This window comes from Impatiens glandulifera, chromosome 8, assembly GCF_907164915.1.
Source record: "Impatiens glandulifera chromosome 8, dImpGla2.1, whole genome shotgun sequence".
Classification (NCBI taxonomy): domain Eukaryota; kingdom Viridiplantae; phylum Streptophyta; class Magnoliopsida; order Ericales; family Balsaminaceae; genus Impatiens; species Impatiens glandulifera.
This window is the reverse complement of record NC_061869.1, coordinates 5,563,447-5,681,156: the sequence shown is the minus strand read 5'-3', so window position 1 is coordinate 5,681,156 and position 117,710 is coordinate 5,563,447. Positions and strand designations below refer to the sequence as shown.

General features: G+C 30.6%; 11 protein-coding genes and 7 non-coding genes across 22 annotated transcripts; 12 read left to right on the top strand and 6 right to left on the bottom strand.

Moving 5' to 3' along the window:
- The first annotated feature begins 2,170 nt into the window (after positions 1–2,170).
- On the top strand, positions 2,171–7,077 carry LOC124912391 (phosphomethylpyrimidine synthase, chloroplastic). Of its 4 annotated transcripts, none has more exons than XR_007096664.1 (7): positions 2,171–2,302; positions 2,916–3,210; positions 3,281–3,408; positions 3,711–4,537; positions 4,671–5,355; positions 5,672–5,737; positions 5,949–7,077. XR_007096664.1 is itself a non-coding variant. In XM_047453004.1 (6 exons), exons 2-5 carry the CDS (start codon positions 2,918–2,920, stop codon positions 5,349–5,351), a joined length of 1,929 nt encoding a protein of 642 aa, XP_047308960.1. In that variant the 5' UTR covers positions 2,171–2,302; positions 2,916–2,917; the 3' UTR covers positions 5,352–5,355; positions 5,672–5,846. The 4 variants fall into 4 exon arrangements, 1 of the variants encoding a protein (XP_047308960.1); XR_007096663.1 differs by having other exon boundaries at positions 5,945–7,077; XR_007096662.1 differs by having other exon boundaries at positions 5,919–7,077.
- Positions 7,078–10,130: 3,053 nt separating this feature from the next.
- On the bottom strand, positions 10,131–10,663 carry LOC124911966. The gene has a single exon (XM_047452511.1). It carries the CDS (start codon positions 10,597–10,599, stop codon positions 10,318–10,320), a length of 282 nt encoding a protein of 93 aa, XP_047308467.1. The 5' UTR covers positions 10,600–10,663; the 3' UTR covers positions 10,131–10,317.
- Positions 10,664–12,147: 1,484 nt separating this feature from the next.
- Positions 12,148–15,875, bottom strand: LOC124911820 (sodium-dependent phosphate transport protein 1, chloroplastic). The gene is made up of 10 exons (XM_047452343.1): positions 15,411–15,875; positions 14,841–14,948; positions 14,612–14,767; positions 14,318–14,533; positions 14,018–14,227; positions 13,149–13,286; positions 12,962–13,063; positions 12,804–12,869; positions 12,638–12,722; positions 12,148–12,561 (listed from the first exon to the last, which is right to left on the bottom strand). The coding sequence occupies exons 1-10, from the start codon at positions 15,792–15,794 to the stop codon at positions 12,464–12,466; spliced, it is 1,563 nt and encodes a 520-aa protein (XP_047308299.1). The 5' UTR covers positions 15,795–15,875; the 3' UTR covers positions 12,148–12,463.
- A 5,104-nt stretch (positions 15,876–20,979) lies between these two features.
- On the top strand, positions 20,980–22,918 carry LOC124911473 (inositol 3-kinase). The gene is made up of 2 exons (XM_047451961.1): positions 20,980–22,052; positions 22,501–22,918. Exons 1-2 carry the CDS (start codon positions 21,195–21,197, stop codon positions 22,648–22,650), a joined length of 1,008 nt encoding a protein of 335 aa, XP_047307917.1. The 5' UTR covers positions 20,980–21,194; the 3' UTR covers positions 22,651–22,918.
- A 1,515-nt stretch (positions 22,919–24,433) lies between these two features.
- On the top strand, positions 24,434–24,517 carry LOC124913491. The gene has a single exon (XR_007096737.1). It is a non-coding gene; the product is annotated as a small nucleolar RNA SNORD25 (small nucleolar RNA).
- Positions 24,518–24,847: 330 nt separating this feature from the next.
- LOC124913493 lies at positions 24,848–24,933 on the top strand. The gene has a single exon (XR_007096739.1). It is a non-coding gene; the product is annotated as a small nucleolar RNA SNORD25 (small nucleolar RNA).
- Positions 24,934–24,985: 52 nt separating this feature from the next.
- LOC124913512 lies at positions 24,986–25,127 on the top strand. The gene has a single exon (XR_007096756.1). It is a non-coding gene; the product is annotated as a small nucleolar RNA snoR136 (small nucleolar RNA).
- A 188-nt stretch (positions 25,128–25,315) lies between these two features.
- Positions 25,316–25,399, top strand: LOC124913492. The gene has a single exon (XR_007096738.1). It is a non-coding gene; the product is annotated as a small nucleolar RNA SNORD25 (small nucleolar RNA).
- Positions 25,400–25,435: 36 nt separating this feature from the next.
- Positions 25,436–25,576, top strand: LOC124913511. The gene has a single exon (XR_007096755.1). It is a non-coding gene; the product is annotated as a small nucleolar RNA snoR136 (small nucleolar RNA).
- A 176-nt stretch (positions 25,577–25,752) lies between these two features.
- LOC124913490 lies at positions 25,753–25,836 on the top strand. Its single transcript, XR_007096736.1, has one exon. It is a non-coding gene; the product is annotated as a small nucleolar RNA SNORD25 (small nucleolar RNA).
- A 6,048-nt stretch (positions 25,837–31,884) lies between these two features.
- On the top strand, positions 31,885–31,957 carry TRNAR-CCU. Its single transcript has one exon. It is a non-coding gene; the product is annotated as a tRNA-Arg (tRNA).
- Positions 31,958–43,396: 11,439 nt separating this feature from the next.
- On the top strand, positions 43,397–45,685 carry LOC124912103 (root phototropism protein 2-like). The gene is made up of 5 exons (XM_047452661.1): positions 43,397–43,539; positions 43,617–43,686; positions 43,772–44,149; positions 44,226–44,945; positions 45,018–45,685. Exons 1-5 carry the CDS (start codon positions 43,475–43,477, stop codon positions 45,540–45,542), a joined length of 1,758 nt encoding a protein of 585 aa, XP_047308617.1. The 5' UTR covers positions 43,397–43,474; the 3' UTR covers positions 45,543–45,685.
- A 1,783-nt stretch (positions 45,686–47,468) lies between these two features.
- Positions 47,469–48,791, top strand: LOC124912280 (mitochondrial acidic protein mam33). 2 transcript variants are annotated; one of them, XM_047452872.1, is made up of 4 exons: positions 47,469–47,655; positions 47,790–48,130; positions 48,232–48,413; positions 48,606–48,791. In XM_047452872.1, exons 1-3 carry the CDS (start codon positions 47,542–47,544, stop codon positions 48,395–48,397), a joined length of 621 nt encoding a protein of 206 aa, XP_047308828.1. In that variant the 5' UTR covers positions 47,469–47,541; the 3' UTR covers positions 48,398–48,413; positions 48,606–48,791. The 2 variants fall into 2 exon arrangements, with proteins under 2 accessions (XP_047308828.1, XP_047308827.1); XM_047452871.1 differs by lacking the exon at positions 48,606–48,791 and having other exon boundaries at positions 48,232–48,598.
- Positions 48,792–50,102: 1,311 nt separating this feature from the next.
- Positions 50,103–52,573, top strand: LOC124912329 (GTP-binding protein BRASSINAZOLE INSENSITIVE PALE GREEN 2, chloroplastic). The gene is made up of 4 exons (XM_047452933.1): positions 50,103–50,339; positions 50,425–51,818; positions 51,887–52,054; positions 52,138–52,573. The coding sequence occupies exons 1-4, from the start codon at positions 50,225–50,227 to the stop codon at positions 52,465–52,467; spliced, it is 2,007 nt and encodes a 668-aa protein (XP_047308889.1). The 5' UTR covers positions 50,103–50,224; the 3' UTR covers positions 52,468–52,573.
- A 30-nt stretch (positions 52,574–52,603) lies between these two features.
- LOC124912330 (probable methyltransferase PMT7) lies at positions 52,604–57,978 on the bottom strand. The gene is made up of 7 exons (XM_047452934.1): positions 57,565–57,978; positions 56,775–57,189; positions 55,457–55,746; positions 54,382–54,765; positions 53,490–53,736; positions 53,279–53,417; positions 52,604–52,890 (listed from the first exon to the last, which is right to left on the bottom strand). Exons 1-7 carry the CDS (start codon positions 57,746–57,748, stop codon positions 52,732–52,734), a joined length of 1,818 nt encoding a protein of 605 aa, XP_047308890.1. The 5' UTR covers positions 57,749–57,978; the 3' UTR covers positions 52,604–52,731.
- Positions 57,979–63,634: 5,656 nt separating this feature from the next.
- On the bottom strand, positions 63,635–67,234 carry LOC124912778 (the record flags this gene model as incomplete). Its single annotated transcript, XM_047453425.1, has 5 exons — positions 63,635–63,778; positions 65,962–66,104; positions 66,294–66,460; positions 66,561–66,840; positions 67,045–67,234. Coding segments are annotated over 5 exons (924 nt in total), but the record flags the coding sequence as incomplete, so codon positions are not given.
- An 11,856-nt stretch (positions 67,235–79,090) lies between these two features.
- LOC124912776 lies at positions 79,091–80,350 on the bottom strand. Its single transcript, XM_047453424.1, has 5 exons — positions 80,250–80,350; positions 79,964–80,133; positions 79,578–79,872; positions 79,331–79,494; positions 79,091–79,245 (listed from the first exon to the last, which is right to left on the bottom strand). The coding sequence occupies exons 1-5, from the start codon at positions 80,348–80,350 to the stop codon at positions 79,091–79,093; spliced, it is 885 nt and encodes a 294-aa protein (XP_047309380.1).
- Positions 80,351–82,987: 2,637 nt separating this feature from the next.
- LOC124912775 lies at positions 82,988–101,792 on the bottom strand. Its single transcript, XM_047453423.1, has 6 exons — positions 101,750–101,792; positions 101,568–101,688; positions 101,312–101,481; positions 100,930–101,227; positions 100,678–100,841; positions 82,988–83,100 (listed from the first exon to the last, which is right to left on the bottom strand). Exons 1-6 carry the CDS (start codon positions 101,790–101,792, stop codon positions 82,988–82,990), a joined length of 909 nt encoding a protein of 302 aa, XP_047309379.1.
- Between the last annotated feature and the right edge of the window lie 15,918 nt (positions 101,793–117,710).

Below are 117,710 nucleotides of genomic sequence, written 5' to 3'. Positions count from 1 at the left end.
TTTCATATGAATTTATATTTCAATGATATGTTTAAGATGATTCAATTCACCATACATATTAGTATTATGAGCTATTGCATTTAAGTGGAGTATAGACTATTTTATTTTAAATGATTGGGCCTTCAAAGCAGTAGCCTTTTGAATTTGTTTGGTTTTTAGCCCACTAAAAAGTAAGCCAAGATGTGACTCTTTTATATTTTTTATATAATTATTATAAATAAATAAATAAATTTATTTAAAGAATAAAATTAAAAAAGATTTACCTTATTTTATAATATGATTAAATGACTTCCTTTAAATTTTGGTGCCTAAGTAGTGATAATAAGAATGTGTTAAAATTGAAGCTAAAATAAGAATGTGTTGAGCTCATGTTTAATACTAAAATTCATTGTGTAGACAAAATTTTAAAATATATTATTGGTGGACTACTATTCCATTTATTTTATTTAACCATTGATATTTCACAAAAGAAAAAGAAAAATATCAACTTAGCTTTTCATATATAATGACTACACCTTAGGAAACCAACAAAACCTTCCATGTGGTTATCATGGGCACAACTTTTATTTGTTAAACATTATTTTGTGTCGTGGAAGATATTTCATTTTAAAATATGGTCTACATTTAACTCGTTTAAGGAGCCCAATGATAAGAATTGTTTTAAGAGAACAAAATGTCACGTGTTCAAAATGTCACGTGTTCGATTTTATCAGAAAACATTTAGAGTTGAAGGAGGGAGCCATGGTCGTGGAGTGTGCTAGTTTTTTTTAATTAAAATAATAAAATAATGATCTATATTTATTTTAAAATGGTTTAAATCAAATATTTTCAAATGTAAGTGTTCCATTATTTATAAAAATATCAACTTAGCTTTCATATAGGATGACTACACCTTAGGAAACCAACAAAAACCTTCAATGTCTATTGTGGGCACACCACACCTTGAATTATTTGTAAACATTACTTTGTCTCGTGAAGAGATTCCATTTTAACATATGGTATATGTTTTTGTTTAAAATGGTTTAAATCAAACATTTCCAAATGAAAAATGTTAGTTATTTATAACAAATTAAAAAACAATTGTTGAATAGATAAAAAATTTAAAGTTTAATGACTTTTCTTAAATGGATAGATTGGCCAAATATTTTTTTCTTAAATAGAATCAAAATTCTTTATTTTTTTTAATATTAAATCTTGCATTAAAAATATAGTTATTACAAGGTTTATAGTTCTTACAATTATCTAACACACTATGTGTGTGACTAGATTGAGGATAAGGCACCCCTTTGAAAGGATTAATTTTTTTTTTATTTTTTTTTTTGAAAATATAGGATTATTAGTAATTTAATTAATTAATAAATATATTATAAATTAACTAATTTTGTGTTTTTTAAAAGTCTACATATATTAAAAATGAAAAAATCGTTTAAGCACACAACGACAAAACATGAAAAAAAATGTATCCAATAAGTCCTTGAAGTGCTCGTAAATACTAAAAAAAATGATTAGTTTACCGACAGACTCAACTAGTTTTTCTTAACAAATCTTAGAAAACGTTATAATAATAATATTATGAATTATACGAATCAGACGATAACGATCATTGAAAGTTCGACGATTTCTCTCTCAATCAGATAATCCATCAAAAAGATAATTGAGATGGTAACCCAAATATGTAGGCATGTCATATTAGTTGAATCAATTCAAACTTTTCAACAACTACCCAAAGACTCAGGCATGACCCAATGAATCCCGATAATACTTTACAAAAGATTCCAAATATTAGTCACCCATCGACAATACAAAAGTAAGTGAGCTGTCAATTCAACATCTCCGTGACATTGACACATACGACTAACCATAATACAACATTTTTTCATGCATATATCATTCGCAAGAATTTTACTGTGAATAATGTTCCATCTAAAGAACGAGATCTTGAATGAAATTTTTGATTCCCAATTTGTTTTTTCCAACTAGAATCATTGTAGCGAACAACTTTTAGCAATATTTCACATAAAAACTCTTTATGTTGTATAATGTATTTTTTTAAAGTTTTCTCTTAATTATATTAATATATTTTAGTTTAATTAAAATTATGATTAGTATAATTTTTTAACATTTTTGGACCACAAATTTATTTATTTTCTTTTGTTGGGGGCCTATTTTTCAGGGCCCACTCATATCTGATGCATATAAGCAGGAGATATACAAAGCTCTCACTCCACTCTCTACCTTCTTCTCTATACCATAGGATTTCCAGATAACCGCCGCTTGAAGAGATAAGATCGCCATTGCAAAGGTTCTTCTTCTATCTCAATTAATCATGAATGAATATGCTTAGATTAGATATATTCATACAAATCTCTCTGTAACTCGTTGTTTATACATGATATCTGCATGCATCAACGAACTAGATCTACAGTTACATCACTTAATCTGCTACGAAAACGAAACTAACACGAGATTGCAAAGAAGTTTCCGATTTACGATTCGCTGCTGAAATGCAGCAGCAGACACTGTTACCGCTTTCAATTGAGTGAATTAGTAATTTGATTCCATTTGATTGATATGAGATTTTCTAGATCTGACGTCGTTGATTAATTAGATGTTACGGATTCATGTAGTTTCTGTCAAATTCTAAAACGATTTTCGATAGGGAGAAGATATAGCCAGGTTTGGAGGGAATTGTAGAAGATTAGGAAGAAGATGAATAAGTCCTTGAACTTTGAGTCAAATATCAAATAAGTTATTAGACTTTTTTTATAGATCATTATTTTGTTAAACGTAGTCAGGTCCATAGTTTATTTATTGTTTTTCTCTTCAGATCTATAATTTATTATTCAAAGAACATTCTTCCAATGAAATCAGTTATAGATGATTATTCATATTTATAATTCTTCATCTTTATGCAGAGATGGCCTCAGCACAAGCGATATTCACGTCAGCTCTATCCAGTAGGAGCAACTGTTCTTCACTTTCAAAGCTCTCGAACAGCACTTTCTTATCTGGTTTTGACATTGTTGGGAGTGTGGTTATTTCAAGAAAGAACCAATTTATAAGCCCTGCAGCAACATTGACCTTTGATCCACCAACTACGAATTCGGAGACTAAAAAACAAAGGAAACACACAGTTGATCCTGCTGCTCCTGATTTCCTCCCACTTCCGTCTTTTGAACAATGTTTCCCTAAGAGCACAAAGGAGAACAAGTGAGCTGAATTGTCTGTTTATGTTCTTTTGTTTCAAACCCATGTTCATAAACAATCTTTTATTTAACAGGGAAATCATTCATGAACCATCTGGTCATGTCCTCAAAGTTCCATTCAGAAGAATCCATCTTTCTGGAGATGAACCGCATTTTGACACTTATGATACAAGTGGACCACAAAACATAAACCCGCGTGAAGGTAAACAACATTCTTGTGAATTACAAATAAAATTGTCCCTAAGTGATAAAAAAAGCTCTTAAGCTATCTAAAAACCCAACTAAGTAGTAAGTATACTTGAATATGTTCTTTCGTTTAGAGCAGAATTTACTCAAAGAATACTATATATATCGCATATTTTTATCTAACCCTCATCTTATTGTTAAATGTGTTCCTATTTTCTGTTCATTATGGGAATCAGCAGCAATTTCTTGTTAAATTTAAGAGTTTTGCACACCATTCAATAAACATTTGTTTAATTTCTCCGATACTAATGATAACAGGTCTCCCCAAATTGCGCAAAGAATGGATTGATAGGCGGGAGAAGTTAGGTGGAGAAAGGTTCACTCAAATGTTCTATGCCAAACAGGGAATCATAACCGAGGAAATGGCGTATTGTGCTGCTCGTGAGAATCTCGATCCCGAATTTGTAAGGTCTGAGGTTGCTCGTGGTCGTGCTATTATCCCTTCAAACAAGAGACACTTAGAATTGGAACCCATGATCGTTGGAAGAAACTTCTTGGTAAAAGTTAACGCAAACATAGGAAATTCTGCTGTTGTGAGCTCCATCGAAGAAGAAGTTCACAAACTCCAATGGGCAACCATGTGGGGGGCAGACACTATCATGGATCTCTCCACTGGTCGACACATCCACGAAACCCGAGAGTGGATCCTCCGCAACTCGGCTGTACCTGTTGGCACGGTTCCCATTTACCAAGCACTGGAGAAAGTTGACGGAATTGCAGAGAACTTGACTTGGGAAGTCTTCAGGGAAACTTTGATTGAGCAAGCAGAACAGGGTGTGGATTACTTCACAATCCATGCCGGTGTTCTGCTTCGATATATTCCCTTAACTGCCAAGCGCATGACTGGAATCGTTTCTCGTGGAGGGTCCATTCATGCGAAATGGTGCTTGGCTTATCATAAGGAGAACTTTGCCTATGAACACTGGGATGATATTCTCGACATATGTAATCAATACGATATATCTCTATCTATTGGTGATGGGTTAAGACCCGGTTCAATTTATGATGCTAACGATACTGCTCAGTTTGCTGAGCTCTTAACTCAAGGAGAATTGACCCGCAGGGCTTGGAAAAAGGACGTGCAGGTTTTTTTCAATTTTTCTTTTTATTAAGATTAGCAGTATCAAATGTCTAAGGTGGAAATTCTCATACTAGCTTACTACAGTGAATTCAAAATTGTTTTATTTCCCCAATTTAATGCCATTCTAAAAATCTCAGGTTATGAATGAAGGACCAGGGCATATTCCACTTCACAAGATCCCTGAAAACATGCAGAAACAGTTGGAATGGTGTAACGAAGCACCATTCTACACACTTGGGCCATTAACAACAGATATTGCTCCAGGTTACGATCACATCACTTCAGCAATTGGTGCTGCCAATATCGGAGCACTTGGAACAGCTTTGCTTTGTTACGTTACCCCAAAAGAGCACTTGGGCTTACCCAATAGAGACGATGTGAAAGTGGGTGTTATATCGTATAAGATATCAGCTCATGCAGCCGACTTAGCGAAATCCCACCCTCATGCACAAGCTTGGGATGATGCTTTAAGCAAGGCTAGATTTGAGTTTAGGTGGATGGACCAATTTGCATTGTCTCTTGATCCTATGACTGCTATGTCTTATCATGATGAAACTTTGCCTTCCGATGGTGCTAAAGTGGCGCATTTCTGTTCGATGTGTGGTCCTAAATTCTGTTCCATGAAAATCACGGAAGATGTGAGGAAGTATGCTGCTGAACATGGTTATGGAGATGCTGAAGAAGCACTGATAGAAGGAATGAATGCCATGAGTGCAGAATTCTTAGCTGCGAAGAAGACAATTAGCGGCGAGCAACATGGTGAAGTTGGTGGAGAAATCTACTTGCCTGTAGAGTATGTCAATTCCATGAAGAATTAAAAAGGTCAGTGTTATATTTGGCATCTCAAAAGTAGAAGTACAAGTTAAAAAAAAATATATCAAAGAAAATAGCATATATGGTTACTTGGTTTTGTGGTGGAAAACAGTTTTGCTGAATTGCATCAAAATCACGTTTTGCTATCTGAAACCCTTGAGCAAAAACTTAACTAAAAGTAATTTGAGCAATTTTTACAAGTTTAGGAAGCAAAATGAAGATTTGATGATCATCTTGAAAGTTTACTTGAAAGAATTTGATTAAAAAAGGATTTACCTAATAAATTTGTCACGATTTTAACAAAATTCATTCACGATCTTTGCAGGACGAGGGGTCAGGTGGGACATGAAAATGGTGCAAGCAACAATGAAGTTATTAAGAAGAAACATGGGTGAGTGTTTGTTCTTTCTTGATAAAGATACTACAAAGTGTTGTCCCCCATGTTTCGAACTATTTGATCAATAATTTAATAAGCACTTTGGTGTAAGTAGTATTTATATTGGTTTGTTTCATATTATAATGTTATGGTATTTGTTCGGTTATTAACAAGAAACTAACAAGAAACGCACCAGGGGTGTCTGCATCATCATCTGCTTAGGCAGGTTGGTCAGACTGAGAAAGTCCCTTTGAACCTGAACAGGATCATGCCTGCGTAGGGAGTGTGCATTTTCTTTATTTTCTTCTTTGCAGTGATCTTCATGTCTCTTTAACAAGAAAGGAAGGTTCTGACTCGTGAAAGCAGTCAGAATATGGCGAATATATTCTAAGGTATTAATTAACCACGAAATCCCAATTTAGCTTGTTTGGAAGCAACTTGATCAGAAGTTGCTTTTGTTAAAGCTGTTTAGTTTTGTTGTTAGAGTAAGATCAGAAATAAGGGCATAAACACTAGTTATGCCCTAATAAAGCAAAAGATTTAGAAAACCTAGTTAATTAGGATGTTGAGGAGGTTGGGACATGAAATTGATAATTATGCCAAAACCCAAAATGTTGTTTTTTGGAGATTCAGTCTTAGCTATACGCAACCTTGATTGATCCCGATGAATCTTATAGTTGAGGAAAATGTAAAGTGGTAGATTTTTTGGAAAGTAATATTTTGTTACTATCGTCGTCACAATCACACTAAACAAACGTGATTTTGTTTGAAAAGTGCGATTGAACTATTTTTATTGGAAAAAAAAAGGATTGAAATACAGATTTTGCATAGATCATACATTTTTTGTCAAATAATCTTTATTTTATTTTTTTTCGATTTTTGTCGATGTGACAAAGCTCTCTAGAAAAGAGTGAGGAGCTATAGCTTATCCTAAATATTATTTGGTTTATTTTGGCTAGAGTGACAGAAAAATCTGTATGATATGAAATATGGATAAGTTTATTTAGGCCTAATGAGTTTTAGGACATTTAAGTGTTTATTGTTGTTAAAAATTACGGAACGTACTACTGGATAATAGAGTTTAATAATTTAAAATTTAGAAAAATTGGTAAGCGTAAAATGATATTTTAAATAGAAGAATAAAGTGATTGAAAAGATTTAAGTGATGAAGAAGAGGGGAGAAAAAATCAAATTTAATAAAAAAAACAATTATTTCATTATTATGTTCTTAACCAATGATGGATGATATTTGATGTCAATGGACAAGGCTTTGATTTGTATCATATTTTGGGTTTTGAATCTAGCTTTCCTACTCTTTTTTGGGTAATATTATTTGTACTAATGTTATTTTTTTTTAATTCGTGTGTGAAAACTAGAACTAATGTTACTAGTCTCTACAGTAATGTTCTCAATTGCCCATTGATCTAGATGACTTCTTTTGATTCTTTTGAATGAATTTTGGTGAGAATTGGTATCAGAAACAAAAACATTTTGTTAAAATGTGTTATTTAAAAAGTATTGTGCAGCTTATACATTTTTCACATAATTTACACTAAAAAGTTTAATCACACTTTTATTTTAATAATTTTTAAATTTCTATGAATTTAAGAAAATTAAAAATTTAATTTCCAGTTACCATTCATTTTCTCTAAAGTGAAATGATCACAAAAGAAATTTGTAGTTAATCTTATTAGAGTTTAAATTATCATTCTTATTTTTTATATGGTTATCTCTTCTATTTTGTGGCTTCACAGTATCTTTAATGTTATTTCTTGTGTGGCTTTGAATTTGTTTTTTTTGTTGTTTTTTTATAAATGATTTGAATGTGACGATTTGAACACCATGAAGACATGAATTACTACGCTTAACCACTCTGACCAGGAGGGTTTGGTTCGGTCAGTGTATACACCAAAATGTATAATCAAACTCGGGTTCGGTTTGTTGGTCGATTTCATTAGTTTGCCGATAATTATTTTTAAATAATATAATTATATATAAATTTTGTTTTGAAAAAATGTATTAATTATGTATAATATATATATATATATATATATATATATATATATATATATATATTTTGTGGTAGTTTATTGATTGAGAATTTAATTATTAAAAAAAATATATATCAATTATGACTCATAAACTAAAAGGTCTTCAAAAATCAACAATGATTACGACAACGATCAAACATATCAATAGACTTCAGCAGCGGACTTTAACAAACTTTGATGACGTAGGATGACATAGGGTGTAAGAAAAATGGAACCGAAATGATAAAAATTCGACCAAACTAAGTTCTAGTTGGTTCATAATTTTTTATAACGATCATGGTCGGTTTGGTTGCCGATTTATATAACTAAAAATTAACGATTTAATCTACGATTTAATAATTCTCGTAGATGATGAAGATAATGTTATTTTGGTTCATTATTCAAATTTTGATAAATACATATTTTATGTTTTTTTTTCTTAAACTGATCATTTTTATTTACTTAATATTCTATTATATTTTCTTTCAAGTTAAATAGTTATTTTATTATTTAATTTTTTAAAATTTTATTATAAAACTCAATTAGTTTATTATTTTATAAATATTTATTAATTTTTTTTATAAAATTTAATTAATTTTTTCACTTTAGTTTATTATATTATATATTTGTTATTTTTTCAACAATTAAACTGATAAATCGACATTTTAAATAACTCATATCTTGTTAGACCAATAAATAAAGTTGAGGTTATAGTTAAAGTAGCTAATAAAAAATAACATAATTAGTTAGAGTAAGAATGAAGGAACTAAATATAATAAATTATTTATATACATGTGTTTATAAGGACAAATCATCATTAGTTTGGGGTTAATATTGAAGCCTCAAACATAGATAATGTCACCCCACTGTCACTAACTCAAACATAACGAGGCAACATGTATAAGACAAGCACTTCAACCAAACTAATAACTTATTCATTCTTAGAAAAATGAAGAAAAAACATAATAATAAGCTATGGAGTTGAAAGTCATAGACTATGACAGTAGCAAGAACCGATTTTATAATCGATCAAATCGAACCGACTTTTAACCGCCAACCGACAGATGAAGATTTTGAAAAAACCGACACCAACGATTGGGATGAATTTTTTGGTGAAAAATCGACCTAACTGATCCGCTTACACCCTACCCGGACATGGAGAAAATTGTTTATGAATTGTTTCTCCAACATTAAGAGCGTGTGAATATAATATTAGAGCTAATCATAGATAAGACAGTTGAGGTGTTAAAACTATTGTATCCATAGTATTTTCCAGAGTATAAATTTTTACAAGGCTGCCTTGAGAAATTCAAGTTAAGGCATGGTATCAAATCATATAGCCGTTTCGAAGAAAGTGACTTAGTCGACACACATAACATGAAGAAGAAATTGGAGTCTATAAGGGATTTTTTTTTTATCAATTTCTTATGAAAGATGTTTTTAATATGAATCGTTAATTTATTGATATAATAATATCTCGCTAAATTAATAAAATATATTGGTCCTAATATTATAAATTTATAGAGGTTTTACTGTATCTTTAAATAAAAAAAATGCTTTGGGGTTGAAACTTAATTTAGCATAGTCTTTATTTCTTATGTGTGTTCGCAATATAGTTAAAATCGAGAATTTACTTAAATCGTTAGTACTTGTGATTCGTAAAACTAAGAATTTACATAAAATCGTAAAAATTTAATTTGAAAATATTAGTTATATAACAATAACTGATTATTCTCATTCTAACCGTTTCAACAACATGACCGATAATCTTTTCTTTGAACAATATCATCCAAATGTGAGGTATATAATTAATTATTTTATAACTAGTCAATTTTACAATTTTATTTATTTAAACATAAAATTAATAATAAGTAAATAACATTATAAGAACATTATTTTTATAAAATTAATTATATGAATTTATTTATTTGAATAAATATAAAAAAAACGTAAAATAGTATAAATCGTAAAATCAAAATTATGAATAAACTCTAAAATCGTAAAATCTTAATATTATAAGTTTAAAATAGTAAGAGATTATGTATTTAAGAGTTTACTTAAAATTCGACTCATTAATCTTCTTTATCAATTGTAAAGTTATAAAATTTGAAGAATTAACTTGATAGGACTCGTGGTTAATTAGTTTTTATTAATTTTAAATATATATTTAAAATTTAAAATAATAATTCAAAGTTAACACAGAAGTGACAATAATAAACAAATTAAAATAGCCAACAAAAAACTAAAAACACAAGATCTATCCATCTAAACATCTCAATGTTCCAAGTTTTAAGGTTCATACATTCAACTAATAGCAAGTATGTATATATTATATACTATTCCCATTATTAAAAATGTGAACTCATGAAAACAAGAAATGCAAGTATAAATTAGGATAAATAAAACCCAATAAATTAAAGTGGCAACACATTATAATAAATTTTAGAGAATTATTTATAAATCAAGTGTAGCAATTATCATATATGAAGAAGAATAATAATAAGTAGATAACATAACATAAAACCAACCAGAGAAACGACAGAGAATGAGAAAAAGATCCCTTAATTATTCGTTCTTAGCAAATAGGCCCCCAAAGCCGCCGGACTTCTTCTTTGGAGGTACAACGACGGAATTCTTCCGGCCACCGGCGCTTCCGCCGGAGTTCTTCTCCTCGACCTTCTTAAGAATCGGATCTGTCTCAAGCATCTGTTCATCTTTGGTCAAGCTTCCAAGTATAAAATCCAGTAGACTCTTCTCCTCACTGGCACCGGAGCTCTTCGCCGCCGTCGCTGCATATACTCTTCCGGCGCTCATCGCCGGCGAGAAGAAAAAGTTCAATGAAGCCATTAATTGATTAATTATTTAGTGAGAGAAAATCTTTCTGTGATGATTGGTTGGATTTGAAAGAATGGGGGTGATGATAATAATAAATAAATAAATAAAATAAAATAAAGTTTATAAGTGGTGTGTGGTTATGTTTTAGTGAATTATATCAACCGTTGGATTGAATTATGCCTATCTCATCCAAGCGTTTCCACCACGAGTCCTCCACAAGTGTCTTATCCTCATTTTTCACCACCTATTTATGGGTTTATTATTATTATTTTTGCAAAATTTACTAAATTCAATATTTTGTTTTATTTTCTTCAAGTTACATTCTATTAATATAAATAATCATAAAGTTAGTCAATGAATATTTTGTTGTTGTAATGTTAGAAATGAAGATTACAAATATATAAATTATATATCGAACTAATATTATGATTATGTGGGAAATTTGACGGAATGTCCTTAAAAAGACCATTAAATGCGTTGGTGACAACGCATAAATTTAATTGTGCAAATGAATACTTCAAAATATTATGATGAAATTACTCTCATTACGTAACGCGAAGGGCAGAATCGTCTCGCGAAGGAAAAGCCACTGAACAATCCAGAATGATCGTGCCCTTCGCGTTACGCAACAGGATAATTTCACATGTTTTTTCTTCACGAGACGATCCTGCCCTTCACGTTACGTGACGTGATAGAAGTAATTTCATCATAATATTTTGAAGTAATCATTCGCGCAATTAAAATGCATTTAAGACCCTTTTTATGGTCATTTCATCAAATTTCCCAATTATATAGTGTAAGATTGAAATACATTAATATTAAATTATTTTGAATAACACAATGATAAAGAGTCAATATGAAAAAATTATGACGATTAGAAATTAAAATTTGCATGTATATTTGATTTTGGCTACATAATTTAGTTTTTTAGTTGGAACTTGGAAGCTCGATGAATTTGGTAATTTTTTTTTTATATAAGATCAAATTTAGAATTTGACAGAGTTATTGCATGATTTAAGAAGGAAATTATAAATGATTTTTTTTTTAATCTAACACAAACAATATAAAAAAACAATAGGACTCAAAATGTTCACCAAATATACACCAAACACAATTGTTTTAATCATTTGAAAAATAACAATTAATTGAAATATGTGGTTATTGACTAGGTGCTTGAAATTGAGAGGAGTGATTTTGAGTTTTATTTGTTCTATATTTTTTAATTTTAAATGTTATCTTCCTTTTAACATTTTAAGAGGATGAAATAAACTCTTGTACGTAGAGATGTTCATAACCTCAAATAAGACCAGGCCACCAAATTTACACAATTGTTTAATTAAAAATAGCTAATTATAATAATTTATTAGTATAAAATCTTAATTTTTTTAAATATTTCGGTGAAAACTCGAACCTATTACTTTAAGAACACAAGTTTATCTCAACTAAATTAATTAATTTTTAATATTGTATGAATATCTTTTATCGTATCTTGAGAGTTCAAGTTTCTATATTCGATAATTTACAAATAATTATAAATTTTAATGGCAGGAACATGAGATGAAAATAAACCAAAAATATGTACTATATTTGAAAAATTCCATAAAATATTTATTGTGTTGTTTGAATAGGACTTAGCTAGCCATATATACACAATATATCAACATAATTTTGGTAAACCAACTATCTAGTTTTATGTTCAAATCTTCTTCTTCGATCTTCAAGTTAAGAATAAGTCTCCTTGACTACTTGATCAACAAACGAGATCCTCTTGAGGGCGAGTTTAGTTCATCTCAGATACTACGCCATTTGATTAAGTTTGCCAAGTAATTTCACATTCCAAAATTGGTTTAACAATAAGCCAGGTCTGTCTGCATTCCTAATCCACTATTTTCTCACCAGTTGAAAATAAATTCCAGATCACTGTTCCAACCAGATATAGACACACTGATACCTCGAATACATTGTCCCAAGAACCTGAAATTTAAAAAATAAGTAAATAAACGAACAATTGACCCGTGTTGTAAAAGAATGTTTAAGAGAGGAGGCAAACCATGTTGCAAGATGTAACCAGTAGCTGCAGTCCCAAATACACCCGCCAATACTCCTGCAGTATTCGATAGACCAAGTAATACTCCCTGCGCAATAAACACACTTTTTTCTAATAATCTGATATAAGACTCGTCAACATTAAAAACTAAAACAAAAAAGTTACTCACAGAATAGCGAGGAGCGATATCTTGATGGTTGGAGTATAAACCAGATTGCGAAAATGCATCAGTTCCCTACATTTTTATGTTCAACCAAATAACAAATTTATCTCAAACATACTCAATTCAATTCCAGCACTAGTAAAGAAGAAGGAGAAAATGCAAACCTGACTGCATGCCATGCATAAAACAGCCATTGCAGGAGAATCGATGTGGCTCAACTGGGTCAGAAAAAATGCAGGCCCAAGGAATCCAATCGATTGCATTATCTACAGGTAAACCAATTCATCAAATAACAATATTTTCATTTTATCTATGAACAAATAAACAGAAAATAGGGAGTTGTATTCGTACCTTTCGAACTAATGTTACTGACATACCATTCTTGACAAGAGTGTCAGCAATCCATCCTCCAAGATTTGCAGAAAATGCCATGGTAAGCCATGGTAATACACATATCAGTCCAGATTCCGTAAGATTGAACTTCAAGACCTGTTGTATCATTTTAAAACATAACTTTTTCATGTCATTTCTTAATATGTCAATTAGCTAGTTTCACTATATGTCAATAAATAATATATTATCATCCAGATATAGATCATCGTATAGCTCAACCTAGAGCTTCTTCTGTCCATTTTTATTGTTGTTTGAATTTGACCATATTTAGTACTCCATGTACAAGAATGTTGTGATTTGGGTAACTAAGGTTATTTGGATTTAATATAAATAACTCATTATCCTCATCATCAATCATGTCATCATTCAAATCATCAACTGACATATTACAATACCATTTCTTTATGTTTATACTACAATTGGAATTGAAATTTTATTTCCAATTCTATAAGAAATTAATCAGAATTACAATTAAATTATTTTGTTTGGAAAAGTCATGAACTTATAATTCCGAAGTAGTAAGGTGGAATTGAAAATAAAAAATCATACATTTCAATTTCAATTCCAATGGATTTTGTCTTTTTTAAGGATTCGTCTTTCACGCCCTAATAGTTCACATCATTATGAAGCTTAAAAGTCTATCTTAACCATTTGTGGTGTTCTTGTAATTCATGACCCAAATTATCTAAAGTGAATTTTTAATTAGAACTAATTACCTTGTCATAAACTTTGAAAAATGCAAACCCTAAACTTAAAACTGACAGTTTAAAAGTTCCTAAAGAAATTCCATAAGGTAAATTACTATAACTAATAGAATTTTTAATTACCTGGTGATAATAAGTTGGCATCCATGTGAGAATGATGAAAGTGCCCCAGTTATGACAAAAATGGCACACTATCAAAGCCCATACTGGTGGTTTGGACAATATTAATCCCCATGGGATAGTTTTCACAGGTTCCTTATATCCACCTTTACCAAGAATTAACTTCTTCTCATGAGGCTGCAGCTTAGGATCATCAAGAGGTGAACTGTATGCCTACATTTCCAAAATCAATGAACAACTGTTAAAAAGAAAGCACAGAGAAATCATCAAGAAGATAGAAATCAATACAATACTATACTATACCTTGTTTAGCCATAATGAAAACCAAACAACTCCAAGAGATCCAAATGAGTAAAAGACAGATGACCAACCAAACTTGTGTATTAATAATGGCGAAAAGGCTAGACCAGTGACAGATCCAAGATACATTCCACTGTAAACCAATGCCAATGATCTACTCCTTTCTCCAACAGGAACCCATTTTGACAAAATATTGTTCATAGCTGGCATAGCAACACCCTGGCCATAGATTCATTGTAAGAATCATAACACTCTCATCACTAGTACTCATGATCAAATTCAATTTAAGCACCTAACCTCGCCGATACCCATGAAAGCACGAACAACAAGTAAGAAGGGTAGGCCAAGCTTAGCAGCAATAGGTGTTAGAACTGTGGCAATAGACCACCATACTACACCAAATCCTAATACAAGCTTTCCACCCACTGTATCTGCCCAGATACCTCCAGCAATCTGCATTCTATATCTGTTTAATTGAATTGAATTGAACTTTGCTTTTTTCCATTTCAATGTATTGTAATACAACCTGAGTAAGAAGGTATCCCCAGAAAAATGAAGACTGTATTAAACCAACTGTAGTTGGACTCCAATTGTACTCTTGTGACATTGGTAGTATCGCAATACTCATATTCACCTGCCCAATAATGTAGGTCATTTTACATTCTTAAAACCCTTTTTTTAAAGCAAAATTTCCCATCCAATGACCTCAATCATCAAGAATTGCCATTATCGACTTGAAAACATTACTATTGTAACGGGATGTATGAGATAACGTAAACAATAAAGAAACACTAATGTGGTTCACCAAGATTAAACTTGACTACGTTCACAAATTTATATAACATTGGATCCCCGAAACACTAACTGATAGCAAAGACTTAAGCTTTTTATCATAATACTTTCCTGGTTATATTACCCTAACAAAATATCACATTTCCTTATTTCCTTAAATCAATATTACACTCTTTTATTCAAAATTCTCTTTCTTTGCATCATCCATTCAAGACATCACAAAAATACTTTCTAAGTTCTAATCATGCAAAATACAAGCTATTAAAAGTTAAAAAGCATTAAAAAGAGAATGAAGAAAACTTACTCTATCCATATTGCAAAGAAGAAAAGCAGAAAAACAAAGGACGACTATAACCCATCTCCTAGGGAATTCCTCCCACCACGGAGGCGCAATAACGAGTTCCAAATCTCCAACCCCGTCGTCCGTTAGCACAGATTCTGAAACCGAGTCAATATTAACATCAAACGGGTCCGATTTCACGGTTTTCGCGCTCAATTTCAAAAACCCTCTTCTAACCGAACAAAAATGGGAACGATCTAGAGAAAGGAAAGGGAAACGGAGATGAAAATGTAAGTGAGAGTTGGTGGAGTTGATTTCAAAGGAAGATGTCTTCCTGGAATGGAAATTGAAAGGAGAAGAGTGAGATGGAGGAGGGATGAGAGAGAAGAAGAGAGCTCTTGCACTCATAGCTTGAAGAATGATTTCTCAGTCGTTTGAAGCTATGGAAATTCTTGAGAGAGCTGGTTATGGAAGTTTCAGGTGGAGAATTTACAGTGGAAAACGAAGAAGAAGATATTTATGGAGGGAGATGATTATAGAGATGACACGTGTTCGGTTATTAATAGAGGATTTTTGTTATAGAAGATTTTAGTGGGCTCCATTCCATAATTCATATCATGCATAAATCTATTATTTTAGGGTTTGTTTGACTCATAAGACCAAATCACATAATAATAATAATAATAATAATAATAATAATAATAATAATAATAATAATAATAATAATAATACTTTTTTAGACATTCCTAAGACCACCCACAGAGGTTGTCAAATTTTTTCATTTAAAACACCTCTTTTAACATCCACTTTTTAACATGTCATACAGTAGCGCGTGTTATTCAAAGTATCAAAATTACTTTTTCATTTTCTCTCACTTCCACATCATTTAAACATATACATAATTTCATTTTTTTTAACCACAAACAATATTATTCATCACTTGATAAATCAAACATACAAATATTATTTTGGTTCGAAGGTTGTATATTTGGGTTTTGAGCTTGATTTGGGAAGTAATTTAGAAAGAAGTTGTAGTTTTATGAAGGATCCATGAAAGAGTTTGAAGATTTCAAAAGAAATGTGATACAAACAAGGATGATAATACGGTAGAAAATTTCTGAAATTTTTTGGTGTCCAAATGACACAAACCAAGTCTCTATTTATAGATCGTGAAAAATAAAAAATATTGATATAATTTTTTTTTTATTGATCAATTATTATTAAAATGTATTTTTAAAATAAGAAAACTAAAATCAAAATGTACATATTATCCTGGCACATCTCATTGGGCCAAACAAAATTTGACACCCATGTCAAATTTTGACACCCAAAATTTGACCCCCACTTTTGCCCCTGCTGCCTCCCACCCTCCTATTTTGACACCCAAATGACACCCCAAATGCTCCCCTGCTGCGGCTGGTCTAAGTATAAAGAGTCTTTAATTTGACCTTCTTAATTAAACTTTAAGATATATATAATTTATTCAGTATCATTCAAAAATATATCTTTAAACCTTAGTTTAAATTTTAAATTTTCTCTCTTATTCGCTGCGTGTCTCTATTATTTGTAGGGCTAAAATGACCGTATTTCGTCAGTTATACTGAAATACAATCTCCTACCCGATTTGTATAATTCAATTTTATGCGAATCGCTTTATATTTTCTAGTTGGAACAGTACCATTTGATTGTCACTTTAGTTTTAACTCTAAATATTTTAACGACAACAGTTTACAAATTCACTTTATATTTTAAATTCGCTTTTATTTTTCTAGTTGTTCCCGGGTAGATTTAAAATTCTGACTCTGCTTCTAATGAAGACGATAAGTTACTATTAAACTTATTGTTTTTGTTGTTAAACTAGACTTTAGGGGAGTTGGATCAACACTTGGCTGAGCATTTGATTTCTCATTGCTAAAAAATTCAGATGTTCTAAGGAGATGGAGCTTCTTGATTCCAATACAGGTTATAGACATGATCGTGGATAACTAATTAAAGAATGATTACCAAATACAGAATAATTGATTCACTTATATTGTAGTCTATGTGAATTGATATTATTCTTTTGGGTTGTTTTGGTATTGATATTTTTTTTTATCATAATTAGAACAAAATCTATATTTATATTACTAAGGCTCTTCTTGAAATGTGCATGCCATAATATATATATATAACAAAAGCTCTAAAATTAAGGACATTCAAATAAAATTGAAATTAATGTATTGGGTTGTTATTTCATAATTTAGAGAAATATATTCTTTATAAATATAATCCAATGATATGAAATAGCTTATTGGGAACATGAGTAAACATTCAGGAACATAAACACTAACACACTATAAAAGTTAACTATAGTCATCTTAATGGACTATCGTGTAAAATAAGATAAAAGAGACAATTCCATCGCGAAATTTTAGATATTGTATTGAATATATTGCTGAAATTTTAAAGAAATACAAAGAAAAGTTTTATTGTTTAGAAATGATGATTGAGGACAGACTTAGAGACAACATTGATATTCTGTTTATTATCATATATGTTAATGCTTATAATTGTTAACATTGAATATATATGTAATTACATATAATATCCATCATCAAACACACTACTATCGACGACTAAGAGAAATGGAATCATTGAGAGCTAACTATATATTGACAATTACAAACAAGGGCAGTAGATTAAGAAGCCTTCTTCGATTGTAATTGTAATTGATTCTGTTTGGCTTGGGTATGTATGAGTTAGTTCCCCTTTTAGATTGAATATGAGATTTATGACATATGGAGGACTTGAATTAGAATATTTGTGACTGTTTTTATCCAAAGTAATAGAAAGATGGAGAGAAGTGAAATTAGTAAACATTAATGGTATTTCTCCATCCCAAAAAAAGCAAACATCTATCTTCTTGATGTTTTTCTTCTCTTCATAAGGAAGGCAAATAAGAAAACAAATAACATAAGTATCTGAATTGAGGGTGAAGCCTTAAAGGCTATATGGGAAGAGCATAAGGGATGAAAGAGTTGAGATTAAATAAGTAAACTACATCGTTATTAAACATTTTGAAGTATGGTACAAGGAAGGATATATGATGTGTAACAGCGCATAACCGGTCATCGAGATACTAGCCACCCCAATAATGCAAAAATAAGTGAATTTTCGATTTCACTTTCTCATGACAAATATGACAATGACTTACAATAATACAATATTTTTTTTTATAAACGTATCATCGGTAAGAATTCCACCGTGAATAGTGTTAATCTAAAGAACGAGATATTAAATGAAATTTTTACTCTCAAAGTTTCTCCTAACAAAAATCATATAAAATTATCTTAACGAACAAATTGTAACAATGCCCCATATAGAAATTATTCATTATTTGTTAACGCATAACGTCTTGTTAAGACGAGAACTCTTGTTTGCGTCCTAACAAAAAAAAAACTTTGTTATGAAAAACTCTTTGAAATGTTTAAGTTCATTCTATATATAATTCAGTTAGCGAAACCACTAAATTGATGATCAAAATGTCATTAACGGTTGCATTTCTACATATGCAATGGAAGCAAACTCAAAATATAACGTAACTAGACTTTTGACATTACATCAAATGTCGTCCAAAAGAACTGGTCGAAAATTCATCCCTCACACTAAATCTGAATTGTTTGTAAAAACTCTTCCAAATAAAATAAATTTTCCTCCAACTACAGTATAGTAAATATTTAGACATGTTGGTGAACCAAACATAACAATTTTATCCATACACAATAGGATAATTAATGCCCAAATATTTTTTAAATATAATGATAATATAAACTAAGGGTGTAAAAAAAACCGATCAAACCGTTTAAACCGGACCGAAACCGTTCAAACCAAACCGAACCACCTAAACTGAGTTCAAAAATCGGTTCTGATTTGACTAAACCGAGCTATATGGTTCGGTTGGTCGGTTTGCGGTATCATAATCCATCGGTTTACCGACCGAACCGAATATACTGCTTTTTATATAATACGATTACGTTTTGCATTTTTCTTTGTATATTAATATATAATAATATATTATAATAATAAAATAAATGATGCTTCAGACTCTTCACTGTTCAATGTCAACCTACCAAATCTTATCCGTTGGCCGCTGCAACCGGCAAACTCAACTGCTCAAGCTGCCTCTGTTCTTTTTTTTATTTACAATTATACCATTTTTTCATTGATTTAGTGCTTAACTATATCTCTCACTAGTTTAAAAAAAAGATTTGTACTAAAAATGCTGAATTCATCATTCATTTTCAACGTCGTTATAATATTACAATGTTAATCTCTATTTACACATTTTCTCTACCGAATAACTTTTTAAATCTAGCTTTTAGCCCTCATATTTAAAGCTCCAGTTTCTATTTTTCAAGAATTAAAGACGAAATCGAGAATAATAATAACTAAATGTAAGAATAAAAACTTCGATTATCCATTTTCATTGTTGTTTAAGACTTTAAGTTCAATATTAATCTTCGGAGTTGAGTAAAAGATATATATATATATATTTGATTTTTCTTCAATGCCATATGTTTATTTAGTTCATAATAGATTTTGAGACTTTAAGTCATTATTTTAAAGATTTTATAGTATAGTAACAGATTTTAAGTATTTTTTATAATTATTTGTGTAGATTTGATAATTGTGTTTTTAAACCGACCAAACCGATTTTCAAATCGATCAAACCGACCAAACCAAAGGTTTCAAATTTAACAAACCGACCTCAACAGTTTGAATGTGCATTTCGGTCAATAAACTAACCAAATCGAACCGCTTACACCTTTAACATAAACAATAATGGTAATAAATTATTATATTTAAAAAAAATGACTTGTTTTTTATTTTTAATATTGAAATGTTTAATTTCAATATTATTAGGTAAAACACCTTCAATATATTTATTTTTTATTTCTAACATTGAAATGTTTAATTTCAATATTATTAGGTAAAACACCTTGAATATTATTTGTTCCCATTATGATGTGCTAAAACCTAATAGTGTGTTGAACAAATAATTTTAAGTTAGATAAACAGAGGGTTGGGTTAGATTGGGTAGATTAGAGTTAAGTTTATTTTTTTAATGGAATCCTCATTTTATACTAAATAGTGTTTAAGTTAGATAAACAGAGAAAATAAATTAGTAAAAACCATTCAAAATCACAATTTTTAGAGTCCAGATAAATTAATTAATGAAGTAAAAAATAAATTATTCTAACATCACTTTATGAAACTTACAATTTATTAGTAAAATCCTTTTCTAATCTTAAACAAACAAAAAAAATGTAAAATTTATTCTATTATACAGAAATTATTAAGTTTTAAACCATTTCAAAGAAATCAGAATAAAAAAACAAAAATCCAGAATTGAAAATATAACACAAGTTAAAGGATGAATTAACATATTTCCCACAAAATAATTTTGAATAATTTTTAATGATAAGAATATAAATCCGCCAATTTTTACCGCGTAATCACCACGCAGCCTCTATGTACGTGAAAAATTACCAACCTCTCCCTCTCTCTCTGTATCTCTCTCCACTATAAATGGCAAATGTCTCCCATGGCTGCCGCGCGTCATCTCTCTCTCGACGGCAACAACGTTAAGCATCTTCTCAAGAACACAAATTGAATCAAACCCATCAAAACCCATCACAAATGCGTTCATTTTCCATATCAATTCCGTCGGAATCCTAAACCCAGAAGAATCTTTATGCACTGATGAACGAACCTCGAAGAACACGATCAATCCTTCTTACCCAATAATCAATCTCCAATATATTCACAATGGGAAGCGAAAATCGAAATCAACTTCCTCCCGTTCGTGGCTTGATTGTCGGTAACTACTGCCACGATGTTCTAATTCGAGATGATGCCGTAATCGCCGAGAGCCTCGGCGGTGCAGCTTCATTCATCTCCACCGTGCTTGACGGCGTTTCCGTTTCAATTTCCTCTTCGTATGTATCGAAAGTTGGAAGTGATTTCTCTTATTCTGTTATGCATGCCCCGATTGTATCGCCTTCTTCGTTAACTACTCTTTTCCATGCCTATTTCTCATCCGTTTCAACTGAGCGGCAGGATCGTATTCTCAAACGGGTCCGCGCATGCGATCCGATTCTTCCATCTGACCTTCCTTCATCGAGTTTTAGTTTCGGGATGGCTGTTGGGGTTGCTGGGGAGATATTACCGGAAACCCTAGAACGAATGATTGATTTATGCGACGTCGTTTTTGCTGATATTCAAGCACTTATTCGTGAATTTGATCCGATTGATGGGACAGTGAAGCTAGTTCCTTTAAAGAATACTGGGTTTTATAGCTTGCTTCCTAGAATTGGGTTTTTGAAGGCTTCGGCTGAGGAAGCTCCTTTTGTTGATGTTGATGAGGTTAGGAAATTATGTTGTGTGATTGTGACTAATGGGAAAGATGGGTGTACTGTGTATTGGAAAGATGGTGAGCATAGGATTGCACCTTTTCCTACTGCTCAGATTGATCCAACCGGTGCTGGTGATAGCTTTCTTGGTGGCTTTACAGCCGGGCTTGTTCAGGGACTTTCTGTGGCGGATGCTGCATTGGTAGGCAACTTGTTTGGTTCTCTTACGGTAGATCATATTGGACTTCCCAAGCTCGACTTGAAACTGTTACAGGTTAGTGAAATCAATGTGCATTACTTGAGATGATATCACTTGGGTTTTGTTTGTTAAACATTCTTACATTGATGATCAATCATGAATGGGGCTTGATCTAATCAAGATGTGAGAAAGAAAGTAAAGAAACTCATAGAAACAATGTTTTTTGGTCTGTGTTTCTAGTTAAGATCCCATATGTCACTTTGAGACAAAATGGTGTTCTATTTCTACATTGATTTTCAATCATGAATGGGGCCTGATCTAACCAAGATGAGAGAAAGATTCATAGAAACAATGTTTTTTGGTCTCTGTTTCTGGTTAAGATTCACTATATCACCTTGAGATTAACATCTGGTGTTCCATCTATGTTTTTTGTTTTCGATTATGTAATTGATGTTGCTGCCTTATGGGTTTGAACCTCATATATCGATGGTAACAAGAAAACTGTTTGTTTTGTTCTTTCCAGAGGATTAAAGAAGAATTGGTGAAAAGGAAAATGGGATGCAGTGAAGTTCATGAAAAGCAACTTGACAAGTTTGCAAAACCATCAGGACACCAACAGTTTCACACATCCCTTAGTGCTGTAAAATCAATAAAATCAGAATCGGCCAATTGATTTTAGGAAGGTAAATGACAGGCGATCTATGACGAAGCAATTCAATCGGGCAATGTGAATCATTCTTGAGTTAGGTATCATGATGTTCCCTTCGATTGGGCAATGAGAATCATAGTTGAGGTGTCTTGATGTTCCTTCTTCCTCTTTCTTTTTTACTATAGATCTTGGAACTATCTGTTTTAGGTCTTAATTCTAAATTAATAAAGACATTTCAGTATATGAAATGATGTTATATATTATTCTTAATCTAAACAATATCTAAGTTTTAACATGAGTGTCTTGATAGTTTAGTTTTTATCAATTTTGGATGGTTGGTTTAACAATTTACATAGAAATTAAAAGTCTACAGGTAAAGAGATCCTACTTAAATTCATTGGTTCTTCCCCAAATTTTCATTCACACAAACAAGTTTATATTGTATAATATTCTAATAATATATTATATATGATCTATTTGGTTCATGATAAAATATTTTCTTAGACTATTTTTTTTAATATAAATAAACTATCCACACAGCATCAATCTCTTATTAACTTTAGTTTTTATAATATTTAAAATATTAGTTACAATTTTTTTTCTCTAAAATATTATAATTAATATTCATAAGAATTTTAAGTTTGTGTCATAATTATAAACCATACATTTGAGTTCAATGTTAAGATTACAAATTCAGATAAACTTGTTAAAAAGTAGGTTAGCATATTGTTTTAACCTTCAGTGAATCTATATTTAGTCTAATTAATGGTATTCGTCACAATTTTCTTAACTTTTCAAAGACAATTATTCTCGTTTGAAAAATAGTTTAGAACTTAATTCGATAATAATATCTTGAACACTAAAATTAAAAAATAATAATAATTACATCAAAGTTTGTTCACTTTAGTTTTTAAGCAATCAATATGTCTCACATTTCTACAATTTACTGAAATAAGTTTTTATTCGGAATCACAAACCATCGAATGTCAAAGTAATTTTACACATTGATGCGTAACAATTGATTTTAAATTATCATTCCGATGGGCAAGTTTTAGAATGTGCACTAATTTGTATACAAGTTTATTTTAGTTGTCATTTTGGTTGCTTAGTTATCGTAAAATTGATAGTTATTATTTTTTCTCTCAAAACTTCACTTTATTCTCCATTACCAAAGTCATTTTTCTATTTTTATGTGCCTCTTGTTTAAATTTTACAAATTTATCCCAAATCCAATTATAGCCTAACTAACTGTGAGATCGAACCATATTCATTTAATTTTCTAGATTGTAACACATTATTCATCTAATTAAAATAATATATTTCACAAAAATAGCTTATAAGGAAAGTTGAAACAAGTTATGCTGGGCTGGGCTGGGCTGGGCTGGGCTGAGCTATAATAAACGTTCGCTTGTTGGTCCGGGTCGATTTACAAAAGCCCGCGCCGTTGCCTAAACCCTAATTCTCTATCGTCGATCTCAGTATAAATAAGACTCGCCTATTTGCTTACCCTATCACTTGAGTTTAGGGTTCTTCAGTGGCTAACTACATCCTCTCTTACATAGGTATTTTTGCAGTTTTCTTCTCCATTCTGCATTGATCATTTATCGTTAGTTGTATTTGTGTTTCTCGAAAGCTTCTTTATCTGGTTGACGAGATAAATTCAATACTCGATCGACTCGTTCCCTTGAAGCTAAATGAATCTGTGTTGATCTTTCTTTATATATATCTCCATTGATTTTCCTGCAATTGAGATCGATTGGCCAACTACACTCCATTACTAGATATAATTATGAATTCAATGTGATTTTGGAACGATGATGAGTCATAGCAGACCTGTAATGATTTGCGGAAGTGATCGCAATATTATGAACATCTAAGGGACTGAGTTCTACTGAAATACTTCGATCTGTTTTGTTCATTCATATACTTCGATTTGGCGTCTTACATAGTTAGATCTTCAGTTTTCCTCTACAATCTTCACTTCTTCATCCATATCCATTAATCAGTTATCGTTAATTGTTTATATGTATATCTAAAGCTTCTTTATCTGGTCGACGAGATTCATTCAGTTCTCGATCGACTCGTTCCCTTGAAGCTAAATGAATCTGTGTTGCTATGTCTTTATATACATCTCCATTGTTTAGTTTCAATTGAGATCGATTGATCAACTACACTCCATCACTAGATCTTCTTACTAATCTCATGAATTTGATGTTAATTTTGGAACGATGATGAGTCAAAGCAGACCTGTAATGATTTGCGGAGGTGATCGCAACATATTACGAACATCTAAGGGACTTAGTTCTACATTTTCGTTCATTCTTAATTGTTAACTGCTCTTGATTCTTGATTCGTGATTCGTGCTTCAGTTTGTTGAATATATTCAGCTTAACATTGCTCAATATGTTGAGCAACAGTTATCTGAAGCTAGATAAATTGATCCCCTCGCTATCCAGTTTTCTAATCTAGTTAGATCATTCGGACGTTGGGGAACTATATTTTGATTATTATTATTATTATGATTGTTCAAAGCTTCTTTATCTGGTCGACGAGATATATTCAATACTCGATCGACTCGTTCCCTTGAAGCTAAATGAATTTGTGTTGCTCATTCTTAATTCATATCTCCATTGTATAATTTCAATAGAGATCGACTGTGCAACTACAATCCATTGTTTGTTTATTAATTTGGAACGATGATGAGTCATAGCAGACCTGTAATGATTTGCGGAAGTGATCGCAACATTATGAACATCTAAGGGACTGAGTTCTATTAATTTATTCATCTGTTCTTGATCATATCTTATATGTGCTTCGATTTGTTGAATATGATTAGCTTAACATATGTAAATGTGTTGAGTAATGGTGAATTGAAGCTATAGAAAATGATCCCCTCGCTATCCGGTGATTTGATTTAGATGGATCATTTGGACGTTGGGGAACTATATTTTGATTTGTGATTTTTGTGAGAGCTTCTTTATCTGGTCGATGAGATTGTTCAGTTCTTGATCGACTCGTTCCCTTGAAGCTAAATGAATCTGTGTTGATTGTTCTTTATAGATATCTTCATTGGTTAGTTTCAATGGAGATGGAATGATCAACTACAGTTAATTTATGTATGTTTTGTGGAGCGATGATGAGTCATAGCAGACCTGTAATGATTTGCGGATGTGATCGCAATATTATGAACATCTAAGGGACTGAGTTCCACAGCTTTATCGATCTGATTAGTCTCACATGCGGGTATAAAAGAGTTTTAATTATGCGGATAACAATATTATTAAAATTATGAATTATATGATTTAGGATTGAAGTCAACAAAATTGTTTTATACAATTCAAGACAAGTCTTTAAAATATTTTCAAATTATAAAAAATTCTAACAGTTCTACAAATTGATTTTATGAATAAACTGATTGAATCAATCATCAAACCCATCAAACCGATTTAACTGCTTATAAGCCTACCCTACCTGTTACAACATTATATTCTAATGAGGTCTAGCTCCTTTAAAATCACCTGAGATCCTCTGCTACCATCTTATCATGCTACCATGTTCCCCTCTCACAAAGGGAGGGGTAATATGGTAAATAAATAAAAGTAGTGATATTACAACAAATTTTGATTTTCGTATTTGTTATAATTATAAAAAAAATGTTGCTGAGATTTCATCCAAGCTTTGCTATATATATGAATAACATTGAGTTATTTTATTATAGATTTATTGATTTGACTTATTGTAATAAAGGGTCAAAAGACATTATCAATTCATTATATTTTGACCAATATAAAGAAATTCTAAACTATCTAGATTTTGAAAACATAAACTTCTGATTTGTAAAATGAAAAATATTTGGAATATGGGTCAAATCAATTGGTATTGAACAAAATGAAATCGAAGTATAAGAGTTTGTTGGATATTAAAAAATGAGGTATGATAAACCCAACGAAGGGTTAGCGAAAGTAAGGCCACGAATCCTATGTGGCCTTGCCAACTAAGAGAGAGAAAAAAACAAAATAAAAAAATTAAATATTTCAGTTTCCCCTCTTTCTTCTTTCCTCTCTTTCTTCTTTCCTCTCTTTCTTATTTTCATTTATCACTTTCGGCGAACCCCGATTTCTTCTCTGGCGATTTTTCTCTCCGGCATCCCCGACTTCTTCTACTTTCTTCATCTTCTTTTGATCGAAAATGGTAAGAGAACTCTTTCGTGTATGTTCACTTCATTGTCTGCCTTCGTGTTCACTTCATACTATCTTTTCAGGCTGGTGGTCCAGGTACATCTCCATACAAGACTTCAAAATCTCCCAGATCTCAAAAGACAAGGTAAATAACATTTTCTTTTTTAGAATCGTAGATCATTTTAAAGATTTGAAGATCGTTTAGCTTTTTGCGGTTAGGGTTAAGGATTTTAATGATTTTAACGATAGAAAACTATGATTATTGTGTATTTGCTGCATTATGAGTCCGGAAATGGATGGTTTAGAGACCCGAAAGTATGATTGTATAATGTTTGGCTGTTATGGGTCCCAAAAATGTGATTTCGGGACCCGAAAGTATGATTATATAATGTTTGGCTGTTGTTATGGGTTTAGTTGCAGAACTAATTTCAATTAGGTTGTAAGAAAAATCATTTCTGGTCCCGAAACCACTCATTTCGGGTCCCGAAACCACTCATTTCGGGACCCGAAACCACAAATTTCCAAAAAAAAAAAAAAAAAAAAATTTTTTTTTTTTTTTTTTTTTTTTGCCGTTTCGGGTCCCGAAACTACTCATTTCGGGTCCCGAAACTACTCATTTCGGGTCCCGAAACTACTCATTTCGGGTCCCGAAACCAGCTTTTCTGGTCCCGAAACCAGCTTTTCTGGTCCCAAAACTAGCATTTTTTGTCCCGAAATCACCATTTTAGGGTGATTTCAAACTCCGAAATAGTTTCTATACGATCTTTTATGGCTATTTTATTTTTGTATAAACCAATAATCTTATTATAATGTTAATTTGATTTGTAGGTCATGTATGAAGATCCAAATCTTCTTATTGATCAAGTTAATGAAGAAATGAGATTATTTGAGATCTCTCAAATTGTAGGTTGTATTTTAAATGTGATATAAATGACAGATTGTAACATTGTAAATAAATGTTTAATTATGTAAATTTCTAGTATAATAACATTATCTTCAATTATTTTTGATTTTCTAAGATTCATTATAATGTTTCAGATTAAAAAAAATTAAAAAAAAGTGTCCCAAAATCACTCATTTTTGGTCCCGAAACCACTCATTTCGGGTCCCGAAACCACTCATTTCGGGTCCCGAAACCACTAATTTCCAAAAAAAAAAAAAAAAAAAAAAAAAAAAATTTTTTTTTGCCGTTTCGGGTCCCGAAACTACTCATTTCAGGTCCCGAAACCAGTTTTTCTGGTCCCGAAACCAGTTTTTCTGGTCCCGAAACCAGTTTTTCTGGTCCCGAAACCAGCATTTTTGGTCCTGAAATAACCATTTTAGGGTGATTTCAAACTCCGAAATGGTTTCTATACGATCTTTTATTTCTATTTTATTTTTTTATAAACCAATAATCTTATTGTAATGTTAATTTGATTTGTAGGTCATGTATGAAGATCCAAATCTTCTTATTGATCAAGTTAATGAAAAATGAGATTATTTGAGATCTCTCAAATTGTAGGTTGTATTTTAAATGTGATATAAATGACAGATTGTAACATTGTAAATAAATGTTTAATTATGTAAATTTCTAGTATAATAACATTATCTTCAATTATTTTTGATTTTCTAAGATTCATTATAATGTTTCAGATTAAAAAAAATTAAAAAAAATTAAAAAAAAGTGTCCCGAAATCACTCATTTCTGGTCCCGAAACCACTCATTTCGGGTCCCGAAACCACTCATTTCCCAAAAAAAAAAAAAAAATGCCGTTTCGGGTCCCGAAACTACTCATTTCAGGTCCTGAAACCAGCTTTTCTGGTCCCGAAACCAGTTTTTCTGGTCCCAAAACCAGTTTTTCTGGTCCCAAAACCAGCTTTTCTGGTCCCGAAACTAGTTTTTCTGGTCCCGAAACCAGCTTTTCTTGTCAATAATCTTATTGTAATGTATGAAGATCCAGATCTTTTAGAACTCTAATCTAAATCGATTCAGCAGCTAAACCATAAACGTTAAACATAAATATTGATATGACAATCATTTCGAACGGAAGATAAACGAAAGAAAGAAAAAAGACTTTATATTTCAATCGATCGGAAGATAAGAAGTCGATGAAACGTTTCAGTAAGATCGACAGTGGGTTGGGTTTTGGGAAATGGAAACGAAAAATAAAGAGAGAGATTGTCGTGGGGGTTTTGGTTTTGGGAAAAAATAAAACGTTTCATTAACAGAAGAAGTCTTACCATTTCGATCGATCGGAAGAGAAGTCGGTGAAAATGAAAAAAGAGAATCGCCGGTGGGTTTAGGAAAAATGAAACAAAAGAGAAAGAGAGAGAATGAAACAAAAGAGAGAGAAAGAATAAGATTTTGGTTTTGTGGGGAAATAGAAATATAGAAATAATAGGATTTTTGGTTTTGGGGGGAAATAGAAAATTTTAATTTTTTTTAATTTTTTTTCTCTCTCCTAGCTGGCAAGGCCACGTAGGATTCGTGGCCTTCTTTTCGCTATCTTGTCGTTGAGAATATCATTTCTCTTAAAAAATATTGAGTATTGTTGTTTTTTACGAAAGGGATAAGTTTTGATAAAAAAATAATAATTATAAACTATTAATATAAAACGATAAAATATATATATTTTTAAATATTATTGTGAATGAAATGAATAATATGATAGTACAGATGACAAATAATACGTTTTTATCAATTAAAATACAAATTGTAATTTGAGAAAATAACTTTGAAGACATAATTTTTAAGTTTAACAAATTAAAACATATTTTTTAAGATATATATATATTGTAAAACCTTGTCCTTTTCTCATTATGCACAATAAGCATTTCAATCCATAATAAATAATAATAATTAAAAAAAAAGCAGTGAAACACATGTAAAAAGAAAAAGTAAACAAAAAAATTTTGAACTAGAGATAAACATAGATTTGGATATTAGACTACTTGGTCCCTGAACCAAAATAATAGAACCTGTTAGTCCCTATCGTCCAAAACTGTTAGTCAAAAGCCTTTTGACTGTTAAATAATGACCATTTTGCCCTTACCTTTTTTTAAATTAAATTAAAACCTAACCTAAATCTAATCTAACATAACCACAGTGCAAGCGATCGGGATTTAAAATCAAACAAACCAAAGAGATCTCCCGTAGAAGCCAGTCGAATCTCTTCTCCCAAATCGGGATTTAAAGACGAATCCACAGAGCAAGCGATTGACGATGACCTGGGCGACCTCGACTGGACGACTGAGGCAAGAGAACGATTGGTGTTAATATGAAAGAATGCAAGATCTGTAAGTAATCCAAGCTCGTTCGGTAGATAACCGACAATGTCACCATGGTTGAGATCGATTCCGGCGACTGTTCTTATGGAAAGATTGTCTGGAGGCGGTGCACAGTATACATCGGTGTATGTACATACGTTAGATTCAACTCAGTTGGCTGTGAGATTGAGAGGATCTGAGAGAATGGCGAGTTTCAAAGCTTGCAAAGCAATGTATGCATTTCGGAGTCGAGGATTTTCGAAGGAGAGAGATGGGTCTACTGATGTTACATTCTCAGCTTGAACGTAGGTGGTGATGAAGAAAAAAAAGAAGAAAAAAGTAATGGAGTTGGTTTTCTTCATCTCAGATTAGACATCCGACACTCCTACGAACCACCGGCGACTGAAGGGCTCCTATCCGGCGGAGGGGATATTGATTGAAGAAGGTAGCTTTCTTTGTGCGATCTCGACTGGCGACTGTGGATTTAGGTTAGATTAGATTTAGGTTAGGTTAGGGTTTAATTTAATTTAATTTGTTTTTAATTTTAAAAAAGGTAAGGGCAAAATGGTCATTATTTAACAGTCAAAAGACTTTTGACTAACAATTTTGGACGACAGGGACTAACGGGTTCTATTATTTTGATTTAGGGACCAAGTAGTCTAATATACAAACCTTTGAGGACTATTCAGCATTTAACTCTTCAATCATTACATATACACACATTACACGTACAACCTCCTAGTATTGGGCTCTCCTATCCTCAATAAAAATAAATAAATTAAAATACAGAGTTTATTTATTTTTATTTTTTTTCATAAATTTAATATTAAAAATTATTTTTTGGTGATATTTGAGATCATACAAAATAAAAAATTTAAGTTTACATCTTAATAGATACAATATTTTATGTTTTATAAATTATAAATTTATTTAAATAGGCTCTCATAGGGAAGTGGGCTGATCATCCGAGGGCTTGTAGGGTTTATCCCAAAGCCGACACTATATATACATAATAAAAATTATCTAAATATTATATTTTCTTAATTATTTATTAAATTATTTACTTTGAGCAATTATACTCAAAAACTTAAGTCTATATAGACATATTTAAAAATAAACTAATCTTTACTTTGAGCAAAGGTTGGTTTAAGATTCTCTTAGACACAATGAGTAGGTTTTAAAATGAGTTATTGATTGTCTAGCCAATTTATTAAAATGATAATTTATTTTTGTTACAATGATTAATTATAGAAAGTCTAATAGTTGAGGCGGATAGATTTGCATTTTGCGGGTACTAGACAATGAGACTATATTATTATTTTTGATGAATAATTTGGATGATGATAAATCGTAAAATTTTCAACAATTTCAAATGCTTGTTGTGGATCTTTCATAAAATATAATATTATCTTGACATTATATGAGGCTCAATCTAAAAGATTTCAATGTTTTAAGTTGTCATGGTCTTAGTCTTCACATCTATTTTTGAGAGTTTTGGATTCCACTTGTTAATTGATTATTAAAGTAATTGAAAACTTACTTTTAACTCTTTTTCCAACTAGTTTTCTTTTTATCTCTTTTAGAAAAGATTAGTGTGAAGTCTGAAGAAATTAATATTCTAATCACTCTCTTAATAAATTCATGTCAATATTTTTTCTCTATAAAATCTCTAAGAAAAAAATAATCAAAAAGTCTTGCACTTCTGTTACTTAAAGTAATAATTCCCCTAGGATTGTGATATTAATGCTAATTTTATTAATAATAATAACTTTAAATTTGATTTTAAACAATTGTTTAATAATCTTTTAAGAATAGTAATAACAATTAACACAAAGCGCCTGTAGCTCAGTGGATAGAGCGTCTGTTTCCTAAGCAGAAGGTCGTAGGTTCGACCCCTATCTGGCGCGAATTTTTTTTATTTTTTGTTTCAACTATAATCTATTTTGGCTGCAGATAGATGATACTTTAAGTATTCTTTCTATATTAAACATGTTTTTGGTAATATAGTGACATTGGGTAAAATGAAAACAAAAACAAAGTAAAAAAAAAATGTGTCTAGGGTTATCCTTATCCATAGAAATATGTAGAAAAAGTGGTCAATTATATCAATTGAATTATTGGTCCCCCATTCTCATATGGCTGCTTATTATTATTAGTATGCATGTTATCAATTTAAATGTCACATCTATTTGAATTGGTCTATGTTTTAATTCTATCCACATATCTATCCATATAGACTCAAACTTCTAATCTTAATAATAACAATAACCATTTTCATTGATTATAATGATGGGGATGTATATTTCTCTATACAATAATAACAATGTATTTTGAAAAGTTTAGTCCAAACATTCTTAAATGAATAAGAATACAAAATCACTAGTTTTATAAATTTAATTAAGAATAATATTAGTGACAAATAATTGAAAAAACTCCGTTATAAAAAAATCAGTTTCAGAAACATTGTGAACGAAATAGAAGATGTTTTTTTTATGGCATTGTAGTTATAAACTCTGATATATGAGTTTCATTTTTGTATTTCAAACTTAGATTTTACATTCTTAAATTTATCACTTATGTATTGTTGAGTTATACGTATATTGTCATCAAATTTTAAGAATATGTCAATGTTGCAAAATATGAAATCTTTTTAGGATAAGTTTTCTTCAAAATTGCATTTTCTATTTATACACAAAATCAATTCATTTGAAATCGTGAAATGTATACCTATTCAAATGAGGAATTTCATTTGCATTAACGAACACTGGTTGATGATTTTTTTTTTTATATTGTTATCAATTTTGGCGATTTTGTCAATGCAAATTCACCCTTACAGAGTAAAATATAAAATCTCTTTTACATAATTTTTTCTCACAGTTGTATTTCTAAAAAAAAAATTCATACATTAAAAAAAATTCAAACAAATCACACAATAAATCATTGACTTTGTACATTATGTAGAAAAGATATTATTTTTTCGCTCAATTTTACTAGTTTTTTTGGAACGAATATTCAAATGTCATAATAATACGAAAACGACTACAATAAATGAAGATTCAGCGATTTATTTTAAAAAATATTGAAATGAATACTCAAAAATATATTTGACATATTATTCACCAAAATTCAATCAGTTCAACGACTATCTAAATCACATCTCATAAAAAAAATAATTTAAAAAATAAGATACTAGTTTAATTGATTTAATAATGTTGGCTTCTTGAGTCGAACACACATATTAATTTTTAATTTAACTTAACATAATCTCATACTTATATATGTTGAAAAAAATGATAAACCACGTGGAAATAAATGATTGGCTAAAATTAAACACTGGGAAATTATATATTATCCTTAGAGAAATGATAAAGCCAACGAATGGCTAGCGAAAGCAAGGCCACGAATCCTACGTGGCCTTGCCAGCTAGGAGAGAGAAAGAAAAAAAAAAAAAAAAAAAAAAAAAAATTAAAACGTTTCTGCATATCCTCTTTCACCCAATAGGGTTTCATATTTCTGCATTTCTTTCTCTCTCTGAAACGCTTCATTTATTTCTCTTCTCCAGCTCCGGCAGCATTTATTTCTCTTCTCCGGCTGCATTTATTTCTTTTCCACGGCTGCATTTACTTCTCAATGGTATCCTTTTTAAGGATCTTTATTATTTTTTTAATAGATCCAGAGTTTAGATTTTATAGATCTAGGGTTTAGATTTTACAGATCTAGGGTTTTACATTTTACAGATGTATATATGGATTTAAACGGTTTGAATTTTCAGGATACAGAAGCACCAAACTTGCACAACCCAGTAGATGAAGAACTTAACCTGAACAGATCCACCCCCGTTGAACCCCAAAGGTACCCTGAACAGATCTAGTGGTTTCGGGACAAGAAAGGGTCCTTCCTTGTCCCGAAATGGTTGGTTTCGGGACAAGAAAGGGTCCTTCCTTGTCCCGAAATGTGTGGTGTCTTGTAAGAAAATGCTGTGTTTTGGGTAAAAAAATTTTGTGTTTCGGGACCCGAAATGAGTCGTTTCGGGACAAGAAAGGGTCAAAACCAACCATTTCGGGACAAACATTGTTTTGTTTCGGGACCCGAAATAGGTCGTTTCGGGACAACAATGGTGGTTTCGGGACCCGAAAGGTGGTTTCGGGACCCGAAACGGGTGGTTTCGGGACCCTAAACGGGTGGTTTCGGGACCCTAAACGGGTGGTTTCGGGACCCTAAACGGGTGGTTTCGGGACCCGAAAGGTGGTTTCGGGACCCGAAACGAGTTGTTTCGGGACCCGAAATGGGTGTTTTATGGACTTTTTCTTACGGTTTCACATAATTTTTGCAGTCACATTCCTAGTGTTGGAATGACATTTTCCTCCGAAGAACAACTTCTTGAATTCTACACATCATATGCCCACTTAACGGGATTCGGCATTACCAAATTAGGGAGCAAAAATGTAGGTGGTAAGAGGAAATATTTCAGCGTTGGTTGTGCCAAGAGTTTTATGAAAGAATCGAAGGCAAAAAATAAGTTTCATCAGCCTAGACCAATAACGAAGACAGATTGTAAAGCAAAGATTAATGTTGTTGTTCGAAATGAAGGGGAATATGTGATAACAAGTATTTCTCTTGAGCACAACCATACATTAAGCCCAAAGAGAATACGTCATGTTAGATCCTACAAAGTGATTGACGGAAATGTAAAAAGAAGATTGGATACAAACGATGAAGCTGGAATAACTGTGGCCAAAACATTTCAATCACTTGTAGTTGAAGCTGGAGGGTATGAAAACATGTCTTTCGATGAGAGGACATGTAGAAATTACGTTACAGAAGCACGACGGTTGAGGTTAGGGATTGGGGATGCTGAAGCACTCACTAATTATTTCTTAAGAATGCAAACCAGGAACTCAAACCTCTTCTACCTTATTGATTTGGACGAGGAATCCCGAATTAAAAACGTGTTTTGGGCAGATGGTAGGTGCAGGGCTGCCTTTGAAGATTTTCATGACGTTATCTCTTTCGATACAACCTATTTGACAAATCGCTATGACATGCCTTTCGCTCCGTTTGTTGGTGTTAATCATCATGGTCAATCCATTTTGCTTGGATGTGGATTATTGTCAAGTGAGGATTCAAATTCTTTCACTTGGTTGTTTAGAACTTGGTTGGAATGTATGCATGATAGACCTCCAAATGCCATAATCACAGACCAATGTCGATCCATGGCGATTGCAATTGAGAAGGTATTTCCTAAAACTCATCATCGATTTTGTTTGTGGCATATAATGAAGAAACTTCCTATAAAACTTGGAAGCCATACTGAATATCATCTAATAAAGAAGAGGCTGAAAAACATAGTATACAATTCCATAAATATTCAACAATGTGAAGAGGATTGGAATAGATTAATTGAAGATTATCAGTTGGAAGATAATGTTTGGTTGAAATCTTTGTATTTGGAAAGATCTAAATGGATACCTGTTTATGTCAAAGGACAATTTTGGGCCGGCATGTCAACATCTCAACGGAGTGAAAGTATGAACGCATTCTTTGATGACTACGTGCAGTCCAAAACATCTCTCAAACAATTCGTCGAGCAATATGATAGGGCTCTGTTGCGAAATATCGAGAGAGAAAAGAAATTGGATTTCAAATCTTTTAATTCTTTGATACCAACTGTAAGTGGATTTGCCTTTGAAAGACAATACCAAACATTCTACACTCCTGATATATTTAGATTGGTTCAAGAAGAAGTTAGAGGTTTGATGTTGTGCGACATCTCAGTCATTGAAGAGGAAGGGTCAGTTAGTATATTTAGAGTTGAGGAAATCATTCTGGGGGTTAATGGAGAACATGTAAGAGATGTTTCTTACAAAGTACATTACACAGAAAATGATTGCAATGTGAAATGTCAATGTCGATTGTTTGAGTTCAGAGGTGTTTTGTGTAGGCATATCATGGCTGTATTGAAAAAAATGAGGGTGAATGAGGTACCAATGCATTATATAATGGACCGGTGGCGTAAAGATATTAAGCGTGGGTATCAAAATATCACCAACATTTATGATTCAGATATGTCTGTTGAAGAAAAAAAACGTCACAATAGTCTAACTCGATTGATGCAAGAGGTTCAACAAGTTGGAGTAAAATCTGAAGTCAGCTGTTCTTTTTGGATGAACGGAATAAAAGGCTTGATGAAACAGTTTCTGTCACTTAATCATGGAAGCCATACTGAAGCATCTAAAGACCAAAGCACAGCATCTCCATCTCCATCTCCATTTCAATCTCCAGCTACATCCATTTTGATACACTCTCCTAACAAAGTTAGAAGTCGAGGACGACCACCAACAAAGAGGAAACAATCCTTAATTGAAAAAATCCCCAAGACTTCGAGATCAAAAAAGAAGAGAAATACGGCCACAACATCTACAGTTTTGGATTCAACACAACAACAACAGCAATGGAATGATCCACTTTCAACTCAATTATCCTTTACATCACTTTTGTCCTCTCAAGTATATGTCGAAGATAATGCGTGTGGGGATAACATTCAACGAAGATAGTATTTATTTGATAATGAAGAGAGTACTTATTTGATAATGTTGTTGTCACTTTGAATATTTTTACTTTTTTATCATATCTTTAACGAAGATAGTACTTATTTGATAATGTTTTTATCCCGAAACCACACGTTTCTTGTCCCGAAACAACTTTTCGGGTCCCGAAATCATCCATTTCGGGTCCCGAAACCATCCATTTCGGGTCCCGAAACAACTTTTCGGGTCCCGAAATCATCCATTTCGGGTCCCGAAACAACTTTTCGGGTCCCGAAACCATCCATTTCGGGTCCCGAAACCACCTTTCGGGTCCCGAAACCACCTTTCTGGTCCCGAAACCATCCATTTCGGGTCCCGAAACCATCCATTTCGGGTCCCGAAACCACCTTTCGGGTCCCGAAACCATCCATTTCGGGTCCCGAAACCATCCATTTCGGGTCCCGAAACCATCCATTTATACTATTTTTGTCCCGAAATGGCATTTTCAACTCATATTATACTTGTTTTATTGTCACGAAATGACATTTTCAACTCATATTATACTATTTTTGTCCCGAAATGGCATTTTCAACTCATATTATACTTGTTTTATTGTCACGAAATGACATTTTCAACTCATATTATACTATTTTTGTCCCGAAATGGCATTTTCAACTCATATTATACTTGTTTCTTGTTTTTTAACTCATACTATAATTGAAGACTATAATTGAAGACTATAATTGAAGACTAGAAAATAATTGAAGACTATAATTGAAGACTAGAAAATAATTGAAGACAAAAAATTTATACTTGGCTTATAATTGGTTGAAACAACCTATATGTATCAGGACAATCTTCTTTTAAAATTTCCACATACTTCATGAAGAGGTTCCTCAGATTTCGGTTCAAACTTGAACGGATGATCATTGCGGTGTATTTGGCTCGCAAAGCTTCAATGATTCCCTTTGCCTAAGAAAATGATAATTCACCGGTTATTTATTAAAGATTTGTGAAACAAATAAAATGTGAAAATATTTAACTTACATTTTTTTTGGCTTATAGCACATTCCCAATCTGCATTGCCAATGTAAGTATGAATATGTCTCATGCAGTATATTCCGCAATCCATTTTATTTGAACTGTCTTGCCAATGTAAATTTAAAACATTGACCGGGAATTGGGCAATTTGGGTTGAGATCTCTTGGTCGATAGTATTGAAGTACTCCACAACGTTTTCAACCTGTTTTACAAAAGAAGTTAATAAACATAAACATTTTAACATACATTATGTGTAAAAAACACTTCAACAATACCAGTTTCCGAACTGTAACATATTTATGTTCCCATTCTATATCTGGGTCCAGTGGTAGATTGTCGAGGACTTCAATTACTTTCTTCGCAATGTTGATGACAACAACATAATAATGACTTTCGTATAAAATTGGGAAAAATATCTGCAAAATTATGACCATGAATCAGATGACATATATGAGCAAGAATAAGTATTTAATATAAGCATATTGAACTTACCAGATTAGTAGTTTTCATGTCTTCGGGTGTTATTTGGAAAATTCTCATTTCTTCAATCAGTCTTTCAATAAAAAGCTCTTTCGTTCTCCAAAAGTCCTGCAAATTAAGTCAACATGACAATAAGACAATTGGTTTATACAATAATGAAAGATATAGAGACTTACCGTAAGGACTGTTGAAAAAACGATTTTCGCTTCGGAGCCCATTTTGCAGTGCAGTGTCATAACGTTTGCCCAAGCATCAATAATACCACTTTCAACATGGCATCTACTTTTCATCGATTGAAATTGCTCTATGTTGATATTGGTATTCTCGGATACATACACTACTTCCTTCCTGAAACCACATAAAGAAGAAATGAAGTTAAAAAAAAAACAATTTGGGTCCCGTAACCACCCGTTTCGGGTCCCGAAACCACCCGTTTCGGGTCCCGAAACCACCCGTTTCGGGTCCCGAAACCACCTTTCGGGTCCCGAAACCACCTTTCGGGTCCCGAAACCACCTTTCGGGTCCCGAAACCACCTTTCGGGTCCCGAAACCACCTTTCGGGTCCCGAAACCACCCGTTTCGGGTCCCGAAACCATCCATTTCGGGTCCCGAAACACACTTTCGGGACCCTAAATTCAGCCAAACACATAAAGAATATTGACAAAAACAAATGAACTAAGAAAGATTGATTTACCTCGCATCCTCATCAGCTTTATTGTCAAAAACCATTGCCAAAACGATCTCATCCTTGTCACTTAAACGGACAAAATTGAAGAAATTTTTATATCTTTTTCTGTTCTCTTTCAAATATTGACATTGAAGGCGTGGTGGAATTTTCATGACTTCTTGGGGATTTTTTTTAGGTTTTTTGATGACAAATTTGTTTCCTTTGAACACCGATATAGGAACTTCTTCACCACCCTCTTTTTGAACCTGCAATTCATATCCTGCATCCCGATGAATTTGGGCAGACTCGAAGTTCTTTGGCTTGTCCTGCGTCATATATGGAGATTTAAGGTTTGCTGGAACTTTCATTTGTCGCACGGGATTTTTCCTTCTTTTTCTTGGAGGCACCTCTTTTCCATCGTCATCTGTGTGATTCCCCTCAACATTTTGAGCAGCAGGCTCCTTGTCACCGGCCTCATCAAGACCCACCTCCTTGTCAGCGGCCTCATCAAGACCACCGTCATTTTGAGCAGGCTCCTTGTCACCGGCCTCATCAAGACCCACCTCCTTGTCACCGGCCTCATCAAGACCCACCTCCTTGTCAGCAGCATCTTTGTCACATTGTGTTTCAGAAGGTGCTTGATCCTTGAAGTATTTATGCATGGCATCCCTGAAAAGTTTATTCTTGTCCATTGCTCTGTAAATGATGTGCATGGCGTTGTCATACAATGGTGTTGCATCCCAGCCTGAACTTAAACATTCCATTTTTCTCATCGCTTTTTCAAGCATCACTGTACATTTCGTAACGCACACCAAATTCTCTGTAAATGTAATTCCGACCTCATCCGGAGCTGTGTTCAGAGGAGGTGACCTATTCCTAGGTTCTGTTGCTGCTGCCGCCGCCTCCTTTGGGGTCTGAGACACCCCATCAATATCACCCTCCTCGTTCTCCTCCTCGTCGTTCTCTCTGAAATCATTATCCTCGTCGTCGCTCTCATCCCACATCCCGGGTAGTGGAATGCGTCCCAGAACGCTTCCACGTCCGAATCCTCCATTATCCAACTCTGTATCCAGCCTAAACTTCAACGTTGTGTCATTCCAACATGACAGTATAGGAAATCGTCGCTCAGTAACTCCTCCTAGTTCAGGGTTGCTCACCCTATACACGTAGCATAGCTGAAAACATACATATGTTAAAACTAAATATTTTTGAAAACATGAAAATGAATGAGTGATAACTTACGATAAAGAACGTATGTGGTCCTTGGAAATGTCGTTTTTCATTCTGCTTCACTTTTGCGCATGATTGAACTAATCCTTCAAGTACAAATTTGCACCAATTGAACTTCTTGATATTGTCAACATCTGAAATAGATTTCAGAATTCTATACCTGCAAATGAAAAAAACATATTTGAGGATTATTTAACAATACAAATTTGTTGTCATGCAATTGAAAATAATACAAATGAGATATACCTGGATAGGTTACCTAGGTGATCACACCAGAGAAAGCAACTGACAACATATAATACGAAGTCTATCTTGAAATTGTTGTCAGCAGCTTTGTTCTCAATGATTTTGATCGGCATAGCAGTCGCTAAAGGAGCGCCATTATCGGGGTTACCCCATCGAGTCCTAAATGCCCTCAACTTGTCATCAATCTCGTTATTCTGATATTCTAAAATATCCAGCTCCCCTCTGGGGAGACCCAATACCATATGAACATCCTCTTCTTCGATTTTCACTTCCTCGCCATTCTCTAGGGTGAATGAACATTTATTGCAGTCAAACTTTCTGACTAGATAACGAGAGATTTCCCCGGGGCATTTTGAAAGCGATAATGAAAGTAGAGCGCCAAAGCCTATTGACTTCACAGCATCTTTTTGTTCCTTAGACAGCATTTGAAGAAGATTGAAAAGGCCACTAGACGATGTCCTAGTTAAAAATAAGTTGTGGGGGGCTGCTTTGGGAGCTGTTGCTCTAGGGGATTTTGGAACTGATTTGGGAGCTGCATTGGGAGCTGTTGCTCTAGGGGATTTAGGAACTGGTTTGGAAGCTGCTTTGGGAGCTGGATTGGGAGCTGATTCTTGGACAATACTTTTACGTTTATTTGCCCTACAACAACAAATGATAAACATTTAAAAGCCATGAAGCAAATAATCACTTAAATGAAGCAATTCGGGTCCCGAAACCACCCGTTTCGGGTCCCGAAACCACCCGTTTCGGGTCCCGAAACCACCCGTTTCGGGTCCCGAAACCACCCGTTTCGGGTCCCGAAACCACCCGTTTCGGGTCCCGAAACACACTTTCGGGACCCTAAATTCAGCCAAACATTAATTAATCCTACTTTCGGGTCCAGAAACAGCCTATTTCGGGTCCCGAAACCACACTTTCGGGACCCTAAATTCAGCCAAACATGAAGTTATCCCACTTTCGGGACCCATAACAGCCTATTTCGGGTCCCGAAATCACACTTTCGGGACCCTAAATTCAGCCAAACATGAAGTTATCCCACTTTCGGGACCCATAACAGCCTATTTCGGGTCCCGAAATCACACTTTCGGGACCCTAAATTCAGCCAAACATGAAGTTATCCCACTTTCGGGACCCATAACAGCCTATTTCGGGTCCCGAAATCACACTTTCGGGACCCTAAATTCAGCCAAACATGAAGTTATCCCACTTTCGGGACCCATAACAGCCTATTTCGGGTCCCTAAATTCAGCAAATACCCAAAAAATTTAGTTTTGGCTAACCATAATACAACCATACACAATTAAATCAGACTTTCGGGTAAAGAAAACTTTGTTTCGAGAACCATAATGCAGCAATACCCTAACCCTAAACTCTGAAACCCTAACCCTAACTGCAAAACCCTGACCCTAACCGCAAAACGCTAACCCTACGATTCTAAAATAGAAGATGTCTTATTTACCTTGTCCTTGGAGATCTTGGGGCCTTGCATGGAGATTTACCTGAAACACCAGCCTGAAAAGAAAATATTTCGAAATGAACACGAAGGCGGACGATTCTGAAACTGAAATATTAAAGAATGAGAAGTGTCTTACCATTTTCGAGCGAGCGAAAGAAGAAAGTAGAAGTCGGGATGCCGGAGTGATAAATCGCCAGAGAAGTCGGGATGCCGGAGTGATAAATCGCCAGATAAGTCGGGATGCCGGATGTGATAAATTAAAAGAAGAAAGAGAGGGAAGAAGAAAGAAGAAAGAGGAGCAGAAACGTTTTAATTTTTTTTTTTTTTTTTTTTTTTTTCTTTCTCTCTCCTAGCTGGCAAGGCCACGTAGGATTCGTGGCCTTGCTTTCGCTAGCCATTCGTTGGCTTTATCATTTCTCTTATCCTTAAATCTAACCTAAAAGAAAAAACAAAGGAGACAAGTCAATCCTTTAAGTGGGGTCCATAAGAGTTAGAACTAGATGACGTGGCAATTTATAAACCAATAATTTCCATGCATAGTAGCTGGCAAGGGCGAGGACAAAGATGTGTTTTGGAATTTAGGTTGTAATTTCAATTCTATGGGTTGGTAGACATTTTTAATTTAAATTAAATTTGGAAATAAAATTTTAATAGAATTCAAACAAATTTGATTTTATATTTTCAATTTTAATGTCGAAATTGTAATTATAATATTTATTTTGTTTATGTTTTTCAAACAAAAATATTTATAATATTTTATTTTTTTAGAATTTATAAATTTTATAAGTTGAACCGATATATATATATATTTTTTTTAGAATTTATGAATTTTACACGTCGAACCAATATATATATATATATATATTTTGCATTTAGTAAGTTAGATGTAGAACTTATATTTTTTTTTTAATAAAAATGGAATCATAAACAAAAGTCTTAACTTATCCTAATATATGTTGAATATCTTAACAATATAAATAATTTATATTAAAATTGTTTTAATATATTATATTTTAAATATAAAAATTAAAATTAAATTATAATTATATATTTTTTGAAACATTGAAATTGAATAATAATTTAATTACAAAATTATAATTAAAATTCAATTTAATTCTAACAATCCAACCATATCATTATGTTTCACTTAAAAGTAAATACATACATGTCATTTATATAGGTCAAATGAAAATCTAAAAAATATTATAAAGAGATACAATAAATTAACAATCATTAAACTAACAGCATTATTTCACATTCAAAATTTAAGGCACCCATAACTTAAATTGAAATATGAAATATTTTAAGTTGAATTAAAAACATTTTAAGTTCATGACTAGTATTAATTTTATAAATTATAAAAAGAAAAGAAAAAAAAAAGACAAAAGATCTTTTTTGCTTTAATTAGATAATAAAATAACAAATAACTAATAAACAAACTTTCAGGTAGTCCAATATTTAAGTTTTATGTTGTTTAATGATTTAAAATATAATATTAGAATTGATTTAGATATTTTTTTATTGAATTAAATATATATAATTTTGAACTTTAAATCATTATCTTCATTTCAAAAGTGCGATTAAATTATGTAATAATTCCGTCCATAACAAGAATACGCGGGAAATATAACAGTAATAACTAAAAATAACTAATATAATAAAACAATAATAGTAGAATTCATAAAACTATACGATTTATTTGAAAAGTTATATTCTCTCTCCTTTCCATTCTCTTTCTCTCTCTATATGCTTAAAGTTAGTTACCTCAAACTCTCCCATGGCGGCCTCCATCATCAAGAGCAATAGTAGAATCTCTCTAGCAATGGAGCGAACTGGCCAATGGTAATTTCTCAATCCTCCGTTGAAATATCATTATCTGAATTGATTCGGTGATTACATCTCTCTCTGTATATACGTAGGGTTTTCTCTCAGGAAATTCCAACAGATGTCGTCGTTGAAGTTGGAGAAGCTAATTTCGCTCTTCATAAGGTATTCTCCGTTCTTCATCTTCTCTCTATTGCATTCTAATCACAATTCGCGTGTTAACTGACTTTTGAATGTGCGGATATGCCAGTTTATGCTAGTTGCTAAGAGCAATTACATAAGGAAATTAATAATGGATTCAAAAGAACCAGATCTGGAACGAATCGATTTATCTTATATTCCAGGAGGACCTGAGATCTTTGAAAAGGCAGCTAAATTCTGTTATGGCGTCAATTTCGAGATAACTGTTCATAATGTTGCCGCACTTCGTTGTGCTGCTGATTATCTTCAGATGACTGATAAATATTGTGACGGAAATCTCGCCGGCCGGACTGAAGATTTTCTTTCTCAAGTTGCTCTTACTAGTCTCTCTGGCGCTGTTGTTGTTCTTAAGTCTTGTGAGGATTTACTTCCTCTTGCAGATGAACTTAATATCGTTCAACGATGCATTGATGTAATAAGCATCAAGGTAAATTCTCTGTGAACTGATCTGTTAGTTGATTACTTGATTAATATCATTTGCGCGTTTGCGTTTGCGTTTCTAGGTTTGTAAAGAAGCGAATTTCCCGAGTAGATCGCCGGCGAACTGGTGGACAGAGGAGCTTTCGATCGTTGATGTAGATTTATTCGAGAAGATCATAGTAGGATTGAAGTCTCGCGGCGCGAAATCACTAACCCTAGCCAGTGCAATAATAACCTACGCCGAGAGATCGCTTCGTGATCTTTTAAGAGATTCAGGGAAGAAGAAATCGTCGGAATCCGTAAACTCAGAACTCCGGATTCATCAGAGAAAGGTTCTTGAATCGATTGTAACTCTTCTTCCTACAGAGAAATCAACAGTTCCGATCAATTTCCTCTGTTGTCTACTCCGAACAGCTATCTACCTAAAATCGGCGAGCGGTTGCAGAAGCGAATTGGAGAAACGAATATCTACAATCTTAGAACATGTAACTGTAGACGATCTCTTAGTTCTTTCCTCCACTTACGACGGCGATCGAATGTCTGAACATGATAGTGTAAGAAGAATCATATCTGGATTCGTTGAGAAAGAGAAAAGCGTATCTGTCTTCAACGGAGGCGATTTTAAAGAACTTTGCTCGACGGCAATGCAACGTGTATCGAAAACAGTCGACGCTTACATCGGCGAGATCGCCACTGATGAAGGATTGAGCATTTCGAAATTCAATGGAATCACGAATCTTGTACCTAAGGGAGCTAGAAAAGTCGATGATGATCTATATAGAGCTGTTGATATCTATTTGAAGGTTAGACTTTATAATCAAATCATCATATCAGTTCATCATGATCATCTGTAACCAAATTGAATCGATTTGCAGGCTCATCCAAACCTAGATGAAATCGAGAGAGAAAAGGTATGTAGTTCAATGGATGCATTGAAGTTATCATACGAAGCTAGACTTCACGCTTCGCAGAACAAGAGATTACCTGTTCAGGTTGTTCTTCATGCACTCTACTACGACCAGCTTAATCTGAGGAGCGGCGACAGTGCCAGGGCCGGCGATGGCGGATCAGAAGAAAGGAAGAAGAAGACACCAAATCAAGTTCAGTCGGATGTGACATTGGTGAAGGAAAATGAGGCGCTTAGAGAAGAATTAACGAGGATGAAGATGTATATAACTGACATGCAGAAAGGATCATCATCATCATCGAAACAACAACAACAACAGCAAGATCAACCGAGTAGTAGTGTGAAGAACAAGGGGACGTTTTTCTCATCTGTATCGAGGAAGCTGGGGAAATTGAATCCTTTTAGAAATGGATCAAAGGATACTTCGAATATTGAGGATGATGATGATGTTGTGAAAGTGAAACCTAGAAGGAGGAGGTTTTCAATCTCTTGATCTTTGTGCAATAGTGTTGTAGTGTTGTAAATCTATTTGAGATATTTGGTGTGTGTTTTATTTTGTTGGGATTCATTATTTAGTTGGGTGATTTAGTTTCTTGAATTATGTAATATCTTTGGCATAGTAGTGCATTTATGTTAGGAATTAAAATGTCTATTTTGAATATCAATTATAATAAATACAATAATAGATGAAGTGAGAAATATTATTGTCTTTTAGAATGAAGGAGGGAGGGGAATGCATTTTTCATTCATGTATAGTTTTTACTTTCTAGATTTTTTAATACAATTTTTGTTCTGTTTGGTTTCAAAAATTCCTGTGGGCACAATTTATACTATATTTTTTAAAAGTATAAAAATTATATAAATAATTTTTTTAATTTATATTAAAATTTTATATTATTATAAAGAAATAAACTTATAAAATATAATAAATAAATAAATACATTTGTGATTTTATATATTTAATTGTGTTTGTTTAGAGTGAGATCGGGGTGAGAGACACAAATACCATCCCCGGTCAATTACCGGTCAAACCGAGAAAAAACTACCCCAAACGGAATAATTCGATTTGGTTATCGCCGGACAATTTCAAATTGTCATTCTTAATTGTCTTATTCTCTTTCTAAGTAAAAGTTCTAAAGAAGTTAGAAAAGTAATATTTTATTTTTTCGATGACTTTTCTAGCATTGGGTGCCATATTTTTCTTTCTTCAACTCAAATTTAAGTTAGTATTGTATTTAGTTCAATGCGGCATCTTATTTAGCCGAATTAATTTTTTTATCTTAGATTTTGTAAGCCAAATAATTCTCTCAATTTCCGGTGGATTGTTTGCTGCTCATATCCTTCAATTTTGTTAGTGATGTTTTCTTGAGTCCGTTTCTGTTCCCATTTTAGCAACAAAGAAGATGAAGTTACCGGATTTGGAGTTCTTTTTCATTTTTCCAATAAATAGTCACTAAATAAGATCTTTCAATTTGATGTCCTCTTACCTGTATCCTTCCATTATTTCGACGAGTTTCTCATTTTTTTGACCATATACGTAAATGGTCAGTTATCACTTGAAATATGGTATCGTGTTGTTCTGTATCAATTTTGTGTTGGTTCTTATTGACTCAACGCATTGCCCAACTCTAGACGGAAGGACGCCCATATACGCCTTATTGCAATTCCTATATCCGATACTAATAAATATAATCAATATAATATATTAGAGTTATATTATAAAAAATATATCTGTAAGATATTATCACAATATGATAAATTATGATAATATCGAGATCGATATTATATTATCAAAACCAAAGGAACTAGCGGAAACGAATTATGCTGGGGTTATGGTTTGAAAAAAACATAGGAAATGATGAACCGAACGACAAAAAAGATGAGGTAGTGGAGAACACAAAGTAGATTAGTGAAGATGAAGAGGAACAAGAAATGGAGAGAGGTAGTAGAGTTTATTTGAGTCCTTCATCAATGGCTAAAATAAGCATGGATAAAGACATTATATTTTGTGCTCAAAGACAAAATTTTGGTTTTGATACTTTGTAAAAATATAAAAAAAGATTGTATTGAATGATCTCTCAATTACAAAGAGCATGTTTCTGTACATTAACTTAGACTTATTATAACAATTTATCTTATTCTGATAATATCTTACCAATATATTATCTTGATACAATTCAGAATATTCCGACTACTCAAAATTGGGTAATTTCAACTACATTGATAACATATTTATTAGATACATGGCTATTTAACTACCAACCAATCTCTAATCATTGATCAATTTAAATAAAAAAGTATGAATTACTTCTTAAATGAAATGAGGTGAAAATGAAAAAATTAACATTGAACATTCTTTCTATCTCTTATATATATAAATATATATTTTTTTTCTTGAAAGTCACCCTTCTTTTGATTGCACCCACCAAATAGCCGCCACGGTTTGCCCCAATATCCCCATTCCATTTGGAAAACCATTCGTATCCTTGAAGATGGCAAGATTAACCACTGTAATTCGTAAAGGTCGCAAAGCCGTTCAAGATCTAGAACTCCTCAAGCTCTTACGTTCCGAAATCAACTACGAACATTCTTCCGATCTCTTTCAGGTTCTCTCTACAATTCTCCTTTCTTTACCCGATATGCAATTACATTTCTATTCTGAAAACTGGGTTTAAGAGATTAAGACCCTAATGACAATTTACTTTACATATGCTTGAATTGAACTGAACTGTTCTTACAGGATAATGAAATTGGTACATTTGGTGATTTTAAATTGGAATGGGATTCAGAACAATCTCAAGATGTATTTTTGCAAAAGAAATTTGAGTCTGGTGAAGATATTGTCATCTCAGCCATGTTAGATCCTAAACTGGTTGAAACAACAGCGGGTAGATTTGCTAGAAAAGCTTTGTTGAAGGTGTGCATAACAAAGCCCGGTTTGAGCTCATCTGTATTACAGTTTGATTGTGGATTGTCGAGTAATGTTGATAATAATGAATTGAAGTTTGATATTCATAATGCGGGTTTTATTCCATTAGCAACAAAGCTGAATCCTTTAACATACAAAGGCCCCTTATTCAGGTATAATCTTATTAGGGTTTTCATGGGTATGCCCTACCCTTAAGAACTGTCCATCCGAATTTGAATTCATGCTCATATGGTTTTCACTTAATTGTTTTCAGTGATTTGGATCCAAGTTTACAAGAGGAGTTGAAGAATTATCTTTTGGCAAGAGGAATCAGTCAAAACCTCAATAGCTTTCTCCTATTTCATTTACATAAGAAAGAACAGGTACAGTATGTAAATTGGCTGCGTAAATTGGAGGCAATTTTGGCACAAGATGTCTGAGTTTATTAAACATGAGGTAACATTTTCGATACACACTTTATTCAATTCATAGACTTTCGGAACATAACCTGTAATACAATTTCTGTTTACTGATTTTGTTTTCATCTGATGATTTCAATAACATGGCTTTCGATATATTTCTCTTTATATTGATACTGACACAAAGTTCTCATTGTTGTAACACTGATTTTGTCACCCCGAAAAACAGGTTCTTCTTAGATGTCTGAGGTATATTTTGTGGTGGGATATATCGATTCAAACCCTACTTAGTTTATACACACAAATATTTGGAGAATTGTGGTTGTCTTCATTTGAAATAACCTGTTTTGGTTGTGTTTCCGACTATATTATCTGATTCGAAACATGTTGTATGTGCACTTAGTCTGGCCCTAATGTAAATTTAAAAGGCATTAGGCAATCTAGCTCCTTTCGTAGAATCGCATTCAAAGTATCTACGAAAATATATCAATTTCAGACGGTTGAATTCTCGGTGAGGGGCATATTTGTTTTGATGGATTATTGTGATTTTCATATTGCTTTTACTCAAACTAAGCAAAATTGAGATTTATAGTCTCATAAGACTTAATATATAATCATAATTTTATCAAATATTGAAATAGAAGACAAATTTAAATAAACTAATCTCATTTGTAACCATTTTATCAAATCAGTAAAAAAATATTTGTTTAAATTATGATTTAGAAAAATATTTGAATCATGGTATGCAAACAATTTATGTCAAACAATAAAAAAACACTTTAAAAAAGTTTACTATTGAGTTTGTCACAAAATATAAATTATATAAATAAGCTAGATTTTAATATTAAGAGGCACACAGTTTTGCAAATACTTAAAATATAACAATTATAAGCTTTTAATTAATTTAAAATCTTTTGGTCTAATTTGCTAATACACTTATATTTGAAAAATAACACCATATTATCAAATTATGACTCCATATTGAAGATCAATTAGAATTCGAAACTTTTTTTTAAATCTTACAATTTTTGGCTCCATATTATTAAAATTATAAAAAAAAAAAAAAAATCTCGCCTTAACAATTTTAAATGTCGTTAACTTATTATCTACGTAATATTTATAAATAAAAAAAATTATGTCACTAATTTAACTACCGAAGTATATTGAAAATTTTCAATAAAATTTGATAGTTAAATTAAAAGTATTAATCTTTTATTTATAAATGACAAACTATTAAATTAGGGCTTTTATCATTGGGATAATTGGAATTTCAAACATTACAATTTGAGAGTACTTATGTATAAAGTTATACAAAACGAAATTTTATCTACGTAACATTTATAATAAAAAACAAAATATCCATATTATTAATTTAACTACTGAAAGCGAACGAATGATTTTGACCACCAAATTTTAAAGAATCGATAGTCAAAACCCTTTATTAACTGAAATTCGGTAGTTAAATTAGTGATATGAATATTTTTTATTTATTTATAAATATCACGTAGATAATAAATTAACGACGTTCTTATAATTTAAACAATAGTTAAGATTTTAAATTCGCCTGATAAGGAGTTTCAATTTAACAATTCAACCTATTATCGATTTTATTTGTACGATTTTAAGTTTGAAGATATATTTGAATTATCTGAAGAAAGTTTGAGGGTAAAAATAAAATTTCGGTTACGATTATACTGAACTAGTGATATGGTTGTAGAAGAAGAAGAGATTTAATTCAGTCTAAAATGGCGCCGCTGCTGCTTTGGATGCTTTAATCTGAAGATTGTGAACTGAATTCTTCATCTTCATCGCAGTTCATCTCGTATGCGGAGAAATTGATTTAAAAAAATGGCGATATTCTTATGTGCAACTACTTTACCATCATCAACTAATCTTTTCGGCAAGATTTCATGTAGAGCTACATCTGAATTCAACTCGTTATCTGTCCGACGTCCTTTTACAAGTCGGTAGTTCACTTTTCCTTTTTTTATTCCTTGATTCGAAACTCAATCCTCATTTCTTCTTCTTCTTCTTGTGGTTGTTTACAGGAACTTGTAGAAATAGCGATAAAAGAGTTGCATTCGCAGCTCTATCTGTAAAATGTGTTCGTTCTGTAGTTCGGAAAACAGATACAAGTTCCAGGAAAAGCGTGAGAAAGCTGATTTTGAGCGAAGGAAGAGATGATGATGAGAAACACGGGATTATATGTCCTGGCTGTGGAGTTTTTATGCAAGACGAGGATCCGGATCTTCCTGGATATTTCATGAACAGAAAGGTTGAAACCGAAGAATTATCAGCGGATGAGGATGATGTCGATGATTATGAGCTTGAACTCGAAGAAGAAGAAGAAGAAGAAAGTGCTATATCTGTTGCTGAAATAGAAAACAGCGACAATTTAGAAGAAATTGAAGATGAATATGAAGAAGAAGAAGAGGATGATGTTAACAACTCCGAGGATGATGCAAACTCTGATAATGATGATGATGATAAAGAAGAGATTGATTGGGATACGGATGATTGGGAATCGAAATTTGAAGACAGTGACAATGATTCTGAATTCGACGGTTTTGCTCCTGCAACAGTTGGATATGGTAACATAACAGAAGAGGTTATTGAAAAGCAAAAGAAGATAAAAGTGTCGAAATCAGAGAAGAAGAGGCTGATTAGGGAATCACATTCTCAACGCGACAAAGAAGAGCTGACAGTTTGCGCTCGATGCCACTCATTGAGAAACTATGGACAAGTCAAGAATCAAGCAACGGAGAATCTGATTCCCGATTTTGATTTTGATCAGCTCATCACAACTAGACTAATGAAACCAACTGGAATTGCAGATGCTATAGTAGTAGTCATGGTTGTTGATTGTGTTGATTTCGATGGTTCATTCCCCAAAAGAGCTGCGAAGTCATTGTTTAAAGCATTGGAAGGAGCTAAAGAAGGTCATAAGCTTACGAAAAGATTACCTAAACTTGTTCTTGTTGCTACAAAGGTGGATCTTTTACCATCGCAAATTTCCCCTTCTAGGTTAGACAGTTGGGTGAGACATCGAGCTAAGGCAGCAGGAGCACCTAAGCTTAGTGCGGTTTATATGGTTAGTTCTCGAAAAGATTTAGGTGTTAGAAATTTGTTGACTTACATTAAGGAATTGGCTGGTCCTAGAGGTAATGTGTGGGTGATTGGTGCTCAAAATGCTGGTAAATCTACGTTAATTAACGCGTTTGCTAAGAAAGAAGGGAAGAATATTACAAAGTTAACGGAAGCTGCTGTTCCTGGTACAACACTTGGGATATTGAGAATTGGAGGGATTTTGTCGGCTAAGGCTAAGATGTATGATACTCCCGGGCTACTTCATCCTTATTTAATGACGATGAGATTGAATAGGGAAGAACAGAAGTTGGTTGAAATACGAAAGGAGCTGCAGCCTCGAACTTTCAGGATAAAGGTATTAGTTTATGCTATATGTATATATGTATGCTCTTACAATCATTAAGCGCGTTTTTGATTTTGCAGGCAGCTCACACTATCCATGTAGGAAGCTTGGTAAGATTAGACCTTGATAGTGCTTCTGTAGATACCATCTATGTCACGATTTGGGCATCACCAAATGTGTCTCTTCATCTCGGAAAGTTGGAAAATGCTGATGAATTCTTGATTAAGCATGCGGGTATCAGGTTACAGGTACCCATTTTCTTTGATGGAGGAGATTTTCTTGTTTCCAATAATTCTTTTCTTCCTAAATACATTGTGTTTTCATTTGGCAGCCCGTTGTCGGTTCGGAGCGACATTCAGAACTGGGGAAATGGAAAGAGAAGGAGATAAAAGTGAAGGGAACGAGTTGGGATGTGAATAGCTGCGATATTGCAATAGCTGGATTGGGTTGGTTCTCGATAGGTCTTAAAGGTGAAGCGAGTTTGAGACTTTGGATTTACGATGGTGTTGAGGTTATAATGCGAGAGCCTCTTGTACTTGATCGAGCTTCTTTTCTCGAAAGACCCGGTTTTTGGTTACCTAAAGCAGTATCTGATGCTCTTGGGAATCAAACTAGACTTGATGCCCAGAAAAGAAAATTGCTTGAAGAAGAAGAAGAATAGGGTACTATTTCCAACTGATGTTCTTAATTGAGTTCTTTTTGTTTATTTACAGATGACAGTAAGTTATTGAGGTTTTTATTTTATAAAATGCTGAAATTGAAAACTAGTTATAATAAAGATAAAGAAAACAAATGTAATCTATAAGTTAATAATTCAATTTAACCTCCTCATCTAGGTCTCTTACCAAAATAGTCGATAATCCGAAGAAGAAAATCAATGTACACGCGTCTCAGACTCAGATTTGGTATAATAATAATATACAGACTAAACAATTGCCCAAAACTTCTTTCTGCAAATCAACACCGATTCTGTTTCCCTTTCTTCGTTCTCCATAAGTTGTGATTGTACGTCCCAAAGAAACTTCGGAGCAAGATCCGTTATTCTTGATATTATGGAATCCGTATCCCTTACGATAACAAACCCCTGTACACAAAAAATGGCATCGGAAATGATAATCATCGAAGATTTGAATGAAACAAAGATACATACAAGTCACTAGTTCAGACATGAGAGAAACAAGATCCAAAACATTCATTCATACTCTACTATTTATAAAGCTACTAACCACTAGCTTAATTTGCTAATTACAATTTTACCCTTGTACTGTTTACTAATTGTTGAAAATATTAGTAATCGACTCGAGTAATTCAAGTAAGAGACCAAATATCTCATATTCGATTCCCATTAAGAACGCCTTATATTGTGCAAATATTGGTAAATCTCTGAAAAGTTTACTATTTGGACTTTCAAAAATAACTCGAGAGTAACTTAAATAACTTAAATCTTATTATTGAAAGTGAAAAATAATTACCTGTGGTCTTACAATACGGTCCATCTCTAGGATAATATCCTCAAGTGAGCAATTTTCTGCATAGTTTTCGTAGTGAGAAAATAAACGATTCGCATGCACCAGATCATATGTTCGTGGATATGTTGAGAAGGGTTCACACCTACATGAAATGGAGCCGATTTAGATTAATGTATTGTAACAGAACAACATTCAATAAAAAAAAGTTACTTACCAATTGTGATAGGCACCTATAAGACCTCTGTTATAAATTGCAGGCATAGTATCATTCATTGTTACAGGAACTATATTCATCACCCAAACAGGCCATGTACTCAGAGCGACTGCAAATCCACCATAAAATGCGTTTGTATCCATGACATTTCGTATTTCTTTTTCATCAACATTCATCAATCTCCAATACTGGCGAACCTGGTCTTGCCAAAATAGTGTGTTTGTAAGGAAATTTTCCCTACTAATACCTGTAGTGAAAACATATCATTCATTTGTTGATATACAAGAGACAAATATTTACTTTCTGTTTGGCAACTAACACTAGCAAAATGAAGTTTTTCTTCGAGACCAGGGTTAATTTCACTAAAAGAGACTAACACATCATCCTATGAGTTACTCGGGATGGGCACTATCAAAATTAAGTTAAACATATGACCTATTTGAAGTTTAGAGCAAAAAAATTAAGAAATGAATAGGAGATAAAATGGTCTTTTGTTTTGAATTCATGAATCATACATTTACGGTATGAATGGTGGTCTTTTAATAGGCCAGGTTGTTAAGTACCAGCATAGAAATCTGGATTTTAGAAAAAGTATAAATGAGACTAAGAATGACCTAATCCTGAGAGATATACTCCAGATTCAATATTATTTCATTCAACTATTCATAAACTACTAACCCACTAACACATTTAATTATATGAACAAATGCCTGTAAAGAACCCAATAAAGAAATCTTCAATTGTATCATGGACACTACTTGTAACAGGCATTTACTTGAAGCATTATGCGAAAATAGTCACTGTTCAGGGCATAAAGAGTTAATCAATTTAGGATAGAGACTCATGCAACTATAACAATATAGTGTAAAAGCATTTCAGAAATTTGACAAACCTATATTGTTAAGGCTTTCTAGGTATTCTGAGAAACGCTGCGGCCAAGGAGGTAGTTTCCGAGAATAAGCTTTGTCCTTTTCTACTCTGACACAGTTTCTAAGTGGTGTATCCCATGAAGGTTTAGAATCATCCGCAGAGTCACAGATTTCTATGAGTTTTTGCTCTGCATTCTGCTGGAGACAAGATGGATTTTCTTGCTTAATCCAGATTGCTGTCTGGACCTTCTTAGATATGAGCTTCCAGCACATTCCATTAGTCAAACTCATTAACTTGTCCCATATTTCTGGAAAATTTTTGTCCTTTCTGTAAGCAGGTGGGGCAGAATACACAAAATATCCATTGAAACGAAGGACACGATGCACTTCTTTGATTAAAATACCATCTGCCAGAAAGGACACACATTATACAAATCAAACAAAGGCAAAAACATGAGAAGAACATATGAATTAGATTTTTTGTTGAAAAATACGAAGGTTTCTAATCGTAGAAGGAAGCCGTGACCTATAATTAAGAAAAGGCAAAACCTATGCCAAAAAGAAAACGGAATTTCATGAATCTTGAAGTAAGGAAGTACGACAATAACTGAACCGATTAAGACATGTGACTTATTACGAATGAACTTATCAAGAAAAAACTTGAAGGCTCTGATACCATGAAACACACTATAAAATGAACACTTGTCTTGTATTTTGAGTTAATACTACCCGAATTCATGTTCCTAAATTACAGTTTATTTACATCAAAACAATTATTAGTGTCGTGTTGGTATTAGAAGTTTTGACACAATGCAATAAATTGATAGATTGACACTTGACAGTCCTAGATTTAGGCAAACATTGAAGTGTAAGGCACAACAATAACCATTTCAAAACTTTACAGAAAAAAACTGATTAACTAGTTTTCATATTGTGTCCGCCTAGTTTGTGACTCACATGTCTTCCTATTCATATGACGATTAGTCCTATATCGTTAACAAGGCTACTATAAATTGATACTATAAGAATTTCAAAATCAGGTGAAAATAGAAATAATATCGAACAGATCTATATAGCTTGTACTCTGCTAAAACTAACCATTCTCATGCCAATCAACACGACACCTTGAGCAGTGAACCATTTCAAAAGAATTACTGGGATATGGAAGTTGTTTTGTTGATAAAGAAGAAATCATTGCACTAATTCCACGCTCAAGCGCAAACTGAATCTGATTTTCATGGCCATCTTTTGGAGCAAATGACATTGTTTGTATGTTTAAAGGAAGAAGATAAGCAGAGAAACTGGCAACACCACATCCAACATCCAGAACTTGCAATATACCAGCAGATTGCAGAGTACCAGTCCCGTTTGTTATCATATCTCCTAACCTGTATCAGAGATGGCAACAATGACAGAAATAAGAAAGAAACCAGAAAAGAAAGAGGAAGGCATTAACAATTTTTTTTGGCCTAAACCTAAACAGAGAAGCAAAATGTTACATGGAGTTTCACATTGTTCAGCAGAAATAGGAAAGGTTCTTATGCAAAAACAAATATACAAGAAATATATATTTATCAGACTTCAAACTATACAGTGGACAAATAATGTGTTTATTGAATGTATTAGAACAGAAGCAAATCAGAAAACATTTATTATCCAGTCATCATAACAACTTAATTTATAGGATTATTTCTTTTGTGTGCAGAAAACTACAATTTAATGCATTTTTGTCATCATTAACATCAAGTGCAAAAATGAGGATTCAAGCATCCTTACACTTAACAGGAAAATGTGCTTATACATGTTTGTTTTTTAAATGATAAGGTAAAATAATATTTATTATATTTTTTTTAAATGCTATAAGTTATAAATGTTTGTAGATTTAGATCAACAAATCTTTGACCAGAAAAACCAACTATTTTACATAATTTGTGGCTGATGCACATATGGTTCAAAGCAGCCAGTGTTGTGACTTGTACCATTATTCTGATACACCTAAAACAACAGAAAATGCCTCCATTCACTAAGATTTTAATCAGAGGAATCTATTTTAAGAGTATGCAAACGAATAATTCTGTTTACTAAAAAATTGAATCTATTTCAGTAGTAGGCTTACTTCTGACTAAGAAGCGTAGACAAGAAAGATTATTAAACTCAAAAGTTGCAACAATCAAGAAACTGCAACAGGAGATCATAGGGACAAAACAACTAGATAACAATGGAGAAAAGATGAAAAAAAATGGTGAAAAAATAGTGTAATATTTGCTTAATTTGGCATAGAGATATTTTTCTTGACTACGATCAGATTATGTTTTAGATCTGTGATTTTTGACAAACATACCAAATGTAGAATTTTCAGATCATAATCAACATGGAAATTCCATAACCAAAACATCCTAATGTCAAAGAATGATACCTCTGAATGTACTCAGAAGCCCCATTCTTAAAATGAGTTCCACCACCAGGAAACCACCAAAGTTGATTCTTCTCATGCACCCAATTTTGACCTCCTTTTACCTCAGCAAGGTGAGTGTGATTCACATTGCTTCTCCAAACATAGTCCCTACTAGTCGGCCATCTTATCGGTATCTTATAGTCTTTAGGCGGAGGCACCAAACAAAACAGTCGGCTCTCCAAAGGAGGACAATGTCTCTCCAATTCTTCTCTCCTAGAAAGATTGAGCCGAGGCAGTAATTTCTCCACATAAGACGCATCATGACAAGGGATATATTCATTGAACTTTAATGGACATATATCTACTCCAGCTTTCGGAATACTAAGTGGAATTTTCCTATACGAAACAGCAACTCTATTTGGAAAAGTTGGAATACCTGCAAGAGTAAAAAAAGAAAATACCTATTTTAGCACTGCAAACATAAATGAGTCATAAGATGGAAGCATTTGCAAGCAAGGATTAGTCTTGGTTCAACATTATCAGCAACATGCACTGAAAATTTCCCTTTCCAATTCTGTACTGAAATGGAAATTTCGAAAAAACATCTAATGAAATTTCCATATTAAGCCATATGTTTGGAGATTCCCAAACCAATGTTCAATTAACAGATTCATGATCATCTTCACCAGATAAAATTCCAGAAAACTAAAGCAAGTGTATCCGTATAAGCTAATCTCGTAGAAACAAAGGCAATATGATATAAACAAATAAAAGAAAACTAGATCCTTACAAGAGAGAATCAAGAGATTACCTGGAGACAGAGAATCAGATAATAACGAGGATGAATTGGAAGGAATCTGAGAAACGTAGATAGAAGAGTTGTTTCCGAATAGAGTTCCAGTGTAAAAAGACGCGATCATTATAAGAAGAAACACGAGTATAAGCTGACCGGACTTCAAATCGAAAGCTGTCGACGTCCATAAGAAGCTTCCCATTGCTTCTTCCTCTTCTTCTTCACCAGGTTTGTACAGAGAGAACCGACACTCTAGTTGTACTATACATAAGTTCAAAGCGAGAAATAGTTTGTTTTATTCATCTTTGTCTAGGTTTCTGCTTACTTTGTTCTGTAACAAGAGATGAACCATTGGAGAAGACAGATCTCGATCTTTGGAGAGCTCAAACAGTGATGGCAATGGGGTTTTCTGTGTTTGATCTTTCATTATTGGATCTCTGTCATCTCTAATCTGGATTTTGGAAATAGATTGAATAGTTAATTGAGAACTCAAGCTAAGTGAGATATTCAAATTTGGGATATAATATTTAATCTTGTTTACATTGAGACTTTAATTTTATTAATTGTTCAATTTTAGACTTAAAATTAGGGCTGAGAATGAGTAAACTGGTCGGAGCTTTAGCTCATAGAGTGCCGTGCAAAAAAACCGACAAACCGAATTCAACTTATATCGATAGTTTACCGGTTTTATTTTATCGGTTTATTGGTTAACTAATTTTTTACCAGTTAAACGGTTCGATTTTCGATTAAACTATTTTTCTAGCGGTTTAACCGGTACACCGATAATAATTTAATCGTATATATTTATATTATTTATTTTGTATATATTAGCTATATTATAAATAATATTTAATATATATATATATGAGTATTTCTTTTAATTTTAAATTATAGTTTGTATAGAATTATTTAAAAAAAATTAATTTATATGATTATTAATTTAAAAATAATACTTTGTTAGAATTATATAATATATTATAAAATATTTCTAACTATATCTATAAAATAATATTATAATATATTATAATATTAATAAAAAAATAGAGAATAACATAAAAATACGGCACAAACAAGGATTTTAAAAAACATTATTTAATAAGTTTAATATTTAATTTAAAAAATTGAATTATTGGTTCACGGTTAAACCGACTGGTATTGACCGGAACCAATGGTTCCAAAATCGGTAAAATCGTTATTAATACTGGTTGGTTAACTAGTTTGTAAAATAAGAGGTAAAACCAGACTTAATCGAAACCGTTTAACTGGTTAACCGATCGGTTGAACACCCCTACTCGTTTAATATTCGAGTCAAACTCGAGCAAACTCGTTTAATATTCGAGTCGAGTTTGGACTCATATAATACTTGATCGATGGTTTGTCGAACTTTTTCGAGCAGAACAATAAATAATATATTTTTATTTATGTTTAGATGTCTTGAATTGATGATGTAAGGAAATAGAATATTCAACAAAAGAAAATAATATATATTTTTGATGTATATTATTAATTTAAGGAAATAAGATTAACATAAAAGTAAATCTAATCTTTTGTTATGGTAATATAATTAAGAAAGTATTCTCATAATATTTTGGAGATTATTTATCAAAATATTAGTATTGACCTACTTGAAACTTATTTAAAGGTGCAGTTGGACATTTTAGAAAGTTAAAGTCTTCGCCTTGAGAACATCGTTTCCAATCCTAATTCTGTATCTTTTAGGGTTTCGGGAGACCGAATGTTATATAAACTCGTGTCATAATATTATCTTTTTCTGGTAGATGTATCCAAATTTTATATTGGTGAATCACGTTAAATTCGTGTTTTTCTTTATTATTTTGTCATCTCATGCATTATGTTATAACAATTTATTTTAATATTAAAATTTAAAATAAATATTTTTTTACAAATATTTAAGAATTTAATTTTAGTTCAAGTTTTTCGAGTCAACCGAGCTTGTAGGTAAACAATCAAGTTGAGCTCAAATTTATAAACTCATTCGAGCTGGAGTTCGAGTCGATCGAATAAATATTTAATCGAGTCGAACTTGAGTTTAAACTCTGGACACATATACAACCCAACTTAAAACTAATATGTAAAACCACAAATTGTAACACCCTCAATCTACTATAGTGAAAATAATTTTATCATTTTCAAAACAAAATAAAACCTAATTTGACAAATTAATAAATTAAGTTAAGCTAGTTTGAAAATAAGTTAAGTGAAAGTTATGAGTAATGATTTAGAGGGATAATTTTAGTTTTTATCCTCAAAATTTAAAATAAATAAATAAATGAATAAGTCATTTTAGTAGGCTGAATCGGAAAATTTGATCAAATGACCCTCAAAAGGGCCTTAAATGCGAAAAGTGTCAGCGCATAAATTTTAATGCGCTGGTGACACTTATTTTTTTTCTAACAAAAATGCCTCTATTCCGTCACGCAACCTTCAGTTACGTAACGCATTTGGGTGCATTATGAAAAGTCCACAATGCCCTTACTATATAATTAAAAAAGTTCCAATTCTTCTCATTTCTTTCTTCCTTGTTCTCTCTCTTCACGTCCCCTTCTCATTCTCTCTAAAAAGAAGACGACCCCCGACGACGTCGGAATCACATCGAAGGACGTCGGAATTCCAGCGAAGGCAGGCAACCATAATGTCCGCTGCTATTGGTATGCTTCCTTTGTCCTTCACTTGTTGTTTATTTCTTTCTTTGAACGCATTGTTTGTTAGGTTTAGGGTTTAGGGATTAATTGAGTAAATGGTCTCTGTTGCGGCGGATTCCGGGTGTGTCTCGTGAATGCGGGTGCGTCTCGTGGGTGCGTCTTGCGAATGCGTCTCGTGAATGCGTCTCGCGAATGGTCATACCTCTACTTTTGGTTTCTGTATGTTTAATTATATTTTTGGTGAATGTCATTGTGGGTTGAACTTCTCTAATTTCCATTGTTCAAGGAAAGATCTGAGGATAGAAAATGCTGGAGGGCTCAACTTCTCATTGCTCATTTTCTTCTTGACTTTTGTTGGATGCATATCTGTTATGGTACTTCGACGCATCACATTGGATGCATATCTGTTATTAAAGTTTAGGAATTTGTTATGTGAAACCAATTTTTATTGATAATAAAACATTCCCTGTAACAACGGTATTTTAAGATAAGTTATTATGTGCATTGCTTAATAAGTTTGATTCTCAATTAAAGTCTCTCAAATTAAGAGTTTGAAGAGGATATGAAAGGAAATATTTAACTATGTGATTGGTTTACGAAGAAAAAGGATGGTAACAAATTCTTTTAATAACAAAAACTCTAAGGGCTGCTTATTCATTAACAAACCAGCAAGGCTCTTCTTGAGCACCAAAATGTTCACAATGAATAAAATGTTCCTTTTAATTGTTTTTGCACCAACTACAAAACAACCAAACTTGCTCTTCTTCCATGGAGGGAAAGTTGCTATTTTCCGAGTCTTCAAGCTGTTGCAGTGCATGCAGTCACAATTGGTGCACCACTCACTAGTTTTGCATAACTATACTTCTTTGTTATGAATCTGTTCAAACAAACACATCAACAACATTAGCTGATCCTCCCTTTTTCCATTTGGTATAAGATATTTTCTGAAGCTTATACTGCAAATTTTGATGCTTCATTTTCTATACAAACCATTTTCTAGATAATGATCCAAATTAGAGCATAGTTTGTTGCTTCATTTAGCATAGAGATAATTTTTTCTAATAATGACAATGTTAAGTTACTTCTTACTTACCTAAAGAAGTCCCTCCACATCAACTCATACATTTAGAGAATCATTGACAACTCTTTTTCCATTCTATTATACACAACAATCAAAAGGTAAGAGTTTAAAAAGACACATAAAAACAAAAGGTGTTAATAATTCTACTAATTTCTTGTTCATACCTACTGGCTCATGGTTGAAATTGGGTTAAGACCAAGATCAGTGAAACAAATTCATAAAGTGAATTATTAATTATTACCAGCCAAACGAGGGCTCTGTGCTGACTCCAAGGATGGGAAGTTTGGTGAAATATAAAAGTGGATTGGCGTCTCATTTTACTAATTGATTGGACAGAAGAAGTATTCGTTGAACCTTCATCTTGTTCTGCTGCTGCTGCTTTGCTTGTTTTTCCCATTTTCTCCACCCATATATCTGCAAGGAACCAGCAAAATGCTCTCACAAATTATAGAGAAACACAAATAGATAGTGATCACAACCTTTATCATGGCAAGGGAGATTGCGAAAAAGTTATACAAGATATGTGTGATTCCAAGAACGAATAAGAATCTGTGTAGTTGCTCGAGGCTCTCATAAGAGGCGAAGGATTCGTGCCCCTGAGAATAATACATATACATTAATGAATGCTTTGAATGAACAAATTAAGACAATATATATATATATATAAACAAAACCTCTGGGCAAATGTTGGTATGCATATGATTAACATGTTGTTGAGAACGCGAATGATTATTGAAAAGATTATGAGTTTCAACCGTTATATGTTTGACAGAGACATTCTCAGTTCTTGCTAAACATGGGTAGAATCGACTGCTCAAGGAAGACGATTTAACACAAATCTTGGCAACAAAGATTGTCCAGTGACCCATCAGCAATGATAAAAGCCCAAAAAGCATTAGCTCTGCCCAGAAATTCCTCAACTAATTGAAATTGGATATCAATAATGGAAAAAAAAGGTTTCTAGAGCTCATCTTATAATATACCTTCCTTGATCTTCTCCAAAGCAGATAAAAGGGCTTTCCTCTTAGTCATATCTAACCACTATCATAAGTAACAATCAGAATAAGAACAACAACATCGAGACAAGTAAAAAGAATGTTTTAATTTACCTTTCCAAGTTGTTTCAGAGAACCATGGAATAGAAAACCCATAGTAACCATGACTGAGACGACCGTTGCAACAGCCCAAGTTGGGGTTTCAAACAAAGATCGTTCACCATCAATTCTCATTTCCAATCTTTACCCGATTCAAAAAACACTAGTAAAAAAAGAGTCTATAGCTATTGGTCTCCCAATCGCCATAAGCCTCGAAACTAATCGCCGTAGACAAAAAGCGATTGGTTATAACACAATCGCCATCAATCGGTAGATGTTTCCTCGCCGTTGTCTTATTTCGAAGCGGCGATTGATATAATACCAATCGCTATAATCTTAAGGCGATTGGATGAAAACTACTCGCAATTAAGCTATACTCATTGGCGATTGGTAGAAGACCAATCGCAACCTCCATGTACTCTCTGGAGATTGGTAGAAGACCAATCGCAACCTCCATCTAGTCTCTGGCGATTGGTAGAAGACCAATCGCAATCTCCATGTACTCTCTGGCGATTGGTAGAAGACCAATCGCAACCTCCATGTAGTCTCTAACGATTAGTAGAAGACCAATCGCAACCTCCACGTAGTCTCTGGCGATTGGTAGAAGACCAATCACAACCTACTATATAAATAATAATATTACATTTAATAATAATATTACAAATACCTGTAAAATCAAAAATATAACTACTAACCGTACCACACAATTGAACCAATATTAACCAAAATCATCATAAACAATATTAACCAAAATCATCATATCCAATATTAACCAAAATCATAATATTACCAAAATCATAACAAAAGAAGTTTCTTAACACCAACATTTTAAATCAAAGTAGTATTACACCAACATTAACTAACACAAATTTTTACTTAATTCGCGTCTTCCCCAGAATTATCATCGTCTTGTTGCACCGGTGAAATTGCGGTTGATGACCTTTGACCCGATGATTGACCGCCAAAATTAGTAAATTGGGCCAACAATGTAGGGACTATCGATGCACCGTCGGGTATAAACTGTGACATAAAACGCATCATCTCGTCTCTCTCTTTCCTCGACCTCTCTTCATTTTCAGCTCTCTCTTTCATCAACCTCTCTTCTATTTCAACTCTCTCTTTCATCAACCTCTCTTCCATTTCAACTTTCATTTGAGCCCTTTTCGTCATCATCCTCTCTTCCATTCTGCTTTCTATATCATCGAATTTTCTTTGCATTGTCACATTCTCTCGACGTAGGTCTTTTTTTTTTACATTGTAGGGCCTCTAACTCTGTAAGCTAAAACCGATTCCATTCCTATAATTTTTCCCTTCTCTTGAGTACCAAAAACTTCTTCAGCCAAATCGACATCAGAAATGTCTGAACGTTCAGCTCGCAACTTTCTTAATCCATCCTATAACAAAATATGTTAATACCAATAATAGATAAAGTTCAAGCGATTGGTTTCTTTTCCAATCGCGGTTATTCTTAGTAGCGATTGGTTTTACAACCAATCGTTTATCATTCTAGCTAATAGCGATTGGTTAAAGGACCAATCGCCTTCATATGTGTAGTTGCGATTGAATTTAATTCCAATCGCCATTATGAACAATAGTAGCGATTTTTCTAAACCCCAATCGCCAAGTTTGCTATTTATTTACCATATTTTTACTAGTGAAAAGAAAGAGAAAGAAGAAGCTTTGTCTCAAAGGGCTTTGAGGTTTCTAAAGAAAAGAATGGGAAACCCATTATTGAAAAACTCCATTAATTTCTTCATTGAAGACTGGCTTCAACCTTTTTTTACCTTTTCTAATTGACGCAACCGCAACTGTGTGACGCAACCGCGTGACGCAACCGCGTGATGCGAGACACAACCAATATTAGAGCCATCAACACATGCATTCAATGAATCAAGTCGAATCAACGAATCAATGCATTGTATAAACGAAATATAAACATAAACGAATCAAGGCGAATCAATATTGATCTATAAACGAAATAAACATTCATCTATAAACGAAAATGGTGGAAATTTTATCTTCGCGTCGTGGTCCGCCTTTGGGGCTTCGTAGTTCTTCGCCGTTCTTCGCCGATGCTCATACAACTGAGACAAAGGCTTTAGCCCGCACTTGTGTTCTTCGCCGAGGAAAAGATGAGAAAGTCTTCTCCGCTATTAGGGTTTAGAGCAGAGAAGAGAGAGAAAATGAAGCCAAAAATTAGAAAAAAAGGATTTTATATGGTTCCGGTTGCGAAACACAACTTCAGTTGTGTCTCGCGAAAGGGTAAAATTATCCGAAAAATATTTGAATGTCACCAGTGCATTAAAATTAATGTGCTGGCACTTTTCGCATTAAGGCCGAGGGTCATTTGATCCAATTTCCAAACTAATTTATTTTTTAATTTAATTTTCTATATTTACATTATTAATTTTATTACTTCAACTCACTTACCTTATTATTTTTTTTAATATTTTTTAATATTTTAATAATTTTATTAATAAATACATTCTAAATTTAATTTTCTATATTTAAATTATTAATTTTATATAATATATTATATTATAATATAATAGGTTATCATCACTTAATATTTTTATAAACATTGATTTAATATATAATTAATTTAAAATATTTTAATAATTATAATATAATAACTTAATAGTTAATAAAATTATGACTATTTTACTATATTAATAGTATAATTGATGAATACAAATTATTCTTCTTATCTTATGTTATGGTATTTATGAGTTATCTAATTAATTTTAATAAGTTGGTTTTAGCATGTTTATTTTTATTTTCCACAACCCAATTACATTATTTGACCCTAAACAAATGTCTTCTACATTTTCCAACTAAAATCTTACATCTTCCAATATTAAGTCCCCAACCAAAAACACAAGACAATTTCTCTTTATTTAGACTATGGTTTATTTCTTAAACGGACAATATCCCACTTCCATGACCTCTCATTTCAATCAAGTTGCTTTTAATGTGAATACAAATTTGAGAACTTAACATTCCATATACTCTTTCCACTAAATATTAGATATTGCCTCAACCATCTTCATTTTGTAATAATGTTAGAAAAATTCATCTACACAGAAATAGCTGAAACTACCATAAGAAATAAAATATATCATGGCCTAATTACATTCTATTGCATCATTCGGGTGCGATATACTAAGCGTCGAAATAATCATTTAAGCGTCGAGAACATAATTTAAGCGTAGGAAGATCGGATGTACTAAGCATCAAAAGAAATTTAAGCGTCGAAAGCATAATTTTGGATTATTTAATAGCGGTGAGAGCAAAATTACTTTATAAGAGCACCTCATCAACATGGAAAGCGAATTATTATTGAGAAGAGAACTTGAAAAGAGTACAACTGAGATCATAGTAAAAAAAAACAGATAGTGGTTGAGACTTCATTGAGAGTCGTCAACATGCATGTCGGGAAAAACATCATCATCTACAACACTTATTATAAGTCATCAACAAACATAAAGAAAATTAACATGTTTACTTAAATTATTATAATTAAAAACATAATTAAGTAATGCAATTAAAACAAGAAAAATCAATTTTTTGTAGTAACCACACCAAGAATAGAAACTTCCGCTTCAATAAAGAGAGTATCATTCACCAAAACTCCTCTTGATGGATCTAGTATTTTCGCAAGTGACATAAACTTGAGAACTCCGTCAAATTGACGTAGTTCACTAAAGTAATGATAATTACCTGCATGTTTTATTGCATCATTGTAAGTAGTATATCATATAATTAAAAAATTCCTATCAAATAATCACACAAAATCGGTTATTTTTATTTTATAAAAGCGGTCTTTATAATCCCGAATCGTATCCAGAAATGAAAGCCAAAGTGTTTTCAAATAGGTCCATATATATATATATATATGTAAAAACATACTTTTTTCTTCAAAGATAGTTGACTTTTCCTCGTTGGTTACACGCAATGTATAAGTAGTACTGACTTTAGTATCGGACGGAATAGACGACACATCCAAACATAGATAAACCGAAATGTATTTCCACTTGATGTCTTCCGAAGCCCCTTTAGGAAAGAGCCTGATCTTCCTATATTAAATGTAACATTTGCTTACATTAAATTTATGCATACATACAAACAAAATGATTAATATATAGCTAGAATCAGAAAGATTTAATTTTTAATTACCATCTAAAATCCCCGCAAGTGAATGTGTCTGACTCTACGAAATTAATTTCACTAAAAGATTTGACCTTCCAAAAGTGGGTTCGGGTTAACCATTTTCCATCGTCCCTTAAAGACAACACATCCACTTTGCTCAATGGTGTGATTATGAAAATCTCGGCTCCAAACAAACATGCATCATTCACCAAGTATCCGTTCGAAGAATCATTAAAAACCTCGAGATCCATGAATTTAGGGATACCCCATATCCGTTTTAGCCCACTCAAGTGCACTGCTTTATAATCTGCATAAAAAATCAATTGAATCATCTCAAATCATAATTAAGTTACAAATTAATGCATATTGTTGAGATGATAGAAACAAAGAAACATTATATATATATATAATATTGGATAGTTTAAGATTTCATTTAGGAAATTCCAATTATATTTTGTAATGAGAAATTTCATTTGTAACATAGGTATATATACATATAATTATTAATTACCTGGGATAGTATAATACTTTTCTTCCATTTGATCTTTCACAAATAATTTGATTATGACATTTAATGGCCCAACAATGGGGTGATTTTCCACCACCTCTATATATAAGGAAATATGTCCCTCCCCTCCTTCCTTTATGTTCCCCCTTGGATAGATTTGAAGTCTCCTGTTCCATATACCAAATGGAGCAAATATTATAAATAATTAGTAATGAACAAATTAATCACACACGACGACGTTGGCTAACCATGTGTAATCTCCAACTTTAAATTCATCCGAAAAGTATTTGCTTATTGAGGGTTTGACAATTTGTGAGAAGGACTCCGTTTGTAGCATGCAATGCGCAGGCGGAGCATCTCTTCCTATAGAATCAAACAATCGATGATCAAAATGATGTTGAATACAATTCGAGAAGAGAACCCATATATATAAAACATATAAAGAGATTGATACCTTGTAAAAGTATAGAAGGGAGTTCCGTGAATCTCAAGCCCATATTATATAAATCTTAGAAAAGCACCAATTAATAAATAATGGATGAATGAAGTGAAAGTTGAATCAATTTATAGGGGTGTTGTTACCTCCATTGGGTTGAAAATGAAGTAATGAATATTTAAATGTCGATAATTTAATTCATCCCATGTGATATAAATGGAATAGTTGACAACTCTTTGTTGCTAGAGTCAACTTTTGAGGATGATGCTTATGTACATTTGATTATTGTGATTTTTTTTAATGTTAGGAGTTAAATAATCTCAGAGCCTTGACTTTCACTTCAACATGTATCGTTATAATAGAAACCTATTATTGTAATTTTTATGTATTCTTTATTTGGTGACATTAGCTTAAATATGCTAGCACCAATTATTTACAATTATTTATTTGATGACTTTTGTGTTCAAGCAAACCAAAAATAATTAGCATATAATATAATACAAAATTGATTGCACCGTGGAATAATACAACTCAATTTATTGTTGGTATGAGTTTTTTTAAAAATACAAATCATACATCATTTCATTTCCCTCTTATCAATCACATCACTCAATTAATTAAACAAAATATTAAAATACCTTCTTTTAATTTTAATTTTAATTTTTTTATATATATATCAATAACTTTTAATTTTTTTTTATCAAAAATAATCCTTACCTCTTCAAAATCATCACGTATCATTCAATTTTATGATTTTTTAAAAAATTCACTATCGAATAAGACCTAAATCCATGGCACCGCCCACCTATGACCTAGCAGTTAAGACCTTCCACTTTGTTGCACAAAAAAAGTCAACACATGATGCCTTTAGGTTAATCACATCACTTTAAATAAAAATGATAAAAAAACATCAAAATAAAAAGTAAAATGAAAAGAAGAACATATGATTGATCCCTTTTCATTTATTTAAAAGAGAAAATCTTTCCATTGATTCATAATACAAAGATTGATGGTCGTGAGTTATTGGACAACATATATAATCAACAAGAGAAACCAAAGGAGAAGACATGCAATTGATTGTATTTTCCAAGGGAGAAGAATGTTTGGAAATTTGGTAGCATTTATTGGTTTTTAATATATATTGATACATTTGAGTGATATTGTTGTTCCCTGTTCTTGAGGTTTGTACTATACACAGTGTATCTTGTTTTCTTAGGTTGTAATGAAGTTTCTCTTTAAACGTTTACTCATTGAGTCGCGATCTTCACAACTGTGAATAATTAAAAAAAAAAAATACATTTTAAGAGGAATTGTTTATTCAAAATTAGTACTCCTGCAATGTGGGACAATTTCACGATGATTTTCTTTGTAAAACAATTAAGTCATGATCGAATAGTTGAATGAAAAACTAATTACAAACTTCAAGGTTGGGTGAACTACAATAGAAAGAAGGACAAGATCACATAAATGAGTTTGGACCATTTTCTCTCTTTTTTGTCATTTTCTTATGAGTACTTATTGTTGTTATCTTAGAACGATTTTCTATTTATTAATTTATCAAACATGTTTTGTAATGGTTTAGTATCAAAAGTGAAAATATTTAAACAAAAGAATTTTATTAAATATCTGGAAAAAGGGAAACAAATTATGAATAATTTTAAAATTGGCTGCAAAACCAGTAAACGTCACTAAATATTAATTTAGCTGTTTAATATTAACATAACAACGTAATTTGCGTCGGTACATTTTTGGCTAAGCTTACAAAATTTCTTACGAATTCTTCCAACGCGTAACAAAGCGCCGATAAAATTAGTGTTTGTGTCTCATTGAACGTATGAAGAAGCAAAGAAAAATCAACATATCAAAGATAATAATGAAAGAAATTTTGTTTTAATTAAAAACATCAAAAGAAGACAACATATCCTTGATCATTAGGAGATTAATTAATATAAAAAAATGATTATTTTGTAGTGACTAACCCTACAATGGAAACATCAGCTTTAATAACACAAACATCGTTAACCAAGATTTCATTTTTTAAGTCTTCAAACTTATTTAATGAAATGAACGTCGGAAACCCCCAGTCTGGAGACAAATTATCAAAGTGATTCTCCCCTGCACGTACATAAACAAATTAATCATTATATCATTAATTATTCAAATAATTATTTGTTTTAAGTCTATGTTAGTTAATATGTTCACACAAAATACATACCTACGGATTTAATGATAACTGACTTAACCACATTTTGGATGCCAATAGTATAATTAACAAAGACTTTAGTATCCGAGGGAAGATTAGACTTGTCCAAACATAGATAAGCCGAAATGCTATTCCCCACACCTTCAGCGTACCCCTTAGGACAGAGCTCGATCGACCTAGCATGCAAATTAATTAATTAATTTATAAAAGAAAAGTACGTGTATGTATAGTTAAATAGAATAAAGTAAGGATATATTAACCATTTAAAATCTCCGCAAGTGAATTTTTCAGACTCATAGAGATCAAGGGAAAGAGTAGAAAAAAATTCGATTTTCCAAATGTGGGTACAAGTTATTAAAGATATGGAGGCTATTAAAGATAAGGATGCCCTTTTACATTCCAAGGAGACTAGAAAACATAAAGTCTCATTCAATCCTAAGGAAACGTCAACACCAACCAAGGGTCTGCCAATTATATATCATTAGTGTTGTCATTTATTATTTTAATGTTTCAATGAATGTAATGTATATAATTAGTGTTGATGTAATATTTACGTATATAGAAAAATATAATTTCCCTTCTATCATTACTCTATCTTCTCTAACTTGGTATCAGAGCAATCAACAGGGAAACCCCTCTTACAACGATCCCCTTCTCAAATGGCTCAAAATAATGCCTACTCTCTTCAACATACATCTATTATCAAACTCGACCAAAAGAACTTTGTTCTTTGGCGTTCTCAAGTTGTACCTGCTCTCAAAGGGTACGGATTCTTTGGATTTGTCAACGGAGATCTCCCAGCTCCTATTAAAACCGCAGAAGCATCGACTTCCACCGAGCTTCAGGCCTGGGAACAACAAGATCAACGTTTGTTAAGCTGGCTACTCGGAACACTATCTGAATCAGTGTTTGCACAGGTCGCAGGTGAAAACTGTATTTCATCTCAATACCTCTGGGAAACACTTGAGCGACGTTTCGCTACTCAATCCAAAGCTAGACTAATGCAGCTCCGTCTTCAACTTCAAACTATCAAAAAAGGAGAATCATCCATGGAGTCTTATCTCCAAGCTATCAAGGTCATAACTGATAACCTTGCGGCTGCCGGGCAGAAAGTTGCAGACGAAGATCTTATTCTCTACGTTCTTGGCGGCCTTGGACCCGAGTATGAATCCCTTCTAGTCGCAGTTACTACACGTCCAGATTCTATTAATGTCGACGATCTTTCTGGATTACTTCTCACAAATGAAATCAGACTTGAGTCTCTCTATGCCAACTCGCCAACTGCTAATGTTGTATATAGCCGTCGCGGAACTTCAGCGACTACGAATCATAAGGATAAAGGTGTATTTTCTCCCTCTTTTGGATCTGCTACTCGTCCATTGACACCAGGTGGCTCTTTTCACTCACAACAGAGTGCCTCTACTACATCTTCTATTTTAGGCCAGCCATCAAATTTCTTTAATTCAAGGACTGGCCCATCTCGCCCTCATCGTCCCTATCGTGGTCCTCAAAATCAAAATAGGCCTAAATGTCAAACATGTGGTCGTTTTGGGCATCTCTCTAATATGTGTCGTTCTGGTTTAATTTGTCAACTTTGTAATATTCCAGGACATTCTGTAGGAACTTGTCGACGCAGATTCGACCAGAATTTTTGTTCATCTTCCTCATCGGCAGCTATGATGGCAACTCCATCTATTGTATCTGACTCAGCTTGGTACCCTGATTCTGGAGCAACTGATCATTTGACCGCTAACTTGGACAATCTCTCCATTCATTCTCCTTACAATGGTGAGCAACAAATTCTAGTTGGGAATGGAAATGGGCTAAATATTTCTAATATTGGACATTCGTCATTTACTGGTACGCACAGATCTATGCATCTTAAAAATATTTTGCATGTTCCCATGATTACGAAGAACTTGCTTAGTGTGGCTCGATTTACAGCCGACAATAATGTATTCTTTGAATTTTATCCAACCTTTTGTGTTGTGAAGGATCAGGTCACGAAGAAGGAAATTCTTCGAGGAACCTTGTATAATGGATTATATCGACTACTCAGTCCAAAGAGTGCACCCAAACAAGTATTTATTAGTTCTCGATCAACTGCATCAGTTTGGCACTCTCGATTGGGTCATCCGTCTCCTGCAACTTCTACTTATGTTATGTCTCATTTTAAGTTACCTTTATTGGGTAATATGCGTACTGAATTTTGTGATGCTTGTCAATTTGGGAAAGCTCATAAACTTCATTTTGTATCATCCAAAACGTGCTCTTCTGCACCTTTAGAGCTTATTCACTCAGATGTTTGGGGACCTGCTCCAATTTTTTCTTCTAATGGTTTTCGATACTTTGTTATTTTTATTGATGATTATAGTCGATTTACTTGGCTCTATCCGCTCAAACGCAAATCTGATGTGTTGACAGTATTTATTCAATTTAAAGCATTAGTTGAAAACCAATTCAGTAAAAAGATAAAAACTCTACAAACTGATGGGGGAGGCGAATATCGTACTCTTGGACATATTACCTCTCTTAATGGTATACATCATAGACTCACATGCCCTTATACAAGCGAGCAAAATGGGGTAGCCGAGCGGAAAATTCGTCATCTTACTGAAACATCTCTTACTCTACTTGCTCATGCATCTATGCCCCTTTATTTTTGGGATGAAGCATTCTCCACAGGTACCTATCTTATCAATCGATTACCTACTCCTGTCTTGGGTAATCGATCTCCCTATGAAGTATTGTTCAATCAAACTCCCAATTACAACTTTTTGCGCACTTTTGGATGTCATTGTTATCCTCTTATTCGAGCTTACAACAAGCACAAACTTGACTTTCGATCCCAAAAGTGCTTATTTTTGGGCTATAGTCTCTCACATAAAGGCTATCGATGTTTTCACATCCCCACGGGACGCATGTTTATTTCACGCCATGTTATTTTTGATGAAACCACATTTCCTTATAACTCATCATCTCCCCCACATAACCCACAGCCTATATATACATCACCAACAACAAATCCTCATTCTTTATTACCTATCACATCTACTATCCCTAGTCCACCTGAAACCACATCACCCTCTTCATCACCTCCACCTTCACCTAACCCAAGCGGTTCAACCACTTCATCATCTCCACCTTCACCTAACCCAAGCAGTTCACCCTCTACTTCAAATGTTTCACCACCTACTACCCCTTCACCCATCATCAATCAACGTCATACTCCAATTCTCAAAGCCCCTGCCTGCTCCAATCATCCTATGCGCACTCGTGCTAAGTCCCGTCTCCCATTTTCTTCCGCCCTTCTCACAACCATCACCCCTGAGCCGACATGCTTCTCCTCTGCCAATAAAGATCCCTCTTGGCGTTCAGCCATGACCTCCGAATATAATGCTCTTATTCAGAATCAGACATGGTCTCTAGTTCCTCCTAACTCTGGACAAAATATTGTGGGTTGCAAATGGGTTTACAAACTCAAACGAAAAGCGGATGGCTCAATTGAGCGTCATAAAGCTCGTCTTGTGGCGAAAGGCTTTCATCAACAACTTGGTGTTGACTATGTTGAGACTTTTAGTCCAGTTATTAAGCCAACAACCATAAGGACCATTCTTGCACTTGCTGTGTCCCGAAATTGGCCTATTCACCAACTTGATGTTAGCAATGCATTTCTTCATGGAAAATTACACAATGAGGTATATATGACTCAACCTCCTGGTTTTGTTCATCCTGAATTCCCTAATCACGTGTGTCAGCTCCATAAAGCCCTATATGGTCTAAAACAAGCACCTCGTGAATGGTACTCTACGCTGACATGCAATACTCCAAACCACTTAATTCTCCCGTCTCTACTGGTTCTTCACTTTCTAGATATGATGGTGATCCTCTTTCTGATCTCTTCTTATACAGAAGTATTGTGGGAGCTCTACAATATTTAACTCTCACTCGTCCCGAATTATCATTTGCGGTCAATCGTGCTTGTCAATTCATGCACGCTCCAACATCCACCCATTGGGTTGCAGTCAAACGTATATTACGATATCTTCGTCATACTCCACACCATGGGCTTGTCTTTCGTCCATCGGCATCTCTCACCCTTGAGGCCTATTCTGATGCTGATTGGGCAGGTTGTCCTAATGATCGTCGATCCACTACAGGATATTGTATCTTTCTAGGTGATAACCTCGTCTCGTGGAACTCCAAAAAGCAACATGTTGTTGCTCGATCAAGTACTGAATCTGAATTTCGAGCCTTAGCTCATGCCACTGCCGAACTTTGCTGGCTTCAATCTCTTTTGAGTGAATTACGAATTTCATCAATCCATCCACCGATTTTGTGGTGTGATAATATCGGCGCAACATTTCTCTCTGCAAATCCAGTGTTTCACGCTCGTACAAAACATATTGAGATTGATTTCCACTTTGTTAGAGAGAAAGTGGCTCAAAAATCTTTACTTATTCAGTATGTCCCAACTCATGATCAAATTGCTGACATATTTACAAAAGGATTGTCATCACCTCGGTTCACTTTTCTCCGTGACAAGCTCACGGTGTGTGCCTCCCCGTTTCGCTTGCGGGAGGGTATTAAAGATATGGAGGCTATTAAAGATAAGGATGCCCTTTTACATTCCAAGGAGACTAGAAAACATAAAGTCTCATTCAATCCTAAGGAAACGTCAACACCAACCAAGGGTCTGCCAATTATATATCATTAGTGTTGTCATTTATTATTTTAATGTTTCAATGAATGTAATGTATATAATTAGTGTTGATGTAATATTTACGTATATAGAAAAATATAATTTCCCTTCTATCATTACTCTATCTTCTCTAACTCAAGTCAAAGGATCATTAGCTACTTCACTCGATAAAGACAGCACATTCACTTTGTTGATGGGTTGTTTTATTAGAAACACATCGGCACCAAACACACAATCATCACCCACCAAGTATCCATTCAAAGAATCATTGAAGACTTCAAGTTCAACGAATCTCGTGATACCCCATTCCAGTTTTACAGCAGAAAAGCGCACTACCGAATAATCTGGAGTGAAATGAGTACTCAAATCAATTCGACAAAAATGTTAATGAAGCTTGATCAATGTAATAAATTTAGTATCATTGATCATAACGGATTAGGTTATGCGTACCTGGGACAGTATAATATTTATCACGAATTTGATCAAACACAAACAAATTGACAATAGCGGTTACTGTCCAACCGGTGGGGAGGGATGAAGTATCCATCAACTCTATATATATATGGAAATATGACCCTCCCCACCTTTCATCTTGTTTCCACTAGGATAGATATGCAGTCTCCTAAATCACAAATAAAACAATGAATAATTTGAGTGTATACAAATATTAATGTATCTTAAATCCCTCTTATATACATCATATTGCATAAACTTTAATAATAATAATAATAATAATAATAATATAGATGATAAAAATGAAGCTAACCATGTATAGTCTTCAACTTTAAAATCTACCGAAGTGTATTTAAGTATTGACGATTTAGCGATGCGTGAGAAAGACACCATTTTGAGCGTGTAATGCATCGTCTGAGCATCTCTTCCTGATTTAATATGATGAACATTGACAATAGATATCACAAATTTCAGAAAAGAAACATCTGTAATGAATCTAGAGAATTAATTAAAGAAATACCTTGTAAGAGTATGGAAGGGAAATCTTTAAATCTGAGACCCATAATTTTGTAAGTCGAAGTCTTTAAGCAATAATATAACAGAGATCGGGTATCAATTTATATTGTTTTATTAGGGGCATAAATGAATGGAAAAAAGTATCGACCAAGAATGAGAAATATTATTTTAATTAGGGGCATAAATGATGTTTATTGCTTTCTTCAAATCTTATTCTCCTTTGATTAAACAAATGTTGATTGGATGAAAAGTTTCCTTCAAAGCTTTTAGGTTATTCATTCAGTTTATTATTTACAGTTTATAAATTAAATCGATTTAAATATATTTATCTGTATTTAAATTATTCACATTGGATATGTTTGATATGATTAATTGCTTCAACTTAATTATTATTTTTTTTAAAATTATTTAATTTATTTTGTAAACGATCAAGTAAGCAATCACGATTTATTCATTGTTATAAGCCAAATCAAATTTTATTTTGCTTAAACATATATATCTGAAATGTATTATCTTTAAATCTCTACCAATATATAAAGATTAATTATATGATATTTAGACTTTTTTCTTAACATATTTTATCATTTTTTTCACATATAAACTTTTATACTTTTTTCAAAATTTTAAATTAATAATTAAGAGTTTCACATATAAAATTTTATTGTGGAATCATGAAAAGACGGTAAAGATTGTTTAATTGCATATTATATTTTGTATACTACTGTATTAACAATTTAAAAAATATATATTCTTTGATTAAAGACATAAAATAATTTTTGAATATTTCTTTACTTGTGCTTTACTGTATTCGTTTTATTTGAAAAAACAAAGCATGTTTCTTTCCATTTTTAATAGACCAACTTTATTTTTTAAAAGGAAGATGACCAACTTTGTTGTCTGGTCTAGATATGATAAGAATATATATTTTTTTTATTGTCTCATTGATGACTATTTAAAATAAATAAATTCTATATTTCTTTTTTATAAAGATTAGGTTTGAAAATACTTTTTTTATTTTGTTTAACATAGAGTTTGTTCGTCTGTATAAGTATTTTACCGAAAATATATCTCTCCTCAAAATCAACTTCACTCAATATTATTTGAATGATGTGAGTTTATTCTCATACCGAATAAGACCTTATATGCTCAATAAAAATAACATATTTAATGATATCGGTCTTATCAATATTTCCTTGGCCAAATGTAAAATTAACAAATACTTAATTCTCCGAGAAAAAATTCAACTTATATAAATATAGAAAAAACAAAATGCTATATATTCTCCTATTAAAAAATCCATAAAATTATGAGATCTATCTAGAGAAGGAAATACCTTGTAAGAGTTGGGAGGGGAAAATAACTACAACAAAAACTATTTTAACTGCTAAAAAATGGGATATTCCAGGCCAATAAATTAATATTTTAGCGGCCTTAAATCTATTGTCGGGTTTTCCGTCGTTTATATAGCGACACATTTTAGCCTTGATCGTATTTAGCGACACTTTTTAACTGCAGGTTTATTTCTTCAATTAAACAAATTAATAATTATATCCCTGTCCTTAAACTGCATTATATGTTTTTTTTATAAATTCCATTCAAAACATAACTATTTATCCGAGAGAATTTTATTTTTATCTTGTTCAAATATATGTACATAAAGCTACATCAACATGATATAAAGAATCCATTATATCAAAATATGAAATGAACTTTATGTGTTTACTGTTATATAAATCTTACAAACAAAAACATCCTAAGTTTCTACGCAACAAACTCAATTAATCAATTGTGAACAAGTGAAAAAAAAGACAAAATTAAAGTGAAAAAAAGACAAATTTAAAAGTTTTCTTTTACCATAAAATCTAATGATCGAATCATCTTGAATATGACAACCACCAATTAACCTTGCCTAATATGTTTACATAAATTTCTATACGATTAATATTATTTAATAAAAAGTAGGAGTTTGGGTCATATAGCTTAGCAAAAGACAAGAATTTCAAAGAACCTCGAATTAGACGAGACATCAAAATGATGATAATCGGCATGCGTAGAATATACAAATAAAATTATTAATTAATATACCATTACTAAACAATTGCGCGCAATACTTTTGACAATTAAAAACACACTTACCTTCAAATGTAGATGATTTAGACTTGTCCTTATTTGTGAGAAAAATAATATTGAACGGAAACTTTGATACCCAATGGAAGAGTTGACTCCTCCCAACATAATATTGAGTTACTAATGGTTATTTCCGTAAGTTTACAGCTATTTGATGGAGAAACTAACAAAAATAAGAACAATAAATTCATTTCCAAAATAAATCTCAACAGATAATAGTTGATTCACAATTATATTAAATTTGATCATATCATTAATAGTGACTATCATCAATCATTCTTAAATTATAGAGTATTTTCATTAAATGTATTTTATTGTTAATAGATGGTTTCTCAAACATATCAGAAAGTGTTTTAATCAGACTCATGGTGGTCTTCTCATTTGTTACGTTGTAAACAACAGTCTTGGCAAGTGTCAATCGAACAATCCCAAAACTTGTATATCAAGGAGTTTTCATTCATCTTCTCTAGTTTCTTACGTAAAAGAACATGAAGCTTTTTTTCGTAGAGGTAATCTTCAATTTGCATCCTACAGAACGCATAATTTGTTCCATTGAATCTTCTAATTTCATGTCTTATACTGTTCTCGTCTACCATTGTTTCAAATACTCCAATCTAGCCCAGCCGCTCGAGAATCGCGCATAGTTTCGTCGAGATGTGAATGCCCGTGATCTGCTCGGTATAGTGATGGATTTCATAGCCAACGTCTAACCGACACGATACGCCTGACATGAAACGAGTTACCGCGGAGCCCCTGTCTCCTTGGTGCACAGAGAAAAAATGTAGGACTGGTGCTTTACAAGCTCATGACTAGGATAGATCAATCACAAAGGACAACCCATCTAAAAATAATAAGTCAACTCATTATTAAACCCATCAGGGTAATAGACCATTTTTTTCTTCTAATTTTTTCTTACTTATAAGAGTTCAATCATTTAAAAAAAATGAAAGTAATATTTTTCTACTAACTGAAAATAATTTATCAAAATGGGATATTAAAATTTAAATTATATATCAAAATATAAATAATTAAATTTATAAAAATAATAATTTAAAATATATATCAAAATATAAATAATTTAATTTATATAAAAATAATAATTTAAAATATATATCAAAATATAAATAATTTAGTTTATATATAATAAATTTTAAATATAAAAAAATTAAAATCAAATAATAAATTATATTAATTTGAGAATGAATAAACAAAACTTTAAAAACGAGAATATTCAAAAAATTATTCAAATAACAAATCATTTTATTTAAAAAAGTTGCACTTTTCAAAACTAAAAATATTCTAACAAATTTTATTATTTTATAAAATAACTTGAACAAGGGAAAATTTTGTGATTTTTTTTTTTAAAATTGGCAGCTAAACAAGTAAACGTCATTGAATATTTAAATCGGATGTTTAATATTAGTGTAGCAACATTTACTTGTGTTGGTAAATAAGCAGCGATAAATTATCTGTCTCATTGAACTACGAAGAAGCAAAAAATAATTAATAATTCAAAGATAATAATGAAAGAAATTTTGTTTTAATTAAAAACGAAAGAACGACAAAAATATCCTTGATCATTAGGAGATTAATTCATATTAAAAAAAAAAAATCATTTTGTAGTGACAATCCCTACAATGGTAACACCAGCCTGAATAACACAAACATCATTAACCAAGATTTCATTTTTTAAGTCTTCAAACTTAGTTAATGAAATGATCGTCTGGAACCCCCAAGCTGGATACAAATCATCAAAGTGAGACTCCCCTGCACACGCACATAATTATTCATTATTCTAATAATAATTTGTTTTATGTTTATGTTAGTTAATATGTTAAAACAAAATACATACCTCCGGATTTAATGATATTTGACTTAACCACATTTTGGATGCCAATAGTATAATTAACAAAGATTTTAGTATCCGAGGGAAGATTAGACTTGTCCAAATGTAGATAAGCCGAAATGCTCTTCCCCGCACCTCCACTACAACCCTTAGGATAGAGCTTGATCCACCTATTTACATGCAAATTAATTAATTTATAACAGAAAAGTATGTATATATATATTTAAATTAAAGAAAGTAAGGTTATACTCACCATTTAAAATCTCCGCAAGTGAATTTGTCGGACTCATAGTAATCAAGGGAGAGAGTAGAAAAAGATTCGATTTTCCAAATGTGGGTACAAGTCAAAGGATCATTAGATCCTTTACCCAATAAAGACAGCACATTCACTTTGTTGATGGGCTGTTTTATTAGAAACACCTCGGCACCAAACACGCAAGCATCACCCACCAAGTATCCATTTGAAGAATCATTAAAGACATCAAGTTTAACGAATCTCGTGATACCCCATTTCAGTTTTACAGCAGAAAAGCGCACCAGCGAATAATCTGTAATGAAACGAGTACTCAAATCAATTCGACAAATATGTTAATTAGTGTATCCTTGAACATAACAAGGGGTTAGGTTATATATATGTACCTGGGACAGTATAATACTTATCACGAATTTGATCAAACACAAACAAATTGACCACAGCCGTTACTGTCCAACCGGTTGGGAGGGATGAAGTATCCATTAACTCTATATAAATGGAAATATGACCCTCCCCTCCTTTCTTCTTGTTCCCATTAGGATAGATTTGCAATCTCCTAAACCGCGCAAATAATTTATATCATATTGCATAAATTACTATTATTTACATAGTATTGCATGTATATGTTTTTATAAAAATAATAATAATCTAGCTCATAAAAATGAAACTAACCATGTATAGCCATCAACTTTAAAATTAACCGAAGTGTATTTAAGTATTGATGGGGATTTAGCGATATTTGAGAAGGACTCCATCTTGAGCGTGTAATGCATCGTCTGAGCATCTCTTCCTGATTTAGCGATGAAGAAACAATAACAAAAAATATCAGCAATTTGTAAAAACGTATATAAAGTTATGAGATCTAAAGAATTAAGAAAAGTCGACCTTGTAAGAGTTTGGAGGGAAAATCTTTAAATCTGAGACCCATAGTTTAGTAAGTGAAACCCTAAGTGAAGAGTGAACTTGAAACCAAAGTCTGTAAGCAATACTAATAAAATAATAGCAATGTCGAGGAATACACAGGCCAGAACATCGAGGAAGATTAAGAGGGATTTGTTTAATTAATTAATGGCATATATAATAAATGATTTTGTGTGGGTTTTCAAAGCTATCTGATCCCTTCTTTTAATATTTTTTCTGAAAAGTTTGATGGCGAGGGGATTAATTACGGCTTTCATCATTTCCGAGTCAGTCATCCAACAACACGACGACTCATCATCATGAGTTAAAGATTTGATTTTTTTTTTAAAAAAAATTGTTTTTTTTATTATAAAAAAAATATATGTTATCAATATTTTATTATTTTTTTGTTTTGTGACAATAGTTTTTATCCAAAAAGAATATCAAATCAAAAGAAAGATAAATAAAAACTACTCATTTTGTATGGATCAAAAATTTATTCGGAGATTCGAGTTATTTGAAAAATATATAGAGAAAATAATAATTAATGATGATTTTGAATAAGTATTAATTATTATTTTTTTTAAAAATTAAAAAGTATTAATATATATAAATAAAATAAAAAATAATAATTTATAATATAAGATATTTTAATATTTTATTAATGATTTAAGTAAGAGGGGTGTAAAGTAATGTTTGATTTTGTTTGAATTTTTCTATGAAAGCTCAATTATAAAGTCTCATGTAAAAAAAAAATCATAAGTGAGAAGTTAAGAATATAATTGAATATTAAATCTTTTTATCTTATACAAACAAATTTGTCAAGAATCCTATTGAATATTTGAAGTTAATATTAAATCTTCTTTAAATTATGTTTCATGGTTCTTTTGCAAAAAAATAATGAATATATTAAATCTTTTTTTGACAAACTAATAAATTACAAGAGAAAAAAAGGCAATAATCTATAAGAGATAACCTAATAATATTGATCATCTTAATAAAAAAAATGAATTAAGAGTCCCGAATCAGTATTCAGGACCTTCATAAACTTCTCCACTTATTAATAGAAATAAATAGTTTTTAATTAAATAATTGATGACTCTCAATTCTGAGTAAAATACATTTCTCTTTATTATTATTATTATTATAAAAGAAATTGGTTAAATACGGTCTAATAATTTAATTATTGACATTATAGATTATTCATAACAATGACTTTTGAATGAAAAAAAAGATGACAAAAACACAAATGTGTTGTTGATGACAATAACGCTATGTGACCATAACTGCATATTCTGATAATAATTATATTACGTCAAAAATCGATCATTTTCGATAACGATTTTCGTTACTTAATAGTCGCGCCACATAACTCATATTTCTCTCAAATCTCGAATAAGATGAAGACCAAAATGATAGACTTGATTATAATGAATTTAAAAAACATCGATTTATAATAGTTTTGACTTTTTTAGAGTCGCAACCTAACTAATTTTTCTTTTCGAGAAATTAGAAAAAAATATATTTTGTGTTCAATCATATTTTAGAGATTTTATTCTCTGTTCGGTGCTTGATTACACGTGATAAAGAGTTCTCGCACTATATTTTCATGTACTTATCATATTGCCGTCTATATTTTAAAATTCTGACCATTTAAAAAAAATATTATTTTATATCTTATTTTTGTATTTAATCTTAGAACATGTATTTAAAGATAATTCAAACTTAAACATATACCTAGTTTGTATACGTCTATATCACAAACCTTAATGTTAATGTTAGTTATATGTAACGGTAATGTTTCATATTTGAAGTACGAACAACTCTCCTTTGCGTCCCCATTAACAAAGAGAAACCTATTTATGTACTCATAATAAAGAACTATTCCATATAAGGAAAATTTAAGAAAAAAGATTAAAAAATCGTTCCATCCTGAACATTGTCTCGCATCTTCATTGTCATTTGTCTTCTTTCTTTTGTTTAGAAATCGATAGCCGGAACTTTACCAAATTAATGTATGTCTATCTTTGTTTTATGGAGAGAAAAACAGGTTGGAGTAGGAAAAAAAAAAGGGAAAGGGGTTGGCTTCTGGGAAAAAGGAAAATAGTATTAATGAAGGTATATAATCTTATTTTAAAATAATTTAGTATATTAAAATTATATAATCTATAAATTAAAAATAATAATATTATATAAAAGGAAACTAAATACTATAGTATTTACATATCTAAGATTAACTCAAACGTGAAGAGTTATGGTTAGATTATAAAAAAAACTGACTAGGTAAATTTGTGTTTTCTTTTTTAAATTCAAAAATAAATAAATAAAATCATTATATTTATTTAAAGATATTCAAAATAAGTCAAGCACCGTTTAAGTGTCGCGATCAATAAACTAAGCGTCAGGAGAATAATTTTTTATTATTTAAAAATGGTCAGCAAAATAACTTTATAATTTCTGCTTATAATTTTTGATTATTTAGTAACCACGCTAAGAATGTAATTTCTGCTTCAACAAAGAGAAGTATCATCCACCAAAACTCCCATTGTTGGATCTCGTAATTTTGCAAGTGACATGAATTTGTGAAGTATAATGCGTAGTTCACTGAAGTAATGTGAATCCCCTGTGCACATAAACAAATTAGCAATTAAGTTGTATATCATATCATTAAAATATTCCTCTCAAATAATCACACAAAATAGGTTAAATTTTTGTATTAATCTTAGATTTTTGTGTGCTAATTTATATATATAGGCAAAAATATGGAGGAATATTAAGAGAGATTGATTTAATTAATGACATTAATGGTTTTGTGGGATTTTTCAAGGCTACCTAGATTTAATAGTGATTAAAGTTGATTACGGCTTTCATCATTTCCGAGTAATTCATCCAATTGAGACACGGCTGATCATCATGAGTTAATTAGAGAGCTTTGTTTGATCTTGCCTTTTCTAATTTTAAGTTTTTTTTTTTCAGTGATGGTTAAAATTTTATAAATATAAGTAATATGATTAAAACATAGGGTTGATACTGTTGGGTTTTGGGCTCATATTTAATTAGAGTTTATATATTGTAATTAGACTTTAAGCCTTTATTGGGCTTTAAGCCTTTATTGGGCTTAAGAGTAGTAGTTTGGTCTTTTGGCTTTTAATGTACTCCTATAAATAGAGACATTGTAACCTAGGGTTACTTGGATCATTATTCCATGGAATATCAATAGAATGGACGACTCTCCGAGGATGTAGGCATTGTTGGCCGAACCTCATTATATCTTGTGTTCTTTATTATTTTTTACCACTTTATCTTTATATCTTCTTTTATCATGTGTTTAGATTAGATCGTTTCTCAACAGATACAAAAATATTTATCTTGATAGTTAACTTACTCAAAAGAAAATATTTAATGTTAAAAAAAATAGAAAATGTCTTATTTTTCGGTAAAAAAATATTATACGTGTATCAAAGCTTCGGTAAAATTTGCTATATTTTGTTTGTGTCTCATTGAAGGTATGAAGAAGCAAAGAAAAATCAATATTTCAAAGATAATAATGAAATAAATTTTGTTGTAATTAAAAACATAAAAAGAAGAAAGGAAGACCAACATATCCTTATCATTAAGAGATTAATTCATATATAAAAAAGATCATTTTGTAGTGACTATCCCTACAATGGTAACATCAGTTTGAATAACACAAACATCATTAACCAAAATTTCATTTTTTAAGTCTTCAAACTTAGTTAATGAAATGATGTGGAACCCCAAAGCTGGATACAAATCATCAAAGTGAGCATCCCCTGGACGGACAAAAACAAATTAATCATTATAACATTAATTATTCTAATAATCATTTGTTTTAAGTTAATGTTAGTTAATATGATCAAACAAAGTACATACCTCTGGATTTAATGATATCTGACTTCAGCACATTTTGGATGCCAATAGTATAATTAACAAAGACTTTAGTATCCGAGGGAAGATTAGACTTGTCCAAACATAGATAAGCCGAAATGCTATTCTACCTACCTTCACTACTCCCCTTAGGATAGAGCTTGATCCACCTAACATGCAAATTAATTTATTTATGTCTATATATATAGAAAAATAGAAGAAAGTACTAAAGATATACTCACCATTTAAAATCTCCACAAGTGAATTTGTCGGACTAATAATAATCAAGGGAGAGAGTAGAAAAAGATTTGATTTTCCAAATGTGGGTACAATTAGTCAAAGGATCATTAGCTCCTTTACCCAATAAAGACAGCACATTCACTTTGTTGATGGGCTGTTTTATTAGAAACACATCGGCACCAAACACACAAGCATCACCCAAGTATCCATTTGAAGAATCATTAAAGACTTCAAATTTAACGAATCTCGTGATACCTCATAGCAGAAAAGCGCACTAGCGAATAATTTGTTATGAAATGAGTACTCAAATCAATTCTACAAAGATGTTAATAAGTTAAATTAATGTATCCTTGATCATAACAAGGGGTTAGGTTATATGTACCTGGGACAGTATAATACTTATCACGAATTTGATCAAACACAAACAAATTGACCACAGCCGTCACTACAACAAAAATGACTTTCGGCGACGCATAAAAAGACTTCTGCCAACCTTTAAAAGCGTCGCCAAAAACATTACCGACACTTATTCTTGCGTCGCCAGAAGCAGGGTGGGCGCAAGTTTTTACCACGCTTATTTAAGCGTCGGTACAAGCGTTGCCGAAAAGTGAAGGTTTTAACGACGCTTATTTAAGCGTTGGCAAAATTAAAAAAACGTTGCTAAAAGTCTATTTTATTTTAAAATATGTATTTTTCTATTTTCATTTTAGATGTTATTTTATTATCTCTACTATTATCACAATTGCCTTTCATATCTCAAGTACCTCATGAATATAACCTTAAACCCTTAGGGTGAACCATATTCCAGCACATTATAACCTTAAAAACACTTCAGAAACTAATAAACTCTCTCATATTTTATATACCAAAAATTTCTTCTTTTTCTCCGATGTGGGATAAATGTCATATTCACATATTCAGAAACTAGTGAATTCTCCCATATATTTTTTCTATTTTTATGGTGGTGATAATTTTGAATAAGTATTTATTATTTTTAGTAAAAAATTTAATTGGTATTAATATATATAAATAAAATAAAAAATAATGATTGGTTAGAATTTTAAAAATAAGTATTGATTATTTTTGGTAAAAATTTTAAAAGTTATTATATATATAAATAAATAAAAATTAAAATATAAAGTATTTTAGTATTTTATTAATAATTTAAGTGATATAATAAATAAAAGGGGAGTAAACTTGTAACGAAGGGTCTGTCTAATGCGGAAAAACACACCAAATTCACAACTTTGGCTAACCTTTGTCCGGCTCAGGCTCTCCTCGCAAGAACCTGATCAGCCAACTCAATACTTAAGATTTTCGCCTAAGTAAACAAACTGCCCAACAAAAATATATTTCTCCAAGAACGAACAGAATATAAAGAAGATAGAAAACAACAATAAAGGAGTATGTTACAAGTGTAACCTGCTGACCTCGGTCTTGGCTTGATTGCGGAGGGCCAGGACCGAGAGGTGCCTAAAAATAATGTCGCAGGTGGGCGGCATGGCACCGGAGTGGCGAAATGCGAAGTGTCGAAAGATCCTGTCGGGGCGCGAGTTTTAAAATACAAGGACCGAGAGATAGATGCTAGCATGCGGGTTTGGCTCGGCATGATGAGGAGTGCCGAGACCGAGCTGAAGGGTGGTCGCGTGTGTGCGACCTAGGGCCGAAAGAGTAACAACAACCAGCGCATGGAGTGTGCGCGCAGCAGGTGGGAGAAGTGTGGAGAAGGAAGCATTAGACCGAGAGAAGGTTAGCCTTGCGGAAGCATCCGACCGAGGGGGAAAGCTGACCAAGCGTAAGCATCAGACCGAGGACCGAGGACTGAGGACCGAGTGTTTCAGACATGGGCCGGATCATTGTGCATGGGTTAGGTCTCGACCATGGATCGGACCTTGGGCCGGTTTTGGACCGGTACCCGCCCCGACCCACTTGGCGACCGAGGAGAAGGGCGTCGCTAGGTCAAGGATGGAACAAGTCTCAGCCAGGACCGAGTATTTCGGGAGGGCCCGGTCAAGACCCTATAATTTCGGGAGGCCAAGTCTTTGATGACTTTTTCAGCCACGACTTGGCCAAGGGCTTGCTGCCCCAGTCTCTAGGTTTCTCATTGTTATTCTTAAGGGCTATAAATAGATCTTGAGCTGCACAAGACAAGTTAGTTAAGTTTTGGTAGAGAAATACCCACAACTAGTGAGTGTCATTTTGTGTGCAGCCTTGAGAATTTATAGTCTTCTTTGTAATCGATATTTGTGAGTGAATATATTATAAAGTTGGGTATTTGCCCGTAATTCTGTGTCTTTAATTGTCTGCATACTTCTTGTTGATTGTGTTGTGAGCTTGCTGGTTAGTTTCTGTGCGAAAAACTAACATCGGTGCTGGAGTTGGGCTGTCTGTTTTGGTGCGCAAAACAGGCCGCACAAGGACAGAAAGTTAGAAAAATTTCGCTACATAATTGCCTTTGTGACATTTAGTAAGTGAAGAGCGAAATTGAAACCAAAGTCTTTATAAGCAATACTAATAATTAAAACAATAGCAATGTCGAGGAGGAAGATTAAGAGGGATTTGTTTAATTAATTAATGGCACATATAAATGATTTTGTGGGGTTTTCAAAGCTATCTGATCACCTCTTTTAATATTTTTTCTAAATAATTTGATGGCGATTGGAGTTGGAGGGGATTAATTACGGCTTCATCATTTCCGAGTCAGTCATCCAACAACACGGCGACTCATCATCATGAGTTAAAGATTTGATTTTTTTTTTTATTATAAAAAAATATGATATCAATATTTTATTATTTTTTGTTTTGTGACAATAGTTTTCATTAGAAAGAAGATCAAATCAAAAGAAAATTAAATAAAAATTACTCATTTTGAATGGATCCAATTTTTTTATTTTTTTATTTTTTTTTATTTTTATGGTGGTGATAATTTTGAATAAGTATTTATTATTTTTAGTAAAAAATTTAATTGGTATTAATATATATAAATAAAATAAAAAATAATGATTGGTTAGAATTTTAAAAATAAGTATTGATTATTTTTGGTAAAAATTTTAAAAGGTATTATATATATAAATAAAAAAAATTAAAATATAAAGTATTTTAGTATTTTATTAATAATTTAAGTGATATAATAAATAAAAAGGGAGTAAAATAATATTTGATTTTGTTTGAGTTATTTTAAAATTTTAAACCAAACACGCCTAATTTTAGATTCACACGTAAAATAAAAATAAAAATAAAAAAAAGTTATAACACAAGTGAGAAGCTAAAAATATAATTGAATATTAAATCTCTTTATCTTATAAAAAAAAAATTGTGACTTCAGAAATCCTAGTGAATATTTGAAGTTAATATTAAATATTCTTTAAATTATGTTTCATGTTCTTTTGCAAGAAAATAATGAGTATATTACATTTTTTTTTCAAATTAATAAATTTCAAGGGAAAATAAGGCAATAATTTATAAGATATAACCTAATAATATTGATCATCTTAATAAAAAAAAAAATGAATTAAGAGTTTTAAATCAGGATTCAGAAACTTCATAAACTTCCCCATAAGGGCTAGCTTGGGATAGGGAGGGCAAAGGGTCCAAAAGACACTGAGTCGGGCGTGTCACAAAATCCAATTATGTGTTTGGTACTTCATTCAGTGTGATTTTCTGATGACAGTTAAGTCTCCCCTTAGCCCAACAGACCCGAGTCAATAGCAAAGAGGAACCAAGCACTCAGTTTCCGAATTTTTGTAAGAGTCTCTGCTGGATTGAAAGAACGGAATCTCTCTCAATCACTTCATCTGCTTGATACGGGAAAGGGTTTACGGGCGCGTGCATCAAGAATTGAATGGAGTTTATCTGTATTTCGATCTGTAAGTTAAATTAAAAATAAAATAAGGCTAAGCTAGGAATGCGGCTAGCTCAGCTAGTATACTTACTTGCTCGTTATAGGGGGGAGGCAGTGGAATTTCGCTTTTAATTTTATATAGGTAGGGTCGTTGGGCAACGACTCTACTCCTTTCAGTTCAGAATAGATAATGCATCGAGGGAAAAGAAAGGGTTGGGCATAGTTAAAATTGCCTAGAAACTTGGGCAGGACCATACCATTCTACATCTTGGATCTGTCACATCCGAGAAAGACATTGATTGAAGTAGAGTTTTTATAAAAATAGAATTTAGTGCTAGCAGGGGGTCTAGGGTGCGTGTTATCTAAAGGGAACACGCTTTTTCGACCGCAGTTCTACGATTGTCGGGCCTCTCCTTGTTCCGCCCGCTGGCCTATTGGGGTGAAAGCAACCAAGCACGAATGGACTTGGTTTTAAGAAGTTCTCGAACTTGTACGTAGAGATCGGACCTTCCATTTTTAAAAATATCAAATAAACTCCATTTTTTTTAAAGAGGATCTTTTATTTTAGGTTAGCATAATAAAGAAAGAGAATATCACTCTCGACCAAGTCATCATAAGAAAATACTGACTAATCTTTCCGAACCGAAATGGTAGAAGTGGAGGAATTGAATAAAAAGAGCAGAGGGCATTTAGGGTTTAAAGATACTCGACCTTTGGGAAGAAGAGGTACTTGAACAGAGGGCCGTGGTTGGGTCTAGAGAAAGTGTGAAAATAAATTACACCCTTACAAAGAGAGATTGGAGCAGATCACAGGAATTTGAACACACACTTCATCTAACTAGACTGACTCTTAGTAAATACAGCTTGGCTGATAATACGGACTTGCACGATGGTTGAAGCATTGAATCGTGTCCATGTCTACGTTGATGCCTCTTATTTGACTAATGAGTCTGCGAGCTTCGGTATTGTGTGTAGGAATAACCAGGTTTTTTTCTTTCTCCGTGGGAGAAGTTGAATCGGAATCTCTGTCACTCAAAGAACTCTCTTTCCTTCGCCCTTTGAATTTATCTAATTAATCGAAATAAATGGTTTTTAATTAAATAATTGATGACTCTCAAATCTGGGTAACATACATTTATCTTCTTTATTATTATTAATTTTTTTTTGGTTAGATTCGGTCTAATAATTTAATTATTGACATTATAGATCATTCATAACAATGACTTTTTAAAAAGACAAAAACACAAATGTGTTGTCGATGACAATAACACTATGTGACCTATGTGACCAACTGACTTGCATATTCCGATAATAATTATATAAAGCCAAAAATCGGGTCATTTTCGATAATGAGTTTTCGTTACTCGATAGTCGCGGTAAATGACCATTTTCGATAATGAGTTTTCGTTACTCGATAGTCGCGGCACATAACTCACATTCCTCTCGAGTCTTGAGTGGGATGAGGAATTAAAATGTTGGACTTGACTAGAGTAAATTTAAAAAACATCGATTTATGATAGCTTTAATTTTTTTTATAGTCCCGCCTATCTATTTTTCTTCTCGATAAATTAGGGGGAAAATATTTTGTTGTTTAAACACATTTTAAAGATTTTGTTATCTTGCTTTTAATATTACTGTCATATTATCATATTATTGTCCCTATTTTAAAATTATGCATTTTAAAATAATATTATTTTACACCTTATTTTTTTTTATCAAATCATATGATGTTAATTCAAACTTAAAATATATTTAGTTTGTATCATCTACTTGAAGCTCAAATATGATATTTATAAATTAGACATGAACTAGATAAACCTTAAATATTCAAATAAAAACATATAAGTCTAAATAATGAGATTAAAATGAAACTGAAGGAGAAATAATGACGTGTCAATATATATATTACTGATTGTAAAAATAATAAAGAGTGAGAAAAAAAAAGAGAAATAAAAAATTTGTTATTTTTCTGACCAATCAGATTGTACATTATTTATCCCAAATCTTGAGTGGGATGAGGAATTAAAATGTTGGACTTGACTAGAGTAAATTTAAAAAAACATCGATTTATGATAGCTTTAATTTTTTTTTAGTTCTGCCTATCTATTTTTCTTCTCGATAAATTAGGGGAAAATATGTTGTTAAACACATTTTAAAGATTTTGTTATCTTGCTTTTAATATTACTGTCATATTATTATATTATTGTCCCTATTTTAAAATTAAGCATTTTAAAATAATATTATTTTACACCTTATTTTTTTTTATCAAATCATATAATGTTAATTCAAACTTAAAATATATTTAGTTTGTATCATCTACTTGAAGCTCAAATATGATATTTATAAATTACACATGAACTAGATAAACCTTAAATATTCAAATAAAAACATATAAGTCTAAATAATGAGATTAAAATGAAACAGAATGAGAAAGAATAACGTGTCACTATAAAAAAAAAAAGAGAAATAAAAAATTTGTTATTTTTCTGACCAATCAGATTGTACATTATTTATCCCAAATCTCCTTCTCATGTATTTATGTAAGAGGAATATATATTTTAATATATATATTTAATAATCAAAAAGCATAATAATGATTCATGATCGTATAGCTTTTATCGTATATTGTATATGTATGTATATATATAGATTGAACTAATCTTTGCCGGTTAGAAATGAAGTTATCCAACCTTTCAAAACAATAGGGTTATTATCCAATCTAAGAACATCTCTATCAATAATCCATCTTTTGGACATATCATGAAAACAGCTTTATGACCAAAAATTTTGGTCATTGTGATTATCCATGATAAACAAAATCTTGATCATAAATTAAAAAATATTATTTTTATTTTTAAATTAAAAATATAATAAATAATTTTTAAATATAATAATAATATTTAATTTCTAATTTGCATACATAAAATGTTTTAATTATGAATAATTGTAAATAAAGGAGGATAATTAATAAAAATGGAGAAATTTATGATTTTTTTTGCTCCGAAATATAGCAACAATGATCTTTATTTATAGATCTCGAAAAATTATGAATTTTGATATATTTTATTTATTTTTTAAAATTATAAATAATACTAAAATCGAATTTTAAAGATAAGAGATAAAAAAAATCTGAACAAACAATCATATGCATTACAAATGACAGCATTTTATTGGATAAGTTTGGTTGTAATTTTTATCAAAATTTGACAAAAACCAAGACCCAATGACCTGAATAACCTGAGTGTGGTTTTCACAAAATCAAATATAACCGGCATCATGTTTTAAGTCATGCATAGCCATGCTTTAAACTCATGATCATGTATTTTAGTTTACATATATTTATTTTATTTTATTTTATATATATTTTTGTATATTAAATATTATTTAATTTAATACACTTATAAACTATTGTTACCAAAAGGTTACAGGTTCGATTCATCCGAATTTATATATTATTTTTCTAAATAAAATTATGTAAACATGCCCTTGCTTAAATAAAATTTATTTTAATATAAATTAAATTAAAAATTATTATATATAAATTAATGATTAAAGATGATATATATATATATGAAATATATATATATATATTATAAATTTATATATATATTATATAAATTATTTTAAATTTTATTTTATATAAATATACATATGTATAGATTACTCAATTACTTTTAACTCTCAAATTATTCTTTAAAATATCTATTATATATAAAATAATGATTTAAGATAATATATATGAATTATATATATATATATATTATATAAATTATTTTAAACTTTATTTTATATAAATATACATATGTATAGATAAAAATAAATAATATATATATTATCTATATAAAAGATTTAATAATTATATAAATATAAAAAATAATAATAATATATATAATATTATATATATAATCGATTTAATAATTATATATATATATATATATAATAATGATTAAAGATAATATATATAAAAAATAATATTTTAAGTTTAAATGGTTATGTTTAATAAAAAAACAAAAAAGTTGACGGAAGAAAGCAGGTTGATGAATCATTAAAAGAAATTTTTTCAACAAAATGAAATATCCAATCAACTTACATTTATCGAATTTGAAAAAGAGTCAGAAGAAATGGTTTGATCCTCTTATTTTTAGTTCTCGAACCGAGAGATCCATGAATGGGGATCCTGATGACAATTCTATTATTTCATTCAAATTGCACACTGAGCTCTTGATATATGTGTTACATTATTCATAATGTAAGCAAAGAGGATAGAAAAAAAATGAATCAAAGATCTTACCCAAGGGAATTCTTCTGTGACCTTTTTAAAAGTTGAAAGGGCGATTTGATTCAAAAAGTAATTTGAGAGCTAAAAATGAGTAATCCGAGTACTAAAAATGAAAGATCAAACAAAAATTAGAGGACTAAAAGTGAACAAAAATATGTGAGTACAGATGGACCTTTGTCTGCTTTTCGTTAGAGCTCCGGCGATGAAACAAAAAAAACAGTTATATATAAATAAAAAAAATGAATTTAACATCTCAAAACTTGTTGTTTGTTATTCCTCTGATGGAATCTGCTAGGCCCGGTTTGATCTTCACTTTCAAAGCAAAACAAATCAAGCCCATTAATATTAATGAAGGTATATAATTTTATTTTAAGATCATTTAGTATATTAAAATTATATAACTAGGATATAAAATTACGATGTCTACAAATTAAAAACAATAATATTATAAATAATAAAACTAAATATTTCATCAATGATTGATTAGAAGCTTAATTACTTTATTAAATAATATTAAAAAAAATTAATTAACAAAATTAAGGCCGTAGTGACGACCCTTAAAATAGTAACATCAGATAATCATTCACCAAGATTTTATTTTTGGAGTCTTGAAATTTAGTCAATCATATGAACTTCGGGTACCCTAATTTGGACACAAGTCATCAAATTAGTGATATTAAGCTGTCTGTATTCATAAAAATAACGCAAAAAAAAATAATGTTACACTTCATTTACATAAAAGAAAATCAATTTTTACTAAAAACACGCACATGACTATGTGATTGTGTTTTTTCTTAATTTTTTTTTAAAAAAGTTACATTTATTTCATAATAACCCAACAAAAATGAACATTACAGCTTTTCCCTCTTGATCACAATTTAAGTGTCAGACGATCAATATACTAAACGTCGAAAACATAACTTTTTATTATTTAAAAATGATCGAAGCAAAATAACTTTATAAAGCCGTCTCATCAATATGGAAAGGGAATTATTATTGAGAAAGAGAAATTGGATGGGTACTACAAAGATCATAGTAAAGAAAAATAGATAGTGGTCGAGACTTCATTGAGTGTCGGCAACATGCATGTGGGAAAAACATCATCATCCACAGCACTTATTATAAGTCGTAAACAAACATAAAGAAGGTAAAATGGTAACTTACTTTAACAAAGAGATTATCATTTTAAACATAAAGAAGGTAATATGGTTTACTAAATTATTATAATTACAAACTTAAATAAGTAATGCAATTAAAACAAGAAAAATCATTTTATAGTAACCACGCCAAGAATGGTAACTTCTACTTTAACAAAGAGAGTATCGTCCACCAAAACTCTCATTTAACCCAAAGCGAGTGTGAAAAAATGTTGCATCTTACACATCGATTGGGTCTCCACTCATAATGAATGCCTATCACAATGAGATTACCCAACCTATCTTTCAGTTCAATCGTTCTTGGAAGAACACTCCCAGAGTGGATTTCAATACAGATTCTGGTTAAAGAGGGTGTTTCATACGCTTACATGTTGGAATTTTTAGGGTCACTTGTATAATAAATAATTGTGCATATGTCATATTTAATATAAGCCAAAATAATGTGATCTAATGTGAAATTAAGTTTATGGCTTATGGGTGTATTTGTCATGAATATAAAGTGAGGATACCTAAGTGGCATTTCTAATTTTATGAAGGGGCTAAATTAGAAATTGTCAAACTATAATAACTAACTTATTGTTGGTTATATGTAACGGTAATGGTCCCCATTTGAAGTAACGTCAATTCTCCTTTGCGTCCCCATCAACAGAGAGATAAACCTATTGACTTACTCATCAAATGGAAGAACCATTCCATATAAGGAAAGTTTAAGGAAAGAATCATTCAATCCATAAAGTTTAAGGAAAGAGAAGATTCACTATTAATGCGATTAATTAAGGTACGCTTCCGCCGCATTCAGATTTCTAACAATTGGTATCAGAGCCATCCTAATTTAATTATGTGAAAAAATTATATCGGTGTAGATATATATGCATGAAATTTATAGGCATGCAATTCATAATAAAAATAAAAGCATGTTATTAGGAATATATATATATATATATATATATATATATTAATTTGGTATAAATATATAAAGATTTATCGATTTATAAATATTTAGATTCTCTGGTTTTGTTAAGTTCCTAGATCTTTAAGTTTCTGTAAAGAGGAACGGTTATATATTAATTAATATCGTATGATGTTATCATGAAGATTGATGAGAAGAGATATTTGAATTATCTCATAATTAAAATTCCTCCTCGGTTTAGGGATATTTAGATTCTCAGTAATCATAAATATATATATATATATGCATGAATTTATAGATAATTTCATGTTTTCTGATTATATATATTGGTTTTGATAATTTCAAAGACATAATATTAGGTTATAGATAATTTCATATTTTTGGATTATATATTGGTTTTGAGAATTTCAAACATGATATTAGGAATATATATTGATTTTGATAATTTCAATAAATTATGATGAGAATATATATATATATATATATATATATATATATATATATATATTTATATTTGAAAATTTTAATCGAATATATATATATATATAGATTAAAGGATATTTAAATTTTACCATTAAGATTAAAAGAATATTTTGAATTTTCTCTTTTCAATTATTTTGGAATATATGGATATATTGATTTTTCCAATAATATGGAATAACTTATTACAAAATATAAAGATTTATGATATTATTTAATAAGGTTTACTAGATTTATGGTTAATTAAGATTCTCGTTTAGATTTTCTCGTTAAAGGAGGAATTATCCGTTTTAAATTGACGGTTGATATTGGTTTAGATTTTCTCGTGTTAAAGGGAGAAATTCTCTGTTTTAATTTAGATTTTCTCGTTAAGGGAAAAATTCTCTGTTTTAATTTAGATTTTCTCGTTAAAGGTAGAAATTCTCGGTTTTAAATTGACCGTTTTAAATTGACGTTGATATTTGTTGTTAAGAGATTAAATAATATATAATATATATTATAAATGAGAAGAGAATTAAGGAATAATGTTTAAGGTTAAGTATATATATATATATATAAATCAATATATAATAAAATTTTAATTATATCCTTTATTTTAGGATTAAAAGATTAAGGTTAATGATTATTAATAACTTAATTAATAATTGGATTTAGGCTAATATTTGAAATTTGGTCAAATAAATCTTGAAGATTTATTATTTAATTTAATTTAATTAATATGAGGCATTACAAATTTCAAAATAAGTAAGATTTGGCCTATAATATAATTTTATTTTTTATAATAAAATAAATTATATGTTTCTGGGAAAATTATATATTATTGATTTGAGTTATATACAATAATATAACATTTAAATTTAAATTAATGATATTATTGTTCATTATTTGGATTGTATTGATTGATACAAATAATCACCAAAGTGACAATGTTTGTTGAAATTAATTCAAGACAATTTTGAATGGTAGTATTGTGTAATTCATTTGATTATATTATTTGGCCCAAAGGCTGATAATTAATTGACAGAATTGCATTAATACTTGTGATGATAAATATGTAATAATTATAAAGTCTTATTTATGTGAATAATTAATCCATCCAAAGATAGATTGATTATTTGACATGTCTTATTATTAATGTTTGATCATTACACCAAAATATTATTAGCAATTAATATTACTGTCCAAAGACTTGATATTAATGTTGCATTAAGTATTTTGAGATGGGATAAATCATTATTTGAATTTAATTGTTACTTAAGTTTATAAATGTGAGCAACTATTTTATTAAAATATTCTAAGTGATTAAGGGCTATAATTTTTTATTATGTTAAGTTAAAGATAGTTTTTTTTTAGACGAGACTGCAATATATTTTTGAGGATATTGAGTTTGAGGGGAGAAATGATTGTGTCTTTAAAACTGATTTAGATCAATAATTCCTATTGTGGAAGATTTGATTTATATCTCAAGTGTTCTTGACATTGATAAGAACTTTATTGATATTGAAATCAAGAGTAACAAGACAATATGATCAAACTCATTAAGTACAAACTCAACAACCTCAAAATCAAGTGTCTTTATGACAATCCAATTTAATTGAATTACTCTTTAAGAATAATTTATGGTACTCGTTACATATTTTGATATGGAGCTTCACCATAGTAGATGTTAAGGGGTTTTTCAATAGAGACATTGAAAAACAATTTGGTGCAATGAGAATACTTTGTGTCGAGAGACCAAATTAATATGGTTTGCAAATTAAAGAAATTCATCTATAGACTTAAAGAAGCATCTCGTTAGTGATACCACAAATTTTACAAAATAATAATTCTCTCTTTTGGTTTTGAGGTGAATTTAATTGATTATTTGTGTATCACATGTTTAGTGGGAGTAAACGTCTATTTATGGTTTTATATATGGGTGACATTTTGTTTGTCACAAATTTTGCTTGACATTAAGTAGCCAATACTTATGAAATATTTGAAAAGAATTAAGAATTAAATGCTCACATATAAGAAGTCGGAAAGTCTTGAGATCATTGAGTATTCTGACTCCGATATTACGAGATGCCAAAATAGTATGAAATCTACTTCGGATAATATTTTTCGCTAGCTGGTTTTGTCGTTTCTTGAAGAAGTGTCAAACAAACACTTATGGCGTCATCCACTATTGCAGCGAAATTTATGACATGTTACTAGACATCAAATTAAGTGATTTTGACATCAAGTTTATTTAATGAAAGAAATGATACAAAGTGGATAGATTTCTATAAAAATATATATGTACAAACTCTATGGTTATGAACCTATTGGCAATAGGTTTATCGTCTAATGTCTTTCATAAGGATATTACTCGTATGAGTGTCGTAGAGATCAACGATCTCTAACTTCAGTGGGAGTTTGTAATTTTGACATCTTCCAGTTTAATTATTTTATAGATATTTATAAAGTTTTTATTCTGATCAGAACTTAAGTATTATTCAGTTCATTACACTTTGTATAATTATGTTTAAAGTATGATCTCACTAAAGTTAAGTAGGACCAGTTGAAAATTGACATGAAAAGATCACCTTGCATGGAATTTTCATTCCTCACATTCATGATATGATTTGTCAATTAATTGTATTGATTTATGTGATCATTGTTGGGTCTAGTTGTGCTTAAATACAACGACGAGCTCTTTGGTTCTATATTGATATAATTAATTGATAAAATTGTTTAATACAACATATGATTAAGATGACATAAAACTTCAGGCGCATTATGGTTGATACATTTATTTTTGTACATACGTGACCCAGTGGGAGATTGTTGGAATTTTTAGGGTCACTTGTATAATAAATAATTGTGCATATGTCATATTTAATATAAGCCAAAATAATGTGATCTAATGTGAAATTAAGTTTATGGCTTATGGGTGTATTTGTCATGAATATAAAGTGAGGATACCTAAGTGGCATTTCTAATTTTATGAAGGGGCTAAATTAGAAATTGTCAAACTATAATAACTAACTTATTGTTGGTTATATGTAACGGTAATGGCCCCCATTTGAAGTAACGTCAATTCTCCTTTGCGTCCCCATCAACAGAGAGAGAAACCTATTGACTTACTCATCAAATGGAAGAACCATTCCATATAAGGAAAGTTTAAGGAAAGAATCATTCAATCCATAAAGTTTAAGGAAAGAGAAGATTCACTATTAATGCGATTAATTAAGGTACGCTTCCGCCGCATTCAGATTTTAATTTCTCACATATTGAATTAGGATCTAATTAGGATAATTCTAACATTACATTGCTGAATCAAATTTAAGAGGTTTCCCTAGCGCACTAGCTATGTATCCCAAGGAAATTCCATTACATAAATGAGGACGAACATTCTTAAGCATCCAAAATGTGGTTAAGTCGGAGATAATTCAATTAAAATGTATGTATTTTGTGTTATCATATTAACTAACATAAATTTAAAACAAATAATTATTAGAATAATTAATGATATAATGATTAACTTTCTTATGTGCGTGCAGGGAAGCATCACTTTGATGATTTGTATCCAGCTTGGGGTTTCCAGAAGTTCATTTCATTAAATAAGTTTGAAAACTTAAAAAACGAAATCCAGGTTAATGATGTTTGTGTTGTTCAAGAAGCCGATGTTAGTCACTACAAAATGATCTTTTTTAAATATGAATTAATCTCCTAATCATCCGGGGGATATGTTGGGTCGTCCTTTCTTCTTTTGATGTTATTAATTAATATAAAATTTCTTTCATTATTATATTTGAACTATTAGTTTTTTTTTCTTCTTTTCATACATTGATACAAACAAAATATTAAATAAAACAATATATAGCCAAATAAATACAACAACCGTTAAATTTAACCGACTCTATAACGCAAATAATGTAAAATCTTACATATATTAGAGAGGAAGAGAACAAATAATAGATAAGATCAATAATATATATTATAGTGGCAATATATATAATTTAATGTGTGGATTGTTTCGATGACTTTATATAATTTTTGTTGAGAAATTTTGAGAATCAAATTTTTTTTTTTTTTTTTTTTTAGAACGGAGAATCAAATTTATATATCTAAGATCTTGTTAAAATTAACTGATGATATGTGTATTAAAAAAAATGTATTATGACTAGTCGTTTGTCAAGAAAATGTTGAATAAACAACTTACTTACTTTTGTATTGTTAAGCGGTGAATAGTCTTTTGTGGAGTATTATAAAATTTATTGGGTAGGCCTATATATTCTGGTTAGCTTCCTAATTATTTTTTAGTATTCTATCTGGTTTAAGAGAAATTGTCAAACTTTTAATGATAATAGTAATATGATACGTATCATTCACAATACTATTATGACGTTTTTTGTCGGAGAATTAATTGTTTTTCTCAAAAATTTATGAGTCCAATAACTTATTAAGTATTATTTATTTCTTATTTTATTTTAATGTTATTATTTGTCTTTGTATTTAAATGATTTTTTTTACTTGTAATATACATGAATATATTTATATATATATATATAATATAATTAATATTATTATATATTTAAAAATTGGGAGTCATGGATGGGATCCTATTTATGGATTCCCTTAGTTCCGTTTATTTCCTCGTAAGAGAAGGCAATGGTCTTATTTAAAAAATAAATAAATTATCATTTCGTCCTCGAGAATCAGATTCTTTATAATGAAGTCTTTAAAAGTACATTTTCAAATTAATACTTCATTTTTACAAAAATTGAAAGAAAACCATTTTCTATCTTCTTTGTCATTTTCTTTTGGGCACTTGTTCATGTTATTAGAACAACGACTATCTATTGCTTTTTGTAATGGTTTGAAAAGTGAAATATTTAAACAAAATAATTTTATAAAATAACTGGAACAAGGGAAACAAATTGTGAATAATTTTAAAATAGGCTGCTAAACCAGTAAACGTCACTAAATATTAAACTGGCTGTTTAATATTAGCATAACAAGCGTCGGTAAAATTGGCTAAACTTTGTTTGTGTCTCAATGAACGTATGAAGAAGCAAAGAAAAACAATATTTCAAAGATTAGTGAAAGAAATTTAGTTTTAATTAAAAACATCAAAATAAGAAAGGAAAACCAAAATATCCCTTACAATTAGGAAATTAATTCACTTTATATTGACAATCCCTACAATGGTAACTTTAGCTTGAATAACACAGGTATTATTCACCAAGATTTCATGTTTTAAGTTTTCAAACTTAGTTAATGAAATTAATTTCTTGAACCCCCTGCCTATAGACAAATCATCAAAGTGATGCTCCCCTGCACGCAAATAATTAAGCAAATTAATCATTATATCATTAAATATTCTAATAATGATTTGTTTTAAGTTTATCTAAATTAATATGTTCACACAAAATACATACCTTTGGATTTAATGATATATGACTTAACCACATTTTGGATGCCAATAGTAAAATTAACAAAGACTTTAGTATCCGAGGGAAGATTAAGCTTATCCAAGTATAGAAAAGCCGAAATGCTATTCCCCGCACCTCTACCACTCCCTTTAGGATAGAGTTTGATCCACCTTATAACATGCAAATTAATTAATTAATTTATAACAGAAAAGTATTTATGTAGTTAAATAGAAGAAAAGTAAGGATATATATATTAACCATTTAAAATCTCCGCAAGTGAATTTGTCAGACTCGTAGAAATCAAGGAAGAGACTAGAAAAATATTTGATTTTCCAAATGTGGGTACAAGTCAAAGAAGGATGATTAGCTCCTTCACTCGATAAAGACAGCACATTAACCTTGTTGATGGGTTGTTTTATTTGAAAAACATCGGCACCAAACACACAATTATCACCCACCAAGTATCCATTCGAAAAATCATTAAAGACTTCAAGTTCAACAAATCTCGTGATACCCCATTCCAGGTTTAAAGCAGAAAAGCGCACTACCGAATAATCTGTAGTGAAATGAGTAAGTACTCAAATGAATTCGACAAAGATGTTAATAAATATAATTTTTAAAGTTTATAACTTATACGTACCTGGGACAGTATAATATTTAGCACGAAATTGATCAAACACAAACAAATTGATCACAGCCGTTACTGTCCAACCGTTGGGGAGAGATGAGGTATCCACCAATTGTATATATATGGAAATATGACCATCCCCTCCTTTCTTCTTGTTCCCATTAGGATAGATATGCAATCTCCTAAACCGAATATAAATTAAACTATGAATAATAATTAACTTATAATAATATCATATTGCATAATTTTTTATAAAAATGAAACTAACCACGTGTTGTCTTCAACTTTAAAATTAACAGAAATGTATTTAGATATTGTTGGGGATTTAGCTAATATGTTTGAGAATGACACCATTTTGAGCGTGTAATGCATCGGCTGAGCATCTCTTCCTGATTTATTGATAAGAACAATAACAAAAAAACACAGAAATCGAAAGAATTAAACAAAGACCTTGTAAGAGTGTGGAAGGGAAATCCTTGAACCTAAGACCCATAGTTTAGTAAGTGATCAAGATCTAAAGAATTTGTTTATTGAACCTAAGACCCATACATAAATAATATGGAGGAAGATTATAAGAGAGATTTTATGGGGGACGGGTTTGCAAGGCTATCTGATCAACTCTTGTAATAAGATTTGATGGTGACTGGAGTTGGAGGGGAACCAACTAGGCGGCTGATCATCATGATCAGTTTAAGATTTGATTTTTTTTTATAATTTTTTGGTTTTTTAAATGATAAAAAAATATGTTATCAATATTTTATTATTTTAAAAATGTTACAGTAGGAAACTACAAAATATAATTTAATATTAATTTTTTTTTTATCTAATTGCATGCGTCTAAATAATTCAAACATAAACATGTTTAGTTTGTATTATTCTATTTATCGGCACGCGTCAATATCACTCTGTACAATAAAAAAAAAAATTGGAACTCACCTATACTAAGATAAGGTTTTTAATTAATCACTTTTCATCTATCACACCATTCATTTAATTAACCAAAATACTAAAATATTCTTTATTTTAAATTATTATTTTTTATTTTATTTATATATCAATACATTTTAAGTTTTTTTATCAAAAATAATCATTATCTTCTCAAAATCATTCACCATCATTATTTTTCTCTCTATCCAAGTTTTTCAAATAACCCCAATCCTAAACAAGGCATATGATACCTGTGAATAAATAAATATGAACTAAATAGACTTAAAAATATTTAAATAAAATATATTAGTCTAAATAATGAGATCAAAATTAAACTCAAGAGAAATATATATATATATATATTTAATAATAAAGGGCATAATAATGATCTATGATCGTATACATTGCATATATATATATATAATATATATAGAGAGAGATTGAACTTTGCCGGTTAGAAATGATGTTATCTGTCAAAGTAATAAATAGGGTCACTTACTCAACAAAACTATAATTACTTCATATTTTTTACTTTATATATATATATATATATTGAATTTGTTTTATTTTATATAATTTTTTAATTAAAATATTATATAATTTAAGTCCTGATGTGCTATTAAAATATTATTATATTTTTTAGTCATATATATAAGTGGAAAAAAAACGCTACCCACCATTTTTTTTTATATAAATGTATGTAATTATAGAACTAACAACAACATATAAACTAATAAAAGTATATATTTATATTTCTTATTTAAATATTAATTTTTTTCTTTTTATTAATTAATTAATCAATTTATTTTTCTTTTTATTTATTAATTAATTTTTCTTTTTATATATATTTTTTTTCTTCCGTAATATTTTTGTGAATTTTATTTTATATATAAACAAAAATAAATTTAATAGTTTTTCTTATTTAATTTTTTTATTCAATTTTAAATAATAATAAACAAAATTATTAAAAAAAAAATTGTATAATCTTAATTTTACTCTTTTAATATTTGATGGATTAATATTTATTATTATTCAAATTAAATGATTTTTATTGTTAAAATGATGAGTCATTATAATATTCAAATAGAGTAATGATAATAAGAGAGGGAAAAATTTGTAGCTAATGAAAAAGCTAATGATGTGTCATTGTATATGTTACCTTAGAAATATAACACCTATCTATTTTTTTTTTTTTTTAATTTTAAATTGTACACGTTGTATTTAATAATTTCTCTCTCTTAAATTTGGTATCATTTGATAAATTATGTAATACTTTCTTTCTTTTTTAATTTTTTATTATAAATTTATTATATATATTCACTTAATTTGAAAAATTATATATTATTTAAGTAAAAAAAATAAAAGATAAAATATTTACAAATATATCATTTCCAATACAAGGACAGGACCGCCAAAATATAATGTACTGTCAGAATATATATTTATCATTTCCAATACTTTTGAACTCATTATTTTGCATTTCCAACGCCAAGGTTTAAGATTTTCTTTTTGTGTTTTTATATAATTTTTATTAGTATTTTTCTTTTGTATTATTGTTTAATTATTTTTATTAATTTCCTTTGAACCCTAAATTTATTGAAATAATTTATAAAATCGTAAAATTATAAATTTAAAATAGTTTAGAAGTTACCTAAAACCTAACTTATTAGTTTCATTTAGAAAGGTAAAATTTTAAAAATTAACTTGATCTTTTAAATGACTTGCATGATACTTATTTCTTTTTATTTCTTTTTGATCTTGATAATGTTCATTAGTTTTTTTTTCTTGCTTCTTATTGATGTTTTGTGTTTTGTTTGTTTGGACATTTTTTTATTAACTACTTATTTAATTGAAATGAAATGATATGAATTTCTTTAACAAAAAAGAAATGAAAGCATTATTTGTTTTTGTTTTGCATTAGCATTCAACAAGCCTTAATACACAAAGGTAACTTATTAAAAAAAAGTCTTAACTAAAAATCAAATATCTTATATTTCAACTTTAGGTGGTGCTAGGTCGGTTACTTAGACCATCTCCAACCCATAAACCCATTCTCAAATCCAAAATGCAGTAAACATCCCATCAAACAGTAATTCATCTCCAACCCAAAAACTCATTCTCAAACCCAAAAGAATATTCTTAGAATATTTTTTCTTATACTAACTTTTTAACCTTATTAATATTATCTATATATTTATCAACTTTACATATTTAATCCCAATCTTTTCTCTTTCATTTAATAAAATTAAAATAAAATTAATTATATATCAATAATTCATAAACAACAAAATAATTCTAATACATTTAAATAAACAAACATATTATATAAAAACTAAAAATAAACCTTGTTAACATATTATAAGATAATTTATAAAATTAAAATTATAAAATATAATTTAAAAATATAAAGTAAATTATAAAATATAAAATAAATTAGATTAAATTTCAAATATAATAAATTTAATGATTTAATTATATATTTAAAAAACAATTTAACTTTTTATCTTAAAAATAAAAAAAAAATATAAGTTGAAGGTTTAATTTAAATGTAAAAAAAATTAAAAGTTAAAAAAATATATATAACCTAAGGGCCATTTTTTAAAAATGGCCAAAATGCAGTATGAATAGTCCAAACGCATATATGCGTTTGGTTGGAGCAGAGAGAGTACAAAAACTCAAAATGAGTTTTTTTTTGCAATATGGTTGGAGCAAAAAGGGCACCCCAAACGTATGGGTGCCCGTTGAAGATGGTCTTAAAAGAACTAACACTAGATTCAAAAAACAAAAATAAATTGAATGAGCCTTGAAAATATAAACAACATTTTAGTAATTAGGATTCCCAATTAAAAACCTCTTTCCTTTTTTACTGTCTCTTACATGCATCTTTTAAGAACCCTAGCTATATATATATATATATATATATAAAAGTCGATCAATATAATCTCCATATCTTAGCTATAATATTCAAATATGGGTCTAAGGTTCAAGGAGTTTTGAAGGTGAATATATCTCTTCATTTTATAACAATATATATATATATATATATGTGTGTGTTTAATTAATGATGATTATATAAATTCATATTCAATATATTCTATCAGGAAGAGATGATCCGCCGTTGCACTTCACGTTCAAAATTAAGTCATTCTCAGATATGGCCAAATACGCAATAGATAAGTTCACTTCCGATCAATTTGAAATTGGGAAATACAAATGGTTATTACTTATTAACCCTTTTAGATTTAATTAATAACATATCGAGTCAAATATAATTATCTTTCATATTAATTTGTCAAGTATAATTTGCAGGAAATTGATCATTGATGTAGGTTGCATATATCGGATTACAGGTTATATTTCGATGTATATAGTGGCGGAGCATTCTTATTCTCTATCGATTAACTGGGAATTGTACGCAGATATCAAATTCTTTGTGTTTGATAAATCTCGGTTTAAATATTATTCCATTCCAGGTAACATATTTCAATTGATTTCATTTTTTTAATTCAATGTATAATGTTTTGCTCACGATATTATTGATGCAGATTCTAGCATAATCTTCCTTAATTCGTCAAAAGAGCGGTGGGGAATATCAAAATTTATTGATCTTCACACTTTTAAAGATCCTTCAAATGGATACCTAATGGATGATGCATGCGAGTTTGGTGTTGAGGTTTTTATTAAAAAACAATCTAGCAAGGTCCAAGTGTTTTCTTTACCAGATAAAGTACCTGACCCCCGTTATGTTTTGGGAGAAGATTGTGTGTGATTATGATCTGAGTGATGTCTATGAATCCAATACATTCACTTGTGGAGGTTTTCAATGGTTCGTATATATTTGTTTTTACTAAATTCTTATTAAACATTAATGAATATATATAGATGGATGTTTATTTTTATGTACGTAGGAATATTCGCCTCTATCCCAAAGGATTTGGCAAAGGCAAAGGAAATAGCATTTCAGCTTATCTAGATTTGAAGCAGATCAGGCCAAATTGTAAAGTTTGTGTCCAGTTCAGGTTTTTCTGCTCTAGAGATTCGAACTATAAAGTATTTAAAGGTAATGTACGTACCATTTAATTCACTTACCTAATTATTTAGTAAACGAATTTGGTCACTATAACATATGACTTTTGAATATTGATAAAATATTTTGATTGCAGAGGTATATTACTTTTCTGAATCAAATCTAGTTTGTGGTGGCGAGCAGTTGATGTCTCTTGATTATTTTGATGGCCTTGAAATTCAACATACTAGATTTATTTACCAAGTAGATCTTACCTTCACGGGTTTGGTTTCCATAATATAATCTTTTATTTTAGTTTAATTAGTAATTGGATCGTGGTTTTTTTACTTTTGTTTGTAACTTCCAAGGATTTTGTTTAATTTTGTTCTAGTGATTTTGGTGACTATTTGATGTTTTTATTATTATTAATTAATGTCAGTTGCTTAATAGTTAATGTGATGTCTAAATGATTTTTGCATTATCACATTTAATTGTTTTCAATTATTCATGCTAAAATTCCATGTCTTAAATTTTTACATTGTGATTTATTTATTCTAAAAACCTATTGACATAAAAGAAATTAAACACAAATCAATAATATAAACATTCAAACTGTTAGATTTGGATTCAATTAAAGATGAATTTCAAATTAAATGTCTTAAATATAAGTGAAGAACATAAATCAGATGGATATTGAAAAATAACCATTATTTTATTTAAGGATTAAATTTTTTAATATTGATTCACATGTTATATATAAAACCTTTTGGGATAAATAACTAATTGGGAGATTAGGTCTGAGTAGACTTAATTGTTAAAGTTGTAAGATTTTGAAGGGCTTAAACATGGTCTTCATGTAACATTTAAAGGGTTAAAGGAGTAAAAAAAATATAATAAATATGTTACAAATTAAAACTTTGAATTACAAACATAATTTAATAAGGTTTGATAATCAATTGACCAAATTTAATTGGGAAATTTGACGAAGTGATCCAAAAGATATGGTTATTTGACTGGGTGGTCACTTGATAATTTATTTGCTCTCATTGTCACTTTTATTTTTTTTGGACGAAATTACTTTCTTCGCGTAACGAAGGGACTTTCTTCGCTTCGCATTTCGCGAAATGATTAGGATTTTATATAAATACCCAAAAATTTCATTTCATTCATTTCTTTTCTCTCTCTTCTCTCGTTTGACGGCAGCGACGAAAGCTAACACCCTAATATTCATATGTTCATCATACTGTTCTTATTTTTATTATCTTCATTTCAAACGATTTATTTATTCTTAATCAAATCCTAACCCTAAATCAATTAAATATGTTCTTATTGTTCATATTGGTTCATATTTGTTAATGAATCGATGTTCATCATACTGTTCTTATTTCTATTATCTTCATTTCAAACGATTTATGTTGTTCTTAATCAAGCTCTAACCCTAAATCAATTTAATCTGTTTTATAGTTCATATTTTTGTTCATCTTCTTGTTCATATTTGTCGATAATGATATTTGCAGATCATATGAGTTCCATTTCAGGGAAGATTTATTTTGCGTTTCGCTAAATACTTCGAATTTCGCGAAGTGACACATCGAAGCGGCACGCGAAGCGACACTGTCAACACGCGAAGGCACATCGCGTTACGCGAAGCGGCACAGAGTTGTACTTAGATTATCTTCAATCATTTGCTTTCACTGCAGATGTATTTAAATAAGGCTGCTTTTGTTGCTTCTGTTGTGTATTGGAAAATTGGAATGAGTAATTGTTGTCATCACCATTCTTTATAAAAACAAGTTCTTCTTCAATGTTTCTTTTTTTTTTTTGGCCTATTCCCCTTCTTCACTTTCTCTAACTTTTTTGCACCTTAACATCAAAGCCAACTCTTGCCCATTTACCCAAAATATACACACTCACATATTGTATTATAGTCGAAGATGATATTTTATTTTTACGTAACTTATTTCAGATTTGTATATAAAATAATCGTTTAAACAACAGACCAAATGAGGATAAAGAACCACCCAATGAATTCTATATAAAATTACAAAATAACATGCAAAAACATTCACACTATACAAATCATACACACTTGCTACATAAATAAGATTGTAATGTTGGATTTGAAAAGGATATTAAGCAAAAAAATGATTATTTGAAGTGTATGACATTAGGATTCGAATTTGATATTTTACACAAATCTAAGTACAATTCTGTGCCGCTTTGCGTAACGCGATATGCATTCGCGTGATGACTGTTCTATTTCACGTAACTCGATAGCCCTTCGCAAAACGTGAATCCTTTGCGAAACGTGAAGTCGCGAGAATCAAATGAATCTTCCCTGAAACGGGACCGAATCAGAGCATCATCAACTTTATCATCGACAAGATGAACAACTACAATGAACAATAAGAAAACCTCATGGTTTAGGTTTGAAAATGAATATAATGAAAATAAAACATAAATCGACCCAATCACCTGATATTAGAACGTGTTTTCGTCGTCGATCAGTATAATGTGTTCGTTTAGGTTTATGGTTTCGCCGTAATTCCGGCGCTGTTGTGCCGTCGCAAGAAAAGAGAGAAGAGATGGAAGAGAGAGAAAGAAAATGACGAAATGAAAAAAAATTAAGTATTTATATAAAAAATCCCTTCGCGAAAGCGAATTTTTTTGTTTTACGCGAAGAGGATAATTTTGTCAAAAAAAATAAAAGTGACCAACAGGTAAAATAACCCTATCTTTTGGGCCATTTCTTCAAATTTCCCAATTTAATTTGGGTTGAATTTATTTATTTAAACACCTTTTTCTCTCCCCCATTATCCAGTTATGAGTATATTCAAATAAAATTAATTTTTTTAACACCTTATCATCTACTATTTAATTTTTAAACGAAATAATTTATTTTAAACATTTATTTAAGGCTTTGTTCGGATTGAGTTATTTGAGGAGGTGATGATTATTTTTGGTAAAGAAGACTTAAAGGGTATTGATATATACAAGGACGAATCTATGTAAGGGCTCGGGTGGGTTGAAACCACCACTATTTTTTTTATGGTAGAAATATGACATTAACTTTAATTTATTCAAATTTTTTTATATAATTCATTGTTTTTTTTATCTAATTATAAAAAAATGGTAAACTTACTTTTATAAACTTGTTTTTAAAAATAAAAATTCATTATTATTTTAAACCCACCTCAATTATAAATTGAAATTTTGACGTCTCTGGATATATATAAATAAAATAAAAATAATAATTTAAAATAAATACTATTTTAATATTTTGGTTAATAAAAAAGTGATGTGATTGATAATAAAATAATTAATTGAAAAATTAATTTCGTAAAAATTAAATAAAAAATTTAAGAAAAACAAAATTAATAAGTTAATAAAAAACAATTATATATTATTTAAGGTCTTGTTCGGATTGGAGTTTTTAAAAAAACTTAAAGAGGGAAAAATGTAATGATTGGTGATGATTTTGAGGAGGTGATAATTATTTTTGGTAAAAAGACTTAGAGCATCTCCAGCGCATGATCTGTGCCCGGCGTGGAAAATAGTATATCATTGTTTTTTTTTTTTTCATTTTTGCATTGTAGATAAAATAAAAAAAAGGGCAGTGCCCTCTATGCCGATCATGTCCTCTTCTGACATTTTCATAATTACATAATATATTAGTTATATATTTAATTATAATATTTTTTCTTACTATTTTTTAAGGTTATGCCTTCTTCTCACATTTTCATAATTACATAATATATTAGTTATATATTTAATTATAATATTTTTTCTTATTATTTTTTAAATAACATTATAATAACATTAAATAAATATATATTTTAAAATTTTACTATAATTATATTATAGGAATATTAATTATATATTAAATTATAATAATATTATAATATATTTTATATTATAAAAATATTTTATATTTTATTATATTTTATATATTATCAAATTTTCTTATAATATAGAATATTAGTTATATATTCTCAAATTTATTCTTTTAACTTTTAATATTATAATATATTTTAAATTATAAAAAATTTTTATATTTCAATTTATTTAATATTAGTTATATATATATATTTAATTAATAAATATATATTTTAAATAAATTAATATATTTTTCTATTAATTATATTAACATGTTTTAAGGGTGAATTTCTCAAAATTTTCTATAATATATATAATAGAGGAGTATTACTTATATATTTAATTAATAAATATATATTTTAAATAAATTAATATATTTTTTTATTAATTATATTAACTAGTTTAAAGGTTTAAATTCTCAAATTTACTTATAATATAGGAATAATAGTTATAATAGTATAAATTAGTTATTTATTTAAAATAATATAACTTTTAAATTATTTAGATAAGAGGGCAAGCATTGAAGTGTTTTTGCCCAAGTACAATGTGTGTCCCCTTTCTGCTGAGGTGGAATATAGATTTGACAAAATAAGAGAGCAGAGTTTTTGTGTGCTGGTGATGCTCTTAAAGGGTATTGATATATATGAATAAAATAAAAAATAATAATTTAAAATATAGGGTATTTTAGTATTTTGGTTAATGAAATGAGTGATGTGATTGTTGAGAAGTGATTGATTGGAAAATTGATTTGGAATGGGTTTTTAAAAAACCAAAAGGCCTTGTTTGATGTATGGATTATTTAGATAAATCCTGTGTTTTTTCCTGTGTTTTTTCCAAATAACCTTTGTGTGATGAAAATGATAAAAAACCAGACTTTATTTTATTTTATTCCTATTATACCCTCCCTTTATCTCATCTTTCTCCCCCCTCTATATATATAATAAAATAATATTATATTAAATAAAATTTTAAATATAATAAAATAAATATTAAAAAACTATATATAAATATATATATATATTATTATTAACTTTTATTAATATATAAATAATTTTTTTCATAAATACTTATAAATAACTATTATTATAATTCAAATATTACATAAAATAATATAATAGATTATAATTTTATTTATATTGTGTATTTATTTTTATTTAATATAATTAATATAATTTTTTTACATAAAATTAATGCTATAAATATTTTTATTTAAATATATGTCACTTTATTTTCTAACATAATTATTTATTTACACTATTTAAAATTTAAATGGTATATTAGATAATATAGAATGTTATAATTTTATTTATATTTTAAATTTATTTATATTTAATATAATTTTTTAAAATAAAATAATTTATTAATTTAATTTATATGAAAATAAATTTTATAATGTAATAAAATAATATAAGATATATATATATTTATTAATATAAAATAAAATATTTAAGTAAAGGTAATTTGAATATTTTAATTAATAAAAATGTTAATTTGATTGATGATGATTTGATTGATGATGGAATTATTGGGTTTTGAGATAAAATTTGGGTTTTATCTTAAAAACCCAAAGATCAAACAAGGCCAAAGAGAACAAGGCCTAAGTACAAAGATAAAGTATTTAGAAATTATCATTTCCAATATAATGTAGTGTCAGAATATATATTTATCATTTCCAATACAATGTACTGTCATAATATATATATTTATCCTTTCCAATACTTTTGAACTCATTATTTTGCATTTCCAACGCCAAGAGTTAATTTCTTTTGAAATTTGGATGATGGACTAAAGTTTAAGAATTTCGTTTTGTGTTTTTTAAAATATTATTATTAGTATTTTTCTTTTGTACTATTCTCTTAAATTTTTGTTTTTTTTTTTTTTTTTGTTGCTGACAGTTTCTAACTGATTATTGGTAATAAAAATTATAGAGGAATTGACATAATCTTTCACAAGTTAATCTGTCACAAGTTCAACATACAAAATAATTAAAAAAATAAACTAAAATTATTTCATGTTGCGCCAAAATGATTAAAAAAATCAATGTCATCAAAATTATTGTTGTATTATTAAATATGGTTGTTTATGATATAGTTTTTCTTAGACTTTTTTCTAAATGACTTCCAATAAAACAAAAACTTTTGTGTTAAAGTTAGCCGAGATTCTACTATCAAATTTTAACAATTTAAGTACTTTTCAAATAGATAAAATGTCAGTCATAATATTTTAACATGTAATATTTTTGTTTTCTAATTAAATTGTTACGTTTCTAAATAAAATGATGTTTAGACACATTTTGAATAGTATTTTAAAATATATATGGATTATTTTTTAAATTTATGTTTTCTAATTTAAAAAATAAAAAAATGGAGAATTCCTCTTTTCATTTTACAAATGTAATAAATTAATTTAGAAAATGAAAATACTATGTAAAATACCTATATATTGATTTGTTTGTAACAAAAACATAAATGACTGAAAATATGAAACAAGGCCTTATTTTGTGATTTTTGAAAAATTTAGAAGAAAAAAAAAAAACAATGATTGTTAATGATTTTCAAAAGATAGTGATTATTTTTAATAAAAAGACTTAAAATATATTGATATAGATATAAATAAAATAAATAATAATAATTTAAAATAGAAAATATTTAAAAATGAGTGAAGTAATTATTGAAAAGTGATTGATTGAAAAAGTAATTTTGTATAAATTATTTAAAAAAATAAAAGAGAACCCGACCCAATATAAATTTCTGAATGAATAATATTAATTAAGATTTTAAATAAATTAAGGAAAAGTTTTTTAAAAGATAAAGATATTTTTTTAATAATCTAATAAAATCCAGTCACAATAAAATATAAAGCAAACCTCTTCATATAATTTAGAAAAAAAAAATGATAGGAGGAAATAGAGGGAAAAACAAATTATGTGTGACTATATCTAATAAAGAAATTTAATTATTTTTTTTACTATTTTCTCTCTCAAATTAAAAATGTTATGTGGAGAATGAAAAATAATTATAATTATTTTTGATTATCGTTTACTTTTTCAAACTAACTTAGTTTATTTATTCGTTCTCAAACTAACTTAATTTATTATTTAAATAAGTTTTTATTTTACATTTAAAATTCATTATATATAAATTAAATTATTTATATTTTCATATGTATTTTAAATTATTATTTTTATAAATTAACTTATTTATATTTTGATATATATTTTAAATTATTATTTATATAAATAAATTATTTATATTTTGATATATATTTTAAATTATTATTTTTATAAATTTGATTATTTATGTTTTGATATATAATTAAATTTATAAAAATAATAATTTAAAATATATATCAAAATATAAATAATTTATTTATATAAATAATAATTTAAAATATATATCAAAATATAAATAATTCAATTTATATATAATGAATTTTAAATGTAAAAAAAATAACTGAGTTTAAATAGTAAACTAAGTTAGTCGAATGAATTAATAAATTACTTTGAGAAACTATATGAACTAAACATAAAAATATACATTATTATATTTGATAAATATATAATAGAATAAAAAATTATATTTTTTTATTAGTTTACACCAACTAATTATTTATCTCTTTTTTTTCTTTATTTATTTTAAATATAATATTTTAATGTTAATAATGAAGTATTATATCTATTTTATATATTTTATTTTTCTTAATAATTAGAGATTGAATAAATCAATTTAACAATATATATATATATTAAATAAATATATAATAAATAAAAAATATTATTTAACTTTTTTACTCAACTAATAATTTGTTTCATTGATTTTTTTATCAATTTTTTCTAATAACCATTTTTATTTATAATTTTGAGAAAATGATTTTCTTTTTTTTATGTAATAAGTTTGTTTGATCTAACAAATTACATTTATGATTTGAAATCCATTAGTTAGATATAAAAAAAATTAAAATATTTCAAAATCTAATTAAATGTTAAACAACTAAAACCTATAATTATTTAATTTTTAATTTTTAGGAGAAAGGTTATAAGTTCTTTAACATCATGATATCATATAGTTAAAGTTATTCCAAATATGTTCAAGTCCTGAAACTTGATTGAATATTTAAATTGAGGACATTTTATAGTAAAAACAGCTAATAGGGTGACATAATAAATCCATTTGAAATTATATTTTATTTAGAGAATTTTGAATTGTTTCCGAATAAAAATAAGAAATTATTGAATTTATGGGGTATTAAAATTTTTTATTTGGTGCAAAGTATAGTATATAATTACATGTTAATGATAATAACAAAATTGAGTTTTAGTAGAATAACTTAAATTTAATATTCTGTTTTAGTGGAATAACCTAAATTTAATATTCTCCATTATAACTATCATTTGCAAATCTAGCTAAAGTTATATAGTTTACCAATCTGATCAAAATATATAATATTAGATTAAGTTAAATAAAAAAAAAAGAGAAAATTATTTAATTAAGATTAAACAGGAATTCATTAATTAAGTTGAATTAAGAAAAATAATTTAATTGATTAAAATGAAATTGAGATAATTAAAATCAATACGACATAGTTTTGATGTTGCATTGATAATTAAAATATTTTATGTGCGGGTAGCGCGAGCAGCAGAACTGATGTAAGCGAACCTGAAGACGCGTTGGCAGTATGTTTGTTATCGACTTGCTTCAAACATCAGAGTTGAAGAAACGTTGGCACGCCTTGCTTCAAACATCAGAGTTGAAGAAACGCGAGCAAACGATTTGCTTCAAATAACAGAGTTGAAGAAGCACGAGCAGACGCCTTGCTTCAGCAGCAGTCTGAAAAAACGCGAACAGACGCCTTGCTTCATCAGCAGTCTGAAAAAACGCGAGCAGACGCCTTGCTTCAGCAGCAGTCTGAAAAAACGCGAGCAGACGCCTTTGCTTCAGCAGCAGTCTGAAGAAGCGCGAGCAGACGCCTTGCTTCAGCAGTAGTCTGAAGAAGCGCGAGCAGACGCCTTACTTCAGCAGTAGTCTAAAAAAGCGCTGACAGTCGAATTGTTTAAGCAGCAGTCTGAAAAAGCGCGAGCAGACGCCTTGCTTCAACAGCAGTCTGAAAAAGTGTGAGCAGACGCCTTGCTTCAACAGCAGTCTAAAGAAGCGCTGACAGTCAACTTGCTTCAGCAGCAGTCTAGAGAAGCCAACAACAGTGTTACGTCAACAGTTGTGTTGTGCTAATAGTAGAATGCTACTTGACATACAACCACTAGAAAGTCGACACGTTTCTACGAATGAAAGTCAATTGTTACCTACGTTTTAATATAAAACGACATCTAAGTACAACGTCGAATCCCTGTATTTCTAAACGGAGAATCCCTGTACCTTTGAACGGCGGATCCCTGAATATCTAGCCTCTCGGTCAAGTATCCAAGAATCAGATTCGACTGTTGCCACAACTTCAATATAAAAGAGCAGAGTACAACGACGAACCAACATCTTGCACGCTTGAACATATGAACATACAAACGATAACACATACGAAGAACATGCCTCTAAACTCTCGATCAATTTACTCTCTCTCTCTAGCTCATCTTTCATAAGTACATATTTATTTCAGTTACACTAAGTTGAGAGTTAATTTGAGAGTATATATTCAGCATTGTAAGTTTAACAGAACATTATTTGTTCAACAAAGTGATAGCTAGGAGTTCAGAACAGACAGTTGTTAAGTCCTGAGTTCTAACTGGGTTTGTGTAGACGTTATACAAACCAAAGCCTTCTAGTGGAATCTTTCTGAAAATAAAAAAAGGGGTGACGTATGAGTTTTCTCTCCGAACATTCATAAAACTCTTATGTTATTTCCTTTCTACAATATTTAGTCTGTAATCTGCCGCTTCAAATGTAACAATCATTTCCGTATTTGAATTCGTTCAAGAGTTTGCGGTAATTTGTTGAAGAATAGAAAAAAAATTAATCTCTAACATGATTAAAATCGAATTGAAAATGAAAATTAGTTCAACAATATTCAACCCTTTTTATTGTTAAAGTCGATCCTAACAAGTGGTATCAGAGAGGGCTTCCTATTTTCAAGCAAAATAGACATCTGAATCATGTCTCTTCTAAACAAAATCTCAATGTTTTTGAAGGAAGACTGTGACGACTGGAAGATCAGGATGCAAGCTCATCTAGCCGCTAAAGATGATAATATGTGGTATGTCATCATTAACAGTCCAATGAAGATTTTGAAGGTTAACACAACCACAATTACAACTGAGGATGCTCTAGAGATAAGGGAGAAGCCCAAATATGAGTGGACTGGTGAAGATAAAAGGAAGGCCAATCTAAACAATGTGGCCAAAAACATTCTATATAAGACCCTGGACAAGAACATGTTCAGCAATATCAAGTCATGCTCTACTGACAAAGAAATTTGGGAGACACTGACTCAACTCTATGAAACCAACAATCAAATCAAAAAAATAAATTAATGGTTGTCACACAGAAGTTTGACAGCATTAAGATGCTTCCTAGAGAGACAATGACTGAATTCGATGAACGATTCTGTAGCATAGTCATTGAGTTTTCGACTCTAGGGAAGACTTACATCAATAGAGAGGTTGTCATCAAAATGATGAGAGCCTTACCCAGAGAATTGGACATAATGACAATGAGGGAATATAAAGATCTCAACAAGATTGAGATGTACATCTATTCGCTGATCTGAAAGCTATGAGTTTGAAATACACTCAAGGAATGAAAAGGAATCATCCATCTCTGCCATAACAAAAACGCTGGTGACTACTAAAGAGCCACCTGTTGCGATAGATGTAAAGTTTGCTGAACAGATCAGCAGCGATGCAATGTCACTCTTCGTCAAGAAGTTTGGAAAAATTAATGAGAAAGAATCATTCTAACTCTAATAGATATAATAATAATAAAGATGAATAAAAAGCTAACTTAAAATACTTTAACTATGATAAAACAGGCAATTTTAAGGCTGAAGACAGAAAGCTAAGAGGGACGACAAGAAGCCTTCTGATAGAAGAAACAGAAAAAACAAAAAAACTCTACTAGATGAGGAAATTAAGAGAAAGTGGACTGTTAGTGACTCTGATGACAACTCATCAAACGAAAGGCGTCAAATGCTTAAATTTTCCAATCAATCATTTCTAAACAATTACATCACTCATTTTATTAATTAAAATACTATATATTTTAAATTATTATTTTATTTAAATATAAATACCATTGAAGTGTTTTTACCAAAAATAATTATCACATTCTTAAAATCATCATCAATCATTTTTTTTATCTCTCTATATTTTTAAAAAAAAAAATCAAACCTAATTAAGTAATGAAATTAAAACAAGAAAAATGTAGTAACCACATCAAAGTTCGGCTTCAACCAAGAGAGAATCATCCACCCAAATTTCCATTGTTAGATCTTGTACTGCAAGTTACATGAACTTGTTTACTCAGTCATTATCACTAACTAATTAATACAAGTAACATGTTATATTGCATCATTGTAAGTAGTATTTCATATCATTACAAAATCCTGTCAAATAATCACACAAAATAGGTCATTTTTTGTGTTCATCTTAAGGCTATGTTA

What these genes read in the sequence shown, in the direction of transcription:
- LOC124912391 (XM_047453004.1), top strand. Translation starts at nt 2,918, where the DNA reads ATGGCCTCAGCACAAGCGATATTCACGTCAGCTCTATCCAGTAGGAGC. An exon ending in AAGAGCACAAAGGAGAACAA is followed by an intron (nt 3,211 to 3,280) that starts GTGAGCTGAATT and finishes TTTATTTAACAG; the next exon opens with GGAAATCATTCATGAACCAT. An exon ending in AAACATAAACCCGCGTGAAG is followed by an intron (nt 3,409 to 3,710) that starts GTAAACAACATT and finishes TAATGATAACAG; the next exon opens with GTCTCCCCAAATTGCGCAAA.
- LOC124911966 (XM_047452511.1), bottom strand. Translation starts at nt 10,599, where the DNA reads ATGGCTTCATTGAACTTTTTCTTCTCGCCGGCGATGAGCGCCGGAAGA.
- LOC124911820 (XM_047452343.1), bottom strand. Translation starts at nt 15,794, where the DNA reads ATGAGTGCAAGAGCTCTCTTCTTCTCTCTCATCCCTCCTCCATCTCAC. An exon ending in CTTTCATGGGTATCGGCGAG is followed by an intron (nt 14,534 to 14,611) that starts GTTAGGTGCTTA and finishes ATCTATGGCCAG; the next exon opens with GGTGTTGCTATGCCAGCTAT. An exon ending in TTTCATTATGGCTAAACAAG is followed by an intron (nt 14,228 to 14,317) that starts GTATAGTATAGT and finishes TTGGAAATGTAG; the next exon opens with GCATACAGTTCACCTCTTGA.
- LOC124911473 (XM_047451961.1), top strand. Translation starts at nt 21,195, where the DNA reads ATGGGAAGCGAAAATCGAAATCAACTTCCTCCCGTTCGTGGCTTGATT. An exon ending in TCGACTTGAAACTGTTACAG is followed by an intron (nt 22,053 to 22,500) that starts GTTAGTGAAATC and finishes TGTTCTTTCCAG; the next exon opens with AGGATTAAAGAAGAATTGGT.
- LOC124912103 (XM_047452661.1), top strand. Translation starts at nt 43,475, where the DNA reads ATGGCGGCCTCCATCATCAAGAGCAATAGTAGAATCTCTCTAGCAATG. An exon ending in CTAATTTCGCTCTTCATAAG is followed by an intron (nt 43,687 to 43,771) that starts GTATTCTCCGTT and finishes CGGATATGCCAG; the next exon opens with TTTATGCTAGTTGCTAAGAG. An exon ending in CTGTTGATATCTATTTGAAG is followed by an intron (nt 44,946 to 45,017) that starts GTTAGACTTTAT and finishes ATCGATTTGCAG; the next exon opens with GCTCATCCAAACCTAGATGA.
- LOC124912280 (XM_047452872.1), top strand. Translation starts at nt 47,542, where the DNA reads ATGGCAAGATTAACCACTGTAATTCGTAAAGGTCGCAAAGCCGTTCAA. An exon ending in ATTCTTCCGATCTCTTTCAG is followed by an intron (nt 47,656 to 47,789) that starts GTTCTCTCTACA and finishes CTGTTCTTACAG; the next exon opens with GATAATGAAATTGGTACATT. An exon ending in TACAAAGGCCCCTTATTCAG is followed by an intron (nt 48,131 to 48,231) that starts GTATAATCTTAT and finishes AATTGTTTTCAG; the next exon opens with TGATTTGGATCCAAGTTTAC.
- LOC124912329 (XM_047452933.1), top strand. Translation starts at nt 50,225, where the DNA reads ATGGCGATATTCTTATGTGCAACTACTTTACCATCATCAACTAATCTT. An exon ending in CTCGAACTTTCAGGATAAAG is followed by an intron (nt 51,819 to 51,886) that starts GTATTAGTTTAT and finishes TTGATTTTGCAG; the next exon opens with GCAGCTCACACTATCCATGT. An exon ending in ATGCGGGTATCAGGTTACAG is followed by an intron (nt 52,055 to 52,137) that starts GTACCCATTTTC and finishes TTCATTTGGCAG; the next exon opens with CCCGTTGTCGGTTCGGAGCG.
- LOC124912330 (XM_047452934.1), bottom strand. Translation starts at nt 57,748, where the DNA reads ATGGGAAGCTTCTTATGGACGTCGACAGCTTTCGATTTGAAGTCCGGT. An exon ending in GCTTCTGAGTACATTCAGAG is followed by an intron (nt 55,747 to 56,774) that starts GTATCATTCTTT and finishes TCTCTGATACAG; the next exon opens with GTTAGGAGATATGATAACAA. An exon ending in TGTTGATTGGCATGAGAATG is followed by an intron (nt 54,766 to 55,456) that starts GTTAGTTTTAGC and finishes CCTTTCTGGCAG; the next exon opens with ATGGTATTTTAATCAAAGAA.
- LOC124912776 (XM_047453424.1), bottom strand. Translation starts at nt 80,350, where the DNA reads ATGCATTACACGCTCAAGATGGAGTCCTTCTCAAATATCGCTAAATCC. An exon ending in TAAGTATTATACTGTCCCAG is followed by an intron (nt 79,873 to 79,963) that starts GTACATATATAT and finishes GTTTCATTACAG; the next exon opens with ATTATTCGCTGGTGCGCTTT. An exon ending in ACTTGCGGAGATTTTAAATG is followed by an intron (nt 79,495 to 79,577) that starts GTGAGTATAACC and finishes GCATGTAAATAG; the next exon opens with GTGGATCAAGCTCTATCCTA.
- LOC124912775 (XM_047453423.1), bottom strand. Translation starts at nt 101,792, where the DNA reads ATGGGTCTTAGGTTCAAGGATTTCCCTTCCACACTCTTACAAG. An exon ending in ACTTGCGGAGATTTTAAATG is followed by an intron (nt 100,842 to 100,929) that starts GTTAATATATAT and finishes GCATGTTATAAG; the next exon opens with GTGGATCAAACTCTATCCTA. An exon ending in ATATATCATTAAATCCAAAG is followed by an intron (nt 83,101 to 100,677) that starts GTATGTATTTTG and finishes TTATGTGCACAG; the next exon opens with GGGATTCACATTACTTCAGT.